We start from the raw sequence: 144179 nt of genomic DNA, 5'->3' as shown, positions 1-144179 counted from the left end.
TGCTTCCTATGTGTGGGCCACTCAGCTTTTACCTGACTGTGTGCTGCTGTGCAGTATCCCAACTCAGCTTGCAGCCGTGCAGTCTCCAGGGCTCTGTCAGCTGTCATGCCCAGCAAGTGGGTTCATCTTACATCTCATATATCCACTGCTAGATCCACCCTAGAAGAAGGATCTGACAAAAGCCATGTCAAATACAAGCACTCAAAAGTGCTAACCCTTCACAGAGCTGACCAAAAAGATCACAATGAAAGTAATAAGAGTAAATTTGACTCCTGTAAAGTAATGTTATTTTAGCTAAGAAGTTTTTTTTCTGGAAGGATATTAAAGTTTTTAGGTAATGCTAAGATTGTAATTGTTTGCAATTTAGCTTAATCCCTTTAGTACTTTATAAATTGTTACAGACTAAACTTAAATAAATAAATTTACAGACATTTAAAAAAGAAAACTGAAAAGAAAGTGTTTCCATGTTTCTGTAAACACTTCGTATTTTGATCACAAAATGGACAGAAAACACTGCACTATACTTTCAAACACTGTTATTAACAAAAACAAGTTCTAGTTCTCCAGGAGTGTAAACCACCACAATCACTGTTGTTAGCTGTCCTTTGGCATTTGAAGTTGCTACTTACTGTAGCATGTAGAATTCAGTCTGCATAAGTTGAGGTTAATTGTTAATTCGTTTAGCTCCAGGGAAACAAACAAGAGGCCTGCTTTTCAGATATGTATGCATATTTTTAAATAGTTTGAATGACCATTTCTATGTTACTTTTAAATGATTAGAATGAGTAAGTAAAGTCCATCTTTTGTACAAAAATGGCAGAACTGCAGATACAGTACATTAAACATCATTTATGGAGCCATTTTCTTTGACTCCTGCTGAGAGGTCTAAAATTGTTCCCAGAAAATTGAAACACTACTTTAATGCTGCTGTAGTTCTCACAGGAGGTGATTAAACCCATTCTTAAAGAACCTGAATCCCATTGTGTATCTATGTCAATCTTACCAACATTGATTTTGTTTCTACTGTGCTGACTTCTCTGCTACTTTCACGATTGAACATTTTTAAGGGATTATGCTACAACTGAAACGGTGAAGGACTCTAGGGTGGTATTACTCAAAAACTAGCAAGGGAAAGCTGGGAATGGAGTGGGAGTGAAAATTGTTATCATGTAGGGTATTATACATTGATAAAGACTGTGTAGAGAAGAATGAGGGATTTGGCATTTTTTACCCAAAACACAGGCAATTTAAACTAATTTTATAAAAGAAATTAGATATTTTTTAAGAGACAAAAAGTGTATTCTGTTGGAAAAAGTATTCTTCAGTTGTGGAGCTTTTCCATTAAACTTAAAATTATATTGTTTTCCAACAATACAAAATTTCATAACAAAAATGAAAGCCTGACATTGTTTGCTCTTCCCTGCATTTCCCAGAATGTAACACATACAGTATACATTATTATTAAGAGGGCAGACAAAAACTATATCCACCTTTCTCATGCATTATTACTACTGTATTTCACTTTTTTTTTATTTAGTCAACAGTTGTTGTAATAATGATAGAAAAACATGCTGGCAATAGAGTAAACATTCTTCAGTCCTATTCTCTGTATATGTATATTTTCTAAGTTCTAGGATGTGATATGATCCAGAAATACCATAGCTTGATTGAGGTTGATTCCTGTTTATCTGTTACACATGTAAAACATTTTTTGGTGAAAACTGTTGCCCTAGTTTGCATCATTTGTGGATATGGATAAGAAAAAAGTGGACAATGATTGGTCATGAACTGACCAATCATTGCACAATTCTGTAATAATCTGTCACAGACCACTTTTTATTTATCCCCATCAAACTTCTAATTGCAATTTACAGTTCGACAACAAACAAGCAGCAATTCCAAGCAGTATGCACTTATATTAGTGTGTTTTTTAGAGTTAATAAAAGACTATTGGAATTGCTGTGCTGTTAGCAATAAAAGCAGTACTGATTGTGTCGGGCAGCAAGACACAGTCTCCATTTCTGCCTTTCTTTCATGTACTTGCCTTCTCATTAATTTCAATAAGATAGGGTCTTGTATGACTAGTGAAGGACAGGATGCTATATATACCTTTTTAATCATCAATCCAGCCATGTGTTGACCTTACATTATTATAATGCTTGATTTATACAGGTGATTCAATATTAGACCACAGTAAGAAAGAAGAGTCTCTGTTTTCATGATTTACTAAATAGTCTAGCCAAACTGTAGGGCTTATACGTAGCTGTAAAATTGTGGGCAAAGTGTTAATTTGACACAAAGTGCAAGTACAATTCACTGTTCAAGGTAGTTACAAGTAGTTTCAATCCTAAACATAGTTTCTGCTATCAGTGTGTGGATAAAAAGTCATTGCTATTGGTATATATTTTATATAATATATACTGTATCTGCTTTATTTTAGGATATGTTGCTTCACTTGATGACCAAAATTACAGCATCTGTCTGCTTTACTGTTACATAACATTAATGAGAGACAGTTAGAATCACCCCAGTTAATAATTATATTATTCCATGTTGTGCTGCAGTATAAAGTGATCTAACTGAACTCATACCCACTCAGAATCTGAACTCATTTAGACATATCAAGGAAAAAAAGGTGAATTCCAGAGCTTCATCTTTCATTCTATTTCTATAGTAGATTCTGGAAAAATCTCTGATTTTCAATAGAAGAGTAATACTTAATACTGGTTAATTGCAATAATTAATTAAAAATATCATCCGTTCATCTAAATCAGCTCCCTAACTATTAAATTTCCCTCCAATCTGCCAACAAATTAAATACAAAAGAGTTCATTTAAAGATGTGCTCTGTGGAGTTCAGTTGATAATTTGCCAGGAAACAGTAAAAGCTTCTAAAACACTAGATGAATTTGCTGATATGAAAGAGTGTTTTCAGTTTAATGAAATTTGAGATAATACCTTTTAGCAGCACAAGATTACATCATAAGATACAGATCATGCACAATAAATCATCTGAACACTTTCCAATAATTTTTTTTCCTATTTTAAAGTATTAAAATGTATTTTTTGGGAGGTGTCAGTGTTTTTATACTATAGTTTAATTTATTCACACCTATGTTGAACTGTAATTTAAGGTGCAATTAGCAAAGAAAATGCAGAAGTACATCAAGATTTTTTAACATTTATGATTGATACTTTTCTGAAAATATATGACAAAGAGTACTGAAAATTGAAAGTATTGTTAAAGCTAGATAGGGCGTCAACATCTAGCTAGTGTCATCATTTGCAGTTCTTGGAAGCTTCAAAGTAAGAAAGGAACTGAGGCATTCGCTGAGTTGTAGTTGTAAGACATTGATCAAAGAAATGTTACAGTGTACCTTAGTTAATTAAGTTAATTAAGTTCTGGGCAAATCATTAAGATTCATCAAAAGTTCTGGAAAACAGGATAAAATGAGAGAAAGAAAGATAAGAGAGAGGCAAAGAAAAGGAAAGGAGACAGAAAAGGGAGCTACCAGAGGTGTTCTGAACTATCCATGAAAACCAGATTCTAGTTCAAGGGGAACTGCTCAGACCGGTTATTAAATCCCCAAAACAAAATTAATTGACGGTATCGCAAAATTTAACAATTTCCAAATTAAGCACAGAATTGGGAACTTTGTGAAAGTACTGTATGATGTCCGTTTTGTCACAAACCACTGCTCTCACCACAGGTAAAAGTGAGAGTTCGCAGAAATTGCAATGTGAAGAGGCCCTTCCTGCTCCCTACACTGTAATGACCAATGCAATTCTATTTACAAGTGAATAAGTACAGGTTGTGCAGCAGACATTTCACCACAGAAATGTTCCAACGTGATCTGCATGCAGAGTTAACGTAGTATTTGTCGACAACGCTGTCTCAAAGTCGAGAGCAATATTTCTATTGGATTAAAAGAGATGTATTCACAAGCCTGTTTGTTTACAATTTAATAATGCTGCTTCACATCAATGGAATTTTTGTTGCCTCATTCTTAACCACAGAATATGGCTCTGTGCATACAGTACCTTTATATTTTATTTTATTTATTTTGTAAATTGGAGGATTTACTCGTTACACATGTACATTTTACTTTCATTGTGGATAAAATGCACTCATCAATGCTGATTTTTTCTAACCCCAAAATATAAAAATAATATTGCAGTTGCAGTATTTGAACCTCTTTAAGAGAGCTTGTCATTCCGTTGTTTTTAGGAAACTCTGATTTCCAGTTTAGAGAAATTCCTAGGTTCCTAGGTCTCTCCTGATCTGTGGATACAGTACATTTTTAGAACAGGGAGATAGATTTTCCATTCACTTCATTGCATCCAGATTTATAGAGTGAGATTTAACTGTAGGCTATATTCTGTTTAGTTTACTGTAGGCTATATTCTGCATAGTTTAAAATGCAGGTTTATGTCTCCTGTAGGCCTGTGTAGATGTTATATCTTTGAATACGTGGTAGCAGTCAAAGATTTTTCTGGTTGGTTTGGATGTAGACCTCTGAGAAGCCTTGTTTGTAAATAGAGCAGCTTGTATGTTTTCTGATGTATTATTGCCATTGTTAATAAATATTTGTGTGCCTAATTTATTTATCTTTTGCCAAAGCCGTGTCAGAGAACATAGAACTCAGATGCCCCTAATTACCACCCACTCAGGTATATTTTTGGGATGTATGTATTATTTGGAGGTTACAATTACTTATTTTACTTATTGATTGTCCTCCTCTGTATTTCACTATTTTTGTAACTGTATAATTGTAAAAATAATAGTTTCAGAAACAGTATACAGTATATGCTTCTAACTGCCACAAGACATCCCAGTTTTGACAAGTTTTGACTGTGTCATGTAACATTAAAACATTCAAGTATAGTAAGATCATTGAAGTAGTTCAAGTAGGTAGCATGCGTAAGCTGCAAATGAACTAGTAAAGGTTTATTCCACACCCGAAGAAGGCTCCACAGCCAAAACGTTGTGTTTCTTTTCTTCTCTTTTCAGCATATAATAAACTTTTACTTGTTTCTAATGAGGTTGTTGTTGCCTTACCAGGAAGACAAAATAAAGTTTTAACCAAAAACATAATCATACAATATGATTTAAGGTTTGAGACGTTAAATCACACACAAGTACAACAACTGGGAACCTTTAAAATCCCTTATTAAGGTTTATTATTAAGATAGTTCAGGTGGGTAGCTGGGTCAGCATGGGTAGGCTGCAAAGGAACAAGTAATAGGTTTATTCCATGCTGAAAAGAGAAGAAAGAAAACACAACGTTTCGGCTGTTGAGCCTTCTTCGGGTGTGAGAAAGACAGGGCAGACAGCAAAGATTAAATAGCATAGGACAAAAGCTGAGAGAGTGGAGGAGGCGGGAGCAGGGGAGAGGCAGAGAGGCCACTCAGGTGGTGCGAAGTGGAGAGAGGTGAAGAGAGGTGGGAAGTTGAAACCTGCATGTGAATAGAGAAGATTACACGAAAACAAGTCTGTCATTGAGAGAACGGGGAAGGTATATTCTTTATGAATTAAAACAGTCCTTAAGGAAAACTATGGTATTCCATCAAAGCCCTTCTATTACAGTTCAGATCTTCAATAATGCTAGAAACATGTGACTACAGTTAAATACTGAATACTTATCAATTGCATACTAATGAAAACTGGAATCCAAATCATGTCAGTTTAATTCAAACTGTAGATTAAGAGGTCTTATTCACAAGTGTCTGTAACTTTCTTGAGATCTCAAATAGATGAGACAAATTTAGAACAATTGGCTTTTCACGGCTATTTCTCCATCAAAGTGACTTATAGACGCATACAGTGCAAGCCATCATTACAGGTGAAATATACCCCTGTCATAATCAAAGCAATATATTTCAAGCAGACATTGGGTTCGTTGTCTTCCATTTGTGAGACAATACAATGAATCATCCAATGATATGTTCTGATATGTTCTGTATTTACTTTGAGGCTTTGGCCTTGACTAATGTAAACAACGTTTTAATGTACAGTACAGTATATACTAGATGCTGAATCTAGCATGAGAGGACCAGATAATATGTAGCACAGAGGTATTATTTCATGAAAATTCTACTGCTAACATTGCTGCATATGATTGAATGGATAATGTTTTGAATACTAAAGAATACTGATCCACATGTATGTAATATTTACTGTAGCTATTTTAAATCAAATGTAATGAGTTCGCTTGGAAAACATCTATTCAAATCAATCATTTTTATATGTATGTAACATTACCTTAATGACATTTTTGATTAAACTTTCTCATGGTGAAAAAAAAATGAGCAATTTATATAGTATACTATAATACAATGTGGGCCCGCAGGTTACCTTTGAAACCTGTCAATATTACAAAAAGAGGTATACATCCAGCATAACATATTCTGCATGCACATTGGAATCATGCTGGAAATTGTATTAATGTCTGACTTGTACGTTTGAAGGCATGAGACCTGTCTGATAAGTAATTGGTGTCAAGGTGATAAATTGTCATGCACTGCTTACAGGATTGGAGTGAAAGAATGCCACACCACTTATGTAAGATTAATTGGAAGCAGATGAGCAACGTGAAATTATGGTTTCCTTTAATATTTTTTCTGTTCCTTATATATCTTAATTTCTAATTTATGATTTTGCACGTTATTAGCAATATCTGAGATTTCATATTATTTCAGATTATCATCAAGTTAAGAAACATTTAACTATTAAGTTTTAATAGGGAATGTTAAATTCTAGTTACTGTTCATATTATAAAAGGGTGTTTTCTTTAGCTGTCTGTGTACTGACTGCACAATTAATACCACCAATTTACAGTCTTAAGAGGGAAATTAGCAGCACTCAAAAGGTCTGATTGTCCTTGTAAAGCTTAAAAGTGATCAGTTCAGATCACACTTCAGCAATCAATCATCTTCAGCTGCTTATCATCCTTATGACAACTAGGCTTAGATTGAGTCACAGAGATTTGTACTTGTGGTCTATCATACACACAAAATCCCCTTGAGGAAATCACAGATTTATCATTCACAGTTGGCTGCACCATGCTTCTTACTGCGGTTTTCAAAGACAATGAACTGAGACGATTTCATATGAATATAAAATTCTCCCGAAAGTGCTGTGTTTTAATTTCCCAGGGTGAGGCCTATTATGAACAACTTGGTCATGTCTAATTATCATGAAAAAATCATTTAAAATATCACCAGGAGCTGAACTTCTGTTTACATATAAAACAGTGCAGCCCAGGTACCAGGAAGAATGTGCACATACTGTATACATATTGTACTGCTTTTGGAGTTAGCTTCTTGCTCTATATGTAATCTATAACAAGATTATAAAGTTATTTATAAAGTTATAAAGAGTTATAAAGAGTTATAAAGAGCTCTGTGTCCATGATATATAGTCCATTATTCTTTGAGAACGTCATTCAAATAAGCCAAACATGTATGGTTAGTATAAGATATGGCATGGTCTTTGTTTGAAGCAGTGCTGAACTGACAAATATAATTCCAAGGCATATGAAAGGGCTATGTACATTAATGTGATGGGAGAGTTAGTCACTAGCAGTACTAACTTATTCTATCAAGTCTTCTAAAATTACAATTTGGGAAAATATAGTGGATTCATATAAAATTTCATATAACATTTGCATCTTTTCATTATATAGTATGAATTGTTTACAGACTTTTAGTTAGAGACTTTTTTATAGAATTAAGATATACATGCTCCATACCTTAAAACAGGGGACATAAGTACATTTGTTTTTAAAAAATCTTGTTTTAGATTGTGGAAAATTAATTACCAATTTCATGTGCATAAGAAAAACTTCCAGAGGCTTATAATTCACTTTGCCATGAGTTAGTTAGCTCTAGTATGTTTTTGTAGCACAATGTATGAAAATAATTGTTAAGCATACTCATTCGTTGTGATCCTTTATCTCAGTGTAGCTTTTGGTTTGCAATTTGTTGAAGTATTGTTTTGTGTGGGAATTAAAGGACCTGGTCAGTTTTCTTTTTTAGCTTGTCTACTAGGAACATTTACTTTACATTGTGAACAATAATACTGGAGCGCCACACGGGGCGCTTTAGCCATGCTAATGGGGGCGGGACTGGTGGACTGTATATAGTGGGGCGGAGGCTGGGAGACGCTCTCTTCCCTTCCTGTGTGTGTGTTAGTGAAGGTGCAGCGCTGTAACCCGTCCCTGTGTGTGTACCTTTCCCCGGTTCGAGTTAATAAATGTGTTGTTCAACCCCATTCCCTGAGTCCCATGCCTCCGTACCGAAACCCGCGGTTGTTACAATACTATGCAAAATAATAATTCTCAATGGGGAATCATGATAAAAAATGTTAATGTATTTTATAGTTTACTGCTTGCCTTACAAGAAAACAAAAACAATAAGGATAAAAATCAATACATAATTAAAAGACAAAGTATTGCTAAATAGTTGAATTTCAACAAGCCAGCAAAACATAATTAAAATACAAGCAAGAAATCAATACATAATGAATCTGAGACCTATTCAAAAAGACAATGTCTGTAGCCTGAAATACAAAATAAACATTTGGCATACATGCATAAGATAAGTAACGGAAATACAACAAAACTGTACAAAGAAACTATCTTTTGGAATTAAATTTAAAGACACTGAGTTTGGAACTAGGTCATAAAAATAAAACGTTTTGTTTATAATTTTGGATCAGTTACTGCAGATTTGATTTCGTTAGATGGGCTGAATGGCCTCCTCTTTTTTGTGAATGTTACTTATAATTATGAAAGGTTTACACGACATACAAGCCACTTCTACACTTTTCTCATGCTGATCCGTAAATATGAGAAGGAAGAAAATCACTGATTTCATGAATGCCTAACTTTATCAGTGGGTTTTCTTAAATGAAGCTGCTTACTCTCCTCGACTGAACCGAACTACGACATGCTTACTAGCTCAGCCTTTCCCTTACAACCTTTCTGTGGAATACAAATACATATTCCTTGCCAGATAAGGCTTTAGAACCATTGCAGCATTGTACAGTGGTCATCCTCCATTGCTTCAGATATATCTTGAGATGCTGGAAACAGAGAGTTCAGTCATTCATGACAGACCTTGACTAAATATGCTAGCAAGAAACCTCTGTTTACACTAAAATACCTACTGTGCCTAAATTTGTTCAGCTCAAAACAAAGACTTTGCATTTAGTGTTACCAGAAGTACAAAAATATGCCTTTTTTCAGTGAGGAATTAGACTGTTTTGATCTGAAATTGTCTGCCAAGACTCTCCCTTAGGATTTCAGCTGTTGCAGCTGTTTCCAAGCTTCACTTAAACTAGCTTGACTGTGAATTTCTCTCTTATTCTTCATCTTGCTATGTTCCCAAGCTCGATGACATCATTCTCATAACCCGACAGCCTCATCTAATGGCTCTGTGTCTATTCCTGCCTGTAGAGTCAGCTAGATCCTGAGTTAAAGCCTTTTATCCGTAGTCTTTTCTGTCTCATTTATTAATTTTCATCAGTGATTTTTTTGCTTAATCCACTGACATACATTGTATATAAAAAGGTCTAGGCACAAATGGAAGCTGGCACACATCTCTGTTGAATTAAACAGAAATAAATAGAACTATAAATAGAATTTTAGCTCAGGAGAAACAAATATTGTTCTGATGTTGTTGGTGGTGCAGTAACAGAATTGACCTTGCAGTAGCAGAATAGTTTGGAAAATAGCTTTCATAATTACACAACAGCGACAGCAATATAAATAGAAAAGAATAGACTTTAATCCTAAACCCATCAATAGGATCAAAATATATCCAGAAACCTCTCCCCCTCTGAGGACAGTCTTATATGTTCCTCTGCACTTTTGTCTTGTATTTATCTATTTAGCTCATTCATTTTGCAAAATGTCCATTTGCAAACCAGACTGAATGTCATTCAGCATTTTTTAAGGAGGAGCTAGCTAAACAGTTATATGCATAGCTGAAACCAACACTATCCCCCAAAGACATTCCCTTCTAGCCAATTCGGATCACAATTTACATGCTCTGCAGCAAATATTGACTTGTCTCTAAAAGAAAATGTGTAATTTAAAAAATAAAATTAAAAGGGGAGATGTTCGCATTACAATATTATTTCTCATTCTCTGCGAACACAGTCTTTGGGAAATCGAATATTTGCACATCTACTGTATATCAGGGAAAGGCGTCAGCTGTGCATAGGTGAAGTTCAGAATATAATGAAAGCACAGCATGATAATTATGAAGAAATTTCCATTTAAATAATTATGGTAATTTGAAATTCTAGATCATGAAAACATATTGCATTAAAAAGGTTAATTCAGTTTCTTATTAGAACTGAAATGCTTTGCCTTTACAACAAATGCAACTATAAGTACTATTGATAGGCTGGCTGGAAAAAAAGGATAAAAGTCAGCTGTTAACTTTAATTTGTCATTTGCTGTTGAAGATGTCAGCCTGAAAAGACAGACAGGGCTCTGGTCAATGCTTGTGTTATCCATCATGATCACAGTGCAGAGTGTGATAGAATGATTAGGAAGAGGAAATACTGTATCCATAGAAAAGAAGAAAGCTGGGTTTCAGAAGAATCCCAGAAATATTATGTAGCAAAGAATATGTTTGAAACACCTAAAATAAAAAAGGACCGTTTCATCCCATTGTGTCACTGAATTGTAAATACTTTTTTGGCCCAAATTAAATTTTTTAAATTAATTTAAATAATGACAGATTGACTTGTCTGTCTCTCATTCCAATTTACATTTAGCTAAAAAATGTGTAAAAGAAGCTGTAGGGTGTAAAAGTAAATAAGAGCAATTTAATTTAGCAGAACTATTTCTAGTAATGTAACTGTGAATTTTGGCTATCACCATTCATGTATGGAAAACTAAAGGAACGAATGCTGATGATGCTGAAAACATTTACACTTTGTATGCCCAGCAGTACTCATTAACAAGACTTTCCGTGCTTCTCATTGTAGACATATTACATTTGTGTTTTTATGATATATAAATATAAAATACTCCAACATTGAACTGGAAAAAATATTCCTTTTAAATCTCCACTTGGAAATAAAACCAGTAAGGGAAATTTAATATAATCAATTGTTAAACAGAGGGGAGACATAAAGTTCCCACTAATACTAATGTTTGTGTTTGTAACAGTATATTTACTCAAAATCCACCCAATACGTCTACAGCATCAATCTCAGCTATTTGCAGTCATGTGTTATTATTTTATTCCTGAGATGTTATTTACAGCATGTCACCGAACTGTTACATACAAACTCACAAGATGCCACAGCCTTGATGATTCTAGCTCAAAGATAAAACAGAACCCTCCCTCCAGAGTCTTAAAAAGTATTATTTAACATTTTCATGCTACATCAAGCTTCCGTAGTAGAATAAAAGAAATGTAAAAATATGATTAATATGGAATAAGATCTATCTCAAAATTTTGTTTATGTTTTCTTAATTTATGTATCAGAAATAAAAATCTATGTTGTGAAACTGCTAGAGAAAATGACGTTTGAAAAAGCTTAATATTAGAAATGACACTTAGAAAGAGCTATAGTAGACATTAACATTTGGATCTGGAATTGTAAAAAATGCATCTAATAAATGATTGATTCTTCTATATAATTACAAACAAATAATATATTATGTTAAATATGAAACAGGAAATATATTCTTTATTTTATATTATGACTTAATTAAGATGTCAGGGCATTCTTGTGAAGTGAGTAGTTGGTTTAAAATAGAATCCAGAATTTCGTACCTGATGTAGGCTACAGTTAATATCCCATTTTTTTATGTCAGCTACTTAGAATGAATGGTGCACTGAACTGGTACATCAGAGAGTAGACATTTCAATATGACCATGTCAATTAAAGTTTTGGGGTACATGCATTAGGCCATATAATATGCTAATACAATTAACTTTGAGAGTGTTGAGTCCCTCACCATTTGATGTACTAGAACCTAAGTATTAATATGATAAATAAGTGTATTAAAATAATTGCATTTAATTGTATTGAATAATGTTATTGAAATATATGAATTGCTACCATTCAGCACATATTAATCTAAATAGTAAACACCAAGATGAATCACATCTAAGGGGGCATTACAGATGGAACAGAATCACATCATTGTATTAGAGCTGGAACCAAGTGCATAGTATTAATGTTCTTAGCAGGGTCTTGCATAGCACAACAAGAAGCCACAGGGGAAAGAATGACTTTATTATTGTGAGTTAATCAATGCAAGATCTTTGAAGTTTTTTAATTCTGAATAGCCTTAGTTTTTTGCATCAGCTTACTTGGGCAAAGGCAGGCAGTGACATTTGCAAATAAATCATCAAGCCAAAACTGTTATTAATCAGGATGCCCATCTTGGGTCAGGGAAACATTAATATCATATTTCATCTACTGTTGATGAAGTGAGATGGGTCTGGCTGTTAGAGGTCGCAAAGTTATTTGAACTCTCTGAGATGTGCTGCTTGTAATTGACAAGCTGTCCCTTGATGGCAGCTGTAATGTGATGCAAAGAAATGCTGAAGGAAACATGACAGCAAAGCAAACATTGTGCTTCAGAATAAACCACTGTGGATTGAGCTCAGAAATACGCATAAAGCAGGGAAACTATTCTGAATTATGCATTACAATAGATGACTAAATAACGCAAATATACAGTTTACTTTAAAGAGAATATTTGGAGATGTCTGCAAAAATACAAGCAAAAAAAATATCCAACATTCATTGTGATCTTCACCAGAAAGATTGCACTGAAAATGGATGGAAATATGAATGATCCAAAACATGTTTTCATGTTACATCTTGCATTTCAGGCCATCTTACATGTTTGTTGCTGGACTTGATGTTGTACCTCAGATTACTATACTGCTTGTATGCATGGATTGGTTCTGAAAAGACATTTTTAAAACTTATTATTAGGAAATGTTCAGGGGAAAGAAATTCAGCCCATTCCAGTCCCTCTCTGATGGTTATGAGTCCTCTGGACTCAAAAAATGAATGAAGAAAAATAATTATCTAAGCACACACCAACCAAAGACCATCCAAAATCCAAACATGTTGAGAAGCTATTCAACAAGAAAGAAATGTAAAAACAGAAGTCATATTATGTAAACTGTTTACTTTAATAATGCTACGAGAATTATGACTATTGCCTTCTGAAATTGAAAGGCAAACATAGTGACAGAAGTTACAAGCTAAACCTTGAAAGTTCAAGACAAAGAAATATCACAGCAGCATCTTCCTTTAGACAGGTGCACTATCAATATTTTTAAGTGTTTCACCAAATATACAATAATATTTGTAAAAAGATTTTGAAATCTTTACCAAAGCGAACCCACTACTTTCCATACATGATTACAATAAAGAAAAAGTAGTCTAGGTTAATGAAGACCGAAAGTGATTTTTGATGATAAGATCAGATGACAGCTGATCTTATGATCAAAGCTGATCACAGCTGATCTTAGGACTACCACCTTGTAGTTTTATCCTATGTCTCAGAATCTAAGTAATTCTACTTTGGACTTGCAAAATCTGGCCTCCCCAATTTTCCCCATGAATTTAGTTGGTGACAGTTTCTCCACCCAATCTGGTGTGTACTGGGACAATTTGGAAATGGCTGCAGTGCATCAGTGGGTGCTACACCTCAGTGGTGCATAAAGTGGATCAGTAGACTATGTGAAGCACTCTGGGTTCCTTTGGTATGGAGCTGCCTGGAGCTTTACTGTAGATTTAAAAAATATCCGTCATATCTTTTTATGTTAAATGACAGAACCACATGTTAAAAATGTTGGCCAGTTCAATGATTTTTAAAAAGCTACAAAATAACCCTTGAACAACAAGTACCAAGACAGCAAATACATCCACAGGAATTTGAATTTTAGTTTCTGGTGCAGAACATTTTTAAGTTATTACATGTTAAGGCTATGTCTGTACTTTACCTGTTATCTATACATGCCTCTTTGACTGCACTAGGTGTCAATGCTCTTACAGAAGCTGTCAGTAGATCCAGGAATAATAATAGTAGGTCCTTGTTGATACATGCTTAGTAGAATAGGAATTAAATTCAGAATCATAGTATATATAGAATTACATTATACGGTGTTATGTTGTTCTAGGTGTCTGACACACTATTATACAGTACCTTCAGGAATTATTGGCTTAGGAAAAGACTGGAAATATATAACATTATCACATATACAAGGAAATTCTTACAATAGAAGCTGAATTCACTTTTTTAATCCTGCTGTAAATATTTAATGCTTTGTGTAAGGTTTTCTTCACTCAAACGACAGAGAACAAATGCCTCAATGGAAGGCAAATCCATGAACAAAGAAAACAGCATGATGCTTTTTCGTAAGTGTCTTTTTCACCACTGCTGCATTTTGTGACAATGAGTGGTGTATTTTTAAGTTCGGGCCACAAGCTTGACAGAAAACCTCCTTGACAAAATGGAATACAAGCAATCTGTTGTTGCACCCAGGTGCAATACATCTTACTCTTCATAAATGAAACCTGTCACCTTCACGTCTCTCTGTAAATATTAACATTTAAATTAAGATATTTGATAGTTTTCTTTTTAAAAATGCTAATCCTACTAGTATTTCCTCCCTTCCAACTACAAGTGTTATATGTGGTATATTACAAACATATGCTACATTTGCTAGTAATCCACAAGCAAATTATTATAGATTTATCTGGACTTCTTCTATCAAAAAGCAGAATTAAATAACACAGGCAGGTGAATTTTCTAGAAGATATGTAAAAAATCTAAATGAAGTATTGTGTTGACAGATAAAATACTGTATATAAACAAAGGCAGACACAGATAAAGACATGTCAAAAATATATGAAAGCACTTTTTTAATCTTAATATTTTATCCCCTTGACAATCAGCATCTAAGTCATCTGACTTAGATGAACTTTGACTCTGAACTACAGTATGTAATTCTCCCATCATCCCTATAGGAATTTTATACCTGACAAAAAATTTGAGGCATTAAACACAATCTGATGTTGTTTGCTGGAGAAATACTGATAATCCAAAAAATAAATTTGTTGATGAGATTCCGCATATTACTTTATGATATATTTATGTACCAATTTCATGGAGACAGGAAAGGAGATAAAGTGTGAATCACAAAAGAATGGTAAGACAGAGCCAGCAATTATTCATTACCTCGAATTACCACTGGGAGTTGAAGTATTTGCAGTTTTAGGCCCTTTTTCAATATAAAAACTGTAAAATATTTAATGTTTTTTGGTTGAATTTAATAAAAGATTGAAGTGAACAGTCACAGTACAGACAATAAAATGTTAGCATTTGAAAAGTTCTTGGTTTCTGATTTGTTATTAGAAAAGCAAATTCACTATTGTTCTGTTAAATCATTATACTTTTGATTCAATATTCAGATCTGTCTACAGAAGATGCAAGTTACAAGAATGTTTAAATTATTCTACAGAGAAGTGTTCAATTTCAAGTTAAGACAATAGAAAAGTGACTTATACCCTTTATTTTTAAAAAATAATGTTTCATATAATTTATAAATCATGCCTCATGGAATGACTTACCGTGTGACTTAAAAATGCACTAATACTGTGTTACTGTGACTTAACTGTATCTTCTTAATTTCTATAAAAGTTTTGATTAGAGGTGGTGAGATTTGGCTGTAGAGAAAACTGTAATGGGAGCCGGTCCAGGCTCCCGTGAAGCGTAGTTTAGGACTCTATGCAGACGGTATAATCCGGAAGTAAGTGGAGAAGGACAACAGGGAAAGGACATAGAGGATCAGGATGGGTTGACAGACAGGGGGGGCATGACGATGGTGATCGGGTGCTTGGGGGCCATGGCGCAGGCAAACAAGTCCAAGGGGGAAACCGGGGTGCAGTTCAGGGTCCAGGTAATGGGAAATCCATCCAAGACATACGAAGGATAAAATCCGGAACGGGATCCGGAACAGGAACAAAGAGTTAAAACCAGGGTAACAAGGCAAGGCGCTCCGAGCCCCAGTATCAGATGGTCAGGACGCCGTGATGAAGCCTATGCTGTCGGGTCTCTCCTGGACCTGCTGGTAGGCGAGCTTCCCGGCGTCCATCTCCCAGTGCTTAGCCAGGAATAGTGGGAGCGCCAGGCTTAAATATTGGCAGACTAAACAGGGGGCAGATGCATGTAATCAACTAAAATATAAAAGAGTTGGAGCACCCTTAAGAGGAGGGATTACGATCGTGACAAAAACTTGGTCTTAATTTCTTTATTTAAAAATTCTGCAATGGTTTCTCATCAAAAGTCTCCATAGAAAACTAAAATCACAGTTGATGCCTCTCTAATCCATTTCAGATTAAATGTGGTGCTTCTGAAATAAGGTGCAGACCTCTAGCTATCCCCAGAGGAACAGCAGACTTTCTCTCAGTCATGCAAGAACATTGTCAACTCCTGTAAACAGATTCATAAACATGTCTTTATAAATCAAGTGCCCTCCACTGACATCACCACATCTGATGCCCATGATGCTGGCAGAACCGACTTGCACTACCTCTCACAGCTGTTAACGACTTTATAGATGGTTTTATGAGGCTTACTCTGGCGTCTTTTGTGTGAAACACTTGGCGTGGTATTTGATCAAAGTATCTTTTTTTAGGGGTTACAATTTCCGTCCCAAGGAGACGTACTACAATGTTGTAAAGATTACAAGAGTCTGAGCTTACAAACAGATGCCTTTTCTGAAGCTTGGGGAATGAGTCACATAACTCATTAGAATATTTTTTGAATCATGAGTTTATACATGCACGCATAGATGATGCAGAAGTAAATGAAAATCATAAGGCTTGATGGCATAGTTAATAAAAGCATTCTCAACTCATTGTTTATAGGGAAAGATAGAAGGACACATTGCAGACAATGTGGATAAAAAAGAAAAAGTGTCTTTTGATATTTTCCTTTCATCTTCAGGTGAGCAAGGTGAGGTTAAAGATAGCCACATGAAATATATATATACTGTATATTCACCTCTGATGCTCCTGTCGGACATTTCTGATTGATAAGAATGACGAGCAATCCACACCAAACCTTCTACATCAAACAGGTTACTTCAATGGCCAGACCACTGTATGTATTGTTTTCTATTTGGTTTAAAGAAAGAGGAAGGGCTTACATCCCTTTGGAACCTCTCAGAACAGTTTTTTATGGTGTTACTTATCTCATCATTATTGATCATAAAATACATTAAAACAACAATCCCTAATGTTAAAATCTGAGTGTTCTATGCGACAATGCCACTTTTCCACATCACCATCTAATGCAGTTGAATCTCCAGTATAAAAAATAGAAAAAATTGTTGATATAAGGTAAGGTACTGGCAATTTTAAAAACAAACAACATTCTAAGGTTTAAAGATCTAATGTTTTTGTTTCTCAGTTATATTGCAGCATAAATCCTGTAAGTGCTGTTCTGCTTCTTTGAAAGCCAATTCTAGTTACACATCTTCAGAGATGACAAAGTTCAGGCGTGTCTAACGTCTGGTATGACCTGAGGCATAATTTCATTTAGTATTTGACAAAAACCTTACAAGACTAAGAATATGCCTTACAGCATTGCCCTCAAATTAGTTACAGCCTTAAATACTGATTAATAAACATGCAAAAACATTCTAGGAGCCCAGTGTTGTATATAGTTCACTAATGTGTAAAACTGTATATGGAATTATATTTCATTAGGACTATAGCTTACTCATTTTTTTACAAAAACCTAGATATCAGTAATTTGGCATTAGTGAATGTGCTTTGTCCAGACTAGAATATTGATTTTCAATGAATTTGTAACTATCTTTTACTCTGAGCAATAACTTCAGTGTTTTCTTGTGCATAAATCAAACTGGGGCTTTTACTCTAATTAGCTGGTAATCCATGCTTAAAAATACTGAATTATAGTGAAACAGAATCCTGTACAGGTCCAATACATTTTCGGCCCATCACAAAAAATGGGTCTTCAAGGGACCTGAAGCTTAGAAACATTTCAATAATTTCTGTCTTCAAATGGTTGATCGAGCAAGGCCCCTGTTTGCAAGTGAATGTTATAGTCAAATAGTCAGCTATACTCAACTAGTCAAAATTGCAGATGATACTAAATTAGGAGGGCTGGCAAACAACATAGAAGCATCAAACGAACTTCAAAGAGATTTTGATAAAATTATGAGAAAATTAGATTTTAGTACAATGCACTAGTAAGATGTCTTGTATATTATTGTGTACAGTTTTGGTCACCATATAACAGAAAACTTTTTGCTGCTATGGTAGCAGTTCAGAGAAGAGCAACCAGTGTTCTGGAGCATAAACAAATGTTTTACATGGACAGGTTGAGTTGAACAGACAAGAAATCTGATACAAATATCCAAAATCCTGAAAGGCATTGACAAAGCTTACCTATTGGACTACTTCAGAAATAACAATGAAAAGTGAGCCCAGAGGATACACGTGGACACTACCAAGAAGTACATTTAAAACCAAAAATAAGGAATAAGGTGCTGAGCCATGTTACTGAAGCTGATAACCTACTGTACCTTCTTTCAAGAAATGGCTGGATGAGATCCTTGGATCAATTAGGTATTAACTTCGAAGTGGACAAGATGAGCCAAATGGCCTCTTCTCATTTGTAACTCTTCTTGTATTTTTACATCTTCGGTGAATAAAACTCTCCACTAATCACAGATGTTGTCTAGATAAAAGAAAATGGTGATTTAATGTCTCAACATTTTACCTTCAATAGAGTCTAAGCATGCAGATCATTTTCATGCAAATGGAGAGCTACAGTCGTTCTGCTGATTTGTGAGTTGTAGCCACTACAATATATGAAAACTATTATGCAAATGGTTCAAGATGTGATGATATGGTGATTCCCTGCCTTCGATAGTCTGTTCTTTTTCATTTTTGAACCAGAACATCTTACCACGTTGAGAGAAACTAGAGAAAGTTTATTACCTTGGTAGGTCATGGCCATATTTGTTACTGTTCTTGACCTAGATAAAAATGTTTTTTTGGATAGTTATTCATACAGACCTCTAAATCAACATATTTTGGTAATTTGAAGTCAGATAGCGAATACTGAGCAACTGGTCTATAAAGTTTTTTATGTCTGGTCTGCCAGCATGCAAATAACTTTATAGTGTATATCTTCAATGTAAGCTATAGCTCACAGACATTTCTAAACTTCATATATAGTCAGCAAGCAGAAGCCAATGGTGATGCATATCACAACAAAAACTCAAGCTATTACTTTTTCCGACTGATCCAGTCTGTAGTCTGTTTCTTAAACTGTGGGCTTAAGAGCTTAACCTCGTCAGAGTGAGATTTATTTTTACCACCTGTAGGTACACTTATTTTACAGTAGTTTGTGTAGATTTGTTTAAAAGAGAACATCTGATTTGCAATGCAAAACCTGAGTGTTAGTCATGAGTCAGAGACGGTAAAACTATCTAGCTTTGTATGTGATGCGATTGATAACAATTGCCCTCTCCACGCTCTGTTTTGGACAGCCACATTTATCATGCAAGGCCACTAATTTGCCATAGTGGAAAATAAATGTTTTTATCAGCTAACACAGTTCTGTAAGGCATACAAATCTATAGTATTTCAAGTAGGTAGCTGCATCAGCATGCATAGGCTGCAAAGAAACAAGTAAAGGTTTATTCCATGCTGAAAACAGAAGAAGAGAAACACAACATTTTGGCTGTGACAAATGAAGAGGGTGTGACAACTTAAAAATAATGTCAGCAGTTTTGAATGAATTCTCACTGATTAGCTGGCCATTGATTTATAGTTTAATATTTTCTTTTTTTTTCAGACAAATGCCTTCAATGTAAAAAAACAATAGTATCAATTAGGGCTTTTCAGGGTTAAATCCCTGGAGCAGTGCATTCCTTAACTGGAAGCGAGTCATTATTAAAAAGAAATATTGAATCATAAAAGCTACTGTACATCAACTCTGGCTATTGTGCTTCTCCATTATAGACAGGAGCCGCTACTTATTTTTATGTGGAAAAATGACTTTGCTATAATAGCTGCCAAACATTGCAAAATCAATTAGGGTTTCCTGCATACATTCAAGGTCCTTGCATTGTGTGTCAGTGGCCTTCGAGTGTAGAAAGGTATAGCCTTTTTATAGTTATCTACTATTTCCTCCCGACTACCAAGGATTTTACAGGATTATTTTCTACCTCTTACATCATGGAACTGTGCTTTGTTTGTCTGAAATTAAGACAAAATGTATGCAAATATGAATGTAATATTTCTATTAATATTCTGTATAGTTCTGATTTTATAATGCTTTGGAATTGTATACATATTATATCATCGCCTTTGTATTCAGGCAAATCAACACTGATTGCATCACATTACAAATGTGATGGGAGGGCTAAAGATAAAAGGAACTGTAAGACCATCTACTGTATGTTCCAAGATGATATAAAGGAATACAGAAAAAAGCTAGGGTATTACTGACATATATCTCTGCCATTTCATTTCACGGTTTTCAAAGAGTAATTTACTATATTGAAGCATCTAAGAAGAAACATAATATAACATACACACTAGGAAATACTAAGAAAGGAAAAAAAGAAATTGAACATCTGGAAAATACACATCAATTACTGTACTCTTTCCCGATTTTTACAATGTGAGTGGAAGTAACAATCAGAGCCAGTTTTATATTTGGCAATGGCTGGAGCATACGGAGTTAACTACTGTCAACAGATAAGAATGTCTCATGGTTGAACCTTACAGAAGTGACACTGTGAACAAGTGTGACAGAGTCCCTTTGCCCTGCCATGCACATAATCTTAAGGGAGATCAGCCCTTATCACTGCAAAGACTGCAAGCTATGAATAAAGTGAATATATTGTATAGTGGAAGCATTCCAGGGTAGTTCACAGCTTTGTCACATAACACGTTGTTTTGACATTTTTTGGTGTCATGCATTGTTTTTTTATTAGGTAACAGTAAAGCATTTCCTTTAGTCTCCATTCTAATCAGATACAACATTTTACATGGTTGAATAATGGGACATGACCTTTTTTCTCACTATAAGGAAAACATCAAATGCATTAAAAATGGATTACTTACCACTTCATGAGAAGTTGGATATGATTATTTTCACTTCTGCCTTAGGTTTTACTGATAATGTTACTCCTACCTAGGGTAATTACTGTAAAAGCCACTGAGGAAATATTTAATTATCTTGATCTTATTCAGCCTTTGAAAGTTTTTGAGGCTGTTTTAATATTCGTAATCTTTATTTTATTTAACTTTAAACCATAATGTGTTCAGTCACTAGTCTCAAATGATTTTAGACAGTTCAAAAGTAGAATCATGAGTAGGATCAAAGTAGGTCATGACACATACAATACACAGCAAGCAACTAAGAGTTTCCGCACTTTATACTCATGAAATTGACTTTACACTGACTCATAGAATGGTACATTTCATCATTGCAAGCATATTTTTACCCCTTAATGGACTACTTGAATTTCTGTGTTGCACATACATTTGTCTTCTAATATAATATGGTGGCTTTGACATATTTCACTGTGTCTCTACATTGTGTGAGCTTTTTTTTATTGAAATTAATTTTAATCTACCCTGATCGATTATGGTACCGGCTCAAATTAAAATGTTTACTTTTAAGTGACATCAGTCATGGCAAAAAGACTGGTATTAAGAGAATGTGGAAACAAAAATAAAAGCTTTCGGTCAAACCCTTTACACAATCTGAGGAACCCTGTTTTCAGAAGATAAGTTCATTTTCATGTTAGAATGGCAGGTGGAGAGAAATTCTCTTGGTAGCAGAGCCCAGACCTGACTAATTGCTGTAACTTATCTCTCCACAACTAATTTGCAATGCTGATGATCAGATCAGCCACATTTGGGCATTATAAAATAAAATAATTCCTCATTTCTACAGCTTCACTCAGGAAGCACTCTGTAGTTCTTACTGTCACGCAAAAACCATGTGTATTGTACTCAAAGCTTCCATCTGCAATTCTCAGTTTATAACATATATACACTATGAACACTGCAGTTTTAGGTGTTTTTTTAAATGCTGACACAGTAGGAATTGACCAAAATAATAAATGGTCAATTATTAAGGCTACATTTTGGTTTAAGGTAACTCTGCATTCAGAAAAAAAAGTTTAGAATTCATACTCTATCCCTCTGTCCTCTAAATGTTGTTTTTAAGGTGCCCTTTGAAGTCGACACATATTATTAAAGACATTCTCTATATTTGTAAATGTGATATAAAATGTTTTAATCAATAGCCATCCATTCAATAACAAATTGCTTTTTTAGTCCCCAAAGAAATATACTTTGTTTCAAATCAAATAGATTTTTTATAAATCATCCGTTTCTGGTAGGAAATAAATTGAGTATATATATTATTCTAATATGTAAAGGCCTGTTTAATTTTAAGTGTCACTCTTACACTTAGCCCATTAAACACTCCTGCTACTCTTGGTCTGTCACAGGGTCTGTCAAAGGGTTATTCAGAGTTTAGCTGTTTTTGGACACTTTTGAAATCTTTTTGATAGTCCAGACGGTTTTTTTTCTCATATCTGACGGTTAACAAAAGTGAAACGAAGAGACCCGTTCTAAAAATACATGGGGCTTTAAGATACAGTCTTGCTTTTTTATTTTACACCTTCAATTCTATTTTTACAGAATAATCTAAAAGTGAAAACATAAGGCAGTCAGTTATGTCAAGACACTGATGTACACCGTTTTAATCTAGGCGACTCTTTTGAAAGTAACACGTTTTGCTCTTGGCTGAAAAGAGAAGAGGGAAAACACATTTCGGCTGTGAAGCCTTCTTCATGTGTGAGCTATTCAGAGTTCAGAGAAGAAAGCTTCACAGCCGAAACGTTGCGTTCTCTCTCTTCTCTTTTCAGCATGGAATAAACCTATTACTTGTTCCTTCGCAGACTACGCATGCTGACGCAGCTACCCATCTAAACGTTTTGCTCCTGTCCTTTTCTATCTCATTCAAGACGTTATGCAAAAAAAGAGACGTTATGCACCTTCTTCTGAAGAATGCGGCGGCGTTTTGCCTGTCATGTCCAGGCAGCTTTAGAAATTCTCTACATGGCTAAGGGCAGCACTTCGCTCAATGGCTGTCTAGCTGCACCAGTTAAACAAAGACAGTTGCTAATGAACAGCTCCGACCCCATAAATCGTTGTGATTTTATAAGTTGGGAGGTCTGGAGAGGAAAAACTGGGGGAATTAAAGACAGTCGTGGTTCCGTCACTCAATTTCAAGTCGCTAGTTTGCTCATAAAGACTTTACAACACCTGAGTAATTCTATTTATTCTGGATATATTGCTTTAGGTAGTCAGAGGGCCTTAGCAAGTCTTAGCTCATTAAAAGGTCCCTTTGTGAACATTTTCTATAAACTTTTCCCTTCTAATATTTGTATCCCCTGTTAAATAATAATCATATAATCAGTCTGTTCTGTCCGTAATCTACTATCTACAGACATGTACATATTGATTCATATTAAGAGAACAATCTTATTTAATTTAAATAAGCCTTAATTTACCATTATAATACGATATATTTGAAAACATGTTCGCTATAAATGTACTGTGAACCACAATGGCTTGATGTGCTTTAAAAAAGTAAATTATTTCTTTATAAAAAAACGGTTCTGTCCAGCAGATGGCAGTGGGTATTCTCAGGTAGTTAAAAGGGGAGGCTGACTATCCCATTAGCTGCCTGTTTGTTCCCATATTGCTTAGCGGAGCTCCAGCTTTCTGTGATCCGGCTATCAGTGCGTGTGTGAGTGGCAGGAGAACGCAGAGTGTATCGGTTCTGCGCACTTCTGCTTAGTGGAACAAGGACCGAATTTGAACTGCTGAGATAAGCAACAATTTAGGAGGAGTCCAGGACGCAGGTACACGCTACAAAGAAGAAACTTGGAAAGAAAAGTGGAGCAAAAAACAAAAAAGAAACAAATCTACCAGACTTGTGAGCAATGCGCTGGCAGCATGGCCAGATGGTTCAAGGAGCACCTAGGATTCAAAACCACCAAAGCGCCCCCTCCGGCTCCCCCGAAACCGGACTACAGGCACTGTCACCCGGCTGCGCCCGGTACACCCGGTTACCATCACCAGCAGCAGCCAAGCGCTGGGGCTACACATTACCTGAGCCCCGCACAACCAGACATTCTCGCAGCCTACAAGCTACAGAAGGAACTAGACTTCGAGGACCCATACACAGGCAGCGGAGGCAGTTCGTTCCCAGGGGGCCTGAGCTCTTCTGGGTCGCCAGACATCAAATACGTCTCCCCCAAGCACCGGCTAATCAAGGTGGAAACAGTCGAGAAGAGCACCCCAAGTCCAGGCAGTGGCAGCACTTCGGCCCCTACTGTTTGTGCTGTGAATGTGAAATCACCCACGTCACCTCCAGCAGAGCAGGAAAACAAACAAGAGAAGGTAAGGGGGCTTAGAACCGTAAGAGAGACAACGTTGTTAACGTAGAAAAATAGTTTCAAAAGAAACACGGGGTTCTGCATAAGAAAAGTATTGTTTAGCACGACAGTGATACTGATCTTTATTTATTTTTTAAACAGTTAACCACATGATCAACTTTAAACTATAAACTTAAGAGGTGTGAGCTAATAAAAGCCGTCGATACAAGCTACTGGAAATTCAACCAAGACTGCTTTTCTGGACATAGTGAAAACCGTCAGAGCAAGTTATGTGCTTTTGTATTAGCTCAAATTAAGACCGCGTAGCCAAGCATTGATACTGCATTTATAACGCTACCAAACGTTCTTGTATGTCACGCTAGAATGCTGTTGTTTCTCTTTTGCAACACGATTGCTACAAAATGAACATGTTAGTTTACTTCCAGTGGATTGATTCTTATCCACCAACAGGACTTTCAGGTCTTTTTCGTCACTGCGGGCAATTCTGTTAGAATACAGGAAGAGTCTGGGACGCAAACCTCGTGTCAGGGTTTGATTTTCTAGCCGTGTTCATTTTGTGCGATTATTGGATTTGCTTCTTTCAGCCGTTTTAGATAAATCTGAGCCTGAGTGGCATGTCGGCATCGACTGATGGATGGGTTTTAGGAGTAACTTGCGGAGATAAATTCTGACGTCTTTTTAGCCAGCTTGCTTCAAGCAATAAAAAATAAAGAGAATTTGGCTGTTTATTTTAAAACGCTATATAATTTTGGTACTTTTTAAGTTCCATTAATTTACTTGGCGTTCAAACCACCATTGTTTTACAGCATCTTGAAAACCTGTCCCAAAAAAAGAGAGAGAGAAAAACGAAGAAGCCCATGGTAAAAAAAAAAGCCCAAATCAATAAAATACTGTTCAATATATTAATTGAAAAAGACTCTCATGGTATTTAAATGGGCAGTTTGAGCTCTGTGAACACGTCTAATTCTTTGCACTTGAAATCCTGTTTTTTTTTTAATTCCCTCAGAGGTTTTATGCCTGAACAGCATGTGCTAAGTTTTTCTGGAATACTAATTTGCAGTTTGTGATAAACTGTACTTCTCTGTGTACTGGATGCTGCAGTTATTGTAGAGTAAAGGTATATCCTGAAGAATCTTTCCCTAAAACGGATATAGCTGCATTAACATCAGGCTCACTAACTGTACTGTATGTATTGGTAAACAACTTTAATTCCTAAACAATGCATAGAACGGATTATATATGTCAGTGTAGGTGCTTATTTGGAATTCACCCACAAAAATCTAAACTAACACAGAGCGAAGGTGTTTTTAACATGACAGTTTTAGCATTAAAATTAAATTTTGTTTCAGTAAATATGTACTGGTCTTTGAAAGTCCCCAGTTCTCTGTTCTTAGATTTTCTTTCTAGGTTAAGAGAGAATTCTGTGACTTGCAACCCCTGGTCCTGGAAATCCACAACCCTACAGGATTTATACTGTATGTAACCTGGTCTGGTCAATGAACAGAGATCTGAAAACCATGCTGACTTCCTCTTGATAAAGCAATTGGTTGATCCAGTTAAGTCATTTGGAGCTTGGTTGGAATGAAAACCAAAAATGAAGCTCTGCAGGACTAGTGATGAGACCCTGGCCCTAGTCATATCAGTCCAAAAACCTTTAAGCAAGGTTGCTTCTTGTGACGTGCATCTCTGTTCTTGCTCATTGAAGACCCAGTCCTAAATGATGAAATATAAGCCTTAATGTTGAAGTGCACTTAATCACAGGGAGCTTGTCTTCAGCTCTGGTGATATTGTGCATCACAACAAAAAGGACCTATGTCCACCACATGTTTTAACTTATCTATATGAAAGTTTTTATGAAACAAAAATGTACTTCAGTGACTCAGAAATCATGATTATGATTAATTGATGAAGGCTACGCTTTTGAGAATCACAGGAATGCTTCATGCAATTATCAATAAAGGGGGTACAGCTTAATTTCTCTTGCAAAGTTTTCTAGCTTGAGGAGCGATAACATGCTTTAAAACCCAACAGCTTGACGGCATTTAATGAACAAAGCTCAATATTTGTAATGCGAGAGACGGTTAGGAATATTCCATTTCTCATGGAAAGTGGAAATGTCAAATGCCTCCCTGTAATTGGTGGTGCTGAAAGGAAGGACCTGTATGCTTTGAGAAGACAAGGGCCCAGGGGCATTCCTCCCTTGTCAGTCAGAGCAAATTTGCAGTTTTAGTTCAATATGTTATTAGGAAGCAGACAGATATAGACACAAACTTTGCTATTGTACACAGGTTAAAAAAACCTAGGTCTATACTAGAGCTTTTTCTTACTAAAAACTCAGTAGAATATATTACAGAATACAACTCACTTCCTTTTACTATTACAATCTCTTTGACCCTCAAGTCATTTTACTGACCAGTTGTGAGTTTTGTGCTGATTATCTTGCTGTGTGTTTGTTAGCTTGCCTACAGTTTGTTGTCTGTGTACATTCAGGGCTTGTGTGAGTAAATAAAAAAACATTTTTCTTTAATAATACTCTGATGTACTTTCACCAGAATTGCTTTTCAGCAGAAAAGCTGCAAATAAGGCTCTGAAATTAAGAGTGCAAGTAGACTACACAGGATAACATGACCTGTTGGCTGAGACACTGTTGGATTTCTGTGTCTGTTAATATTTAACATACTGTGTATATATATATCAGCTAAGCACATTATTGTGGAACAATTAACAAGATAGATATGCCTGGAATGCCCTTTATAACCATCAGTTTATGATATATTTAAGGAGGCCAGATGGGAAGTCAGAAGGTATGTGAGAACAGCACTGTAATATTGCCCAACACAGGCAACTCCCTATCTGCATAACTCCCTACATTCATACAGTTACTAATCACTTGAGGCAGCAATTGCTACATTGGCATCTGTTTGGTTGTACGGCTACGTCATATGCCATCATAGTAGTGGGGAAGTAGGAGTAGCTGAGCTTGAACAGATCAGAGGAATGCTTGTACAGAGTAGTTGAGCATGTGCTGTTTGCTCTTACCTTCTCAGCCAATGAAAAGGGTGCTTCTTTTCACCTTGCCTTCTTTGTGCTCCACCTTTTAAACAGGTGTGGCCTGTCAAAGACTGCAGTAGGTGTTTTCGTCTATTGTGACTAAATGGAAGTCTTTTATTTTCTTGGAACAATCGTCGTCACCTGGAACAGGAAGAGCATTAATTCCGTTTGTTTTTTGCAAAGCTGAGTATTCACTTTTATTGGTCAACGACAAGGAATTGGCGGAGTTTAATTTTTAAGGAAGTCAGAAACTGTTCATTATCCTAAGACCCCAGGATATAGGAACAGATTGGAATGATAGAATTGCCTTTTTTTAAAGGTTTATTTAGTTTGCCATATTTGTCTGGTGAGTTACAATAGGTGTTTATACCTTCTGAAAATTTCTATTATCAGTTGTTTTAAATTAATTTTTGGAAACACCCTGATTTGATTTAAGAACAATTCTATCCTTAAATCTTTATACAGTATATACTTCTAACTTGTTTCTTGCAAAAAATGTTTCCTGAAAAGAATTTCCAAAGCCGATTACAAGAGAGGATGTATGAGAGACAGAACAGCATTGCACTGTGCTGGTTGCCAAAAACTGTTTTGTGTAACTCCAATACACCCCCCCCATCACCTCTCACATTTGCTCTATGAAAGCTTTTTGAATGGTCTCTTATGTTGTATTGGTCAGCATCAGGGCTCACCAGAAAGAGGTTAAAGGGGAAAAACAGGTGAACAGATACCATATCACATCTATATGTATAGGAAAAGAAACACTATGAAACACTTTTCTGTACCTGTAACATTCCTTGCTAGATTTGTATCTTTCATTTTATGATTAGTTTTATACAATTAGGAAGATATTTTTCTGTTATGTTGTTTCCATGAGAAAAAGGAAATTAGAATTAGGCTGATTTATGTACGTATTTTGAATGGGGTCATACTGTGTTCAGTAGTGAACCAGACAATGTCAGTAATGAGGATTAGGCATTTTGGAAAGCTGTTTCTTCAGTGAGCCTGTTTTTGTATCTATATTTGCAGCTGCACCTCAACTGAAACAGCTGAGTATTCCTATCATCTAAAGTAGCCCCATGAATTCTCTGTGGCTGATGGCATACATAAACTACATATCGCACATAACTTCAAGGAACTGCAGTGATATTGTACCATCTTTTGCCAGTATGTCTGGCTGTTATCCCTTAATGTTGATTGATAATTTCGTTGAGCACACAGATTTTCATTCTCCTGATAAAGTGCCATTAGATAAAACAGTAGAGCTGCAGGCACTAACATTTTATAACAGCCAGGATACTTTAATTATTATGTATTACAGCTTTTTCTGTTCATTGGTTCTGATTATTCTCATGGGTATGATATAGGGGTCAATTAGGCTTGACATTTTGAGAAGACGAGAACCCAACAACCTCTTGAGAAACATCCATTTCTGCTTGAACACATGGTTTTGGGATATACAGTAGTCCAGCAATGAAGAGATTTTCCCAAAACTGTTGGATAGTATGTCAAAAACATACATCAAATTAGGATGATTTAACCTAGAAAGTAAGGATTTGAATGTTGTATGTTAAGCTGCATTTAAGCAGTAATTTAAACAATTTGTCCTTCTTCCATCTTGAATGGGCCTGTATCTCCCCTTGATTGCACCCGTCCCTCTAAATTGACTGGTTCCATTAAATACTGTCATCTGGATGTGATACAGAATATTATTGTAAACCATTGCATTTGAAATTCTGAAATACCTTCTGTAAGGATCAAAATTATGTAGTGATGCATAAATGAAGGATAGTGTTTTTTTTAGCTTTACAGGTCCCGCAGTGTATTGTACCTTAAAAGGTTCAAATACTATAAGGCATTACAAATACAACAAATGAGAATTAGAATCAATAGCATTTGTGTTTTAAAGTCTGTCAATATAATATTAAATTTGTCAGACACAAAAATGACCCTGAATGGGCTTTTTTCAAAAGGTTGCACATGCACATTATTCCAAAACGGGTACCTGTCATTTCATAGGCTATAAATACATGCTCACCCTGAAATGACTAAATTCATCATAGGTTTTGTAACCTCCAGTGCAGATGCAGCCAATCTCATTATATAACTATTTAGAAAAAGACACATGCTAAATAATAAAAGTAAGTGACAGCAACAGCATACCAATCTGTACTCTTAACTAGGTGGACTGTAGTGAAGTGTTTTTTGCTTTTTTTCTGCTTGACTGCTGAACTGAGCAGTGGTCCATGGTCATGCCCTTATAATGCTTTTGGTCCTTTCAGCCGAGCGAGTGAGAATAGCTGCCAAAATGCCAGATACACTTTGTAAACTAGTTTACTAGTTAAAAATGTAAGTTACAAGATCGGAAGATTCCCGCAGCGAGAATGTATAATAAGTCTTGCAAACCAAGACTAAGAAATGTATGTTGTTCACCTATTATTTCATCACAAGGAGAGAGCTTTCATAATGGAAGAGCTATTTGAATTCCAAGAAAATTACAATGACGGGACCACCTGTATAAAGCATTTTTCACTTGATTCTTTACATTTTTGTTGGGTTCAGATATGCTAGGTCTAACTGCCGTGCAGATTCAAATCAGATCTCTCTTTTTTTTGAGAAAGCCAGCAATAACAAACGGGATATATGATGTTGTTGGAGGCTCCAATTTTTGCAACTAGGAAGACATTTGGCTTGGATGGTTTATAGTTTAGGACCTATCCATGATATTGTATATTTGCTTACCTTTAAAGGTAAGAGTATTGCTTACCTTTAAAGGTAAGAGTATTACTTACCTTTAAAAACTGCATGTTTTTTTTAAGCTTCACCTTTAAACTAGAAAAGGGCTGTATCAGACTCTTGTGGAGCCTGAACCTCATGGAAGGTTTCCATGAGGCTTGGATACAGCATGTTTTCGCACTTCATCCACATGAATATTTGACTCTGGGAGTGATGCAAAACCGTGAAAATTCATAAGGATGTTCAAACCAACAATGCTGAACAAATCAGTCATAGACATATGGGTATCTCTCTTTGAGTCACTGTGTATCTCTGAACAAACCTCTCCCTTGGCATGAAATATTGGATTCACAATGCAAACAGCATGCAGAGACGGCAGTAACTGTTAGGCTATAAAACACAAAATCAGTTACTTCTATTTTTTTAAAACGTGTCTGAGTTATTGAGCGCTGTAACTACTACCAGCAATGGTCAAATACGTTTGTATAGCTTTGGCTTGACTCTCAGTGGGTGTTATTCCACAATGAAACAGAAAAAAAATGATATTTTCTGGGCTGCTTTGTCAAGACTAAGGTTAATAGCTGGTGTATTACATATTTTCTCTAGGTGGTTAAACCATAGTTATTATAAGATTAATAAGATATTGGGTTTAAACAAAGTAATATCACATCTACATTTTTTGTTTTTCACAACCACAAAAAAATGTTCTTATTGGAAATAGCATGCAAGCCTTTGTTCACAGCTGAATGTGAGGAGGCCTTGCTCACATTAGCCGTTTTGTGACCAATCACAGAAAACGTTTGTGGGATGTTTGTGAATCCTCACCTTTAGCAGATATTTAATTTCTAAGTGTTTTGTGGACAAAGTAACACTACTGTCATCATTTTCTCTACACGTTACAGAAATAACTGTAATCATAATTACAAAATGATCTCATGCTGTGCATTGTCTAGAGATAAGACGGCAACCTAGAGTAACATTTCCACTGAGGGGCTGCTTGCTGGCACACCTTTATTTTTGGCATCCTAACTGTAATCGAATGGTGGAATTTACCAGACCTTTGTTTTAAATTTTTCACCTTCTCAACTAAGCAGGGTCAGAAGCATTCCGATTTTTATTTTCCTCTTTAAATTGTTTAATGCCCTTGTGGTCTTCCAATGGGTAGTATCCGTTTAGAAATTCAAGCTATGGATTAGATAGACCTAAAATTAACAGCTTTAGTATGATTCACATTCAAATATCGGCTTTCATAAACACTCTTAAGTACTTTTAGTTCTGAGCTTGCTGTTGTGCATTTAATTTAGAATCCGAACATTGTGTCTCCAATTTTTCCTCCTGTAGGAAGTTTTAGGCGCTTGTGTAAAAAAAGAAGCTTTATGTGATTCATGCAAAGTGTGTGACTTACACTGTGGTATCTTTGCCTTATCTTTTTTTCCTGCTAATATTCTATTCCAGTTAGAGACAGCACTGCAAATCCTTTGAGGTTTCTCCAGGAGAGGATTCTAGATTGTGCAAGATGTTTTTGATAAAACCTGATATCAAATGCAATAAAGCATGTGAAATAGCAGAGACTACAATGCTAGTTCATTAATATTATTTTACAGATATGAAAATCTAAACTATGTGAAAGTCATTTGAATTTTCCAACGACTGTTTTTAACATTAATTTTCATACAGCATTTAAGTGGCGCTAAAACGCTTTCACTTTTTTTGTCCAACCTGATCGTTTTATAAGGTGCCAGTTGCATTTTTCAAGGTCTTGCGGTGACATTCCTCAAACAATTTTAGAAGAAATGTGAATTTAATTTGTGATTTAGTGTTACTGTTCACATATGGGAAGAAGAATAAACAGAAGCAAGTGAATCAGGAATGAAATATTTAAGTTCTTCTCCTTTAAGAGTGGGAGTTTCCACAGACTGAAGTCCAGTTTATAAGTGAGAAAAAGGAAAAGCTATATCTGCTTGAGTCATGCTGTGGTGATCTCAGTAACGGAGCAGTTTTAACTCTAGTTTGTGCTAAAGGAGTGTGCTTCTCATAACTTAGGAATTTTTAAGATAGGAAAATGTGCCATAAAGATATTGGCAGGAAGTTATGAAGCGCCCTTTATCAGTACATAAGATACCCATGCGGTAATTTCTGGGGAGAAAATGTTCAATTTTCCTCTAATAGTGGGGAAAACGGGTGAATTGCACAAAACAATAGATAAGAAGGCAAAAGTCTGTTTACATTAATTGGAGTAGGGGAACTCGTACTGTAGGTATAGCAGAGAATCATTACCCTTCTTTGCTAGTTGTTTTTCCAGTATTGTCTCCCAAAAAACCTCTCTTTTTTTTCCCTAGCTGTTATCAGTTGTCTCAAATGGATTTTTAAAGTGAACCTTTAATACACGATGCAGTAAATATTTTTTTTATATTATACAATATTCTTTTGAATTATATTGCTGTGGATTACTCATAAGACAGCGTTGAAGCCTATACTTTTAATTTCACATTGATAATCTGTTCAGGGTCATTTATGTATTACATCCTACATTGTACCATCAACTACATATTGTCTGGAGCATGATTAGTCATTTCGTAACAGAATTGTGTACTGTACCATTAGAGCATGGATGTTTCTGCCAGCATTCAGAATCATTTTCAAAGAGGTCATAAGTACAGGGGGAAATCACGTTTCCTTTTCTGTCATAGTCCAACAAACTTATCAATTAAGAAAGAAACAGTTCAGATTACAATTTATATTATGAAAAGTGAGCAGGTCTGCTTTCCTCTGGTTTCCTTAAAAGCCAAATTGTTGTTTTAATTACTTCAGCAGTAGACCCAAATTGTATAACCATTTTTGTAATTTCATTGCCAAATCAGAAGAATTAAACTATTTTATTTGCATCCTCATTATCCTTAATCAAACATAAACGTTTTAACTCCTCATTTTCACAATGGACATCTGTTTTGACACCACAGCAAAATCAAACTAAAAAAAAAATCTATTCATTCCTTTTTGCATTTTTAAACATTTAAAGGGTTAGTAATCTTATTGCCTAAAGTAAATTTGGTGAAGCACTCTGTTTTGATGTTTGCACATAGTTTCTTCATAAAAGCATTTTCATTCTTATAATGTATCCATTTGTACCATTTTACATCTCATGAAGTATTCAATTGCATTTTCTTATCCTAACAGCATCTAAGAAAAGCATTGTCTGATTAACTGCACATTAACCAAAGATAATTTATCCTAGGTGGTGACTTTCTTTCTCCAAAAGAATACAAAATTGCCTCTTCCGGTATCTCACAGTAAAACTATTTTTTTTAGCTTAACATTTTTGACAATTAGCATTGCAATTCTGTTATCCAGAATCTACAGGAGTATTTAAGTGGAGCATTTGACAAGTTCGATATGTTTTTTCCTGGGAAAAAAAGATCCATCATTTCTTCATTTGTATTGAGAACTGGAGGACCTTTACAATTTTGTTTAAGCACCTCTTGATAAAATAAAGCCTGTTTTTGGTTTGTTTGTTGCTTTGTTCTTACCCTAACAGGAGGTTCTGCAGGCTACTTATAAGGTATTGCCTGTAGAGGTACATTAATTGATGTTTTTACCCTGCAAACAATGCTAAATGCTCATGCATGCATCAATATACACTTGCTACCTGTGTTTATATCGTTGTTAGATGCGAGTCAGAATATCTGCCTAGTTCAATTGAATAAGTTTAATTTCAGCAAAATGCTGTACAATGTGGCAGCATGACATGACAGTCAAGAAGCTTGGTGCACTTCACAACAAAGTCCTGGCTGAAGTAAACATTTGTTTCAGTTTGATGTAGAGAGACCTTAAGAAAAATACATTTTATAATCTGAATCTTGCATGGTTTCACCCGTTATACCAGGTATATGTATCCTACAAAGGTAAACTCTGTCTGGTAAAAACAGATGGAAGAGAAGTTGTCTTGAAGGTTATCAAGCATAAACCAGGATAATTACAACAAAGCTAGCATATTTTGCCTTCCAGAAACACCTGAGGAAGCTGTGTCCATGTTACTAAATTGTGAGTTATCACCCATTTGTATATTCATAAACTGAGAGTACTTTTGTAGAACCAGGGTTCGTTGGATCTTAAGCACATGATTTAATAATCTTTTCCAGAAGAGAACACCACAAACAAATTTAAATTTAAGTATTGTGGTTGATCTTGATACTATAGCAATTATTTTTTTCAAAGAAAAATGTTGATAGTGTTTTACCCATAAATTATCAGTATACAAATACACAGAATGTTGTTCTTTGAAACAGATAGAGAAATACATTTTAACTCCCTCTGTAATTTCAAGATACCTCATACTCAAATGCAGTTTTTATCTTTTGTTCATTTTCTTATTGGTTTAGAATTGCTTTTTTAATTTTGTTTTTTATAGCCCCTTTAAATGCACTTTGGCACATTTTAGTAAGTAATCCTTTTTGTGAATAAATTCCAAATGTCTATCTTATTTCTTGCATACACAAAATTAATGTTTCAGGTAAGTAACCATTTCTGCACTTGAACATAAAACTTTATTGTAAGTAAAATATTAATGCCAAGCTTTAATTGGGCATTTTCCAGAGAAACCCAGTTATACATACAGTAATATACTTTTAAAAGCCTTTTAACAGTGTGTGGGCACTTAAATGGATTTCTTGTCATATCGTTACACCCACAACAGTATGTCTATGGTAAAGTATTTTTCCTGTCCCAAACGTTTTTTTATTCATTTATTTTCTGAGATAAACTGTTACAGGCAGATGAATAAGGGGTTGTATCTAATGTGCAGTTTATGAAGTAATTAAAATCTTAATGTTTCATAGCCTTCAATGTATGTGAAAGAGCCTTTTATTAACTAAACTAAGTCATTTTGCCCTTGTAGGTACAGTATCTGTTTTTTTAACATCTGTTTTCTAAGGTCAGTAAAAACCTTGTGGGGGAAACATTGCCAAGTGTATATGTTCCTCACAGCTTGCTGGCCCTTTCTGTAGTGCAGATTGAAGCGCTTTCCAGATTTGTCACTGATGACATAGGGTGACTTGCAACAGAAGGATATTTGCAAATTGTTCCACTGACCTGACCATGAAGATGAAGTCCTTTTAATGCTCAATGTATCCTCTAAACCTTTTTCCAATAGTATTCAGTTAAACTTGCCTGACCTAAGGATAGTGCCCTGTAAAAATCAAATTGGAGACCCCTTCCCATGAGAATCGGCACCATATTATATAATATCCTCAGTTCTGTAGTCTCATGCTTGTTGAAAACTGATTTAAGTGGATTAAAGTAATGAAATAAGTCTTTGTGCAGACTATTTCTGAAGTAAAATTTTTCCTCACTAGAGATGTCTTGAGGTCTTTTTCTAATAAGAAAGATGCTGTTTGAAAACGAACACTAATCAATAGCACCTTTTGTAGGATTGTTTACACTTTTTGTTCTGGCACAGTGATCTTCTATTTGATAACACCAGTTTTGTGATGCTAGCTTTATTCTGTCAAAGTGAAGTATCTCATTTATTTGTTCTTTTTCTCAATGTTGAAGTGCACATACTGTAGCTTGCCCACTGTAATATACGTCTAAACAAATTAAACACTGTGATTTATTATGAAAGATATTGGTTTTTGTGTTCTGAGAAATCATGGGACTGGCTTTCTGAACTGTTTTTATGGGTAACATGACTATCATGCATCTGTGAAGGCCTAGTATCGGTGCCTGGCTGGTGACCCAAAAGTAAGACGTTGTGCAGTTTTTATGTGGGTATCTCATGTAAACTGGAAAAGGAAAGTCTAGACAATCTGGAGTTCTAGGCTTTGGACCATGCTAGGGTGTCACAAATGTACTCTTCTGTTACTAATGAACTGTATTGTTGTTGGTGTGAAATGTGTGGAATCACTCTTCAGAATACTTTGAAATACATACAATACAATTTTCTCTTGATATTCATAAGGAAGATTCTTTTTGGTTTTGTAAAACAGGCTAATCTTCATTTTTTGATAGGAGTCAGTTTCATTACACAACAGGACATTCCAGAAGGTCAGTCCTTGTTTCCCCCAAAAAATCTATTGTACATTGTAGATACAATAACACAGGCCTAGAGAAAATGTATGTATATATACATTGATGTATTCATAATATCCCCCAGTGAACAAAATGTATTAGTACAGTGGTTTAATTCCAGTATACAGTACAAAGTAGTGCATGATATCAAACCATATTGGCTTTGAGTTTCCAATATGAGAGCAAAAAAATAATTTTGTGCTTTAGGAGCACTACCACCTTCTATTAGAGATCGTGCCCTAGAGTGGCAATTTAGATTCAGGTGTTTTAATTATGATTTTATTTTAGAAACTACAACAAACATGGTGCAGAAAAGAATATAATAAGCACTTGCAAGAAAAAATGGGAGAGGCTAATAAGGTGTAGATATATACTGTACATCTATATGGATATAAATAAGAATACTGTCCATGCTGCTGCAGTTGAAGAACCTACACTATGTAGTTCAGTTGTTTTTATCCAAGGACTGTCTCTAAAGATGAATACAACCATGTATGATTTAGTGGTATCCTGGTCTCCACCCACCTCTGCAAGACAGAGTTTTGGCTGCAATTAGGCCTGTTGGCACCAGCCATCCTGTATATTAAGTGACCTGAGAATTGTATCTGGGCAGGAGAAGTCTGTGGCTCATTGGCACAGTAATTCTAGTTATGTCAAGAAGCTACATCACAGGATGTTCCCAGAACTTAGGAAGATGACTGCCAGTTGCACTGAGTGGAACTGTGGCAAAAGAACTATTTTCATCTGGAAGCTTTCATATGCTCTCATGTCCCTCCTGTATTCAAGCTTAGAATGAATTACTGTAGCTGGAGTTACATTTTAGAATTTTGAAAATATATTTTCCCATGCTACATTCTAGTCACTACTAGTAGGGTTACTAGCCTTTTTTCTTTCTGGTTTCTCGCTGTCTCACAAAAGGAGTCAGTTTCCCTTTATTTAAGATTGGTCCCTGTTCTGAACTGTGAATTCTTTAATTTCACCATATTGGTGTCAAGTTCAGAAAAGTATGAAGATGATTAAGCTGAATCTCTGACAGACCTAGTTAACCTGAGTAGAGGCAGTGAGCACAGTTGTTTCAATACAAGACAAACTAATCTGGTTTTGATCTGAGTAATGTGCTCACACAACCAGCATTTTGGTAACAGACCTACCTAGTTGGGCATACAAGAAATGCTGCTTCAGCACCGATGCGATTTCTGAATTCTAGCCTTTTTCTCCTGAAAATGGCATTTTGGTTGCATTTCCAGTCAATTCTCTAAAACAGGTGGGTAGCTGCGTCAGCATGCGTAGGCTGCAAAGGAACAAGTAATAAAAGAGAAGAAAGAAAATGCAACGTTTTGGCCGTGGAGCTGAAACGTTGTTTTCTTTCTTCTTTTTTCAGCATGGAATTCTCTAAAATGTTCTTTAAGTGGCTTTAAAAAGAATTTATTTTGGCACAAGTATTTAAAGAAAATACTGTACATAAAGCTATCCCAAATGAGGATGCCTCATGTCCATTAATGTGATTTCTAGACCTGGCAAATTAAGGTGTACAGAATACAATTTTAAAATACACTTTCACAATTCTTCTGGACATTTCACAGCCTTTAAATCGGAGTAAACAGGCAGGGAGACTTGTTTTACTTGCTGCAAGCACACTGAGGAGATTCACAGTTGCATTAGAATGAATTATATTTCTCAGGAGAGTCTACCAGGCTGCTAAAATCATTTAAAGAGAGCATCCTCTCTATCTAAATGAATTTGATCCAGCACCAATGGAAGTTCATGTCTGAGAAAGGAATTAAACAATTGTGAAGTTAGTGCCAACAATAAAGATACAGTAGCTATGTTATTTAAAGATTAATTGGGAAAACTGCAGACAAGACATGGGAGGGAAAAAGCTACTTCAATGCTCAATGAACAGTTTAATATTTTTCTTTAAAAAATATTCAATATGATATTAACACATTTGTCAAACTACTCAAATGATCCTATTAAATGCAAATATGCAGTCAGCTCATTGTGATTAAAAACTACTTTCACCATGTTTTGTCTTTTTGCCTACCGTTTGCATAATTGTTAGAGAAAGTCATCAATGTCACATGCATTACACTGTATATCAAGGGAATAGTTTTGAATTCTATACCTTATTACAAATCTTGTTGAAAGTATATTAATATGACAAAAAGCTGTAGGAGCATGGCCTACTTTGTGAAATTTAAATAGCCTTGCCAGTGAAAAATAATCAGTGCAAGAAACGTAACGATCATGAGTTGATTAAAAAAGAAGAATAATTGGGACTGAGATTTTATTTCATTAAAGTCTTGCTTTTAGACTGCACAAAGTCAGTATTTTTAGAAGTCTAAATGTTAACTTGGTATCATTTTGCTCTAAATACACAAAACACTAGTTAACAGACATCAGACAATGATAATCATCCATTTAGAAGAAATCTTAATTTTTGGATTGGATTTCCTGTGGTATAAGAACATTAAATTATTTCTTGGCATTCTGGGTATTGTGCAGACCTCCTTTCATCTGTAGGTCTCAGTAACAGTTTTTAAATTGACCTTTTAAATCCAACAATGTGTGATCAGTGCCAGGGGATGTACCTTATGTGTTTCAAATATAAAAAGCTTTAACTCTAGTCTTTACCCCTCAATTCACTTTCCTGTTTACATAATACTGCCTCTAGTACCAACAGAACCAAATAGAAATGTTTAACCTTTTCAGAGTAGCTGATATGAGAATGTAGAGTTGCACAAGAGAAATGTGAGGTACAGCTATTACTGTATAAGCACTCTCTGCACACAGGGTTTCATTAATAATAATTGGAATAAACATCAAAAGCAGTGCATCACTGAAAAATCACTATCACTAGAAAAATCACAAACACTTTTTTAATTTAGAACTGACATTTTATTGAACAGACATAGGTAAATGCATTGTTCTCATTAACAGTTGTCATCTCTTGGAATCTACTGTGAAAATTCTGTGCTAATAGTGTTTGTGGCCGCCTTTGGAAGCAGTGCAAGATGTACACTTTACACCAGTTCCTCAAGTGAAGCCTAGACAAAAATGTGCCTGTTCACTGCCCTCTGATCTCTGGATGAAACATGTCATTCCACAGATGTTCAGTGGTTCTGGCAAGTTAATGATCTATGACTTAACTGTCACTTTCTCATCTTTCAAGAGAGCTGCTGTTATACAAACAGCATGAGAGCATGCACTGTCCTGTTGAAGTGTGATCACATTGGGATAAGACTACAGGAAAGACGGCAAGGGAGGTCTCTGGACTGGATTTATATAGTCCCAAGCTCAGGATGTCTTAGCTATATTCTAATCTTGCCAAACTGGACATTGCGGGCTATGAACACCACAGACATTGAGGGATAGTGTGCAGACAAAGGTGTTGCTCTCTTGATATGAGGGACATTGGTTCCTGTGTTTTATTTTTCATTCTTGATTTTACACTTGGCTTGACATTCAACGGTTTAAGTCACCTCTACACCTGTGCTCACTCAGCTGGCACTATTAAGCGATTTATCATGGTCAATCTTAAATGATCAATGAATCAAAATGATGACAAAACATTTAAACATTGTCCAAAATCTTTGTTTGTACTTAAAACATTCATGCATATGTACTGTAAGAATGTTTCCTGAGATTTTCAGTGTATACAGTATGTGGTAGTCAAAGCAGTACACCTTGTGCACCAGTACACATGTGCAGTCACATTTTGGAAGTTTTTTCGAACATTTTAGAGTAATGTTTTTATTTAATTGATCTGTAGGTATAATCTAAATTGTAGTGATTTACAATAAATTATGATATTGAATTCCCTTTTAATTTGAATTGAAACACAAATGATGCTGTCAAAGATAGTTGATTAATGTGTATTGTGGCAAATCAGTTGTTACTGATCCAATGAATTTTATAATGTGAGCTTCATCCTGCTTGATTAACACTGATTAATAAAGAAGACAGTTTGTCATTTTTTGTCTTCCAATTTGTAGTGCTCTGATAGAGTCTCCATGCTGTTTTATGGTAAAACTGTATGTGGAAATAATTATTGGAAATGTTAAAATGTGAATAAATTAGCCTCAGGATGACTCCATCAAGGAAGAAACCGAGAATGAACATTAGAAGCTAAATGAAATATTTGAATGGATGACAGGATTGCAGTCTAAACATTTTTTTTTAAAGTGGTAACAACTGTTAACCTGACTTGTTGGACAAGAAGTGACAAGGACAGTTCCATATACTGTAAGTGAGAGGTAAAGCATATGGCTTCCGCTTTTCATGGAAAATAAAGACCAAGTGGGTTGTTTCAGGATTAAGGAAGTTCTCCCTTCCTGAGAGGAAGTGTTTACAACTTGGTGACATTCCCCTTTCACTGGCAAGTCGGCACTTGCCTCTTGGAATGCTGGGAGTGTCAATTTTCATCTCTGGTGAAATGAGAAATACTTTTTTTTTCCTGCAGTGCCACTCAAATGTATTGGCAGCAGCATGTCACAATGACATTAGATACCATGAATTCATCCTCCTTGTAAAGCCCTTGGCTATAAGGTATATTGTTCACTGTATAAAATTCAGTCCTTTCAAACCACAATTATGATATATTAATGTGAAGCTACTCGCACAACTGAGAGCACAGACAACCAAGTATCCCCACTCCACCCTGTCTCTTACCACGCATTCTCCTCTTAAAAGGTGAGTGCTCTTAGCTTATGAACCATGAGTGTATAGGTTACTCTGCCTGTCTCTGATTACAGGATTTGATTTAAAATAGCCTTTTAAACCTTTTATGTCCTATTTCAATTTTTTTCACAAGACAGGACCTAACTGTTAAGCATGGTCTTTAGAGTGGAATCATTTTGTATTTGTGTTGTCATGCCCCATTAAAACCGCTTTTCTGTTTATAATCCAATTATGCATTACTCCTACAAATTTTATAATATACGGTGTGTTACGGGCTTTCAAAGCTGTGTAGCCTTGTACATTTTTAATGTACCTCATGGGATTCTAGACCACCGTACAGTACATCTTGATCTTTTTTTGTGATGTGCTTCAGTCTCTATAGTGGAGCAATACTACTAACTTGCCAGTGCTTAATAGGCAGCTTAAATGACCTATTCTACATCACTGCAATGCATTTAACAGTATGTTCTCCAGAATTCCAAAGACTTGCAAACCCATAACACATCCAAGGACCTTGATTCTCTCATGCATACTTCAAACATGTGCACTACAGATTTATTCATACTCCCATTGAAATAAGGGCAAAACTTAATATAACAGACAACAATTATGTATGAATATTATAATGTCTAATTATAAATTTGGTCCTTGTAAATCTTTACATTCTAAAATTACAGTAGATATTTAGAATGTTTTAACCTTTCAGGACTTAAAAAGTTCCACCAATAGAAAAATTGGTAAGCTCCGAGTATGGGCTTCTGGTTGGGGCCCTGCAAAGTAACATGAAAAGACATTCGATTTCAGTATCATGGTGGAGACAAGCCAGATTTCATCTTCATCGGAGAGCCGCAGGTTGTCTTAGCTGGAATAAGAACAAACTGGTTTTTGAGTTTCACTGCACAAAAATATATATTTTTTAACTTTCTAATTATTTTAGCTCAATTATTCTGTGAACATGCATTATCTCATTTTTTAAAAATGATAAAACTGATAATTGTGTGCATCTAATAAAACTATATGCAAGCTTTGAAAGTCATTTGACAACCCAATAACGTCAAAATAGTCAAGGTGTTCATTCTATATAGGCACAGAAATACCTATAGAATCTTCTAAATCGCACAACACTATAATTGTTGTTGTAGAAAGAAAGTTGTTTTTCAATTATTTTCTGTCAAAGGAAACACTTACACTTCATACTGTTTGCACAAAAACACAGGCCGTAAAAGCTTAAGCTAGACATGATGCAATCTATAATCAAGTATATACAACTCTGAAGGGCAATATTTATAGGACACTAAGAACACCTTAATATAATTTGGAAGCAAGAATTTTAGAGGTCAGTGCTGAACTTTACCTGCTGGTTTATCTTGTCAACAGTGGAGACGCGTCTAGAGAAAGAACTGGAAGTCAAGATGGTGAAATAATGAATTTTGAAACTACACAAACCGGATAATGTCTTAAATGGATAATGGAGAAGTAGAGGCAGTAGGAAGTGGGAGGAAATGTGAGGCGTGAGTCAAGTGAAATACTTTCCTCAGAATAAAACGGAATAGTTTGAGCTGGGTTCATGTACAAGCTCCTTTAAAAAAAAAGTCTACAGGTACTGTATCATCAATATCCATGTGACTGTGTACATTAGCTCAGGAGCAGTGATGTCATTAAATGAAATCAAGTCAGACAGAAGTCCAATATAACAGCAACTGTGGAATGCCCGCAGAACAGAATACAGTAATGTAAAAGATGAGAGGTATCAGCCTTAGACAGGAGCTTATAAAATACAAATTTAAAATTGTTGGCACTGGACAGTAAAATGTGAAATCTTTCTGCTTCTAACCTTTTCAGCAGTCCTTGTCTGGAATCCAGACAGACAAGCAATCTTTTTCTTTTTTTTTTCCCCCTGCTGCTTTAACTCCCAAGGTTAAACCTGTGGTGGGGAGGCATTTCCTTATGTAGTTGCTTGTTTCAGAATGGCTGCCTGAAGCCATGCAGCTCTCTAATGCTAGCACTTACATGTCTAAATGCTAAGAAACATCGTAGTCATAATGGCTGAAGGTTTGCCATTTTTATGTTATGACTTAGGTAACTGATCTTTACTTCATGCTAGATTTTGTTTTCCAGCCTTAGTAGTCTTTGTAAGAATGGTAGTTACAGGTCTGTGTCCCTTAGGGATAAAAATATAAAATGTAATTGATTTGGTGATCTGTGATAAAATGTCTTTGGAAGTATATTGTGTATTTGCCTAATACTGAGCTAGTGTCGCTGAAATAGAAACGGGTTATGACTTGTAGTATAGGTAAGAGTTCAGTAGGAAACTGTGGATTACAAATAGGCAAAAAAAAAAATTAAGTGTTCATTGCGTATATTTTTGCTTATCAAAAAAAACTTTGGTGCCTTTGGATCTTGTCATGTAAGGAACGCATAAAATGTGATTATTTTTCAGTTGTTTTGAGCTTATTTACAGCATTATAGGGTTGCTAATTGCCCCAATCACTCTACCCAGTGACCAAACTAGAAAACTGAATTGAATCCATTGTACTTTATGGGAAGATAACTTTCTTTCACAACGTGGTGGAACAAAAACAACAGAACTTTGTCAGCCGCAGGATATGCTCTGCTCCTGCTGTTCCTCAGCACGCCCAGGATCCCAGCTCTCGGCACCACACCCTCTCCCAGAAGAACATGGCCATGCAACTGCTGGGGATTCCCAGACATGACGGGTGAGTGGCACAGCCTTCAGCTGGAGCACACGTCCCACATTCTGGATGGTGGCCTTTACAGTGCGACCTGTTTGAGAATCCTAGATCACGGGACCTTTTATTTTTCTTCCATATGCACAAAGGTTTCATGCTTTTTTTTAAAGCAACATTTGCAGTAACAAATATATTTATAAAGAATGGGAGATCTTAACAACTATGGTGCTGTCAAGACTAAATTGTTGTTTCCTAACATCTGTGAGTTTTCACATTTCATTATTTATCACATTTAGCCTTTTTTTCTAAAGTGAATAGCCACTCTCGATTTCATATTTAATATTAAAAACAAGTCTGCGAAACTAACATTAGTCAGGAAGTGAATATATATTTTTAACTTGTTGCTTTTCTCCTCTAAACCTTGAGTATATAACATATAGTGGTAAAACCACTGCTCTTTCCACAGCATTATATTTGTATAATATACATTATATACAGTACATACACAGTAGTTCAATACCAACTACAATACCAAATTGAAGAGATCACCTTAAACATTTTACTGTCCTGAGCTATTTCTTCATTTAAGAGCTCATAAAGACTCGAGGTCCTAAAAATATTTATATAATACAGTATATGAATCATTTTTAATTTAATTAAAAAAAGTGAACTCTTTACAGTGAAGGTGAAGCCCTGGTGTGGTTTTTGCTTAGTTGCAAACACTTGTCTTTCTTGGAGAGAACACTTTAAATAGCTTTTCTATTGGGAGGGTAAATGCAAAGGAGTTTTTCAAAAATATTTTGAATGGATTCAGATACTAGGTAAATGAGGTCTCCAAAGTCCACAAGTATTCTGTTCACCTTATTTTTGTGACTGTACTGTACCCTAGGAGCTGATTCTCTGAAATCTCTTGAAGCTTTGCTTTCATTCTGAACTTGGCAACTGTTGTCAGTATTTATCCCTGCTCTGAGACGGCTCTCATTTGTTGTGATAGCATTTTTATTAAAGAATAAGACTGCAACGAAGTCTTTGAAATGCTCTAATATAATAGAGCTGCTGTGCCTTCAGTTGCATTAGGTTATCTCTGGCTACAATCCCCTAGTGGCACAGGACATAAATCACAGAACATTTTTTTTTCTCCTTGTGCATCGTTCACTGACAAGATAGCAGGGAAAACTATGCCCCTGATGTTTGCTCTGTAACCTATGAGCTCCTTTTGGGTATTACAGTAGCATGATGTTGTATTCTAAGTCAAATGTTTCAGACTCTTTTCAGGCTGTAATTAAGCTTTGTGGCAACTTGCAGAAATTGCTTTGGTAAGCCATAGCATGTGTGGTATGTCAGTTATATTTTCCTTATTTTGTGTCTGCATCAATGGTTATGCAGCCCAGATCCTGAGCCCCAGAGCTCCAATCCAGCAGGTTTTATAGGTCACCATTAAATTAGTTTTGTAAAGATGTGGACCTATTCCATAGAGATCAATGAAAAAAGTGATTTATTAAGTACTTTTCATCCCTCAAAGACCACAATTCTCTTAATTGAACAGATAACTTGCTTGATTAATGAAAAGTTTACAGTTGTTGCCAATCTTCAAAAACAAGTGACATCTAAGACTAACTGGGACTTTCCAGGGCCTACAGTATACAGTACATCTGAGTACAGCGACTCATCCACCAGCTCAATTACAAGAACCCCCTTTAATGTTTTCAGTTAGGTTAACTTAACTTTTTAAATAGTTTATAGCTGTTACTGAAAGTAATTTCTTATTGTGAGTAGTTGTGATTGCTATAAATGAGCATTTATTGAATCTAATAGTAGTGCAAGAACTTCAGTTTCTATAATATGACATTCTGTAGTCATCTGGAGTTTTTTCTTGTTTCAGAAATTAATTATACAGTATAAACGTTTAATGGTGCATTGAACATAAATCACAGAAAATGTTTTGCACCAACTCTTTGTGACCTTATACTGCGACACCTTTCCAGTCATTCAGGAATGAGGATCTTAACCTCTGTAATAGGTAACTGTATAAAGCAATTGCAAAGAGAGTTGCACATCATACAGCTAGACTATGAATTGGACATGAAAATATCCTGATAGATCAATTATCTTTGTTATTCCAATAAAATAATTTAATAATTAAATATTAATAACCTTAAAAGATTAGTAGTCTCGTTTCCTCTCAAAATCAATGGCCCACGTTGGTACATAACATAGCAAAAAACAAAATTTGGCGAACACTCTAGCAGGTTGTATTCATGGAATGCAAGTCTTCCTCAAAACATGTGATTTCGAGTTTGACACACCCAGGAGGTCTCGATAGTAGTACACTGGAATTCTTTGTTCTATCTCATAGTGATTTTAGCCACAACAAATCTCATTTGGTTGCATGTAAAAGGTATTAATCCTGACTGCTGTATCAGATTCTCATCATTATTAACATGAGTATAGTATTAATCACTCTAACATCATTATTCTTAAAAGAAGCACTTTTGTTTCCTTTGTGGTTAATGAAAACCACCTGCTCTTGGACAGTGTTAATTAATCTTCACACTATGCCCCCACCCCAGACCCCTCAGCAGATGTACTGCATGTGCCTCCTGTTAGCTTGCTAGTTTGCCATATTGAAGAGAGGGGGCAAACTCAGCATTTGGCACAGTTCTCTTGTGGTGGGTTTGTGTCAAGACCTGGTACAGATTAACAGTGTGATGGATGTGTGATTGTGGCTAGTACATGCCAGCAGACTTTCACTTGCAGTGCAAGGCTGTGCATTACCATGCCTTGTCAGTGAGTTAACTCTTTTTCATTATGATTATGGAAATGTGTAGTTAATTCTTTTTATGTGCATGAACAATCATATAGGACAAGGGCATCTAATTTACTAACACTAAGAGGAAATTAGTGTACCAAATCCTTGTGGCACGGATATGTTGCAAAACAAATTAATTTTTGGATGTACTGTATGTTCCAAATGTTTGTTTACATTATTTCCCCAAATTATAGTTGTTTTTTGCTTTAATTTTTAATACAAATTTATTACACAACTCAAGACATCTAAACATTGTTACTCTTATGCCTGTTTTTGAAATGCTAAGCTGAACTGAAACATCAGCTCTTAGAAGATGCACCTCCCTTTTGTTTTCATCAAAGGTGAATTTCTAGTTGTCCTAATCGAGATTCAAAATTGTAATCGCATCTTAAACCATATTTGAAACGCTTTCATTGTATGAATAAGTATACTAAGTATGTGTAATATTCTACAACATGACAAATCTCTCAACAGTTAAATCTTTTTATCACCTGAAAACTGAAAGAAGCATCATCTGACTGCTGAGGCTTGAAATACCGCCAATAATCAAAGCTTAATTTCCTGCACTTCACAATTGGGGGAAAAAAAGTATAGGAGATACTACTCCAGATCCAGCCCTCGCATTCAAAACAGTGTGGTGCCGCTTCAGAGTAAACATTTCTGATGTCTGCTTCTGTTATCTGTCACCATTGGAATGATTTATCTACATCTGAGACTTGAGTTAGTAAGTCTACTAAAGAAACTGTTAGATCTGGCTGTTGGGCACTAGATGTTTACATGTCTCACCAAATTTGTTTTGAGAATGAAGGTTAAGGCTACTTGTCTACCTCAAAACTAGTCGATACGGCCTTTATTGTATTTTTACGTGGGAACATCTTGCCTGTTCTGAAGATGGACAGCTCATCTAGAACTAAAAGGTCCTTCTAGCATTTGTGGAGTAAAATGACTGGAGCGATAGCAGTCTTCGCATAAACATAGCACTGAAATGGATTTTCTAAAACCTCCCATAATGATCTATACCCAGGTTGTTCTTGTTCTTGTGAGAAATTGAGACATTAACTAAATTTCTGTCAGAGAAAGCGTTCTTGTTCTATATATTTGAATGAAATTTAGGAAGTTTTACATGGTGGTATGAATCCTCAAAAGCATTTTTTATTATTGAACTAATCTTTGATGGGGAAAAGTCTGTGTGAATTGTTTTATTTACTTGGTTTGAAGGAGCTTTCCAAGTCTGTGTGAAGGTAATGTTCGCTGTTCACGTGCTCCTTTAGCCCAGGAGACAGGCAAGCATGTACTGTATTTTATCATTGTCTGAGCCGTAGAGACCGTGAGCCACTTCTTTAGAATGAAGAGATGAGATTGGTGTCGCCAAGCATTAGGAAAATGTAAGCCTTTATGAAAAGTCCAGCACCTCCAGCAGAATTAACTTGCATTTGTCAAAAGCTCAAAACAAAAGCAAATCTAGCCACTCCTCACTGAAGGGTTGCCATGGCTGTTGATCATGAGCATACTCTACTCCCAGCGGGGGGAACTTCCTTCTCTTTTGATGTATTCTATTATACCCCCTCCCAAATTTACTAAACAGTGATTGTAATGGTTTAAATTCATCCTGATGATTTAAAATATTACTTCCTTCTGCATGTGTATCACAAGCTTTTGTCTACCTTGGTCAAGAAGAGAGCTGATAAATGATGGGTACTCTTATAATTGTGATGGAAATGAAATCTGCACTGATGAAGATATTGTTTGGGATTACTTTGTTTTTTGTCTTCCAAAATTGAGTTTCCATTAGCCTAGCCCTTTAATATTTGATTACCCAACCTAGAATATGATTACTTACTCGGTCAAAAAGAATGTCCTATGAAAAAAATCCATCCCATTCCAAACTCTAGCCTTGAGTAGGTTGCAATTCAGTTGGTAAGAGTAAATACAGGAACAGCTGCAAACCAGGAGGCTGTTTCACCTATCTAGCTCATCTGTAGTTAACATCCAATTGATCCAAAGATTTCATCTGACCATTTCTTGAAAGTAGTTCTACTTCAAATTTCCCATCAATCTGAACCTGTGTTTAAAACAAACTAGAAATGAATAAAACCCTGAGCAGCAGGCAGGTGGTGAGTGGCTCTACTGATTGTGGCTCATGACATTGCTCTGGTTAAAACATGGCTGTGTAAAATAAGGAGCAGAATGCACCAGATTCTTTTAGTCATCAATTCATGAGATAGGAATCTTGTTCAACTCGGGTGCTTCCAACGATCCGGAGTACTTAAGCAATTTGAATTTCTTTAAAACAGAAAAATCGTGGCTGTGAAAGGTGGGCTTGCTGTTGTCCAGAGAAAATATGTGGCGTGAAATGGGCTACAGAGAGGGTAATATGCACTGTGACGCAATGAAGGCTACTCAAGAAAACAGTTGTGGAACAATCTCGAACCATTGTGCACGTATCCATGTCTATCATTTTGCTAATGGCTTATTGGAACACTTTAATGCAGTCTGGACAGATATGCAACGCAGCCAGAATTTTCCCCACTACTTAGAGGCTAAACTTCATAAACTGCTTATGGTTTTAGACACAATGTCAGGAATTGAATGGTATTGATGTGGGATGGATTTTGTTACAACACTCATCTCCTCATTTTTGAGGAAGTGTTATTCATTGTGAAGCTCCTAAAATGTGGATAATGCTAAATGAGGCTTTATATTCCTCCTTATTATACTAATACTGATGTCAAGCTTAAACTTGTTGTAACAGTCTTTGTACAAGCAGTTACTGTTGTTACTGTTTGCATCAACAATGCATTAATTCTGTGAAGTGCATAAGATTAAGCAAGCTCCCTTTTCTCATGTGTTCAGTTGTGGTTCAAATGTGAACATAAAATTCAAATGGTCTTAAGATATATTCATCCATATTCATCTCTCTCCCAGTCACATCTACCACCTACTACACTCCATTCAGCACAATCAAACCAACTTTACCTCTTTATGATTGTCAAAGCTGTCAGTTTTGAAGTGGTTGAGAAAGCCTGCCGGTTCAGTTACACAGCACAGAAAACGCAACAGACAATGCGCTTTTTTTCAAAACCATAATAGCTGTGTTTTCAATTCAGTTATCTACTTTTTTGCTTTTCAGTCATTTTTATTTATCTTTACATATTTAGTTTGTTTTTTTTCTGGACATTGATCAGCTAAGTGAATGATGAAAAATAGGGATAAAAATCTTTTTTCAGTCTTAACTGTTTAATTTTATTCTAGAAGCCAACTGGAGGAAGGGTTTTTTATTTAACTTGGTTCTTTTAAGGTCAGAATGGAGCTAAGCAAAGCAGAAAATGAAACTGTGATTATTGTGGACTAAATGAAAGGAAACTTAGAAGTGAACCTTTGAAGACATATGTTATTTCAGACTTAACCTCTTGGATATATCTCATTATAAGAAATATAGTCCTTGTATTATTTGTGTTCCATTAGAAATTCTACCAGTCCCTCTATGATTTGGTGATTTGGTCTTTGTAACATTTTTACAGGATTTGATTAGCTGGCATGCACTACTACAAAAAATAAAAGCTTTGCTGTGTAGGATTTATCTTGTATACAAAGATTATGTAACCAAATCCTCAACACAATAGGAGGGTTAATACTCTACAGGATAAAAGGCCATTTCATTAAATGCCAGATTTAATTCAATATATATTCCTACGTCTCAGTGTGCCTGTTGCCAGCCAAAACCCCTTTTGAAAGTGGCTAAATGTCCTGAAGTACATCTGTCTGAAATGACTAATAACTATGCATATATAGACTACAATGATATTCTAAAGCTAAGGCGAGAAAGATAAAGGCCTGGCTTCTCCTGTTTTGCCTGTTAAGTGAAGAGCTAAAATGAAACAAACTCCTTCCTTGATTATATGACTCATTGGGAGTTGCAGTCCCTTTTTTAATTAGAGGTTTCTTTTCCTGAGGAATTTGAGACCCTGGTTTTACCAAGTCACACCCTTTCTTCTGTCATCGCTAGAATGATTTCTGTATCCCCTGGTCCCTTAAGTAACCAGCCTGTGCTAGTTTGAAGTCGGTGCTTTTCACAAAATTTGTGGCAGACAGTCCAACGAGGGTTACACCTTTCTCAAAGTTTCTGCGGTTATTCTTTTACATCATGCGGAAAATAACCAGTTGTCTGACCTTTTGTGCCTTTCGTCTGGTTCATACTTCTCATCCTGGAAGAGATGACTATTGGAGAACACTATGAGCTAGAAGTACATCTGTGACCCATCTCTTCAAGGTGTGCTAAAACCTATCAACCCTAGTATTCAGGTGTGGCCAAAAATTATATTCAAGGCTGCATTTTTCACCGTTTGAGAATGCTCTGTATATACATTTATCAGTTTTACAAAGCAATATACAAGGGTTACATTTTTGCAGCATAAAACTTTTGGTACCTATTTATACAGGTGGGTTTGCAGAATCAGTATGGGTAAAGTGCTTTGCTCAAAGTTCCAGAAGCAGGTTCCCCAGTGGGATTTTGAACCCTCTGCATGAAGCAATGCAATTTTAGAATGAATTATTCACATCTGCCGGGAATGGTTTGTGAACTATTTCTATATTTCAGTGTTTCTTCTGTAATAATGCAAGCATGTTTAATTTCAGTGGGTTGATCTTTTGTTTCCAGGAACATTTTGTTAAAGAGCAGCAGTTTAGCTATGTGCTTATATTGAGGTTTCTGAATTTTGGGGGGAGATTTCTTAAGTAAAATGTCTGCCATGCCCCTGAAAAATAATAAAAACATAGCAGTTCATTTACACGTCTAATTTTGCTTGCAGCTGCTCAGTTTAGTATTTATTGTATAAACTGTACGTAAAATATGTCTATTGTACCATAATCCCATAGGACTGAGGAGGGCATGTGATTTGATCAAATTTCCAAGTGTGCCTAAGTTTTGAAATGGAATAGTTTCTCTGAATAGTTTATTTCAAAATGTTAGGTATTAACTTGTGATAAGTATTTGAGCTGTTATCTTCAGAAATCGCACACAACCTTCATAAAAATTGTCCACACAACTCTTCTTGAATATGAGAAAGGGAGGCTGGTTCTGGTTTTTCTCGTGTGAGATAGTTTCTTACAGGTACACCACTTTCTCTTTACAGCTAAAGATGTTTGATCAGCCAAGGTACAGCAGTGGGCATAAGCAATAAAACCCCACCCCCAATCCTTCTGTACATCACTGTTTTTGACTGGCAGTGTACATCACTTTTGCAGTTGCCAGGTTTTGAAGTCCAAGTCCATATGGTGGTCTCTGTAAAATCCAGCCATATAAACTAGCATCTTATTCGCATTTCAACTGTTTGATTTATTCCAAATCTGGGAAGGCTTAACCGGTGTCTGAAGACAATTTAGGCATTTTCTCAGTCATAAATATTAGATTTTAAAACCTAAATATTGCATTTCCTCATCAACACTTTTATTTTAATAGCAAAGATGGGTATTTTGCCATTTACTATGATGTAGAACTGCTTAGAAACAAAAGAAGGTACTTAAGTTCTTAAATATTTAGATAGTCATGACATTATTCAGATAGCACGCTTAAGCTATATCATATTTACCTGAAAACATTGCATGCTTATCTATTCTTTAAAAAATGCTGTTGAAAAAATTAGAAATTAAAAATGAAACTCCTTTAGTATACGGGATATTAACAATTTCACAGTTTAATGTGCAATAGAATACTTAGTTTGCTGCAGTGTAGGACTTTTATAATTATTTAAATTATGGTTAAATAGTAAGGAATTTTACATTACATGCTAAATACTTGTGATTAGTTTCAGTTCTTCACCTTACTCACTGGAATCACTGTTCTTGGCTGACTCTGAGACTATATAACTGAGACTAAAGATTCTTTATAAAAATTTAATAAATCATGAGTTCTATGAAAAAGGTTGACAGAAGGAAATACCCTTATTGTGTTGAACTCCGATTTGGATCAGCGCTTGAAAAAATTAACAGGCTTATAGGCAAAACATATGCTGTACAAGCTAATCTAAACCTGAGCTGTTCAGATCCAGGTATCAGTGTAGTACTGTATATGGGATGTGCCTGTCAGCTGTTACATTATGTTGATATTAAGTAATTGGAAGCCATTGTCTTCTCTCTACTTGCAGCTCATTATCCTAGAGGACTACGCAGATCCCTTTGATGCCAAGCAAGCCAGCGGGACCCAGGCTGTTCAGGAGAAAGTCACGGAGAACGATGGCTACATGGAGCCGTATGAAGCTCAGAAAATGATGGCTGGTAAAACTGCTCTCTATATTTATCATTATGGGAAGCTTTTTACCGTCAAAAAACGCCAGATTGGAGCAGGGTAGCCTAAGTTAAGTCTGTGTTTTTGTTCGTGTTACTCCAAACACGGCCAGTTATAGCATGCATGGGCCTAATTGTGCAAAGCAAGCACTGCTAATTTGCACTGAAGAAGGTGAATAAAGCCAGTCATTTATACATGCTTTTCCATGAAATGGGCATTAGTAGCCGTCAGTAGTGCAGAGATTTATCTTTTAAATCATTAAATATCTACATGCACTATTTGTTTTTATTGAGCTTGATATATTGGCATATATCTTTAAGAAAGTTCTTGGTCCTTTCCAAATCTGTAAAGGTTAGTTCTTTAAAACCAAAAACTAAAGCAAGCTCAGAAAGTTGCATTGTTTCTGAAAGTTAATTTCCTGTCCATATGCATTTCTAGATGTTTGTTGTCTTGAAAAGAATTTAACATAAAACATTTTCTGCAAGTGAGAAAAATACAGATTGACTTCTGATTAAATATTTCCTGTTCATGTCTCTCAAACATAAGCTGGACATATAAAATTAAATAGTTTAGGTATGTAGCTGCGTCAGCATGCATAGACTGCAAAGGAACAAGTTAAGGTTTATTCCCTGCTGAAAAGTCAAATCTATATTACTATAATAGCACATTTTTTAACAAGTCTAATGCTCCGTCATATTTAACATAGTTTTCATAACCCTTGTTCTACATTTTTTTTACTCTAATTATTTACTCTCATGAATTTGTGAAGCTTTTTCTTTAAAAAGGAGACTTCTCAATTAATCAAAACAAGATGACCTCTTGTTTCTAACCGTAGAACTCAAGATTCTAACCTCAGAAGTTAGAATAATGGAACATATTCATCTGATGAGAACATTAAAGAAGTCCTTTTAAATTAGATTTTTGATGTTAAGCTTATAGATAATTCCTATTTCAGCCCATTGGAACACAATTTGGTACAAGCTAGTTATTGTATTAAACTTTGTATCACTGTTAACACTTTTAATTCAGAATGGTTTTATGGGTTAAAAAATTATTAAATATTTTGAGAAATTAAGAAAATATTAAGGCATTCATCTGATTTATTCAGCGCGTTTCACCTTTTTCTAATGTGGAACAAAATAACTTTTTATAAACAGTCTTTGTTGTTTATTAAAAATCATATCCTTTTAAAGCTATACCTAACATTCATGTTGTTTTTCCTGATGTTTAGACCTAAACTTTTTTTAAGGGGAAAAAAGGTTAAAGTATTTGGAAAATTGAACCTTTTGAAACAGACTGAAAGATCTGCTATGACCATTTTAATGAGATCTGCAAGTACCAGTTATGTCTAGATAAATGGCTGTAATAGATTCCTTGAGATTGTTTTTTATGAGAACCAATTTTGTTGTTGTTTTTTTAATGTTAAATTATTACATTTTAATGGAACAAAATAGCATTTTCGTTTGATCAATTTTGCCGTTTAACCATGTTCTGCAATATTGTTTCCTTTGAAAGTTCCAAAATGTTTGACACTTTTCCAGTGTGGCCATTACAGAAATGCTTACTGTATACATACAGTAGCAGTTATTCATTTTTCTCAAAGAGGTTTTTTATGTTCATCATTTGCCTTATCTACCAAAATCCCATTAAAGGGATCTCCAAGTTCCAACTTTTTTAGTGCATGTGGCTTAGGTAACTCTAATGTGAAGCTATCTATAATACTGCACGTCTTGAGCAGATACAATCACAGGAAATTTGAAAGTGTTGCATGAAACGTATCCGCCCAAGGGTTAGCGCATCACTCCCGAGTCCCAAAATTCAGAATATAGGCAAGGGATAGGGAAAATGTAGCTGAAAAATGGAAAGTGGGGAGAGGATTCCTTCTCCCAGAATGTAGAACATGATCATGTACGGAAGTGTCTTTGCCTCCACCTACTCCTGCAACATAACCTGGCACCGACCCTAGAATGCAAATGGATTCTACAAAATGGTTCTCTAAAATACAGCATGAGGCCGCATTTCATACAATTAACCTTACAAAGTGTGACCTCTAACTATGTATGCTAATGTTCAATGTTTTATACGTTAAGCATGTAATGTACAGTATATACATTTTCACAATTTCATTCTGCAGAAATATCTACACAAATTGTGAATTGAAAATGTAGTTTAAAGTCCTCTCTCACCCTATTACTAAGCAATTAGAGGCTACCATCTGAAGCTGTTTGTTGAACTTTGCATCATGTTACTTTGCTTTCTCATCCCTTGGTAGCACCGAGTCTGGATAATCTAATATCTTGAGAACTGCAAGCTCTTACTTTGGTCACCCTATCAAATTTCTCACAGTCAAAGCAAAGATGGTACATACACAATATACAGTATCTGATAAAAGTGAGCTATGACCACAGTCCTTTATACTGTGATCGGTAAGGCGCAGCAGACTGTGGGGTGCTGTGAAGTGCCACTTCTATGCGACTCTATCATTACTGTTCATCTTTTTTTCATTTAGATTTAAAACTGTGTTTTTACAGGTTTTATTAGCTTTAACCCAGTTTTTCAAAATCCTCCTTCAGGGGGTTTAAATTAGTTTTACTCATTGTTTTCTGAAAATCACAGCCCTGCGTGTAGCCTACATTTCAAATTGACATTCAGAATTACAGATTTTCTTCACAGTTTTTTTTGTTCTTGGAAATACAGATGGAATGTAGTTTGGAGTGAGTACTGAAGTTCCGTACACTATGATTTAATCATTTTTACATCCATATCTTTTCATCGTTCTTTTATAGTTAGACTTTCTTTTCCTTTCCTCAATGTTTTGAAGGCAGTTATTCTAATGTATTCTTAGAACACAATGTAGAATTACATTATACAAAATATCTGCTCTTTGCTAATATTCATCTATATTCAGCTTGGCTTTGATTTTTTTCTTGCATACTGCTCAGTTGCTAGTATATGGAGTGTTCTTTAGGTTTAAGTGAAGCATTCTAATCTATTTGTGATGTACCACAAAAGTGTTTTTCAGTCCGTGGTTTCCCATGGTTACTGAATAATTAAAAGAATCTATCCAATTAATCTCTATATCTGATGTTCAAGTAAATCAAACACCATTTCATTTCTTTCAGTAATGGTTTATTACCCCCTGTCATTGCTTTGCATGTCCTCTGCCACACATTCAGAGGATTCAGATTACCCCAAGGTATTTTGGCTCTCAGGCAGCACGTTTACCTGCCACCTGAAACCTGCATCACTCCCTGTCACCTCTGGAACGGAAAACATTCTTCATCTGTTGCGCCACAAGCAGTTTTTAAATTGCATCATCTGCTATAGATCAGAGGACTTGGTTTTAAATAAAGTCCAGTTTATACCTCTTTTTCAGCATTTCTGGAAACCATCATCCTTTTTCAATTAATTTATAACTCTTTAAAACTGTGTGGAAAATTAAACCTAATTATCACATTTTTTCACAACAACACCATGTGTGCTGGATAGACTGCTCCCAATAATATGCTAGAATTGCAAAATCCAGTGTGGATGTTTTGTCAGCTCCCAAGCATGCTGTTATGTCCTGTTCTCTGACATACACATTTTTAAGGTTTTTATAATGAGGTCCCTGGTGGCAGCTTTCCTTGTGTGCATTTTTATAGAGGCACAGTTTTCTTTTCTCATATTAAGATCTCCACAATTCTGTATAGAGCTCATTATTAATGCATATCTGCTGAGCTCATAGTTCAGCTTTGCATCATCTGTTGCATGTTTTCCCACACATGAGTTTTATGGTGAGGGATGGTTTTTGAGCACTAAAAACAGAATTGAAAGTTTTCTAAAATAAATCAAAATGCTCTGGTAGTGTTGTAGGATATGAGTGTCTGTATCTGTATCTTAAGTACCTCTGTAACCTAAGGCATGTTGAACTGAGAACAGGCTTGCAGTACATGCCTTTTTCAAATGGGTAGATAAAAGCCCTTTCAGAAAGTGGATGATGTTACCTGTGACATTAGAATGCTCTACTGGATGTTTATAAGTGAAAACATTGCTGAATTGCAGACCCTTGGGACCCACACACCTGCTGGTTATCTTCCCATTCAATTCAATTCATGTCATGTAATTAAGTCCTAAACTTGACTATGTTGCTTGACTGGAGCAGAAAGACATTGGGGTACTTAAGTTACCTCCAAAATGCCATAGCTAATAATTAACCTCCAACATGTTTAGGAACTTGAAACAAGTTCAGATTCAACCTGTTAGGCCAATTAAGATTTCAAGTATGTAACTGAGAGCTCAGCTTGACTGAAAATCACCCAGTGTATGTATTCCCAGTACCAAGATGGGGAACCATAGTATTCAGTACTGAGGAGCTTGCTTAGAATTAGGAATGAGAAGCTTGTTTTTGTCATGACCACTTTTCCTTGGAGTGGAGCCCAGTACCCACCTTCTAATGATTTATTAACCTGTTGAAGATGTCATGACTTACCAACCTGCAAAGGCTTTCATGTGATTTATAATTGACATGCTCCCAGTGTTTGAGATTACAGAGGAAGTGAGCAGTTATTTTTATTTAGCAGACGGCCTTATCCAGGGAGACTTACAAAACATGCAGTAATACCTAAAGTAAATATTAATATCTTTATTTTAATTAATTCAAATGTAAGAAACATACAAATGAACAACAAAGAAAATGGTGAGGGGGGAATGTTATTTGAAATGCAAACCCTTTGCAGCGCAGAGAAGAGTCCATACCACATTTATTGAGTTACTAAGTACATTAAAAAAAGGCCACTGTGAACAATGTAGTGCAGTGGTAATGTGTAGTGTTCTTGTAGTGATAATGTATAGTGTTACTCTGCAGACATTGTACTTTTCATGTATTCTTTTTCCTCTGACATTTTTATTTAAAGTAAGAACCAAACAGCCTTGCTAATTTGCCTAGTAATGTTCCTGCCACCTCCTATATAGCCGTCAGTGCTCAGTTGCAGTTGTTACCTTGTCTTTTTAAAAATGTCCCAAAAGTGGCTAAAGCAATTAGTGTTGTCATCACAAGTCTTATTTCCTTCTTTCACCTGACTTTTGATACGCATCTTCATAAAAATTTGGACAGTGCAGGAGGGATTGCATATGATTTCTGAATGCTGTGTGTACCTGTATAAATTAAAACATGTTTATAATAAAAATTGTTTATTTTACTTGTTTCATTTTAGTCCCCAAACCCCATGAATGTAATATACCATTCATGGCATCAAATAGAATGTTTGTCAGTTGTTTATTGTGAATGGTAGCTGAAAAGAGAAAATCCAGTCATCTGTGACTGCTGTCAAATGAATCCTCTGCATCTTCTAGAAGATTTGGAAAAAAACCCTGACCTGAGGTCAGAAAAAGTTTAGATATGAGTTCTGTTGCCTGAGCTATGCATGTGATTGCTCAAAATATAAAATGCTAGTGGTAGTGTATTGTCACAAAATTAATTTTCCTTATCTAAATTTTCCTAATTTGGAAAATTTTACTTGTTAGCATATTTCATTTTACACTCTGGAATCTTTCTGTTGTCGAGCTGTATAAGAGCTACTGTTGTAAAAAATCAATATCCATGATCTTATTGTAAAAATACCATGATGCACTATGTGGGGTACAGCTGGGAGTACTAAAGCATTTGCTTTAGGCAAAGGCTACAATTCTCAGTTGTCAGTATAATTGTAAAATTACACTGTTTTTTGTCATAGTAAAAGTAACGGCAACCAAGTCTAAATGTTAATTTAATACTCTTTTCCTTAGGTGTGTTTGTAAATATCTGATTCATGTGCTGTTACTGTCCTAGAATTAAAACCTCCCACTGCTAACCAGATGTTTGATTCTACTGGTGTTAATCTAATTGCAGTTGATGTGCATGTGCCATGTAAGCTTAGTCCCACATAAATATACAGTATGTAATGTATGTTCAAAAAACAAACAAGGGTATAAATGAAAGCATTTTTGTCTAAGCTTTTGTAACCTATGAGGAACAAGGGAATGGCATTACAAAGATTTCCATTTCATTTGTAGAGGACACTTGGTTTGGTTAACATTCCCCTATTATTTATTAGCTACATACAGCTACTTTAAGCTGTAAATGAATCACCTGAACACACACATGATCAAGTCTCTGTAATACAGCCTTCAATTTCAGGGAATTGGATGTGGAAACGAACTGTGAATCATGTAGTAGGAAGCTATTATAATGCATTAGGTAATACCTAGCTTATGGATGTGCTTTGCCTGGACTGCACACTCATTCTTTTTACTTTCTAACTTGCCGTCTTTTTACAGTAAGCAATCAGAGCATCACTAAAGCTCTACTTTAGATAAATGACAAATGGTTTTCATTTATCGCTAGCTTTGCCCTTCAGATATGTTCCTTATGTAATCAATTTGTTATATCAGGTTGATAGATTTGAATTAAAAAAAACATGTGTTTCTATTCTTGGCTCTGACAGTTTACAGTTTTTTAAACCCAAGACCCTAAGGTTTGCTTTAGATTCCAGGTAGGCCCCAAATTAGTTGGTGGATTTTCTAGTAGATCCTGACTGCATAATGAACTGCGTCTCCAAACAATGTGAGGGAGGTTGTTTTGTGAAGCTAGAATAACAGTATTGGGCCGTCTTGCTGTGATGATCTTATGCTGCCAAGCAAACCAGTATGCCTCTGCCCACTCACTGACTGCTGAACACAGGATTGATGGGCGCAGAATTTTTTGGCTGACTGCAGATTAATCAAAATTTTGTTATGTTTGTGTAAAAGGTGAAAACTGGGGATGAATTCAGTAAAAAATGAATGAGGGAGGGCCTGCATATATTGAACAAGTGGAGTTTCCCTAAAGAAAGCCTGCAGTTAGGCTTAGGAAAATGTATTAATATACACTGCAGAGAAAATGTCTTCCTTTTTTTAGTATTTTTCATGTGCAATTGGTGTGCTTGCATTTGGTTCTAAGATAGCTGCAGCTCCTGCATAGTGATATTCAAAATCTTAGAGGCAGTTTAAAAAGTTTGATTAACCTTTCAGTGTATACTGTATTTGTAATGACTGAAAATTTGATTTTGTTTAATTAAGCAAATAAAATGTACCATTTGAAATCATATTTCAAACATATATTTAGTGTGAAGCATCAGTCATCATTTGGATTCAGACTAACTTCTGTACATTGCTTTGAATGAAGTGCCGTTTTCATTTTAAGCCAAACATGACAAGCTTTCATTATCACGTTGCCGTTGATATATACAATAGTTTGCTGTGAGCCAGATGAACCCCATCTGTTTCTTGTAGCTTACTAATTTATTGTTACATCTCCACTTCTAATGGCTGTTTTTTAAACAGATGTTTTTTTTAATACTTTAATGACATCTTGTGATATTTCTCTTAAACCTTAGTTGAGATTGACATTGTTTATTGGGGTCTTTTGCACTTCAGAGCCACTCCCTTTTGTTCGGCTTACAGAAGACTATTGACTTAAGTTGTCATATATGCCAAAATACTATTATGCAGAACATACAATGCAGAACTTTTTAGAAATTAAATAGTTGGACAATACAGAAGACATTACAGAACTTGTGAGAATGACTCTGTTAGTGCTCTTCTGTTTATCAAGAAGATGGAATTGCTCTGTGTAAGGTGAAACCAATTTGTACACCTCTGCTTCCAAACAGCAAGCTTTATTGGTAGTATTATCTGAAGTATAGCTGAGTTAGTCAAGGAATAACAAGAGATTTTTATCTGGATGCTTCCTTCGAAAATCTATCTACAGTGGAGGACCAGAGTTCAGTCAACCCTGGCTGTGTTGGAAGCTCTTTTTTTTTTTTTACTGTGATAGGAACATGCTTCAATTTAGCATGAATGGTCCCCATCATGATTTGGTGCCCAAGAGAAATCCTTAGGTTGTCAGTGTTGATAGTCTTTTTTTAAACTATCTTTGAATTTCTAACTTCTTTACACGATGACCTTCATCAGAACCATTATGATACATATCTTTGTGCTTCATTGGGGGTGCATAAATGTTTTTTTATTCCCAGTAGTAGAGGTTGTGGGATTGTAACAAACATTACTTACCAGAATAAGTTTTTCAGTTTGCTCTATTTTTCTGTCAGTAAGTATTTTATTAATGCCTGTACAGTGGGGCATTTCTAACAGCTGCCTGCCAAGCCCTCAGCTGTAACCAACAGACCACCCTCCCTGCCAGATGCCCTTCACTAGCCAATAGACCACACTCACTCCACCAACCACACTTCTAACCACTAAGACACGATGCCTTCCAGTCCGCAACTATAAATCAGGCTACTTCTCAAAAACCAGGGTATGAGCACATGGGGCTGTAGAATTGAGTCCTTTGCTGTATGATCTAGCAAAGGAAATGCATCAAGATCAAGCAGAATCCCATCGGCAAAACAAAGGGCAATAACAAATGTCCACCCATTAGGTAAACACTTTGAGAGATTAATCACTTGACATGTTTACTTGCTATCCATCACCACACAGTGTGAAAGCAATAGGTGGGTTTTTACAGAGGGCACTGCCTTTTGCTATGGGGCTCGTTAAGGCATCCTTCTCTTGGAGATTAATGGGATATTTTTCTGTCTTTGCTTTAATACTACAGGTTAATCTTTCAGTTCTAACATGACTCTTGGCACATTTCTCTGGAGCCTTGAATGGTACATCTCCATTAATATCTGCACGTATTTAAGATGAAGTAATAGATAACAGGCTACATGTTTTCAGAAGACAAGTCTAATTACATTGCTCTCTTTGTACTTTAATACTGTGTATCACTGACCAGATTTATCAAAAGTAAGCCTTCCCATCAGATCTTGGGAAATTCATGTACCCAGTATTGAAAAGAATTAAAAGAAATGTGATTCTTGTATAAGCAGAAATGCTTCTCAGTCCCTGGAGAGATGGCAATATTTCCTTCTCTTTCGTGGAATAGAGACCGACTTTTGTTCAATCAAAATACTAAATCAGTGTTTCAGTCAATTCTTGTAAAAAGAGAGAGGTGAATGATGAAACTCTGAGATTATGTAGGAAATGTATTGAAGTAATTCTGGAAAGGTTAACCTGTGCATCTTCATGTCTAACTTAAGTCAAGCAGACCAAAGGTTCAGAGAAGAAAAAAAATGCAATTTCACATTTCGTTCATTGGGGAACACCAAGCTGACACAATATGCTTCAATGTCTTTCTAGTTTTAAGTAGCCAAATTAAGTGGTTATGTTTGGTTTCTTTTGGATTGTTCAGTAAATTGTGAAGCTGTTGTGGGTTATATGATTTGACTAGTAATCCATAAATTTCCCACAAGACAATGTTACCTTTCACAAATATCCTAAAGGTCAGTTTTTGCTTTTCAATTTTGAGCTAATTTATTTATGACATTTATACAGGAATGACCTTCTGAGAGTCTTCAATTGCTTTTAACATTTGAGCTGGTAAATTGTGCTCAGTCTATCAGCATGTGAAGTGAAATCTGTATACTAGAGATACCCTTTGGACATTCATATTTTGTAAACAATATTTCTTTTCAATTGAATGGTTGTCTGAAGCTTCTCTTAGTTTCAAAATATCCAGTATGTACTTTTATCTGTAACTGTCAAAACAGCTTGTGTAGTGATATAGGATAAAGAGAGGCAGTTCAACTCCTAAATGTTTCATATAAAGCATCAGACAACTTTCAACAAATCATACTGAGTGTAATCAACATTTTGGGAATAAAAAAAGTTACGTTAAGCAGTGGTGAAATGATCTTAGTTACCCTTTTCTCTTAGTCTGGTCATCACTTTCATTGTTTAAAAATAATGGTTTGGGTAGGCATTGTGCCCATTCGTTAAGTTACTTTTAATAAGTTTAAAGTTTTTTTTATAAGCAAAAACACTGCCGAGATTAGTAATTTCATTTCCAGGAAAATTTTAGAATTGCTTTCTTTTCTCACCTCCTTTCTAGTGTGTCCCAAAGGCTTTCCTCCTGTATGGCTCTTCTTTCCTGTCCTCTGACTGACTTTTGCTGCGTTTGCCAAACACGGATTATCAATCAATAGCAATAGACTACAAGTAGCATGCAGCCCAGGCGTTGAAGTTGAGCGGTAATTGCTTTCCACCGACTGTTAATTTAATATTGTATCCGACTGAAGCGGCTCATTAGGGACATTAGGGGATGAGCACCACTCTCTTGCTCGGTTAGTGTCGGCGCTTGAGCTGAGAGAGACGCCGCCCTTCCAATTTCAGAGCAGACTGATACCTGCTTGGAACATGGCGAGTTTTCTCTCTTGTGATCTCTCTGCCCACATTCCATGGGTAGCTTGTCTCGAAATAAGCTTGTACTTGTAAGAAAAGTCACATTTGTGATATCTAAAGCTTGAATGTGAAAACATCTTTACTTGTTCATTAACTTGTATATTTTAAGTGTATTAATATTATAATTCGTCCCGATCTGTCCCACTCAAGCCTATCGCTCGAAGCATCGTGACTATGACCCATCCTTGCTTATGGTCACAAGATTTACGTAGAGACCGAAAGATAGCGGGTGCAAGCGGTGGAAATAAGGTTTCTCCGTAGGGCTCCTGAGCTTAATTTCCATGAAGGGGTGAAGATCCAGGCAGTCGGGGAGGACCTTGGAGTAGAGCGCCTGCTCCTCTGGATCGAGAGGAGCCTGTTGAGGTGGTTCAGCCATGTGGTAAGGATGCCCCCCAGACACCTCTCGCTGAAGGTATACCTGGCCTAGGAGTGCCAGGGAGAAGAAGTCTGATCTTCCCTGCTCAGCCTGTTACCACTGGGGCCTTCACCAGGAGTAAGCAGTTAAAAATGGATGGATGGCTGAATACTATAGTGTGGCTCTTATATTTTAAGCAAACTTTACATTTACAAGTTAATTTGCCAGAATTGTACATATCTTCACTGTACAGGAGCAAGAACAAAAAAAGGTATTGTGAAGCTTCTTTTAAAGCCTCTGGCACCCTTAAGTAGTGGCTTAGAGATTGCTTTTCCCTATCTTGTTAATTTTCCATCAAAGGGTTTCCATTTTTTCAAAAGAAAGTATGCAGTACAATATCAGAAATGGTTAATCTACAGCTATTTTAAAAGTAATGAACCTAATATACATGCATGAAAATTGAGAGGCTAATAATTTCTGCTCTAAAGTTCTGCTCTTAAGATCTGTCTTGATTTTAAAACTAGTAACTTGCATAATATTTAAGAGAACATACCTTAAGAACAGTTACTAATGGTAAAGCCATTTGGCCCATGTACTGTTACTCAGTATCCAGTTGATACAAGTGTCTCAGCTAACCATGTACTGACAGAAGCTAAGGTATCTGCTTATTCTACAGTATATTCCCCTAAGCCTTTGTGTAAGAAATTTTAAATTAGATTTAAATCAAGTTTTAGCAATATCAAGATTTTGGCATAATGTAAATGTTTCATTTGCATTATTAGTATTCAATACATTTTTGAAGCTACAAACAGGACATGTTGATTAGCATTAGGCTTTGGAACTGGTGCATTAGACGGTACTTGAATTATGAAAGAATTTTAGAAGTGACCTTTATTATGAAGAAAAAGTATCACTTAGCACCCTGGTATGAAACCATTGTGATGTAAACTGAACTCCCACCATATTCAGTACTCTAGCCTGTGTTCTGTATGTTTATAAAAATGAAATGCAAAATCACTTGAAAAAAATAAAATGAAAGCTGCATATATAGTACTTTCAATCTTTGCTCTTTCAAAGTAGCGTTTTCAATATAGGAAGGCACCTAATATAAAAACAGGGTTAACAATATACGTTTTCTTGCATGGACAAGGCAAACTGTGCTTCAAACTAGATAAGGAATCTTGTATAGTGAAAAACTATCAGCTTGTAATAGTAGTTGTTCTTGGTAGATGAACCATTTAGCTGAAACTGAAAAAGAGCAGGCTACTCTGGGCAAGTAGGCATGCTGAAGCTTCTAGCATCTCATGCAGGATTCTTCTTTGGTTAAACACAATTAAAAATTAAAAGAAAGAATTCATGACAGACTTAAAGTCAAGACATGACTCCCGTAGTCTGTTTTCTAAAAGAGCATCAAGTTCAGCAAATGTTACTATATAAAGAAGGATCTTTCCATTTTTCTCTCTCTCCTCTCTCTCAATATATTCAGCTTTGTGTCTTCCATTCTTGAAGTCCCTGCTGAGTTCATACATCCTCTTACTGTTACCAGGGCCTATATCTTGCACAGCAGGACTGATGGGCTGTGCCACTGGCTGCTGACCCCCATGGAGACTATTTTTTTTCAGCCTTCTGTGATTCCACTGCCCCCTCTTTTCAATAGGGAACTGCCCCCCCTCCACCATACTGCTCATTTGTACTGGCCTGAAGCTTCAGATTTCTCTCAGGCCTTGTGCAGTGCAGTCTGTAGACAGACTTTTAATAGTAAAAGCATGCTTCAGTCTTTAGAAGCGTAGCAGAAGCTATTAAAAAATGCAGAGATATGACTTCTGCACATGCATGCATAACTTTTAAATGGAACCTAGTGGTTAATTTTCTTTAATCACAATGGATTCCAGAATTAAATGCTTATTTTCCCCCTGAGAAGATAACTTATGCATGCTGCCTCTAAGTTTATCTTTTTCATAATATTAGGATCTCCTGGTTCTTTTTAGGTGTTCTTTTAACACCTCAAACACAAAGAGGTGTTCTTTTATTTTATTTTTCCTTGTGTGTTTCATTGATGGGAGAACAGAGAATACTAGTATATACTCCATGTATGTTTTATAATACATCTGGAAATAGAAGAAAAAAATACACCTACCACACTTGCATAAAATAAGAAACTAAGCCACAGGGGTACAACAGATTACATGCCTATTACCTGTGTAGGTACTACACTATACCAGGTGTAATAAATCCCTGCAGGAAATGAATAGGATAGGAGGTCAGGTACAGACGGTGACATGTGAATATCCTACTTTTCAGGAATACCTTGCAGTATGTTAAAAGTCCCATGTGATTTGAGCTTAGGGACTATGGACAAGGGGGTCTAATTAATAAGGCAATGGAACCAGAACATAGTGGTCTAGTGCATAGAAGGGAGTAGCTGACACCATAACAATTGAGCTGAAGTACTCGGATGCACTGTAGATTATTTTTGTACACGGGGAAGATTTTTTGAGACCGTGTTGTCTAATGTCTTGAAGGGAGTGAACAACAGAAAATGGGGTAGAGAAGGGAAGTGAGAAATGTTTGCCCTGTGAGAAGAATTTGTAAAGAAATTTTATTATAAGTGTGGCAAAGAAAGATTGGACAGTAAAAGGAGAAAGAATGTAGTTTGTACTCCCAAGAGGTTTGTCAAATATGGTTGTTGGAAAGTGCTTTGTTTTACCTCCGTATTTAAACATTTCAAATTAAATTCATCGCTGGTTACATTTTTCAGAAACTGCCTCTGGTTGTAAATTGTCATGAAATCCATTTTGAATGGACTGCAAAGGAAGCCATTGAAATAAAATGTCTGGGATTTGGGAAAAAAAAACCCAGATCATATTATGTTCTTTTAAGCCATGATGTAAGTGTGTATATGTCCTGGCAATGGACATCTTTACACTAGCGGCTCTCAAATTGACTACACTATAAATATCACCCAGGGTGTTGCATTGACATTTTCATTATGTGGGACTAGTGATAGAAAAGAAAAATAACAATCACATTACCCAAAGCTTTATGTTCTGAAGCCAACTGTTTGTAATTCATCATTTAGCATTTCTGCTGTGTAGTGTCAACACACTGCTCTTGTAAATGATAGATAAATACAACTGCACCCACCTTTTTTTTCTTACTGGTCATTATTCAAATACCCCTCTGCCTGTTCTCCACTAATTGAATTGTATCCGTTCCATTGAAGTTAAATTGACAGAACCCACCAATGATATTTGTTTACAACATGCTTCACCTGTGACATGATTACATGCACAGCGGCAGTAGACCAGATCTACCACATAGATCCATTGCCTTTTTTTTTTGCACAAGGAATTAATTACCTGGTGCTAAACTTTCACTAGGGCCTATTTCTTCTTTTGCCAATTTTCTTCCAGGCTTTTGTTTTGTGCAAAATGTTTATGTATTTTATACATATTTTAATGTTACATGTATCAGTGCGTTAGGATCTAGGATCGACATCAAAATCATGGATGTCATATGTTGCCAGGTAACAGAACGATTCCAAAGGATTTATTTTTAAGATGTTTCCTTAAAGTGTTAATTGAATATATACTTGTTTATTATGAATTGTATTGGTAGAATTCATTGAGTTGATTATTTCATAGACCATTGGTAATAGTGAAAGCATTAAGGAAGGAAATACTATAAACTGAAACTGTGGAAAGAGCAGTCCTGGTCCTGCAGAGCCATAGTTAGGCTTCTTATAGACCACCGTTAAATCATGTGTTTGTTTATTATCAAGCAAGTGATTTGTGGTCATTACTCCTTGACTCAACACACCAATGCTGCCTCAGCAGACTGCTTTAGAGGTGCTTTGGTAGGTTAAGTCCGACCTTCTAAAAATGCCGGATGCATTCTAATCACCTCAAGGGGTCTGACCTTACAGTCGTTGTGCAGTCACCTGCGGTTTTTCACCATTTGTTATGGTGATCATTCATCATGTGTGAAGACATGAGCACAGATGTTTCGTAGTTACATTGGGCAATAAAGCAGTAAATCTCAGACCATTAATTTTGTGCACACATGTCATTGCCAACAAAATTTATTGTAAATGTATATCAATAGCTTTCAGGTGCAAAAGGAACATACTGCCTGCACAAGTCAAAATTGTTGGAGTTAATATGTTAGCAAATACATTTTGGTTTGGTTTAGGATTATTGTTTCTTGAACTGGATCTTATGTCTGGGTCCTTGCAGATAGGGTGTGTCAGTTGTGTTGGAAATGGAGTATTAAGGAGGAAGATCCATCTGTCCCATTATCAGAAAGTTGCTTGACAAACATGGTCTGTTTAGCCTTTGAGAAGTGAAAGGAAACTCACAGAAATGCACAGAGAACATGCAAATTCCATAGAAAAATCCATCTACAGTCAAACAGGATTCAGTAATTTGAGAATTTGTTTATATAAATTATAAAATGTTTATAAAGTGTCATTTTCTACTTTCTAACAATTAAAATGCCTGATAAAGCACTACTTCTGCTTATTTCAGTGGGAGTCTGACATCATGATTGATATGCAGCAGTATTATTCAGCTTTATTTTTTTTGATCGGATTAACTGCAGTATTTTCTGTTAAATACATTTTTTTGACCCCAGTTGGAAGTATTGGCTTTATTTGCTTTTTAAGTTTTGTAATGGAGGTTTGCATCTACACTATCGATTCCCATTGCTAAGCAGCCTACAAAAATAGGTGATGAATTTTAAGGAAAACATTGATCATATTAGTCATCGCCTTGTTCAGTAAAATGCCCTCCTAACTCAACCTGATTCTGTAATCACAGCTGTTTATGCATAATTCTATAGCTATTAAAGTAGCAATTTTCAATCTTTAATAGAAGAAAACAAGCATGATTCTGAGTAGTTATAAAAGTGTTGCACTGAATGAAATGCTGTACAACATTGCATTAAGTATTGTCTTCCTACATTATAGCTATTTCACTCTTGCTACCAGGTATGACAGGTGATGATGGCTTCAATGTTACAGTTCTAGGAATGGACCTCCTAAAGTAATGTACTGATCTAGGAAGCTTTTGTATACCTAAATCATTGCTGAGCTCCTCACCTGTGGGACAGTAGAGGTGCTACTTACTGTTCTTTCAAATGAAAGTGGCATTTCCCCAATCTGTCTTTGCAGCATGCCCTCTGGCACCCCTGCCACTCCATACGTGTGGCATACCCTGTATTGTATGGTGTAACAGCTGTGCTGTGAGGAACAGACTGCCGCTCTACATGAGGCCTTGCTTAGCTTTCCCCTCTGGCAAAGGGTGCTATTCTTTCTGCCTGCAGGTCCCTTGGCTGCTTCCCTAGCTGTGGGAGTATGACAGAGAAGCCACTGTGCCGGCTGCCTGAACATAACCTCAGAGAGGATGTCCATGCTGCTTTATCTACACCACCTCTGTAATAAAAGCACTATTTTTAAAAGTCTTACAGAACTTGGCCTAACGTAATTACAGTTTTTCTGTGAGAGACAGCTCCGGCTTTCATGTACTTTAGAAATGAGATTACAGCAGCAATTGAGAAACATTTGAATTTGAGCCAAAACAGCTTCCTTGTGTTTTCAGTTTGCCTCATGCATTGTTGGTATTCATGAGCAAAGCTTTAGGGAATATTTGTCTTCTGTGGCTTTCTTGTGTGTTATGGATTTTATGTGCTTTTGTAAACCATCTAAAAATGTATTACGTTTGTGGACATACCCTTAAATTGAATACTGTATACATTTAAAATGTAAATTTACACAGTGATAGTAATTAAGGAACCCTAGTGAAGGACTGTAGTTGCTCAATGGGTAGCTTGAGGCAACTTCTAACTGAAGTTGCTCAAAAGTACAACTTTAAAAAAAAAAGAAAAGAAGAAAAACAAGCACAAACACATCCCAGTGATGGCTGGTTCATGTGGTGTTCATTCCCAGCCATAGCTGAAGGCTTCAGGCCCTAGTGAGTTATTACTCTGCCGTTACAGCTCAATTTAGGAGTGCACTCTGGCTTTTTGCCTTCAGCAAGTGGAAACACTTTCCCTGATAGCTATTCACATGGTAGAAATTGAAATGGTAATTCCAAGGGCAATTTGTTGAAGATCTTCTCCATTAGGAATAACATGATAAATATTCAGAAGCTCACCCCAGTTGCTTCCTTAAATTATATTTGTATTCATTATTTTTACAATTAGTTTTGTAAATGTTAATCTTGTGATCTGAGAGAATGCAGGAATAGTGAGCTTTTCTTTTTGTTTCCTCAGATGCAGAAACTTTGTGCAATACAAACTTCGGATTTGTACAGTACGATGTTACAGAAATGGGTGATCAATCAGTATTTTAAAAATACAAAGCATAGGTGTTGGCAACATAGCATGCCTGCCTTTAAAATACATTATTCTCTTCTTCAGTATGTTCACCACATCATATCCCTCCACAATGCCCCCCCAGACCCATTCTTCTGTGCTCAGTCTATCAACCCTCAACGAAGGTTTTTGTATCTTTGTTCATGTATACTGTACCTGCATTTCCTGTGGGTTGGTCTTGAATAGTTGAGATGCATGCCGTTCAGTACAGCAAAATAAGATTAATTTACACTTCGTGCGTTTTTAAAGAATTAGCTAATGCCAGTTGATCCAGATCATTTTAAAATGTCTAAATGCCCCCTTTGTTGTTTCATGAAGAAGAGACGGTAATATTGGAGGATAATTGCTAAAATCAGTTGTGTAACATATAGGAGTCTATGCTGATGTTTATTTCAAAGACAGTGAATCCGTTTTACGGATGTATGTAAATCGCTATTCAATTTTAAGTGTTTTTTTTTTAAATCCAAGGTCAAATATGTAATGCATGTATACTGCAAAACCAGGGTGATCTCCTTGGATATAGTGCGAAAGTACAGAAATTCTATTATATTTTGCCTCTGACCTGTAAGTACATCCTTTAACCAATTCTTAAAATCTGTCATGTATAAAATTCTTTATAAAAATCCAGTTCCTTGATTTATGAACAGCTTTAATAAAAATGTAATAAAACTGTAAAACTACCTACTTTAACTGCAGCTTATACACTTTATGAAAAAAACAGTTTGTAGTTCAGTTATGTTAATATTCATGAACTTTCTACATTAGTTTTTTTCAATGTATTAATTTATTAATTAAAACTTGAAGTGTCAGTATAAAGTATATGCAAAATAGAGATCTGGTATTGCAGATTTTACTTTTAGTGTAATGACGAATTTAGCAAATCTGTTAGTTGTTTAAAATTAGGCCAAGTTTGTATGGTATATAAAGAACAAAAAAAAGTGAAATAATATAATCTCATGCAAATTTAAATGGATTTAGGGGAATTTTAAATTGCACAATTTACAGATTTCACTGTAAAAAACATATGCGATGCAAAACATGTATTTTCTTTGCTGGATCTTTTAAAATATGAATGGAAGCCTAATTGGATATGTGTAACTACAGTATTTGGAAAAACTAATTTAAAATGAAGTATATGTGACAAGAACCTTAGCCCTGTGTCTTTGGCAGTTCCTCAAAAACTCATTCTCGAAATTTAGGAAACATGTTCATCAAGCTCTGATTTATTCTGACAGTGCAATTAAAAACATCCTGGTGCCCCAAGGATATCTTTTATTATTTGAGCAATGCCAAACACCAGCATGTCCTACCAGAGATTTCTGTCATGTGGTTTTGGCTTATAATCTTTCACTTAATATTTTAGTATTTAAGCAAGTGTTGTCCACAGGTTTTTCATTTTTAATCATTAATAAACATGTGCTATAATACGGATATACAGTATTATACCTGTGCATGCACACTCTTTGAAACTATTCAAGGAAATGTTTAATAATTGGGCTGAAGGATATTCTTTATTATGTAAAATATCAAGAGTGTTATAAACATAAAACAATGAAAAGTATAGGCCTTACTGTTGACTTTACTACTTAGTTACTAAACACAGTATTTGTCAGTTCATCATTGTTGATTAACAGAGTTTTTTATGGGATCTACTGTACTGATGCATATGCCATGTAGCATCTTAACACTTTTAAGTACCATAAACATAGGCTTCAGTCAAGTATTTGCTTTTTGTAGCCCTAATAATACAAAACAATTTACATAATTTTAGCACAACTTAAAAAAAAACAGAACATTGAGGGAAGAGTTATTAAACACCCACCTCTGCAGTTTACCTTTGGTATGCGTGTGATTACATAAGACTTACACTGAGCCTGATTTTCTGGCAAGCTCAGTCTTTATTGAAAATATGAGCACTGGGGTGAAAACTCCCCTTTCTATTCAAGCCTCTTATCTCTGAAAGCAGGGAAATGTACAGCACACAACAAAATGAAATGAAAAGAAAAGGAGAGGTCAGATTCCTTAAACAATGTAAAAGGAGAGGTCTGACACACAGCCTCTCGAAAGGTTCCTGGAATGAGTAAGACAGCAGTAGTTTGGAAATTTTCCAAAAAATCAGCATGGAAACGTTGTCAACAAGGTGGCATAAAAGCGAAGTCTACAACCATGGAGGTTTCCGTATAAAAAAAAATGTAAAGAGGCATGAAAGTGCCAGGCGAATGCAGCTGGGGAGGAGGAGAGGTGAATGGATGGAGAATATATTACTGAGAAACAGAACATAACTGCAACAAAGTCAAATCAAAGTCTCTTTTACACAACAATTAGCATCTTGTTTTGCAAGTTTGAGCGGATGTCATTTAAGGTGGTTTGTATAAAACCTTAATTACTTAAGATGACTTGGCTCCAGTGCTGGCAAGTCTACCTGAGATGTTGCTCCAACATACCAATGGCATGAAGACATTGCTTCCTTTCTGTATTTTTCCCAGATTTTCTTCTGGTTAGCGGTTCAAAGGATTAAATCACTTCATCACCAGTGTCCAATCACCACTCTCTGGTGATTTAATGCTTTTGTAATAGTCATGAATGGTCAATAAATTTAAAATGATTCCAAAAATAGTCAATATCTAAAATCCACATTTTATTTTTCTAAAATCATACATGCATTATATAAATCATAAAGCCATTCATACACCTATAATGGATTTATAGGTATGTTTTAATGCGCAATATATTAATGCTGATATTGAATCTCAGGATGATGCCTGCAGCGGATACTGTGGTCCTTCCATTTTCAATACCGAAATAAACAAGCTCTTGGAGGATGAGAAGAAATTAGTGCAATGAAACAAAAAACACTAAAATTATTAAAGTAACTGTGCTACGATGATTGTTTTGAATGGGACACAAAGTGCCATATCTGGAGTGTGTATAAGAGAAGGCTAAACACTGAGTGGTACTGAGTCAATTAATCAAATTGTAATGTAAACATGGGCTATAATCAATGGTGTTCCTTTCCTCTTGGTGTTAACATAGTTGTAGTTATCACCTACTTTAGTGTTTGGCATTGTGAGCAAACAATACTGTATTTTGTATGCTCTTTGGATTTTGGAGTCCTGGGATTATATTGATGGAAATCTGAAATATGGGAATTTTATATAGTGACTTAAAACCATCAACATACCAAGAGTAATACACCATGTATAGAATATTTTTCTACCTCATAGTTATAAGGTATATTAAACTTGAAATTATTATAGATGATCTAATGTTAAAACTCAAAACCAGTCCAGCCTAATTAAGAGCAAACTAATTGTTGTATGTGCATTTTTTCAGTTTCACCCTGCATTTGCTTCTGATGGATCCCCAAGCCCTTTATAAAAAGAGGGCCTTATGCTATCGATCAATGATAATTGGCACGCTCCTACCTGCTTTCAGTGTGGCACTTCCTGTTTACCAGTAGTCCCACCACACAGCACCTCAGGTAGAGAAGTGTGAAATTGCTTCACGGATTAAGGAGGACTTGAGGGAGACCTGTTTTTGCAAGACTAGAGTGAAATTTATTTTAGAAATTTCACTATACTGGGGCTATGGTTTGGAAATTCTGGTCCATCATCACCACTTACAGCAGCAACCTTATTTTCCTTGGAATGTTCCCATCTTGCTACAGACCAGGCCCAGTCTTGCTTAGCTCCTAAGATCTAATAAGATCAGGCTACAGGGTAGTAATGCTGCTGTCAAGCATTTGATCACATGCTAGTTCAGGCATATTATACCAATTATTTATTCAGGAGAAAATGTTGCCTACAAGGTTAAGAGCCTACACAAAGTCAAAGGATATAGTGCCTATTAATTTCTTTTGATCTGTAGTTAATACATTATTAAAATCTAATAAGCAAGTTCATGAGTATATCTCTTGGAAGGGGTGAAAAATGAGGCACAGCACACTTCTTAAGCACTTATCTTGTTTGAACTTTAGCTGACACTGTTAGTCTAGAGAGAGTAGAGCTCAAGAATTTCATGCACTTAAATACATACTTTTTTTATTGATGTTAAGCATATTTCACAGTCATGTCAATTTAAGGCAGCCCGTGCCCATCAAAGGAATTGTAAAAAGGTTTTAAGTTATCAGAAGCACACATTGTTATAAATAAATATTCCCACTGCTACTTAATTAAAATGGATGTTGATGAACAAAGCAGAATGCATCAAGATCAGTTTTTTTTTCTTTTGTTTTAAAAATCAAGTTGAATGTTTAGAAATGCCTTTACTATACACTCCTATCCACAGAGGTGTTCAGTGAGACGGGATGTTTCATTTGTAAAGCTCCAGTTTTAGTTAATATCTACTGACCATCTGTCACTGGGGACAAGCAGAGGCACTCATGAGGGGATTTATGAAATCAGTTCCATGCTGCGACAAACAAGGCATGAGAGCTAAACCAAACTATTTTAATAACGTTTTCTAATAACGTGATCTCTTTTGTGATTTGAAAGATTTTTTTCAAGCATCTTTATCATCCTAAGCCCTTTTTTCAAAATTTCAGGGAAAATTAATACATCTTTCTTTAGTTCAGGTTTACACAACACTCTTCACCGGAGATTTCTAAACTGTGATCAAAGTGTCCAGGTGATCAGATACAATAATAATTATTATGAAAAGGAACACTGCATGGAGGTATGCAGTGGACTAGGTGGTGCCAAGAAAGGTCTTTTCAAAGTTATTTTTTTTTCCTGGAGGAAGTGATAGCTTCTAGGATTGGTTGAATTAAGTCAGATCTACCAGGCTGCAGTGGGTTAAATCACAGGCATTTGTGGTTAATGTAGGTAAAACTGATCTGTAGATCTTGTACAATATCTGTTAGTCCTTTATTTACAGACTGTAAATGATCTGGTTGAGACTCCAGCACAAAGCATATAAAAATGTGAATTTAATAAAGAAAAAACTAATCAGGAACACTAAGAAAGTACACAACATTTTTGGTTTACATTATACATGTATTGCTTTGGAATTAATCGCAAATATGGCTCCATTACGTCAGGATTACATTAAGTAAGACTTATGTAAATACATTATAGGCCAGATAATTATACCTAATATAATACTTGAAGACCTATTTCAACTTTCCATGTCTTGACAGAATTACTGTTTTAACCATTATCTTTGATGTAATAAATAAATCTCCTAACTGTCCCCTAAGCCTGACTACACTCTATGGGAGACCGTGCCTTCTCCTGTTATGCCCCCAACCTTTGAAACTCTCTCCCCAGGGATATCAGAGAGTCACCTTCTCTAAACTTCTTCAAATCGAGACTCAAAACGTTCTTTAGAAGAGCCTTTACTTAACTGGTTCCATTCTTTACCCCTCTGCTCCTACTATACTTAATACCACCATCCACGGTCTCCTCTGTATATTGTAATTGTGTTTTATCTTGTGTATTCTTTTTATTTATTGTTGTCATTCTGTGAAGCGTTTTGAGAAGCCACCTTTAAAGGCACTATATAAAATAGTTTTTTTATTATTATTTGCTTTTAAGATTATATTTGAATCGGTGATTTTAAGTGTTAACATGGGGAAAGCCAAAATGCTGGAACATGATATTCTTTTTGCTACAGCACATATGCTGCTACTCTTATGATTTTGTCTGCACATTGCATTTTCCTGCCACATTTACCCGCCGTCTGTCTTATTAAAGTTTATTTCCATTTTGGTTTGTAAAAAAACGACATAAGCCTCTTGATTATGCCTTCATTTTAAATTGCATTCAGTGCATGAAGTACTGGAATATCATCTATAATTACAGTTTCAGAGCTGAAAGTTGGCACCCAGTATCTGAAAAGGTTATACACTAATTGTAATGCACTAATTGTATGTTGTGATACTGGTTTTAGGTTTTTTGAATGCACATTCATTCTATCAAGTGAGTTAATACTGTATGTTCTAGTCTGTTACCTCATATATGGTGGAGGGTTTCGCTACTAAGGTGCTTGTTTGCTGCATTATGATTAGTACATAATACAGTCACAATAACTAATGCATTTTGTTCAGTACAGATTAGGGAATATGAATTTACCTGAATCCAGTTCATTGCCTTAAATGAAATCACTTAAGTGAGCCACAGAGTGTCAGGGAGACCAGTTTTAATAGTGTTGTATAGCATGCAGAGAAATGTGCCTTTACTCCACTATGTAATGTATCCAGTACACACGCCAAAAGACGAGTATTTAATCCTCTGGAAAAAAAATTCCATTTGCTTAAAGGAGTCTTATGTGAAGGTCACTCTGCTGAAACTGAAGAGTGATGTAATATACATAGACACATGGTTGATGTGCAGTAACCTGATGTTAGGGTTTTCTCAAGGCAATCATTTTTGGCAATTTTCAGTTGTGAGCACCATTAAAAAGATGAATGTTAAATGTAAGCTCAAAAAAGAGTAACCTTCTTAAACATAACTAAAATCACAGGTCCAAGTCATAGACGTGTATGTGACTAAAGTGCTTGATTCCATAATGCTTACACAATTGTTAAAAATTGCAGGAAACTCTAATTTGACGTTTGATTCACTTTGTGTTCACTTAGTATCTGGCATTACATATTTAACTCTTTCCCAAGTGGAAAAGTGTTTTAAAAATAAGCATACCCACAGAGCTGATTTAGCAGCTTCTTGTTTTTTCCATTGATCTCATTTTTCAGAAGTGCGCTGCACCACAAAAGTTAGATGTGCAAACCCGAGTTGTTTTGTAAAGGAAAAAAGTACTTCATACGTGTCCACCGTGTGTGTGTGTTTTTTTTAACTGCACTCTTGGGAATGCTTTTTTTTCCCTTGCTTGGTCTGACCACATTTTAATATTGTTTGCCGTTTCTGAATTTTGAAAGTTAGACAAGGAGATATGAATTTTAATGAGCAAGTAAGTCAGTGAAGTGCGGACCTGTTATCTTATCTGTGTGGCCAAGCTGTAGGAGTGGAAGCACTGCAAGAGTGAAGCTGGTCCATGAGAATGAGTGTGATCTATACTTTTAACTCTTTCCATGTTTGGATATTTCAGTTCATTTGGGACATGCAGTTGTAGACTTTTTTTGTGCTAGGTGTTGTGCAACAAGGTTCTGAATCCCAACCAGAGTGATAAGAAGAAAAATTATTTCTCTAATCGAAAGACACTAACTGCAAAACAAGCCTCTGCTAGTTTTTCCTACTTCTGTAACAGCTCTGACTTATTCATGCAGTTTAGTTTATTTGAGGAGCAAGTTACATTATTTTGTTAGTTTTGATTCACATGGATCAGTCTTCAAAAATATCGCAATTCAAGGTAAACTACACTTTAGCAGCCAAAATGAGGTAGTATTGTAGTATGTAATTATCACATTTCCCAGTCATGTCTAGTGTTTAGTAAAATCACTTATTCATCTCCATGTCTCATAAAGAGGCTGCTTTTTGTCTGTCAGGATAATCTTGAAATCAAATGGCTACAACTTTGGTGCAAGATAGCGAAATATAGTTTTTCGCATAAAGAAAACAAAATGTAAAAAAAAGAACAGCATGACATCCATATGTATTTTGCGTGGTTCTGTAACTAATACAGTATTATTGAACTTCTACTGAAGCGTAAAATGGATTAAAGTCAATTTTGTGAAAAGCTTTCGGACATTGTTTGAATACTTTGTCAAACTTCAAATGTTTTATTTTAATCCTTTATTTAACCAGCTGAGTTGAGAACAAATTGTCGTTTATAATGATAATCTGTTCACTTATTTATACAGTATGTATTGGAGCAATCTGAGTAAGATGTCTTGGTCGTGGTCTCGAGTATCACAACTGGTGTTTGAATTTGTAATTGTCCGGGTCCAGAGCTTTAACCACTACTGCCACTAAACATTGACCTAGCTGCATGTTTAGATCCATTATTTACAACATAGTTGCATCACTGCCATAATTTGCTGAATCTACTAAATGTGATCTTTGTGGTCTGGTAACTGATGTCTAGGCAAGAATGACCATGTTCTGTTATGATGTATGACTTATCTCATCAGGATTAAGATGTCATTTGTGATTAAATCAGCTGCTTCAGCTGATTGCAAAAATTATGTAATTTCTCAGCATGCCAATTGCAATTAGCCTTATTCATTGGTTAATAAGGAAGTAATTTTCCTTAAAAAGCAATCAATTAAATGTGAAGGAATAGAGGAAAATGTGCTCGTAGTAAGTGAAAGTCAGAAGACAAGCAATTACAATACATTTTAAAAGCATGACATAATTATACATTCCTAGACCTGAAATGATTAATGAAATAAACTGAAATTTATTGATAGAAATAAATGAGGTGGTAATAACGACCATTATGATTTTCACATTTTAAAGAAGTATTTGATCGTTAGATCTTGATGTGATTGTCTGTTGTCTTTTTAGTGTAGGAATTGAATGAAATTAACACTGAAACCATAAACTTCTCAGCTTCACTTGCGCAAGTGAATAAAAACAGATCATTGTAATCCATTATGGTGTAATGTGTATGATGCTTTAAGGCCCTAACAGTTTGATTTCTGTGGTAGATTTTAATGTGCAACACAATAGTACATACTGCGTCAAGTACAGTAGGTGATCTCAAGACTAACTGTGGGTTGGGTTCTCCAACTACAGGTAGGAGACCTGGTTAATAGAGATGTCAGGAAGAATTGTTTGATTGGTACAGTAGCATGCGAAATGAAGTCCCAGTAAAATTAATAGAAGTTACAGCTGAATGGGAGGGCAGGGTTCAAGAAGAATAGCTGGAGGAGACAGTCTGAGTTATTCTGATCTTGAGCCAGAAGCAGGTCCTATGCCAGTTTTTCAACTAAATTTAAACCGAACATAGGTAGAAATATTCCAGTTAAAAGATATCTCTTTCCTTATCACCCTGACTGTTTATCAGTACGATGTCTGCTTCAGCCTTGCCTTATTCCATTTTTTGGTGCCTTCTGAGAGTTCAATTCCAGTACCAGCTTCAGGAACATGTTTATTTAAACAGTTAACTTTCTGAAATAGTCTAATATTTTTCAATTTTCTGCTGGAATTGGCAGTGTAAAACATCTGTCTGGTTTCAAAGCCGGGCTTTGGTTTGCTGTAGCCATAAACACAGGATAGTTAGGGAAATATTCTCGTGTCTCTAATCGTTCTTAATCTCCTTAAAATATTTTAAAATTGAAAATTAAAATTGATATGCTTGTAGGCTTGGTAGAAAATGAGTAGAAATTACTCCCAGAAATCTGATCTACTATCTTTAGGGTGTATTTTTCTGAAAACCCAGTAATATTATTGATAGATTTCTGTAATATTAAGAGTCTATAAAGCAGAATAATGTGCAGTGAGGCTCTGTGTGCACAGTTACAAAAGGCAGTGGCAACCTCTTGACAGACTTGGTCTTTTGGTAAAGTTGATCCATTTGGGTGTGTCACTGTGTACAGTATGCTCTAAAATTGCAAGATTCAATCCTGGCATGCACAGAGTTGCACATGTTATGCATGCAGATATTGAGATTTGTCGGCATTAATACTCAAAAAGCACCCACCGGACAAGCTGCTAGTTGTTCATATAGATTTTATTCAGTGCATTTTAGCTAAAAGAACAGAAGCATCATCTGTCCTGAAAGCGGTGTGCACTCATTGGACAGCTTAGTCAAAGACTTGCACAATATCTGTGTGCTACAGTATTGACGTGTTCTGAAATGTGCATTACCACTGCCACTTTATCTACAGACTGCAGATCAGACTATAGAAAAATTGTTTTGCTGCATATTTTGCCCTCTGTGGAAATATTTGTGAGCACTGGACAGCTCAAGCTCACATTAATACTTTCTCTCTAAATGGAATTGTGATAGTTTATTGCCCAGTTTGTTGGTAATAAGCCCAATCTTCGGATTTTCTCCACTAGAGATGATTACCTCTGTGCTGGCTGTTGCTGTCTAAATGATTCTATTATTCCTGAAATTAAAACACTTTTGAAGTTGAATTGGGCTTCTTGCTTCTTGAATTCTCTGTGGTTTTTTGAGCTAAAATTGATTTAGCTTTTCACATCCCATTAAGGACTTTTCTGGGCTGTTTGCTTCTTTTTTCAGCCTTGTAAATACTGCATCCAAGTACATTTGTGTTTGCATTTTTGTTGCAATTTGTCATACCATTAAACAACTTTATTGTAAATGCTTTTACATTTTTTGTAGAGCTACCAAATGGGCTACATGGTCCCAATGGCCTATTCTAATTTTTAGCTGCTCTTATGTTCTACTGTAAATCTATACAAATAGAATGCACTGCATTGATGTTGAAACATATGGGTAGCACATCTCATTTTTATGGCCATTTGTCATGTATTGTTCAGTAGGTGAGACAAGGACATGTGGAGTTAGACATAAGCGGTGTACCGAGTGAGATAGGAATTTAATTTCGTTTCTTGCAATATTAGTTATTACCTGTTCATCAATTATAAGTAATCCGTTTCCGTTTCTGCTGTTATGTATGGTTTTGCCAATAACAAAAGTATGGAGAGCACACAAAGGAAAAGAACATTTTTCAGCTGTTCTATATCTAAAGTGCTTTGTTAATTGTAAACTTAGATGGAAAATCTTCTAGGTGCCTTCTCCACAAACAGCCAATTATTCCTGCTGGCTACTTTTATTGGTTAGGCAGACATATTACATTTTCTGTAGTTTGAAAAGCTTTTATAAAGCCTCACTATGAATATCAGAGTACTCGACAAACAAAATTATTCATTTTAACATTCTTCTTTGTAAGTAGCAAAACTTGTCATGGAGTTGGATTTGGATGTAGCCTTTGAGGAAGATTTTTATCCAGTATTCATGTTTAGAGTTTAGTTTAGCAATACCATTTTCTCACAGGTATTTTAAGTAGAGATTAATTTTTCAAAATAAAGAGAAAATAATTTACCAGCCCTAGATATTGATGTCTGATTTTATCTGGAAGCAAGTGTAGCTGCCTGACACTTTCTTAAAATGGTATAAAGATACATTTTCTCTGTTTTCACTTATCAGTGATTCAATATTCTTCCTTGATCTCCTGAAAGATCTTAAGATAATTGTTAATTTTCCTCCTTATTTTAAATTGTCTGTTTACCTAGACGTAGCTTTTACAATTACTTTAAAAGTTTTGTGAATGTCTGTATAAACAAGTATGAAATAACTTGAGCATTTCAGATCCTGCTTGTCCAGTAGTAAAGTTATGAAGTATAGTTTTCAATTAATTGTCTGGATGCAACAGATTAATTCTGCATTTCTGAGGAGTGGTGGAAAGAGGGCATTCCTATTGCAATATAAACATGGAGGACTGGATGTCTTCTGTGCTGTGTTCTGTAACAAGCTGTCCCTTTTCATGTGAAATTGCTATAATATACTGTAGCTGAGTTGCCTGACTGCTCTTTTATGTACTCCTCATAGACGTAAGCTTATTTTACATCAGAACACTCTTCTCTCTGAACAGTGTGCAAAGTATGCTTTGATATTTTCTATACCACTCACAAAGGAACTGTCAAGCTTTCAGTCTTCCATTAAATCTGGAAACTGGTATTGTGGAGAAATAGTGTCAAGGTTAAGAGTGTCAAGTTCACTTGCTACTTTTGCAAATAGTCTTGTACAGTGGGTAAAGGTGAAGCTGCTCTCAAAATTTATTACTTTGAATAGTCCCCATCCCAGATGTGTCATACAACTTTAAATAATGTACAGTAACTCTTTTTGGTGTTCTGGTATTATATCAGTCCTCAGAACCCTCTCAGAAAAGCTGTGGACCTTCTGGCCTATTCAATTTAACAAATCCCAGTTTTACTCACATCTGCAATTTCCAAAAAAATGTTACCATTAAAAAGAGATAGAACTGGGATAAGGCATGAAGTGTTAACATTCCAATTGTGGTCTTCAGTGATTTCTGGCAGGCAGCCACATCTTCCTGTCACAGGAAGGCCGCTAGCGAAATTGTCATTTTTATCAGGTTGAAGAATGGCTCCAGAGCACCTTCTATATTTAGCACCCATTACACACATAATTGGTACTTTACCAGGGTGTGAAATTAGTAGGAGCCGACTGTCGGGGACAGTTACAGATTAGTCTTCGATAATGCCGTGTGGTATTAATAAAAACAGTGCTGGTGAATAGATGGCTGAGCAATTTTAAATATACCTAGCACAGGCAATAAAACATAACATCTATTTATTCATGCAGATGCTTGTTTTCTGAAGAAATAGGTCATGGATAAAGGCTAGTGTAGACAAATAACCACTTATTAGCAATAGGCTCATAATTTTCATGTTAAAAGGTTCATGTGCCTCCTATGTTAACATTTGTGAAGCTGGTAAACCGATGAGTGAAATGAAAAAATATCTTCAACTTGAAATATTCCTCAAGAGGCAAAAAAGTGTGCTAGTAAATCAGAGGCTGGAATACTCTGTTCTTTTGTAAATTTATTATAGTTTCTTTTGCTGTGTTTTATACAAATTTACAGTAGATGATATAATTGTAAATTTAAAAATATTGTTGGGTTTGATGTGCCTCTGATGCAGAGCAGTGAATGATCTGTCTGCACTTCATTCCATTCTGTGTCACCATGAGCTCCTCTGCAGGTCTCGACTGTCTGGCACCAGAGCTGCTGTATGAGATTGATGCTACAGGGCCTAGTCTGCCGGGGTCAGCTGTCCACATTCTCCAGCGCCAGAGTTATGGTAATGAGTGGTTAGCACTGTTCTGCTGGGCCCTTTGTCCCCTTGTCTTCTTTCTCCCAGCAAGGAAGGTATCTGATATTATTTCTCTCTGCAAAGGGAATTAAGAGCAAAACAGGGTATCTTTCAGAAAGTGTCTCATGCTGACTACTTAGGGATTGTAAGAAAGTGGCTATCTGGTTGTTGGGCCCTACCATAAAAAAATGTTCCTTTGCTTATGTTTCAGTCACAATGATAAAGCAAAAACTCTTACCCAGTTGTCTTACACACTAGCACAAACATATCACGTTAAAACTTTAAATGACATCCTTCTGGCACAAAGTGATGTGTCCTGATCCTATTGCAGAATGATCATAGTGAGTGCTCATGTATCACTACAAAACTAAGTAAATCACTGTTTCTGTTGTTGACTTCTGCTTGCAGACTGGAGACGGCAAGTGCAGGACTCACGGTCATTTGGTTGAACATTTAAAAAAACAATCTTGGTTTCCGAACTCCTCAGCCATTGAAGAGAAAGTATTTTACATTACCTTTAGAAACTATAACAATGCAAGAAAGTATTAACATGTATCCCATTTATTTATAAACTCACTATCTTTATAATCAATTATCTCCCTTAAATTTTCCAGATCCAAATGTCAGAAAGTCAAATTGGTAGTTAGTGTCTTGGTATTTGGTATGACCAAATGTTAACCTCACCAAGTATGAAACTGAAAATTTTGATTAGCCTCTAATTATTCACTCTCCTGGTGTTCTTACTGTAGCACTGCAGAATGTCATGTGCTTTCTTCCAGATGTTTCCAGTGCGTGGCAGGCAGAGTGCAGGGTGATAATGAAGATGCACATCAGGAGACATACTGTACTTAAGCTTAATTCTTTCTGCTGTAGTGAAATGTCAGATATATCATTAGCTCTTTGTCTTCTGAATCATTTTGTGTCCTTTTTTCAAGAAGGAAAATTTGAAGCTTGTTTCCTAAGGGAAAGTACTGACTTAAATATGGTTAGAGTTCAGTTTTCTTTGAATTGAACTTTAGGGCATTTCTCTTGATGGTTTTCATGGTTTGGTGGCTTTAATTCAATAAAAGTGAGTAATGCAGTTAAAATTGTGCTTAAAATCTTTCTGTAGTGGTGACAAAAAGCTTTACACCCAACTAGATTTTTAGTTATTACAGATATTTAGTTAAAATATCATTCTTTTTTTTACTTGGTAGCTGAGAAAGTGTAAAAATTTAGATTAAAATACAACTTTTCTGTGAAAAGTACTTCATTTTAAATGGATTGATTCCTGATAAGGAGTTATCTGACAACAATAAGTCGATCTGTTTTAATTGCTGTTTGCTTACTGGTTCACCAGGATTCATCTCTAATCTCCATTGAGATATGTAAATAAAATTAATGTAATGAAGATTCAAGTAATTAAATACGTTTCAGAACTTCAGTATTTGCTTACTTCCCTGGCCATATATTTAGTTTTATTAATTGTTCAGGTTAGGAAAAGTTTCAGATGATTTCCAGACCTAACATTCTAGGGTTAAAGGCTAATCCCAGTTTCCACTAGAAAAGTGGTGCTCTTTTCTGTTTCAGATTTTTATTTTTGCATTATCAAATCATCAAACATGGAAACAAGTCTTTCAGTTCAATTTGATTCCTTCATTTAATTAAGGGAAAATAACTCTGACCATTCTTTAAATCTAAAATGCAAGCAGACTTTCTTTCCATTTGTGTCTATCACTGTTTGATTTCTTTGCTTTGCACTTTCAAATAAATAGCCTGTCAAGACCTGGGCTGCCACAGAAAGGGATTATAAAAAATGATCAAATTACACAGATTGCCCTCAGTCACTGAGTGCTGCCAAGTACAGGTGGGAGCTTCCAGTCTGGAATTAAACCTGGTGGGTCATTGACGACCACGTAGCCAGACAGTGTTGTGTTTCTGTTACCTCCCCCTAGCTCTTATTGCCTTTTTTTTCCACTTGGCTAGCAATTGGAGCTTGAAAGCGTGAAGGACATTGATTTGCTGTGGACATCCTTGTCTGGTAGGGAGAGATTCCAAGAGCACGTCTGTCTGCCCTGAGAGTTTTATTGCCTTACACAGGCTTTCCCCATGGAGGTTAGTATGCTGCAGCAGTATCAGACTCATTCATTGCTTTCAAATTAAATTGCTATGTACAGAATAAAAACAGACATCACAAAGAGATCCATTTGTTTGGAGGTTGGGGTATTCACTTTGTTGCTGAATCAAACAAGTAAAAATATTCTTTGAAGTGGTTTAAATACATGAGTTGATACATTTTCTAAATACAAATATTTAATTAGGTGAAACATTGGTGTATTCTTGATATTCACTGTGTGTTGTAAATACATGCTCTTTGTTTTATCAGTATTGCAGATCACCTAAAAAATAAGAGATCTTGAGGAATGGCCTATGTATCTGAATCCTCAATAAGTATTGTTAGTGAAAAATATTAACTCAAACAGGCAGTCTAGAGTTTTCAAATGTGGAGGTACGATATCAGTAATAAAGCAACCATGATGCATAATCTGGATATCGAGACAATAAGACATTCTATCTGTGATTTCTTAAAGTATCTCTCCTTCTACAGGATTTGCTCTTTACAGCACCATGTTCCATTAAGGTAATTGATTTAGAAATTTCAGGTAGTCATCACCTGCAAATGTAAGCCACATACATTCAGAAGCTTTACGGTTTTTCACCAGAGCATTCTATAGTTCATCAAATAAATTAATGGTGCAGAAAAACTAACCAGTTAAGGAATAGTATTTCTCATTTTTCTTGTGGCTTTTTTTAACCAATATTCAGTGTATTGTTTTTTTTTTTGGCTTTTGTCATAATGACTCATAACGTTGTCCACTGGAGGTGCTGTCCATCCTGGAGGGGAAGATTAGAGTGAGATTCCTGATGGTGGAACTCCTCCTCTTCCTCACAGGAATTTAGGAACTTCCTGTCTCAAGAGGAAGTGCAAAAAGTCAAGAGAGCTTTCATCTTGTATTACAAACCTGCCTCCCGCCTTCGCCTTCTACCCCACACGCACTCTCCTGTCTTTACAACTGCCTGCACACACGCCGTCTATGCCTCTCTGCCTTTTGTTTTACTCATATTCCTGAAAGAATGTGTTGAATTCTATTCAGTAGTAATTCCTTATTGCCTAAATGTGAGGGAGCCTTTTTTTAGAATATTTTTTAGAAGTTTTTTTAATGGAATTTTTTCAAAAAATGGTTGTCCTTTTTAACCTGAATGCATTAGATGACCTACTCCACCTTTCCTGTGCGTGTTACCTTCTGATGCTGCACATTCAACAAAGTTATTAAATGTATGAAGTAAGGCTTTAGGTAGAATGCTACACACTGTGTCTTGGCTTGGGTTAGATCAGAATGTTTCTGAGCTAATGGATGTGCTTCTTTTGAATTGGCAATACGGGTGCCAGTTACATACTGCACTCTCCTGGGGGTTGTGGATGAGTAGCAGCAGGTGTACTGCTGCAGAACAGGGAAAGATATGCCTTGTCAACCCAAATACTGGCACTGTTCCATGCTTTGCTGCAGTGGGATTGCAGCAGCTCTGCCTGCTGGGAATCATATAAAACTTTATATAGACTACAAGTCCCTCAAGTCTTTTCATTGCAGGGGTGACGGTTATAGTTACTGTTTGCTGTTTATTAGATAAAAGGATGCAGTATACCAGTGGTAGTTTTAAAAGCTTTTCAGCATATATGATAAAACAATATGAGTAACCTAATTACCATTAGAAAAAATATTTGTTTATCATCTCAGGACTATATCTCATCTCATTGGCTACAGTGAAGTGCTGAAATTTGTTTACATGTATGTTTTGTTTCACCTAGTTATTTTTATTTTTAACCAAGTAAAATCAAGCTGGAACAGTACAGAGGTTTTGGCCAAAGATCTTGTCCTGTGCCCAAGTGTAGAGTACTGCTTACATCATGTCTTTGTTAAATGTATAACCCTGCTCATCAGAATGAAGGGCTTTTTTTGTTATTAAATTTAAGCTGAACCAAATACAGTGGTGAGTTGTGAAATAGTTAAATGTCTTGCATCTCATCCTGTTTAGATATTCTAGTGCATCCTGCTGAAAGACCTCTGAAATGGCAAGCCTGGCTCCCAAGCTGGGGTGGCGCACTGAGGCGAGGGGATATCATTGTACTGAGCTGCCTGTGGTACATTGCAATAACTGTGTACAAGGCACTATGCCACTACTCAAGCATAAAAGAAAAAAAACTAACAAGCTGCTGCAACTTCCGACTTTCCATGAGGACTGTCAAGTGAATCACATAAACATTTTTGAAATCCCACAGGGCCTGTGCTTCTGTGCTGTAAAGATGAATGGCAATGGCATTTAGAATTATTACCCAGTCATTAATTTAATGTAATAACGAGCATTGATGAAATGCATGTCACTTTTTGTATTGGTGCCGAAGTTGTAAGGCATACCTTACTCACTGGCAATATGGTCAAAAGATACACCTTATTTTTCATTGTAAAATGCCACAAAACGACAAACTGTTCCAAAGCAAATATAATTGAGAAAATGACCAGCTTCAAAGGGTAGACCATATTTTTTCATTTGAAATTAGGCTGTGCTTGCATATCAGACCTGATTGTGATTCTGATTAATCCTGGTTTGAATATTAGTGACATTGTAAGATTTCATTAGCAATGACATTCATTTTCTGAAGATTCCTCTAAACACTGTGCAAGGTACAGAAGTCAGTACCATGTGTGAGGTCTGCTAGTAAAAATTTCATTGATGAAATGAATGTATGACTGTCTGAGGTATCTAGCTCTACTTTTGCAAAGGAAGAGTCAATGGAAAAGATATAGAGAGAGAGAGGTATATGGCCTCAAATGAAAGCATCTGTGAGATGAACCTCTTTGTTTGCATGCTCCCTACAAAATCTGGTAGCTTTTTTGACTGGAAGTACTGTATATGCCTTTAAATGTCGCTTTTGGTTGTTGTTGCTATGAGTCTATGCTATCCATATCTTTGGTGTTTCCAAGTGCTGTCTGCTATTACACTCATGCAATCCTGCAACACTTTGTAATGGTCTCAAATTGTTCTACCAACCTCTCGTGCCAGCAATACAGTCATAAGAACATAACGTTTATAAAAGAGGAGGCCATTTGATCCTGTCTAGCTTGTGTGGTTGCTTGTAGCCAATTGAATTAAATATATCATCCAAAAAAGCCCTGGTATCAGCTTTGATAAAATAGCTGGTTAGCTTGTTCCAGACACCCACAACCCAATTATCCTAATGAGCCTAAAACCAAATCCATGAACTTGGTTTGATTTATCAACACACACTACACATGGTAGTATGCTTTTGGACTATATATCAAGTATGAGAAAAATGTATTAATGTCAGGACTTGATATGGGAATTTTAGTTATGTTACATTAGTTTTAAAGCAGATTCCTTATTCAATTTCCTTTTTGATGTGTTTAGTGTTTGTCTTCCGGAGCTTGTCCACATTATGAGAAAAGGTAAAATAGTATTTTCTGTAGCAAATAATGCATTTGAATATGATAACATGCTTTTCTCTTGCAATTTAAAAACTGATAATATGATTGTTTTGGGTGCATAGTTGTATTTTTTTGTTTTCTAATAAAATTCAGGGCTTTGCAAAATAGATATGACTGTGCAGTAGGTAAGTCACCTTTTTTAATGCAGATGTATAGATAGTATGAGAGTTATTTTTCAGAGTAACCTGAAGGGTTTTACAAAGCACCTGATCATATTGACTTTTTAAGAAACATTCTATTCAACGTACTGTATACTGTTAACTGTCTTCTTCACAACATTCCCTTTTATGTCCCCCTTAAGCAAAGCTGTTAGAAGTATTGCTCAATTTGTGAAATGTGTGATGGGGTGCTTTAACTAACTTAAGTTAAGACTTTCTTACCTAATTGGAGGCAAGCGACACACTGATTGAAAGGTTACTATTCTTAGTGATCTCCAGTTATATGTGATTATTGAAACTGATAAATATTGTATGGGGAATACATGAACCTGCAGTTCCTACAATTAGGAAATGATAGGTATTTCTACAGGGTAAGAGGAATTATAGGCTTAAGAGGAACTACGGGAACAAGGTAAAAGGGAATTAAAGTGAAACTGACAGGAAACACCATTATTTTTTCTCATGCTCCTAGGAATCTTGTTATTCAGGTTGAGCCAAATTGTCAGTGCTCTAGCCCAAGGAAATCTGGATTGAAAACTGCTAGAAACCTACAGTATAACTACTGCTGAGCTCTGTGTAATAATACAGAGAGATAAGTAATTGCTGTTTGGTCTTCACTTTTTTCCCATTTGTTTTGAGTTAGGAAGTTGTATATACCCATTCTTTCACTTGTCTACGCAAAGACAGGTTGTTGTAATGAAAGATTACACTTTTCCAGCTGGATACTTAAAAACTTATAATGATTCATTATTTTCAACCAAAGTCGTTTAGCTTGTTATTTTTTTTTACTGATTCTATGTAATAAGAACTGAATTCACACTATTTTTAACCATTTCCTGAACAATACTGCCCAGCTTATAAACAAAGATTTAAAATTTTAACATATGACTACGTCTTAAAATTAATTTGTCTCTGAACTTTTAAGAGTCTTAAGTCGGCAATTAAAGTTTTCAAGTGCCAAATGATATATCATGCCGGAGAAAAATCTGAATGAAACCTGGCAATGGCAAGGTTGTCAATTTCAGTTGACAGGATTTCAGAATTATGACTTGACAACCTTCAACAGATTTTATTTTCACAATAAATTATTCAGATATTAGCACTATACTTTAGATGTCATAATTGGAAGCTAATTATAAAATTATACTTGAATTCAACCACCATTTTACCAGCAAGTCATGGGCGATATAACATCACTTTGGTAAAATGAGTGTGGTAAGTACACCATATAATAAAGCACAGTATCCTGTGTAAAATGTACAAGTGTTTTAACTTTTTTTCATGTGCACTCATTTTAAAAGCCTTTCTTTTCCGTACCATAATTTTTTTCCTTTGCTATAATATAGCCGTGATACCACTAGCACCTCTGGTGGAATGTGCTAACATCTGGTTAAATTGGTCTTTATACAAGACTGGTTTGAAGCTTTCCAGGTTCTCCTCTCTGCCTGTTCCAGTTTGTGGTTTAAATTATTTAATCTCTGACATGAGTAGGAGTCATGAAGCCAGTTATCAATTAGCAGTTATCAGCCAGTGTTTCAATTCTGAAGCCTGAATCCCTTTATTGCTTATACAATCAGGTCAAAACTGGCAGTAAATGACTAGGTTACAAACACCAATCTGTTTTACATGGATTTGTGTACTTAAACTGTGCAGAGTCTGCTTGGTTAGTGTGCAGATATTAGCATACCTATATACAAATAGCCTTTTTTCTTTTGGTGTTGTCATTTGACGTGCTGTGAAGAAATCAGCATTGCTATGGCTTGTACTTGTCTGGAGCTTTGTAAGTGTTTGATTTCCATGTGTTTTTTTTTTGAGTCGCTCTTTTTTTAAAAAAAACTATTAAGATGTATATGTTGGTTTTTACTCCCACATTTTTCAAGATCTGTACCGTGTACACGTTAGGAAGGACATTTTTATTTTAACTACATTGAAATTTAAATATAGTAAAGAAAAAGTATAAAGGGCTGAACATGGGTGCTGTTTGTGTGTTTAAAAATGTGTGAATTTCTTTGTCAGGCTACAAGTTGCACACCAGGTGCCAAGTCTCCATGAACTTTTTGAGTCTGATCATCTTCAGTCAGCTTCGGCAGTTTTATTAAACGTGAAAAATTAAGATTAATTTTAAATAATTGAGAGGTTACAAATGAGAGAATATAGTATGTCTGCATTTATTTCATTCTTATATAGATGTATTAATCCTTGAAGTTTATCATCCTTTTCTTAAGGATTTTGATAGCTTACTTTCACTTGGGAGATAAAATGTTTGTATTTGTGTATTGTTAAATTCATGTGGTGTTTCATTATTCTGGCAAGATTGCCATTGATTTCACAGTATTGGAAGGAACATTTACGAACTCATACCAGAAATAGCCTTGTTTATGGCTGTCTTTAAAGCATAGTAGTTTAAATCAATGTAGCACACAAATTGTATGTGTGTGTGAGGGGTTGGGAATAGCCAATTTGAACACAGAATACATCAGTAATTTTCCTATGTTTATTTCTACATTTAGCAATGCACTGTCATGTTGGATTTGGGGCTGTTCTTCCAGAAATTTGGCTTTGCCATTTCTTTTTTGATACAATTAGATCTAGACTGCCTAGTGTTGTATGAAATAGATTTCATGAAAAAGAAGGCTACTGAGCTTTAATGATGGTTCTAGCATTTCCTATTGTAAAAAGAATGAAACTGGATCTTTTTGAGACCTAATCATTTTCCATTTGTAAAATGTAACACTGGTTTCCAGTCTAAAATGAAATTGCAAAGCATGCAACTCCCCTAAAAATCTGTTTTTACAGACGGTTAAGCTTTCATCAGGAGTCCATAAAATCTGACATGATTCAGACTATATAAAGGAATTTTTAGTTTTCTTTTAATTATATATATATATGTGTGTGTGTGTGTGTTTTTCCTTAATGAAACAAAATCATGCTTCATTGTTTGGAATTTAACATTGAGTTTATGATAAAATTACAAGTCAACAGAATTACCAAAATAGCCTAATTTTACCCACCACATTACCAATAATCTGTATCTTACTAGAGTCACTGAAACCCAGAATGACCCAACTGATTTTGTAATAATTCCTGTGAAATAGAGAGGCTGTGGTTTTAATCTATCCATATGCAAGACACCGCCATGCAAGTCAAAGCTTTCTGAAAGCTTGTTGTAAGTCAATATCCAAAGCAATTTCTACTTCTGAAACAACTGAACTCTTCAAAGGCAGTGTCATTTTCATTGCCTGATTTCTGCTCTGAGATCTCTTCTGTGAAGGAAGAAGTGACCTATGAATAAGAAATCTCAGAAGACAAATTGCTGAAAGCTGAACATCATACAAATATAAGTTACTACAACATTTTGTGTTTGAAATATGATAAGATGCATTTTCCTTCCTGTGTGTGAATGATCTTATGACAATCTTGTCAGATATTTTTATGAGGCTTTCTTTAATCTATGTAGTAGAATAAATTAAAAAAAAGTAGATGACCCAACACTTAAGATTACCTTAGTTTGATCATTTTGTCTCCTTGAAAGGATTTCAAAATGCATTTTTATTTTTTTGTTTCTAGTGATCCCTGCTCCTGAGAAATATTATGAATTCTGTAAGTCATTTAATAGATATCAGATTGCAAATAATTTGCATCCTGCTCTGTTGTGACAGCCTACTCTATATTAGTATGTGAATGACAATTTCTGTGGGTCATCTGGTCACTTTTCTTCTGAAGAATTGGGTTGAGTGAAACACAGATTACTTTAGCTGAGAGAAGGATTGGTGTCAGATCTAATGTTGCTCACTGCAGGTCACACTGGTCCTGAGCTGCCAAGGTAGAAGAGTTCCATAGGAATTGTTTAACTGACTAAGCGGTGGGGAAAATGATTTCAGTTGCTATCATGATGTCAAAATATTTCAGATTTTCTGTTTGGAAAATGTGGTTATAAATACTTTTTAAGAAGTACCAAACAAAAAGGACCTTTAATAGTGTTACAGAATAAATGTTGGTCAAAAAGTAAACAGATCTGATTTCAACAAAAGCTTTCAGTGTATTTGTTGCTGGGCAACCCTTTTTATAGGTTTCCTACATTTATTCTATGATGGGGGCCCAGAATCACCCTGTAAGATCAAAATGCGATAACTTAGTGTCTCTGTGTTGTGTAGATCATTTTTAGTTATCACCATTAAATTTTGTTTTCTAGGTGTCTCATCCAAATCATGATCTTTTTTTATTGGTATTTTTATTTATTTTTTGCTAGTCCCCTAATTTTGTATCAACAGCAAATGTAAGTGTTTTGTGGCATTTCCAGATCAGGAAGAGCAATGAGTCTAAGATGGATCCCTGGGGTACGCCATAGCTGAATTAGGTTAAGATGTTCTTTAAGGGTCTAACTGGTTCTTGATCTGTACATGTTTTCCCTTGGATTCCTGTAAAATTTCATTTGAATATTAACCTTTAATGCAAAATCTTGATAAAAGATTTTTGGAAATCTAAATATTTCCTAAGGTAGTAAAACAAGACTTCCCCTTTCTAAACTCTTGCTTACTGCCTTTTAAAATTTCATTTTGCCAGTGTTTCTACTTTAGCTCTATTATTAATATTATTAAAAAGCATTCTAATAACATCACCCTATTCATATTTTACCCCACTTCCAGTAATAAAAAGTGCATATCCTCATACACAAGAGCAATGGTTGTTAAGCAAGGATTTATAGGTATTGAAAATGAATGTTTATTTTCAGCACGTTTCAAATGTTCCAGGCCAGAGGACACAAAAACCTTAATCTTGTTCCCTGCAGGAATGCAGTAAAATTTAGTATTCCTCAGAGATTGTGTAGTGCATAAGCAGTAAATTAGTAGAAAAAGTAGTAATGAAATACTTTTGAGAATTCTCACTGTAATGAAAAAAAATATTGCACAAGATGCATGCATACATACAGTACTGTACAGTTATCTGATTTGTGCATGTTGTAGTTTTCGAATCCTCTGTATGAAATCCACGCTTCAGTGTTCATTAGAGGTACCTCACCAAGCACATTTTCCATGATTTAAGAGGGGGGCTAGATTTGCAATTCTCTCTTGCCTCCCAAGGGGGCAAGCTGACTGCTCACAACCTGTCACACTGGGAGTTCTGCTAATGGGCTATTGACTCTCAATGTGTGGTGGGTCGAGTGTCTATTTATCACTGGCCTGTCAGAGCATGTCTTCTTCCAAACTAGCTACTGACCATTGGGGGTGATTAGTTGGTATCCTTGCCACTTGACAAAATCTAATATCTCCCCACCTTCACCTCTAAATCCAGCACTCAATCTGTAACATCAGGGTTCATATGGAAAACTTCATAACCATAAGCTAAGTTCCAGTATTATCCCCATAGCTGCTACCAGAAGTATGGTTAGCCTTTTTTAATAGTTGGCATATTTAACCTTAGCAAACATCTAGGCAATGTGCAGCTTTGGTTTCTTGAGTTTTTCAGTCAGACGCTGTATGCCAAGTGAAATTTGAGTGACTTATTTAAGGATAATGTTCCATTTAAACTTTGTGATTTTGTGCTACAAATACCAAATATCTTGGATTAATTCTTGTCCAAATTAATCGCTAAGCATAGATTTCATTGCCGACTGTGCATTTCAGGTATTCAGTTTTATAGCAGGCAGATTTTGGTTAGTTCTCTATGGATTTGTCAGGAGAGAACTTATAAATATGGGTAGTGATCATGTGTCTCCAAGTCGAAGACCCATTAATCTTTCATTAAGCAGCCTTCATCTGAGTCCTAATGAGCTGTAATTGCCACACCAGCCTGGCTGAAATCAATGAAACTGCCGGTACTTAGCAAGGAAACTGCAATTTGCATGAAATAATGCAAGTTGATGGGAATCCACAATGAGCCAAGTAGGATCGATAAGTGTTTTGATTGCTCTTTGTTTTGTAAATGTTTTTTACTTTTTGTTTCCACTTTTTCTACTAGAACTACCCTGAGTTGAAAAGGCAGCAAAATCTGCTTTTTGAATATTGTGCAGTACTGTAAGTGGTTACAGTTTAGGAGACAGGTTTATGGGTCAAAGGCATTCTGGCATTATGATCTATTATTATCGAACACTATAGTTTCATGATAATTAAACAAGTATGTTTTTAAGCAGGGAGACTGTTTAATTGCAAAGAGCACTATCATTACTGGTATGGTTTTCTATCCATTTTAATCTTCTTACAGATTAGTAGTAGTGGTTTTAAGCCTACATTTTTGTACATCAGATTTATTAGGAGAAATTTCCTGAAGCACATGGCATTCTGAGAAAAGTTAAGATTTGCTCATCTTTTCATTTTTTCTAAGATTGTGCATTGTTGACTTCAAACACCTGAAATTTAAAACTAAAATCCTCCAATGATACCATCCAGAAGTCACACAGGGATTAAGGTATGCTAACTGCCACAGTATGTAGTTCATTTAAAAAGTTTTAATTTTACATGTAAATTATCTAAATATTTACCCACCTATCCACCCTGGACTGCAAAAAATGTTCCTAAACATGATAATGTGTTTAACAAAAAACTGCATGAATAGCTTTCTGTTTTCTGAGACTTATTGTGTCTCTGAGTTTTGCTGTTTTATGCATCTCAGGCTCTGCTTTACCTTTCATGCCTACTGTTTTTATCTGACTCACTGATCTCATTATTTTAACATATTTACAAGAGGCCTAGTCTCTTCTGTGTATTGTTTTTGAGGGTAGAGAACTGAATTAAATAAATGGCAGCTCTGATTGGGACTGCAGTATGACCAATAGTTTTAGTTCCTCCAAATCACAGCACCCCAGCTTATCCATTTTAAACTTGCATGTTAATGTACATGTCACCATACTACCGTTTATGTTAAAGATGGTTAATGACCCTCTGTGCCACGCTCAGGATCTATCCAGTACCTGCTTACCCATGTTTTGGGCATGCCCTGTTCTAATGTGCTTTTGGGTATATGTGATTGATCTGACTTTGCTATTGAGCTCTCAATTGCTCCTGCTCAATGATGATTCTTAAGTTACTGTACTTAAGTTACCCCCCCAAGAAGTCTATTTCACAAGGCTTATAGAGATTGGAATATCCTAAACCGCTTGCTTTCTGTTGCAGAAATTGTTCTTGTGGAAAGAGGTATAGATGCTGTGGATTACATTTCACCATTGGTGAACCTGAGTTTTTCAGTGTTTTGCATGCATTGTATTTTTGCTTTGTCTTGTTTGAAAAATGTAAATCTTGCTAAAAACCCTTGGACTGGACTAGCCTGAATGCTGCTAAATTGTGCTGCAAAGTGCTTATTCTGCCATAATGTATCAGGTGAACACCTCCTGATGTGTATGTACACAATTGTTTTTCAGTCTTCCATTAATGCACTGCTTGTTCATAAGAAGCTAAAGAATGACCAATAAAAACAATGAAGAAAAATGGCTTTGTCCAAAGACCTCATTAGAAATTAAATATTTGAGGGATTGCAAACACTTGTTCTTTTTTGGCATCATAAAGAAAGAAAAATCTTTAATTTTGCTGATATGATGGTGTGAGAGTCTCTGCATCTTGTTGACATCTGTCTTTGGGTTGCAGAGGGGAGCTGTGTTACACTGATAAAGCAGACAACGAATGTTCAGCGCGGACACAAAAATCAATCTTGGTGCTCACTTTTGTTGTAAACACTTTAGGCGCTGTTTCAACATGCTGATGGAATATTGTCTTCTCTTTGTTTCAAGGCAGGCTTTCCTATTTCTCTACTAAGTAATCGACAGTGAGAGAATGCAACCCTATATGTCAGCTCATTCATGGAAATGGCAAAGTGTAGTACATCAGTTGCTTTAGGCCATCTGAGGGGACAGAAATCACATGCTGCTTTTTGCATATCCCATTAAACTACTGTATGCTTTGCTTTTCACATTTATAAGATTCGGCTAACAAAAACACATATGAGGAAATGCTTCTTTCCTCTGCCTCTCTCATCTCCACGTGTGTAGAAAATTGAAAGTTGAGGTATCCCAGAACTGTCTTTCTGCTAAAATCTGTTTGAGAACTTATACCTGATTCTGGCTTATTAGCAAATTCTGAATGCTCTGAGGAAAAACGATTTGCTTCAAAACATATTATAGGCACATTCCAACTGTAAGAATGATCTCAAGGAAGAGTCTGAGTGTCATTTTCCTGCCTTATTCAATTTGAAATCAGGTTGTACCTTCCTTTTAGTAATATTGTAACTGAAGACATCTGTGAAGACATACTTTAATTGAACTTCTGCTTGTGTGGATTTCCTTTTCTTAAGTTTTAGTATGTAAAGGACAATTATTTCATTCAATAAAGAGTACTGGTAAATGTTTTTCTTCTGTAGTGGGCTTATAATAGAACTGTGATGGGATACTAATCCATGTCAGAATTAGTGGAGTTTCTTAACTCTAACTGTTGTTTTCATTGTTCACTGTGGGGTGACATTTTCTCCTCAAAGGTTTGTTTTAAAATCAATATTTAAAAGATTGAATAAAAAATGTCTTCCCAAAGGGGGCCTGTTGCATTACACATCTATACATATACTTAAAACAAGTGTAGTGTCACCCAAAATGTATTTGACTTCCAAAACCCCACATTTCTGCTGTGGAAACTGTTAAATCGGTTGCATTTACTACACATATTGCATTAGTTTGTTAGTTTTGCATGAGCTGATCCAAAGTAGATTTTATTTTGGAAATGAGGGAAAAATAGATGAGAACTGATGAACCTAGAGGGAGAACAATTTCTTCTAAGAAAGGAAGGGTGGCTAAGAATCATAGTAGGGTAGAACAATACAAGATTCAAAGCAGCAAAGCTATTAAACGTAAAACCACAAAGTTAAAAAATAAGAGGGCTTTGAAGAGGTGAATCTGTTTGGGGAAAATTGTCTTCATCTCCCACTCAGCCCCCTTCACTTTGTCCTTTGTGTATTTAACCTGACAAACAGGCAGCACTCCACTCTTGCCGGTGATTGCACTGCGCCTGGAGGCTGTTGAGTCAGTGAATGGAAGAAGCATTCCCAATGACAGAGTGTAATTGAGATGCAAGGGGCAAAGCAAACAGGGGGCAGCTGGGTTGAGTGCATAGATCTAAACAAACCTTAAGCTCACGATCTGTATAAAGTAAGTATTCCGAAATGCTACCAAGACAGCCGCAGCAAGGCCTCTAACAGAAAACTGGCTAACAGCAGGCCATGCAGGGAAGCCTTTTAATATGAGTGGTTCTGAATGAGAGCTAATATTGCAGCAAGCAGTGTTCCATCATGCTGAGTCCCCTTAAGAAGCTGTTGATGTCCAATTTTTCTCTATACTTTTTCATGAAGATTGAGTACAGAGAGATGGGGGGTCAGTCACAACACTGACTTTGAATAAAGAAAAGGTCTGAAGAAAGCCTTACTTACCAGCAGCCATACCACCCTGCAACTCACAACTGGCAGCCCACTGAAGCTAAGCAGGTGTGAGCCTGGTCAGTACCTGGATGGGAGACCTCCTGGAAAAAAGTAAGGTTGCTGCTGGAAGAGGTGTTAGGGGAGCCAGCAGGGGGCACTCACCCTGTGGTCCATGTGGGTCCTAATGCCCCAGTATAGTGACGGGGACACTATACTGTAAACAGGCGCCGTCCTTCGGATGAGACGTAAAACCGAGGTCCTGACTGTGTGGTCATTTCTCAAAAAGAGTCCTGGCCAAATTTCCCAATCATGGCCTCCTAATAATCCCCATCTATGAATTGGGTTCATTCTCTCTGCTCTCCTCCCCACTGAGAGCTGGTGTGTGGTGAGCGTTCTGGCGCACTATGGCTGCCGTCGCATCATCCAGGTGGGGCTGCACATTGGTGGTGGAGTATAAGTGTAAGCAGTTGTTGTTGTTATTACCATGTTCACAATTCAGGATTTCAATTGTTTTCAAGAAAATCTTGACCTCTCTTGACCTCTTTTCAGCAGACCTGGCATGATACAGAGAGAAAAAAAATCAAATATACTTTGTTAAAAGGTGTGAGTATTTTTGCATTAGTGCATTCGTTAAATTATAAATATTGCTTTATATTTAACCCAGACATAAAAAATATGGAATGGTGGGTTTGTCATGTGCATCATAAAGCTGTTTATAATCGCAAAGTCATGAAACTGTAACTTATTTATTATATGATCTAAGATCGCACAGCTGAATTGAAACCATTTGTGTTCATACACTTATCACTACACCAGCTTGGGTGTTATTAAATATTAATATGCTTTTAATGGACTTGCACCACTCTGCCATATTGTGAATGTAGCAACGGCAATATAAGTCAATGCCATTTCTGAATTACACTTTCATAGTGAATTCTGTAAATGCTACAGTATCCTAGTGTGATTAATGATGCAAAGACGCTGACTAACTGTTCTCATTCAGATTGAGAAAGTAACATTCGGTGACCCACACATTTCCCCAAAAACAGAACAAGTATCGATTTTTAAAACTAGGAACTTTATTCTAACTGCGAAACACTCAAGAACAGCAAAAGTCTTATGAATGTCGAACAAAACATCACGTTCAGTTGTGTTTTTTAAATGTGCATAAAATAGTCTCCATATTTAGACATTTCTATAAAATGTATAATATTTGCATATCTTTGACAGTTAAATCACTTTTAATTCTGTAGTTGACCCAGAACATAAAATAAAAACATGTGTTCATGTGTAACGTAATGGGAAAAAATACTTTCAAAATATATAGAAACATGCAAAACAAATGTATTTTTCATTGTGGTAAACTCATTTGTGTTCTTTGCTGTTTGTTTTTATAATCTCAAAAAGTAACAAACTATTACAGTATCGCTGCAATCACTGCCAAAGAGTATTTGAAGAGTGGATTGTTGCTTTCTAATCATGGTATATATATATTTTTAATTTCCTACTTTCACTGTGTCCCAGCTTTAATTTATATATTCTGCAGTCGTCTGAGAAAGCACTACCATCTTGCTTACAGTCTCTCATTTCAGTTTTGAAAGAACAAGGTTATTAGCCAGCTGAAAATGCATGGATACGTGAATGACTACACAAATACAAAAGGGATGCGAACGACTCTTCGTTAACTCACATTCATTAGGCCTCATTTCTTTGGCAGTATGCCAAGTCCTCCATGAAGTTACTATAGCAAGGGCTGGGAGTAAGTAATACTATGTAGAGCAAAATTAGAGGTACTGTACCAGTGGATAGTAGATGCCATTATACAGAATGCAAATCAGCTTCCTTCTTGAGGTGTCAAGACTCAAATTGATGACTGAAGAAGTACAGTGCTCACAAGACATAAAGTAAATGAAAAGTATTGACCTTTGCTACTGAAGTTCTAATTAAGCAAACTTGTCTAATATGTAGAGAAATAGAACTGCAAAAACAACATAAACCTGCAAGAAACTTTGAAACAGCATTTTAGTACTTTTTCTTACATTGGCTGTTTAATGGAAAGACTGAAATGTTTGGACGGGCTAAAATGTTTGTTTTGACCTATTTTTAAATACTGAACTACATACAGGTTTAAAAATAGGGTTTACCTAGACAGAGCTATGACAGATGTATAAACTGTGGAATTGTGAGCTGGGAGAGGACTGAGTTATGGTGACACAGTAATACTAGTGGAAATTGTTTGAGTTCAAGGAAAATTGTAAAGGTTATATCTGTAGTGAGATCTGTGTTTTGGGTGGTGGGCTGTTAATTAAAAAATGGTGAATGGTCTAGTGGGAAGGAGGAGATGCAGCCGAGTCGCAATACATCGTCACAATTTCTTAAATAGGTTAAAATAACTGAACAGCCAAAGGAGGTTTGAAAATTGCTTGAGAAATTTCTGTATGGAGACAGACTTTTTGAAATTGAGCTATTGGGTTCAGCATTGAGCTATATGCGTGTTTGTCCAGTGAAACGGTAACAATACAGGACACTATAATTGTGATGTTTGGGTTTATGTGCCATCATGACAAAACTCAAAACTGCAACGGCTTTATTAAGAAAAAGAATATATTGACTGCAAAACTTCCTGCAGATCGTGTCCATGTATACAACAGGGAAAAATATTCACTGCGTACATATTGCATTTCTGATTTTGTCAGAGGGAGAATTGTTGTGGAATGCTAAAGTAATTGCCTTGATTCCTCACAACCTTGATTCATACTGTGCACTCAGGTCTAAAAGCTTCAAGTATGTCAGGCCTCGGGCAGCATGTCAGTGTTAACTACATACAAGCTTAACAAATGTAGCCTTTGAAGTAATTTAAAGTACAGGAACAACTGTCTTGAACTGTCTTGCATACCAGAATCGATTAAATGGGATGAGATCATTGTATTTAAGTAATTAACTCCAATCCAATATTTTTCACTTGTGCATTTAGCTTTTAATTTGAAGTATCCGTCTTTAGGTATATTGGTCAAAACATGTTTTGTAGTGTAACGTTGGTATATATCTACTCTGAATACAAAAATATTTTTTCCGTTTTCTGTTAATTTCTGACAACCCGCATACCCATCTGTTAACAAGCCAAAGACAGCATGACAATGTTTCAACAAAACAGTGAAAAAAGTCACAACATGACCTAAAGGTTACCTCATTAATCTTCCCCAGTGTCAGCTCCTTTTTATGCTCACAGGAATTTTTGAAAGGAGAAAACAGAAAAGTTGACTGCTTAATGAACATTTGTAGATGTACTGTATACATGATATTCACAATATTTAATATCTGCAATAAATGTTGCAGCTCTTGTCATTAGTGTTTGTTTCCTTAATTTTGTAAGTTTGGAAAATAATCATAATTCTTAATGCTGGTGATTTTCTTTTATTTTTAAAGTTTGAAGAATTCAAAAAATAACTTCTTGTACAGCATTTTTATATTGTGATAGACTTTCGTATGGAGACAGACGTTTTGAAATTGAGCTATTGGGTTCAACATTGAGCTCTTGTATATGATTATTTGTCCAGTGAAACATTCAGTAAAAATAAAGGATCAGTTGTGATGTTTGGGTTCATGTACCATCATGACAAAACCCACCTGCTCTTTGCTTCTAAAATGTATATTGTACTCTGTACAATATAAAATTTAAAAGCAAAGTAACTCTTGGGGGAAAAAAATATAAATATCTGTATTTTTTCAATTAATGCTACTTTAAAATAATAAAACTGTGCATTAAAGTTGTCCTGTTGGCATTGGACAGATGTTTATAGAGATTTTTTTAAAGATCGAGAAGATCTTTAATGGTAAGATCCAAAATAAAAAAAAAGAAATTAAGCTTTGTTAAGCTTTCAAAAACTGTATTGACCTGACCAATTGTGCATGTTTTTTTTTCTCCGATTTGTGGGAACAATTTAATTCATTGTGCCATCAGTACATGTTCTTGAAGTAAATCCATCATTTGGAATAATAAATAAACCATCTGATTGACAGCGGCAGTTCTGGGGGAGAGAAGCTGCAGTTTGTACTATTGTGCAGGTTTCACCAGGGGATAGAATTCCTGAAACACTACGGGCTTTATTATAGAGAGGAACTAGTACATCCGGTCTCTTGTGAGAACAGTAGGGAAAAGCCACTGACCTTTGCCAGCTGAGGAGATCACAGGAGAGGGAAGACATGTTATGACCCCGTTAATCTTCTGAAGCATGGCTTAGCCACTGTGACGCGGACGCCAACAATGAGAGGGCTTCTGTTCCTCCTGGGCAGCAAAGCTGTCCGATTACAGGAGCCACGTGCCCAGAATCAACGGGGCTCAGCTTTCTGCAGCTCTCACAGCCTGCTGCTAATTTACACACAAAAGGAGCTCTTGTTGAATAGCAACCTGCTGGGGCTCTAATCTCCTTCAGCAATTTATTTAAGGCAGCGTGTTCCCAATTAAAGTTCCCTCCAAGCAAGATTTACTTCTTCCAGGCTCCATCACACCTCGACTTCCCTTCATTCCTCTGTGGATAGGTTTGATTTTCTTTCATTGACCTTTTTAACTGTTGATCCTTTCACTAGCAGGTTGATGCATATCTTTCCAGGATCGTAGGGTTTTTTGACTTTAGTAGGAGATCAAAGGTGTTTGGTTCTGTGGATTGCTTTAAGGTTTTGATCCCTTTGGGTTATCTAGATTAGAACGAACACTTCTTTTTCATGAGACTCCCTGTGCTTAAAGCAATTACACACAGTGCTGTGGCATAATATTTCATTTTCAACATTACATTACCATGTGATGAGCTGCCTTGGTACGGATATGCATGACTGAACTAAATGTAGCGGAAAAGGGCCTCCATGCTCTGGATTTAGGGGAGTGTTTTAAAATGAATTGGAAACTTGTTTTGCATGTGCGAACTGATGCGTTACATTTAATGTCAAATCCAAGGATAACAGCAGTGTCCAGGAGATTTCACCACGCACCTAAACGAGAGAACCATTTATTTGAATATCTTTCACTTCAGCCAAAAAAACCTCCTACCTACAGTATATTGCTTAATCCATTCCTTTAACCATTTACTGTTATCTTTGACTTGTTGTCTTCTTCCTTGTTCAAGGCCTTTTCCAATGAACTGTTTACCTCAAATCCAGTGTTCTATAATTTTAAAACAAGTATACCTACTTGTCATACTCACTGCATCCTATGACCTTTTTGAGCGGGAGCGCATCACTAGGCCTCAAACCAGAAATCCCACTGCGGTCCAGCTCTGCCACAATGAAGCTATCAATTTAATATTCTAGGTTTTTTTAAGAAATTTATAGCACATACAATTTCTTGTTCGTGCCTTCTGTCCCCTTTGTGTGACCTCTTGCAAAAGACAGTGATGTAAATTGTCATTAACGTGTGCAATGTTGCGAACCATAGTATTTTTTTGTAGTAAAACATCTCAGGATTTATTTTTATATTAAGACTTTTGCTTGGTTTGAATTTGAAAAAGAATGTGACATGCAATCATGTGTTTATAATATCATATACATAGTATTAAAGTAACAAGGTCCTCAATGTCATATAAATATCTTAATAGAACAACAGTACTGGGTAGGTTTTCAACATCCGGAAATTCCTTCAACCCTTTTGAGAAATGCGGTTACTGCAACTTTCCTTTCACACAGGCTCTGACTTGCACTCACAGGTGTATAGCCACAGGCAATAGTCAACGCCCACCCCCCACTCACTTCCAGAAAAATTTGCTTTTACCATTATTATTGTAGAAGTGCCTTTTTGAGAGCAGGATCACTTTACTGGGTAATTGTTTTAAGCAACAATTGTCAAGATCTGTTTGGGATCCTGTACCCACACCATATTTCTGGTCAGTGTTTAAAAATGACAATTTTGTCTTCCCATACTAAAAGCTCATGGCATATTCTGAGGTGAGCACTGATAGTGTTTTAGTTTAGACCTTAGTGTTGCCTTGCATGAAAACATAGTGTCACAAAGTCCTCACTGCCCACCTTGTCCTTCTAAGACCCACTCATGCATTTGGAAGCAATTAAAGATTTCATCCCAATTCTCATGTGGAATTTGCTGCAGAATACTTCGCTTAAGTTATCCTTCACTGCTTCAATCCATATGTAACAGGGCATGCTAAAGCTGATTAGGTCCGCTTTTCAGCTAGAACCTAATCAACTGATGTTTTCAAGTAGGTAAAATTCACAAGTCCTAATGAACTTACTGGTTTATAGTTTGCATGAATCAGAGTAGCTGTTCCTATACCTACTACTTCCCTGTAGACCAACCTTATTGTTTTTTTGTACTCATTCTATATGGTGTATGTACTGTACATTACTTTAGACTACTTTGGAAAGTGTGCTGAGAATGTTCCCTGTGAAAAGACACAGGATTAATAATAATGCATTGTTCTATGTTTTACCAAAGCATTTAATTGCTGCAGAACTTTACAACTGACATGCTTCTGACCACAAAGACCATTTTAAAGGTTTTGAATTTAAGGCACCTTTTGACTCGGTGTTAAAGCATGAGGGTATGTGTTTAATGGACTGCTCTTTGTTTCCTCAGAAATACGCGGAGGCAGAGGCCCAAAGGATGGACCAGTTAGGCAGCTGCACCTCTACGATACTCCTTATGAGCCAACAGAGAATGGCAGTGACTCGGACCTTGAGCGAGGAGGCTCTCGTCCTCCCAGAGAAAGCCGTCTGCCCCAGGACGACGAGCGACCACCTGAGGAGTACGATCAGCCCTGGGAGTGGAAGAAGGACAGAATATCAAAGGCATTTGCAGGTACAAACGGTAAAAGCTAGGTGCCAGTGAAAGAGACTAAACACACAAAAAAATATGTCCAGCCTCAATCTCAGTCTTGGAAGCTATGAGTCCTGTGTGTGCATCTGTGCTTGTGTATATACTTGTGTTTGTGTTCTGTCACTACATTATCGAGAAATTTATATCTTTGATGATGGCAGATCATGAGAAGAGAATTAAATATTAGTGGAGGCATTTGAGATATAAAAGACACTTTATGTGCATCTCTGTATACCTGTTTCAGTCAGCGTCCCAAGATTAGAAAAAACACCTTCATCTCTATTGAGAGATGAGCCACTGTGGCTAATGCAGCCATAACAAAGGAGGTCTGTTTTTGGGAATGAGATTTAAAAAAAATCCTTTCAGTGATTAATTTAATATGGGATTTGACATTTAAATCACTGAAAGGTTTTTTGTCATTTTTTTTTCCTTGAACAGCTCTGCTTTGTTATAACTGCATTAGCTACGGGGGCGCTGTAACTTGCATTGGATCTGAGCCTTGGGAGAGAAAAGAGGACAACGTCTCTAAAGCCCACACAGGTACATAGGAGTGTGTGTGAGCCCATCTGTCTGTCTGTTTTTTCTGCCTGCATTTATAATCGCATTTCTCAGTGTTTTGTAGAAATCAATTATAAAGGCCAGTGCCAGTCTGATTTCAGAATGAATTTATTAAAGCAGTTTTATTGTCTCCACTATAGGCAGTTTTCATTTCACTATTGCACTCTGTGGTGGCTTGTAACTACGCAGAATAATTACTGCGGACTGGAGCAAGTGAGCCTGTCAGCATGTCTCTGATACGTGCTGGAAGCAATGCAGATTTTAAAAGCATCTTTATGAAGCAGGGATGAAAACCAGGACAGTGCTTTGTATAATTACGCAGGCTCATCTGCTGGATAAAGAAAGGAGATACTATTTTTAATTAAATCTTCACATAAAAGTGATCTACTTGAATATGTACAGAAATTTAAAGAAAAAGGACCTTTGAAGAATTTTCTTTGTTTCAATAATCTACAAAATGTCTTGTATTTTCTTTTTTAGAGTCCTAGACCTGAATAAACATTTTATAGGGTAAAGTTTCTAATTATTTTGCACAATCTAAATAATTGTTAATAAGCTAATATTGTTAAGTATCATTGAATTCTCCTTTTAAGAATGTAGATGCCAGTTGTGCTATTTTAAGTTATAGTGACAAAATGCATAATGGGGGAAAAGAGAGATAGAAAACAAGGACATGCTTTATGAATCTGTCTGAACTCATCCACTCTGCTAAGAAGCATGAAAGCACTAGCACGGTACTGATATCCTAACATAAATAGGACACTGTACAAATCAGGATTAAATATGTTTTCTGGAGGCTGCATGGAATGTGAAATCAAGCTACAACAATCTCTTGTCAGCTTTAGTGTGCCAAAGAACTCACAAGTTAGTTTGAAAATCTAATGTCCCTTTTCTGATTTGATCTGCTATACTGTTCTCCTTATCTGTCATTTAATCAGCAGCTGTTTTCCTTTGTTTTACAATGTCTGTGTATCTAACCTTACTGTAATGCATACTGTACTTGCGTAAATTTGATAAATTAGCCCATATGTTCACTTTCGCTGTTTTCTTTTTAACAGGAACTTGAAAAGCATCTGTTAAAAATAGTTTTCATTCTTCATTTCATGATACATTTTATGTTGAGCTCCTAATTGATTTTATTTTTTAAAAGCAGTGATATTGACAATGGTTGAAAGCAACATAATGTATCATACCAAAAAAAGGCATCTCCCATCTTCACTTTAATTATTCATTAGAGCAGGAACTTTTTGGAATTTGTTTTGGTATAGCTTCTTTTTATCCTCTTTAATCTTGTTGCACATGCAAGAAATTTTATTGGCAATCTTTATCTGTAATATAGTTTTTTCTGCTCAGGACCCCTGCAGTTTAGACAGCCTGTAAATCCAAATTCTAATAAAGTTGGCTTTCATACAATTATGAAAATATGGTATTTAAAAATATGGCAAAATCTGTTGGCAAGAAACAAGTTTGAACCAACATTCTTAAGCATGATAATACTTAATAAACTTTCCATGTATCACTTATTCAGTTAATCTACAAAAAACTTGCTAGATTTTGTTGAGACCCATGGGTTTCCAAACTTGTTTTTTTCCATTACAGGTAGATTACAGGTAAACTCTGTAGAATTTCCAATTAATGCTTCAGGTAAATTTTGGATTACAACAATTAGCTTTGTGAAATAAGAGCACTATTCAGTGTCTTTGGTATACTTAGTGGTTGGTATGTACAGTATAAGCTACTTCAGAGTTCAGTAATTCTTGGTATCACCCAATTAAATAGCACAATCAGGATCACTTAAATGATAGAATACATGGAACTATGCTTGCCTGAAGACATTGTTCTTAGATAAAGCTTCTCTTATACTATTTTGTACATTTTGTCTATAACAGAAATGCAGATGTACCATTTTGAGCAGCCTATCTTTATCAAGAGTACAGGTCTTGGTCAGATTCCATTTCAGCACAGAGGAGCTGTCTTCACTTGGTGCCAAGCGACTGCTGTTTATGACAGATATGGAGTGACAGAGGCAGAAAGCGAGCCTGTACAGGAATCACTAGAAGGGCTTTAAAGTCAGATGTTAAACTGAGGTTATCGCAGCAAGCAGCATGGCTGTCATTTCTCAGTATCACATATCCACCTCTCCCACCAGGTTAAGTAAGAGCAGGTTATCATCACCTATCCATAGAGCTCAGCAGCTGGGCAGATGCAATTGTACAAACACCCCAAATTTCCAAAACACAATGAGTATCATTTCGTAATATTTTTTGTGTTCCTCTATGCCTCTGCTAAAACAAATAGTTTTACTCTTGGGTTCTTCTCCATTGCTTTCCTGCTTAAAAATATTCTCTTTGCAATCCCAGAAGATCATATCATTAACTTCTGCAATAGCTCTTGGATCTTATTTCGAATGGCAACAGCTTTTTCAAAAATTGACAAAGCAGCCAAGTGATTAGTGAAAGTGGACCTTATCATAATATTACATTTTTACTACCAGTATAAATAATGACCTTTCTAATATGTGGTACTGTACAAACTAAGCTGAGCTTGAGTAGAATACTTGTTCAGATGTAAATTTGTATTTTTATGTAGATGTGGTATGTTTGTGTAATTATTGAATTAAAACCTTCAGTAGACTGACGAGATCAAACCATAAAAAGCACAAATGTTTCAAAGACATGATAGAACCAAGGACATGTGGAGATCTGGATCTCAGAACCACTTATTCAATCCAGTGTCTTCTGCAGTAGATTTTGTCTTTCCATATGAGCATTTTGTACTAACTTGGTGCATGTTTGTCTCTATTATTACGAAGTCTTCGTGTCATGTTCAGGGAAGTGCTGTACAAGCAGAGTTAATGATTCATGTATCCGTTTGACCCTGTGCTTTCCCCAGCTGATCCATCAATGATTGATGAGACAAGTCAGAAAGATGAAGCAAAACGTGTCCTTTCAATCAGCACAATAGTATCAACTATCTGTTTTTCCGAGACCTGGGGGATACATTATTCTCTTAATGTGTTACACACATTCAGAAACACAAGAGTACCTCAAAGTGAAACAAAGGTGTTATTTAATCTTTAGCCATGTGCTGTTCACTGACTTTTTTCTCTGTTTTTCCAACCTAAAATATTATAATATTTCACTCGGTAAATTTAGAGTACACTCTAAATCACACTTGAAAGGAGACAAAACTACTTCACGCATTGGTAGCCAGCTCTAGGCCTGGACAGCCATATACAGTACTGTCTGTTATATGCTTATTTTTTAAATTGTCTAGGGGAACGAAATGGGCTTCTGCTAGAGTGTCACTTGATAGCTGAAAAAAGTTCCACATAATGGTTGAACATCCATTTCAATTACACCTGTCTTTCATCTTCTTTTAAATCATGAAATCTCGCATCATTGTCATTCCGTACTCGTTTTAATTTTCCCATGTTGATAACCTTCCTGACATACTTCTTTCATGTGCATAACTGTGTCTGCTGCATTAAGGCTTTGGGTGTCATTGCTTATCTCTGCTCAGACACATTGCCTTACAAGAATCATTGGCTCCCAGCTCTCCCTTCAGATAGGCTGACAGCATTTCCATTTTCCCTAGTGGCCTTGTGGAATCTAACTATCCATCTGCCTATGGCCAGCCAGTGGAATTGACCATGTCAACTATTTGCTCTTCTGCGAAGAGTCAAATAAAAGTATTTTCATTATAATAACTTAAACAGAAAATATAACTGAGTGAAAACAATCTAACTGGTTTGTTTCACCCAAGATTCCTTCACAACACTTAAGAACTGTAATGCCTAAATCTTATTCCTCTATAAATATGAGTAACCAAAGATACACTGTGGTTACTCACATAAACTATGGATTTTCTGAGCAGCACCCCTTCCTCATATAAGATTTCATTACATTATTTAAATATCTTTGGTATTTACATAGATTTTGGTACTTTTTGTTTTCTAAGAGACAAGAAGGGGGAGGAATTTCACATTGCATCATGTTTTTGATATACAGTAAGCAGTCTTTGACTTGAATGTTAGGCAATGCAATTCTGCTGGTTTTGGTTACTGGGGTTGCAAGATATAAAAGAAAGTGACGTAATTAAGACGTATTGTGCTATATTGGTGAATTGGGATAGTTGAGATTATGACAAATTGCATAAGATTAATATTTAAGCCACATACCAAGACAACAAATGATCACAAACCCAATTAGTTCTGTTCAGTATGCAGCACAAGTTGTCCTTGGATTAAAGAGAAGCATTTTGAGTATGCTTGTAATGTATTAAATGCTGTCAAATAAGTTTTTATATAATTTATGGACAATGTTTTAAATTTAGCTATCACTTAATTATAACCTGGTAATTAAAATAAAAATTGTGATTATACTGAGAAATAACTACAAAAAACAATACATGCTGTGGATCCGCAGTCTGCTTTTAAAAATAAAGATACCTTCTCCATTTCAAGGCTGTCTTTGGTTTCAACGTGAACATCAACCTCAGAAAAGATGTAATAAAGACATTCGCTCAATAGGGCTTCAATTAATCAAAGGCTAACCATTTTGCTTCAGCTGGCAGAAAAACCCATTAGAGGACGTGCTTTGTGAAGTGCTGCCAAAACAGAGGAGCAAGTCACGTGCCCAGTTGATTCATACTGCAAACAACAGCAGAGCAGATGTGCTTTCATCAGACTCTTCTTTGTTTATTTCCAAATGTGCTTGTCAGGACCAACCCCCTGAGACGAAACTCTCCTTTTCAAGAGGTTCCCAAATCTCTGCGAAATTAATGTGGTATGGACAAGATAAAGACAAATTTGACAATAGGAGACATTGTGCCCTTTCATATATGTGTTAAAAATGATAGGCACTGCTGCCCTTGGGGGGAAAAAAACAAAACATTTGGATGTGGATCAATTCAGTTGTCAATGGTTTTAGATTACCTTTTTTAATTTAAACAGGGGAACTGCGATATGCAAAGAAACAGGTAGAGGTTAATTTCACGCTGAAAATGAGAAGTGTGAAACGGTATGTTTCAACTGTGGGCTCTATCCTCACGCACAGCTCCAGATGCCTGATGAAGGCTCCACAGCTGAAACTTGCCTTTTATTCTTTGCTTTTATGTTATACAGTGTGTGAAAAAGTACACCCCATGAAAAGGTTGGTCTTTTTTTACATTTGTGGACAAAAGGATATTTGATCATCATTTCAACAATACTGATGGATAAAGGTGATCTAGGTTAGAAAAATTACATTTTGCACTCATTTTTACTATTTAAATCAACAGAAATGCAATTTCCTTGTGTGGAAAAAGTTAGTTCAGCCCTATCTTTATCATTGCATCAAATGCCTAAAATTAGAATCAGGTGCACCAAAACAGGTGCAAATGATTAGAACTAGAGGGTAACTTGGAGGGCACTACCTTATATAAACATCAGAAACCTGTAGTCTGGTTTGGTCTTAGCATTTGAGGTGTGTGGCTACATCATGCCAAGATCAAAAGAGCTCCCTGAGGTCCTCAGAAGAAAGATTGTTGATGCCTATGAGTCTGGGAAGGGTTTTAAAGCCATTTCCAAGCAATTTGTAGTCAATCACTCCACTGTCCGAAGGATCATCTACAAATGGAGAAAATTTCAAACCATTGGCAATATATCCAGGCCAGGTTGTCTCGCCAAATTCAGCCTCAGCCCAAGAGCTGACTGAAAGATCCAGCAGGAAGTCTCCAAGAACCTCAGGATAACGTCAATAGATTTACAGACCAGTCTTGCCCTAGTCAATGTCAAAGTGCATCGAATCAACCATCCGATAGACACTGCACAACTTTGCCCTACTCGCGAGGTCAAGAAGGAAGAAGTCTCTGCTCTCAAAAAAGAATATAGATGCACGTCTGAAGTTTGCCAGACAGCACCTAGGTGAAAATCAGGACTATTAGAATATTGGTCTGGACGGATGAGACAAAGGTACAGCTGTTTGGCCACAATGCCAGATGTCATGTTTGGTGAAAACCAAAAACTGCCTTTGACCAAAAGAACCTCATACCAAAGCATGGTGGTGGAAACATTATGGTTTGGGGCTGCTTTTCTACCTCAGGACCTGGCCACCTTGCCATCATAGAGTCAACCATGGATTCCACATTGTACCGGAGAGTACCTGAGAAGAATGTGAGGCCATCTGTCAAAAAGCTGAAGCTGAACCGTAAGTGGACCTTGCAACAAGACAATGACCCAAAACACTCAAGCAGATCCACAGAAGAATGGCTCAAAAAGAAGAAATGGAGGGTTATGGAATGGCCAAGTCAAAGCCCAGTCCTTAACCACACAGAAATGCTGTGGGGGGACTTGAAGCGGGCAGTACATGCAAGAAAGCCCTCGAACATCACACAGTTGAAGGAGTTCTGTAAGGAGGAGTGGGCAAAAATGTTTCTAAGTGGATGTAGGAGGCTGGTAGACAATTACAAGAAACGCCTACAAAAAGTGATTTCTGCCAAAGGGGGCAACACCAGCTGCTGAAGCTAGGGGGTTTACTTATTTTTTCCACAGCAGGCAATTGCATTTCTGACATTTTTGTTGAATAAATGATTGCAAACAATAATTTTCATTGTTATTTGTTAAATGAGATCACTTATATCTATCAATGTTGTTGAAATGAAAATCAAATATCCATACATGCAAATATGTTGGGAAAAACTCACCTTTTCATGGGGTGTACTTAGTTTTTTACATGGGGATCACTGTATGTAAATGTCCTTTCAGATTTCTTATGTTTTTATTTGATCTATATGATCTTTATTTACGGAATTTTACATCCATTATAGCCAGTTACATCTCAATTGCCTCTCCTAAATCATTTTATTTCTCTCAAATTAATAAGGCAGTATTTACTTTTTATACAACAGACTGAAAAAGTTGATTTGATGATGTGATTTAATTTTAAGTTGACTTGTTTTATTGTCTGGAAGCATAATAGACTTTAATTTTTTAGAGCTGAGTTTTGATAGTTGACCAACACGTATATCATGCTAAGCATTTTGAATTTACAAGACTTGTCACCAAAAACTGCTCTGAATCTCAGCTGTTATAATTTAACATGACTTGGTTCTGTAATGGTTTTGAAAGTAGTTGTAATTATTTTAATTTCACTCTTGATCCCCCACAGCTGGGAATGACCTACTTAAAATATAGAACACACGCTGGGCATTGCTGTGCTGACCGTTATGTCATCACAATAAGTGTCTTGCATAAACTACTAGCAAAAACATATACTGCACCTAAAAGCCCTGAATTATAACTTTAGGAATAGTATTGTCAGGGAAACATCGCATGTATTTTGTGTGGTTTTCAAGGTCTGTTTTAAGAGTACACACCTTTGTTACACATGCATATATTTTACCTGTTTTGATCTTGTAACAGAAGCGCACAATGGTTTGACAAATTTAATGTCTTCACTAATTGCATTCAGTGCTCATTGCTGTACTTTTGCACTCTCAGCTTTAATTCTTCTTAGTTTTGAAGGTGGTAATCCATTTTGGAATATTTAATTTCATAGGGCACTGATGCAAAACCTTTATTTTTGCCAGTGAATCTATTTCTGGGTTTTGTTTTTTTAACCAGTCTCGCATAAATAACGTATTGGAGCACTATTGTTTAATTATGGAGGAAGTACAAGGCAATGCATATAATTTTTTACCACATAAAGACCTTTATAATGCATGCGGTAATTGGTCAATTGTTTTTAAATGATAAGGTGTTCTAAGGTACACAGCAATATTTTAAAAAGCTTAAGCATCTTCTTATAGTGTTAAGTTCATTTGTTTGTAAAAGAGGCCTCTTTAAAACTGTATTTGACCTATATAAATTGAAATCGGGCTTCCTTAGGGGAAGTAGGGGCCATTGCAATGCATTGTTATTCTCTAAAATAATTACACTGTACTCTATAGAGGGAAATGTGTATTAACATTAAATGCCTTGCTGCGAGCAGCTTACCCTACTGTCATGCTTATTAGTTTTGCTGTCGGAACAACCAACTGCATGGTAGTCTGACCTTAACATCGCTCTAATTCAGCCTATTTACTGCCACAGCTTTGAGGAAAGGGAATTATAGCATTATAGTCCTGAAATATGTTGCTTTCCCAACCGGATTTAATCTACGTTCACCTTTCTTGCCTTTCACCTTTTTCCAAAAATCTTTTTGTTTGTTTTTTTACAGAATGCAAATGTAAATGTTAATGTACTGTAACAATTGTCCAGCCGAAAGCAAATGCCTTCTATGTGCCTTTCTTCAATGACAGATCCCTTCGCTTAAAGGAATAATAGAATTAGAACTATCTGTAGATTTTAATGACAAGTTAATGATATGCTTTCTTTTTTCTCTTTTCCATGAAATTGTGGAGAAGTTGAGAGTACTTTTTGTGACTTTCATTTACATTTCAATAATGAGTGCCTTTTTTCAGATTCCAGTATTTCATTTTTACCTTCTTACATAGACATGAAAACAGTGAAAAAAGAATGTGAAATGTATTTATTTATTACCTAATTTAACTAAAACATTTTGAAAATGTTTGCCTTCCATGCCCAGATTTGAACTTAAATTTAGCTGTGCGTACCCTGTTAAATGTTATTCTGCTGGCATAACAGCAAAAGATTTACACTCCAGACCTCTTTGATTAGATGTGAACAAGCCATTAAGGAAATTCTGTTAAATACTAGTTTGCTTTCAAAAGCTGTATATTTAAAGAAAAGTGCAGTGTCTAGGCATAATGAAGTCGTGCTATGGGGACAGTAAAGAAAACCTCGAGAATTTCACATGGTTCTGATCTTCGCTGTTTTTACCATGGAATTGTGCAGCTCAGCAATCTGGCTCCAACAGTGCATCCAGGGCTCGAGAGTTTATGGGCACTTCACACAGTGTTCCAACTGCCACCATTTTCAGAGAGATAAATTAGAACTAAACAATTTAGGCTTTTCAGACCTTTTTGCTTAATTGCAAGTTATTCTTATGTGCCTAAGAGTTTATTTGAATTTAAATACATTAATTGAATCCATGTGACTTCAACAAAGCTTGAGCGGCTTGTGAAAGACCCAGCTCCTCATGGCAGACTCTATGGTGTGATGCCTAGTGGAGCTCTGGACTGACACTGACGAGACCTGCTCTCATGTGGAAGTGTCCATTCCTCTTGAAGCAGCCTCTTCACAAGCCTCCCTCCTTTCCTGTCTCCTCCGAGTTTAACTGTGACCTTTCCGCACTCACTGTGGCTGCTGATTTTTCCCTTTCTCATCATACTCTCTCTCTCTCTGTTTTTCCCCCCCTCTCTCTTTCTTTGCCTTGTGGTGCTTCCCTCCTGTGCTGCGGACTTGTACTGCTTACAGTAGAGATTAAAGTGATCAAGGACTTGCCATGGCCCCCTCCGGTAGGTCAGCTCAATAGCAGCCCCCCTGCAGACGGCGGAGAAGCCTCCCCTCAGCCCTCCCAGCCGTCGCCTGGCCAGTCTTCCTCTGACGATCACCACGGTGGGTGTGCCTCCTCCCGAGCCCTGCTCCCCCTTCGTGCTTGCCCACAGTGGAGTCACAAGAACTGGCTTATTTAAATTAGCTTAGAATTGTGTTGTCTGTGTAGCCATGACTGTCAGTTATCTTTCTCGTACCAATTACTACCAGTTTGTATCTTTAGATGAAGTTTCTTGTTCTTATTGGACTGCTATAAATTCCCATCTCAATGTTCTGTGTAGAATATAAATGTGCTATATTATTTAAAGGTAAAAGACTCACTTAAAACAGAAAAAGAGCCTTAGCCTTACTGTAAAATTGTAACATGTTTTATTGATTTCATGGCCATCCTCATAATTTGTATTTGTTTTATAGTTTTACAACAGAAGTAGTAGATTTGAAAATCACCTTTAAATTCTGAGAAATGTTATGACGGGTGGTATTGAGAATGCAGTCTGTGTAATTTGTACAATGTCCTTTTTTCCCCATCAAAAGCCTAAAATAGTCTACATTCTATCCACAAGAAAATTTGCCAGCAGATAGGGGGATTACTTTTGTTGTTTCGATCCCATGCATGGATGTTTAGTGTTTCTGCATCTTGTTTCTCTAGATGAAATGAGAAATTGAATAAAACAAAGGGCATCTTCAGATGACTGAAGATGTAGGTGACTGGTACTACACAAAGTGGAATGGCGTGTATGAGAAAGTTAAAGGGACACTAACATAACTGGTCCATTCATGCTAGAGATGCACCAAAGCCAGAATGATTCATTTGGCTTCTGGTTCTTCCATAATCTTCCAAACATCCCCCCTTTTAACTATTCCATGAGGTATATCCATTTCCAGTTTAGTGGGATTATTTGAAAGCTGCACACTGGGATTAGAGTGTGACTTCATGGGCTTTTAAAGTAGCATGAGGTTTTGATTTGTAGTTTTTTTTTGGGGGGGGGGGGTGTGTAATGTGATCGTTTCTCTTTCTTAAATTCTTCCAGACCTAAGGAGTATAGGATTACAGTGTGTGAGACTTACAGCTGAAAGCTCTGTATGCTCAATTACACGTTCTTGCTCAGGACATTCAGTTGTTGGTCTGCTCATCTGAGCAGTTGGAATGAAGATGGAAAGTAATAGCAGTCCTAATTGACTGTGATGTATTTTGCAAGTTTACTGAAATACAGCCTGCTGGGATTTCTCTAATGAAAATCTTATGAAGTTGAAACACTGTGATTTAATTGTTGTTTATTGGCACATTGCTGTGTCTACAACATATCCTCTCATTTTAACTACATATAAAGAATAAGGTGAGCTGTTATGCACTTTTAGCCATGCCGACTTTGCAGTCTTTCTGGGAAAGTAAATGGTTACCTTTATATTTTTCTCCCCCTTTATTCACATGTGACTGGATAAAATTAGTCTTATGAACTTGACCCCAATAAGTCCTAATAAACCAAATATCTAAACTGTAACAACACAGAGGTTGCAGTTTAAAGGCAGCAAAAATAATTTCATTTACCAATAACCTGAGTTTTGAAGGATCTGTGTGTCATTTGTCTAGTTCATTTGGCAACTAAGGTGACTTTTATTTAAAATATTCTGTCAAACAGGATATTTCAGACCCTCTCTGTCATGACCAACATTACACATGGCTCTAGATGTGTTAAATTGAAATAAAAGGATGTACCTCTTTATCAATCCTCAATTGTAAGATATAGAAGAATTGGTGAAAACTTTGTAATGAGAGTTTCTTTTATGTGTACTGTTGCTATTGGACAGCTATCATTTTTAAGGACTTTTAGGGCTCATTACAATCTCATCATTTTATTCTTTCTCAGTGTTTATCTTCCCAATGTTTTTTTTTTCTTGGGCAATCAAGGTAACCGTAAAATGTAATACATTTTTAGCAGGAAAAATACACTCAAGTCAATTCAATATGTTAAAGAGAAGACTTCTTGGTTTCTTGGTTTCATTTCTGATTTTTAGAAAAATGCAATGTGTTTATCTTAGAACTGTGGTGTCTGTATCCAACTTATTATACTGTGATGTTCAAACCTTAGAATATGGGCAATAGGGGAATTAATCTGATTTTCATTTGTTTTAGGAATCTTGCATGTTATTTTTTGTCTGTGCCTGCTACATAGCCCAGTATTAAACAATATACATTCATAACCCCAAATAACCTGGTTCAAGAAATCATATTGATCTTGTTTTGGAATCTTACACTGACTTTTGATCAAGTTCTGTATTGATATGAAATATTTATTGACTTTTAAATGATTTGGCTTCCCTGTATTTCAAGTTTCATCTGTTTATACTACTAATCACAGCATCCATTCCACTAATTGTAGTGTTCTGTCTTTCCATTACAGCTCAAAGTAGTATTGAATGGTAGAGGTCATTTGTTCTTGCACTTTATTTTTAGGGTAAAAAAACAGAAGTTTATTTCCGAAATATATTTGATATGTTTTATTTCTGTGTCATACAGGCTTTGTGCTTTATCAGTATATAAATATGCACCTCTCCCCTAGTTTGTTACTCAAATACAAGAGTCTAATTAAACAAAGAAGATTTGATCTCAATCAAGTAATTGGCATGACAGTTAATTTTATATCTATGCACATATTAACAGTGCATTCAGTGTGTTTAATTGAAATGTTTTGAAAGTGTGCAAGTGGAAAATCAAAAATCTACATGTATATTGTTGATATCATTACAAATTCAAACAGCTGTGCTTCATTTGAAATGCAAAATGAATTCCTGTATTCGAGTTACAAAGCTTACTAGCTATGTATTGGAAAGATCAAACTGTCTTAAGCAAGTGTAGTGCTGCTTACTTTTTTCAAACAATAGCTTTACCAGTAATTTTCTTAAAGTGATTCACAGGCATTAAAGGAAGTCACCTATTGTGACAGAGCTCTGATAGTTTTGATGCTTTCAGTTGCCCCACAGTTCAGTTTGTGTACTGGTCCTATTGACAAGTCCTAAATCCAATTTCACAAGATTTTGAGTAAATTTTTTTTTCTGTGTGCTTGCATGAGTGTGGAAGTGTTTTTTTTTCCAGACGTGGACAAGATGCCTCCCCTTGCCTTTGTGGGTTTATTTAGTGTCTGATGTGAAGTTCTGTTGCATATTAACCCCTCTTTTAGTTTAGTAACAAAGCCTGATGCTTAGGCTTCTGCACTGGGGTGGAAGGGCCTCTGGCCTTTGATCATAAGCAGACTCACTCAGCAATGTGACACCATGATCCGGTTTTCTCACACGATGTTAGCCTGCCACTGGCAGACGAGGAAGGTTCACCTCTACTTCAAAAGCAACCTCTAGCCAAGTCTGTCTGCATTTTCAACTGCCGTAACAATCACTTGCCACAGTATACTGATATGCAAACAGTCTTTGCCAGTGCCAGTGAGTCATGGCCTCTGTAAGAGCCTGCAGTTGTATACTAGGAATCTCATTTGACTTTTGGTGTAGTCTGCTCATTTTAATAAGTAATAAGCTAATACGTTTTTAACATGGTACCTTTAACTGCTACCAAATGATGCACCTATTTTTGTCTAAATTTATGTTACATTTCTTTCCTGATTAAGCACTTTCAGCAAAATATACCCATTCAAAAGAAAAAAATAACAGGCATGTTTATCATGTATTTTCTATGGTATATGGTATTTAAAAACCTCTCTTATATGTAACAAACATATAAACTTTTTGAAGTGCTGTATTTCTGGATTCAAGTCTCCTTTCATTCTCTTCCCAGTCCTTGAGGATGAAAAGGGCAGACTTGTCAAGGGTTGGGTTGGTGGCGATTGCATTTGTCTTCCTACTGTGCTATGTTGCCATCTGGCCAAGGTGACCCAGCTCCGTCAGGATAGTGACAGGAAGAAGGCTGGCCTTTATGGGTAGACAGTTTGAAGAGAGCAGTCCCAACTTTAGAACAGACCTGTCATGCAGGCCACAACATTGCATTGTGCATCTCCAAGATGCTGTCATGTTGCAAAACAGATCTTGGCTGATGCCAGCACTCCTAGCTGCTGGAGTTTTCAGGATGTGTTTTGTGCCACATAAGTCATTTCATATAACCTTCTGATCTGAGTCGCAGGTGGGTCCAGTAGGACTGACTAAATTTATTCTGCACTGTAATGCTGGTGTTGAAAGGGCATGTTTACTCTTATGAAGCTTCTATTGGGGAAAAACTCCTTTCCAGATTAAACTATCTTTGACATACTTTTTAAAGGTACATAGTATTAACTTCAACAGTGTAGCTTAAAAAGTGTGGACTTGAAACAAACTGAAATAAACATGAATGAATTAAGAAATACAGATAGAAATGCTAACGTTTGAATTGCTTTTACATTATCATTGCTGCATTATATTCTCTTGGTAGAAGGACATAGGATACTTTTTTCAGGTATATTTGAATTTTAAAGCATAGATTTACCAATAGACATAATTCCCAAAAAGAAACATTAGCCTTTAAAATTGACAAAAACTGTTAATACCAAAAAGGGTTTTAAATTATAGTGAAATCCAGAAATCACACTAATACTTTTCAAATATATTTGACAGAGTTATGTCAGATTGGGAAATTATGCATTTAGTAATTCTTTCTCCCTAAAGTGGGTTGCTTTAGAGAAAGAAGACAAAGGTGAAAAAGGCTTTATAATTTTAACAGTTGAGTTTCTATAAATATGATTAGCAGTCTAGTTTGCCTTTGCAATGTCAGCAGTTTAACTTTCCTTTGGAACTGTAGGATGAAAACTTGAAAATAAATAGTAAGTGCAGCTATTTTCTTTTTCATTTATTTTGGAAATATGAAAAAAGAAAGTGGTATGTTAGTTCTTCAGGACAGGCCAGGAATTTATGCAACCGTTAATTTTCTTCCACCATCAGTAAAGGAGAGTTATGTAAGCACTGTCCCTGTCCAATGAGCATACATTGTGCTTTTGTTTGGTAAACCATTTCTGAGCTTGGAATTTTTCAAGTTTTTTTTTCTTCACATGCCAAAGCCTGAGCCATAATAGACTTTGTGCTTTCCAATTCAGTGTTATGCGAGATTGGTTCACAGAGAGGTTGCATGTAAAATTCACATTTTGCATAATTATTCAAGCTTGTCTGTGAATATCAATATGCTGGGGTGCGTTTAACGAAATCACTTCAATACTAGTAGCCTTTTTCTTTGAACAAGAAAGAACTGAGTTATTTTAAGTACACCACAGTTTATAAATGTAGTTTTGATGCTCCACTGTTACGTCTGTCTAAACAGTGTTATGAGTTCAGAAGAATAGTAGCTTCAGCAGTGATGAGCACACAGTCCCTATAGAGTTCTACATTGTCATATTTCCTTCAATGCTGACCGGAAGGTTGTGACAGTATCCTTTTCACACATTTCCCCAGTTTCCATGGAAACTGACAACCTCACTTGTGCATAACACATACATTAGAAACAGGAATAGTATTTGCCCAGTCACTACAGTGGGAATATTGATGATTCCAGTTCTTCTGGGTTTCTACTCAGTGCTGGAGCATTTCAAAGGTGTTTTCTACATTTCAGTTCTATATAGCTACTGTCAGCCTGTAGCTATTTTAGTGTTTAGCAGGTGCAAAAAGCTGCATTTGATATAATCATCGTGGTTATTGCTCTAGACATTTCAGAGTACAGATGTCATGTAAACCATGGAGGTGTAAGAAGTAACTGATCTGTCAGTGTGATGTGGAGAGACTGTCAGTTTAATGCTTCCAACAGAAGACCCTGTTAACTGCATCTCACAGCTTTAAAGTGGGAAAACATCTGAGACATTTGTAAAGTAATTTGTAAAAGGCATGTTCTTGTTCATGTAATAACATACTTTCCATGCATTGCATTGGATATCTGTAAAGTCAGAAAAAGCTCAAATACAGGTCTAGAAATCCCGTAGACAAAGAGGTAGAGGGTGACCCCTGGTGGTTTGTAAATGGAAGCAAGACCTAATTCGAACCACAGACATTTTAATCTAAAGAAAGACTTTGGGTGTGCTGTTCATGCTGAAACTAAATGTCACTAGTATTAGAAGTAGTAGTGTGCACACAGATCAAACTTAAACTGTGCTCTGATTCTTTAAAACAGTTTGCTTTAACTGAGATTCGATGTTTGCATATATTCCTGCATGAGTACTTTCAATAAAATGAAAATTAAAAATGACAAATATTCCTGTACAGCAGTTTGATTGCAGAGTAAAAAAAAAATGTATAAAATATATTTGGCCAGTGCTTGTCATTACAAATATTAACCTGAAGTTTTGTGCTTGCTAGAGATGATTTTGCAGCAATAGAAATATGATCTAAGCATAACTATTGTATAGAATGTCTAATGATTTTAATACTTTCCACAAAAAAGGAAATCTATACATTTTACTCTGTGTTGTGGTGTATAATTCTGTTCTCTTGATTTAGAGCTTCTTCCCCTGCAAAATATATTGACTCAGTGTAATCAAATCCCTTAAACAGGGTATCATGGAAGTACTGGATGAAGGGAAGAAAAAATAATTGCAACTGTATTAAATTTCCTTCAATTAGTGACAAACTTTGATGTACTCCATTTAAAATTATCCAGCTTGCACAATTTATGTCTGTGAAAATGTGTTTTAAGTGTAGCTTGATTGACTTCAGCAACTGCAGGAATGTGCAACCACTAAAGACGCTCTTTTCCACATGGTGATGAAATGTAATCAATTAAACAGATTTGGTGAGCCATCTCTGAACCCAACCTCCAGCATTGTTGAGTTAAATATCAGGCTCTCCCCCCTTGAAACGAATCATTTCTCCAAACCACTGTAAGGAAGTCACGCAGACGATGGTCTTCAGCACACTGCTATGCATCCTGTGCACTTGTCTGTACTTGCGCCAAAGGAAAATTGTGGGTGTGCAATTAATTTTAACACTTCTGATTCTGCGGCATTTTAGCTTTGCATGCTTCAGCAGACCTGTTTGTTGCCTGTGTTTGGAGAGTAGAAAGGCTTTTCCTTCAAAACATTTTTCTGCAACTGGTTGTTTCAGCAAATTTTAATATGACACTTGATCTATGTCGTATTAATGACACCACCAATTATGTGTAAACAAAACATAGTATTGTAAAGATATTTGATTCCTATCTTCTAATAGTTTAAATATATATGTCATATTCTTATATTATCAATAAAAAGTTTTCACATCTCTCCCCCACGATCTCCCTTCGTTTGGACACTTTCTCACCTGCTGCGTCCTTTGTTTTCCTGTGCTTTATATTCCTGCTAGCTTCCTTGCCTACTTCCACATGAAAGGCTCAACAGCTAAACCTTGTTTTTATCTTACTGCTTTTCGTGTTGGAAATAACCTTTACGTGATATTTAAATATCTATAAATCCCAAATATATATATATTAGAGGTATGTTATAGAACATTTATTGTATTTGTCCATGCATCTATTGTACAATCGACAGGGAGGCCTCCAAGTACTGATGCATTCTTCCTTAAAAGAATAGATCATCTAATAAATTCTTATGGCTTGTGAAGACTGTGTCCTTTTTGAAATCGAGGAAGATTGCTATCATTTCTCCTGAAATTACTAGCTGAAGCAATGGTATGAAAGGGGTCAGTTAGGCTCACCTATGTTAGCCTTCCTGAACACCGTGTCTGTCTGCTCCACCAGTTCAATTTGATGGTGTTGAGAAGTCTCGCGTGTCACCAACCAAGGACTGCAAGGCACGCCCACCTCAGCGGCACTCAAGTGGGTGCCTGGTGAGTACGAAGCTGGGCTCCCTGGACCATGGCACTTCCCTGGGAGAGCGCATCGACCCCACCCTTCCCCTTGAGAGCCAGTTGTAAGTGCTTCCTCCTACTTTGTTATACAAGGCAATTTCATGTTTCACAGAAGTAGAATGGTATCCATTTTTGGCCAGGCTTTTGTGGTCTACCAAATGTTCAATTTGTATACTTGATTCTGCTTTCTTTTTTGTTTTACACCTTGGTGTGATTCTTCTGTTTATTTAAAGTAATCATGTTCTGTTTTATTTCTTTACAAGACATCACAAATTCATAAAAATTCTCTCCAGCTTATGAACTGCTTAGCAGTCCTGTCTCTTTTCCACAATCTATTAACATAGTTTGCATAAGACTCTGTTTGCAAAGCCCAACAGTTCTGAGAGTATTGGTGAATGGATTTTGTTCAAAGCTTGTATTCTAATCCTAAAGTAAATTGCTCATTTTCATCCCATTCTGCCATCTTGAAAAAACAGTTGTCAAAAGGTTCTGAAATCACCAGGGAAATCCCATTAACGACACGAAAATTGAACTTTAGAAATTTCCTGAACGTTCAGAAATCAGTAAATGGATGTCTGATGTCAAACTCCATTTGATCCTTTCTAGACCTGCCGCTTCTCTGTTTCTTAAGTGCTATTTACCGTTTCTTTTCAACTTAATAGTGTTTTACATCTTCTCTTTCAGATAGTTATTTGTCTTCACCCATTTTCTCCAGTCCAGGTTCTGAATAACTCAAGTTCGCTCCTGAGTGATTTGCTTCTCTCTCCACTGCTGCAGTTGGTACCATGGCGCCATCAGCAGGACAGATGCGGAGAACCTTTTGCGTCTGTGCAAGGAGGCCAGCTACCTGGTGAGAAACAGTGAAACCAGCAAGAACGACTATTCTCTCTCCCTCAAGTAAGCTTCTGCCGTGCTCAGCGTGCCTTCTCTTTCACTTCAGCCTTTTCTTTATGGAGTGTGTATGGTTAATGCCACAACAAAGTGTCGTAATGAGCAAAAATTAGTTCTTATTCAAATTATTCAAAACAGACGCAATTTTACAACTGTGCATTTGTGAAATTGAAAAAATATTAAGTTTGTGTTCCACATTCAAGTCTGTGAACAATATGTATTGGTAACACGATGTACAGTTTGACAGTTGTGCAGGCATTTATATTTTTTCATCCAGGCAATAATCCTTTCCATCAGATTATTCCTGATAAGGGTCACGGCAGCCTGCAGTCTTTCCAAGAGCATATAATGCAAGGTGGGAGTACACTCTGCATGGCAACCCTGTCCATCACAGCAGATACTTTTATATTCCTCTATTTTTTTTAAATAACCAGTTTTAGTATTAAAACATAAATCCTTAGGTTAGAGGATTTACAGTGAATCTCTGTATACAGCCTTTTGTTGGTAATTAGTCCATTCTCCTCATGCTGCTAGTCTATTAGAATTTCCTTTCACTTCAGTTTCCGGGGTATTGCTCCTGCCTAGGATATGTTGTGAAAAGAGATGTTCATGTTGAACTTCATAAGTCATCATTAGCTTTTTGAAGACATTGCTCATGTCTCTTAAGAGCCTTCATGGTTCTAGGCCGACTTCCATTTTGTTTTGTTTTCTGAACTGTTCCTTGTCATTCATATTTCTTTTAACTGATCAGATAACTGGGAATATTGCTGGGTTTTGTCAAAGACTAAGGTCAATTAGCAGCCAGGAATAAAAAATGTAAACACAGCAGTTTGGTATCTTTTAAACTTTGTTATAAATCTTCAAAAATTGCAAACTTCACACTTCAATCTCACATTATTTGTAAGCCATTGGTCTATAGCCCTGTGTATGGGAAATTAATTTTGATGCGTAGTTTATTTTATACTATCATTGAAGAAGTTCATTAAGTAAAATTTAACTTTAAATTTCAAAAGGCAGGATTGGCAGGTACAGATGCATATCTTTCACTTTAAGACTTTGACAGCTGGCGAAGAGACCATGCTATCCAAAGCAATTTATTCTCACTAACCCAAGATTTAGGCTTCTTCTGTTTTCTCACTACAGATATAATTAGGATTCACTTTGCACTTCAGGTGAACTTGGAGAAGGTGAAGTTAGATTTTATAAGTTGTAATACCATGCATTTGAATGATTTTCATTATTTTGTTGGTGTTAAGTTTATAGTCAACGTTTATGTAATGGGGACTAACACTTCTCAAGGGATTTGTATTTTAATAACTAAGAATCAGTATTGGAGCATACTATATTGAAGCTCAGAAAAGGATAAAGTATTTTAAATAAAACTATAGAAAATTACTGTCATTCAAAGACTGAGATGTCAATTTTACATTTTAAATGTTTTAAGTTGTGTATTGTACCTGGACTAATAACACAGCAATGTTCATGTTTTCAAATGCTGGTGAGGACTTAGACTGTGAAGTAGCATGCACAGTTTCCTAAGATAATTAGATATACTGTCATTGACATAGCAATCTTAAGGATATTTGTATATAGATTTATATGAACTATGACTTAAGAAATGAAGATGAATGGATCTGATGTCCATTTGGTTCTGTTACCTTTCTGTGATAAATTACTTGAAGTCACATTCAGAGCCTACTATAATGAATTGGAATGTGCCTTGGTATGCTATGCCCTTTTTCTTTTTGTGAATCTTATGTCCTTGCATGTAGATGTTAGAAAGTCCATGTCATAGTCCTTTAAAAATTACTGAACCTAATTGCACAACATGTTCACAATTCTCATTATTTTAAAAAATGAAAGCTCAGAAGCTTTGAATTTCATAATAACCTTTTATAATTGAACATCAATTTCTTGAGAAATATTTTAGATCAGGCACCCTGATTAATGAAACATCCTAAAGACCTAAGTCCTGGTGTTTCACAAGCATCTTTAGAAAACTGTCATAGCAGTCCTGCTTTTACCAAAGGTATCATTAAAAAGATATTAAAAGAAGGGAAAAAAGAGCTACAGAAGACAAAGCTAATCATGGTAAATTGCATAGTGAAAACTGCCTGAAATGACTCTAATGCCAATGTATTTGAATAACAATGGACCTTTGTATTAATGGTGTGAGCTCATCTAGCATTTGGATAGAAGATTTCTTCTTAGGTAGAAGATTGGGTAGAAGATTAGTTTCTTTTGTGCCAAATTTCCATTAAGAAAGCTACAAAATAAGTAGAGTTTGGTCCACTCTTAGAAGAAGTCTGACCTGGTATGAATAATGTTCAGATGTCTATGTAAATAAAATAATTACTATGGCTTTATGTAAGTAATATAAAAGCTGGAACAATGCAAGAGTAAAACTAGGACATAAGAAATAAAAGAAAGAAAGTGTTATTTTGCTATACGTCTTGATAAGAATTAATTCTTATCAAGGAGATTTATGCTCCTTGCAATAGTAAGGAAAACTGTAAATGACATTTCTATTAACAATTTGCAGACCCGGGTTGTTGTTTTTCTTGCACTGTTGGATATGGATGATAAACAGACTTCACAAAGCAGAATCCTCAGTTAAGCATACCCCAGTGATGGTCATATATGTAAATATTAAATGATTATTAGTTTTCTCAGCAGCACATATGGGCAGTGGTGTGCGGGTGGATTTTTCATATTGGTGTAGGTTACAGGTGTGACCCTTTGTACTGTCATCTGCCTGGCACACAGTAGACTGTCCCCTGCTAATCAGTACAGAAGAACAAATCTCTTATGTAGCTCAAAGCTGTATGTGTGGGGATTGGTTGAGAGATTTAAAACGACAAGCAGAGCTTATAGCAGGAGCTTATCTGTGTTCCCCAAGGCTTAAAAATATATATTTTCTTTGTGAACTGAAGCAACTAGGCAAAGCTGCTATTTGCTCCCCACAGACAAACCAGCAAACAGTTTGTGCATGAAAACCTATGGAAAACCTATGGACCTAGTTAGCTTCTTATGTCTATCTGCACATTCTGGAAATTCAAAATAATAGTCTTAAACTGCTTTTTCTCAAGATTAAAGTAGCCAGTAGCAAATTAATGGTGATAGAACAAGCTCATTAATAAGAAACCAACTACTGCCACTAATCTGATACATGAATGTTCTTTTTAAAATAATGTGAAATTGAAACTTCTCTGTAAGAGCTGCAGAACAGGAAAATAAGTAAAGTTATAGAAAGGGAACTTTTATTGAAAGTTTAAAATCCCCATCACAATTTTAATAATAGCGGGTTGTGGCTGGCTTTAAATCACTGTTTAAGAATGTAAAGGAATGTGGTAGTTGTGAAATTTACAGGTCTGTTCAGCAATTTGACGTATTTTATAGGAACAATATACACCATTGAAAATATTTAAATACTTTTATTGTGTTCCTTGTGCTCATTTTATAGGTTATATGATTTTCTGTCCTTTCTTTAATGTCGCTACAGCTCTAAAATGTGCATTTATACAAAAATATTAGAAATAGCACGTATTTGTATTTTCTTTTTAGAAAGAGAATTACATTTTCATTTATGAATAAATTATAAATCTAATGCTCCAGAACTTTTTTGCATTAGTTTTTGTCACTAGGTGTGCAGTTGTACCACAGAGGCCAGACTTTCTTGCTGTGGGTAAATATATAGACAAAAGGTTGAATTTTCTTACAGTAGACATGGTCAAATATATACCGGCAAATATATTTATATAATATTTAAGAATATAAAAAGTTATTCCACTTGCAATGTTCAGTAGGGCTTGGACAAAGATTATAGTGCCTTGCAAAAGTATTCACTCCATTCCAGTGTTACTTTTTGATAAATTTCAAGCAATGTATATAATTGTTCTCAAATTAACATTGTTTATTCAAAACATCAATCAAACACTTGTAAGTGTGAAGGAAGTTGATTTTTTAGCAAAATCTGGGAAGATATGCAATCAGAATATTTCACTTTGTATAAGCATTTAGCCTCTTAAGTCACTACCTTTTGCGGCACCTACTGATGTACTGTAAGTATTTTTGGATAGGTCTCCAGATTGTGCACTGGTATGGTGTAATTTTGTTAATTCTTCTTGCTTCGGCTTGTTGAAATTTCATTCTGACTGACATTTCCAAATAACATAATTAATTTTCTATTGGATTTAAGTCAACTCAAGGATGTTTACTTTCTTCTCGTCAGACCCCTTCAGTGTGGCTTTAGTTTTGTGCTTTAGGTTATTGTCAGGCTGAAATGTGATTTTCCAGTTTTAGATTCTTGAGTGAGTCAAGCAGGTTTTCCTCTAGGATTTGCCTATATTGTGCGCCATCCATTTTCCTGTCAGTCCTGACAAGCCTCCTATGCCCTGCTGATGAGAAGCATCTCTATAACAAGATGCTACCATCGTACCATGCTTTATAGTCGAGATGGTCTGACTGTTGGGTGATGTACTATACTTGCTCCAGATGTAAAGCTCTGCATTTAGATGAAAAACTTGAATTTGTCTAATCTGACCATACAACCTCATGCCACATCTGCAGTATAGCTTGTATGAGTCTTTTTAAAGTCTTATTTTTACCCTTACAGGTCAGCTTTATGTAGGGAACAGATCTTGTTGATGTATGAACAGTGACTCCCATGTCAGAATCTGAATTCTGAAATTTTTTCAATGTCACTGTTGGCTTTACAATAACATTTTTTGTCGGTTTTCTTCTTGTCCGGTGGCTGAGTTTGGAGCCAAGTATTGTCTGGATAATAAAAAGCACATTTCACATCTTAGCAATGGACTACACTGTGCTCAAAGGAATAACTAGTCTTATCCTAATCTGTGCTTTTACCATTTATCCCTAATTTCTTTAAAAAGTCCATGGTCAATTTGTCACAACACTGTGAGATGTGGCTTGAAATACAACATCTTAAGAAATTGACAGTTACATAAAATATATAAAAGGATTTTTTAGCATTTATCGTTTTGTGATTTGTTGAGTATCAGTAATTGAAGTCACCAATCAAAACGTTGTATGAGCTAAGAATTATTTGAATAAGTCTATTTATCTGCTTCATTGGAGAGAGCAGGAAGCTAATAGACTTTTGATTTCATATTTAATATCAGGATATGCAGGGGCTCAGACTTGGATCACAAACGGAAATGAGATTGTACACCCTTAAATTAACTGCCATTTTAAATTATGCAAGCAACAGAAAAAAGGCTAAACGAAGTGAATTAGTGTAGGCAGCACAGCAAAGTTGAGGACTTGCATCTCTTAAAATCTGCGGCAACAGTCTCACATGGTATTTGCTGGTAGTATCCAACTGTCTTTTTCTCATTATTGTCATTTTTTTTAAAATTTCAAGTGTAGAATATAATAATGGACAAGGCAGAGGACATGATGAAGAGTTTAAAATAGTCACTTTGTTGCTTGTTTTGTATTGTGTATCATAACATGACCTTTGTGAATATCTTACTGTAAATGTGTTATTGTAAATCAAAAGCAGATCCCACCCCTTTCATTTCACAGTATTTCTACTACAGACTCCTCATAAAACAGATGATAAAATTGAGTGTAATTATAAATTTGGAAGAAGGATTTCATTTAATCTAGTAGCAAAGTTTGTGTTTAATCCTCCAACTGCACTGCCAGCTTCTATTTTATAAACTTTGGGTGCAAAGCAACATATCTGAAATGACATACTAATTAGATTTTTCTGCATCCAAGTGTTAACATTACGCCCCCTGGGTCTCGAAACACTAGTTTTCTCAATGACAAAGCTAGAACGGTTCTGTTGACAGGCTTTTTAACTGTAGCAACCTTAAAATCTTCTCTTTGAATTTAAAAAGTTCTATTGACACACCTTCAAACAGATGTCTTATTTTAATGGTTGATTGTGAAATGCAGCTTTGTTAAAATGTGTTATAGTTTTGATTTAAAACCATTCAAGATTAACCTTGAACTTTTATTGTGCCAAACAATCTAAGCAAAAACAAAAAGCCACAAAAGCAAATATGGTAAAGACATGAAACTGGAAGAAAGGAGAAATTAGAGATGACAAATATAGTACAGAGGGAGCTGAGTCACTGTATTTACCGTGTGCAAGTCAGTAAGTCATGTGACAGAGTATGATAAGGGATTGACAGCAGACTATCAACACTTTGCCCAAGCTTCCAGCTCTCTCTTCCCAACTGTTTTGTGTTGGTCTGTGTAGCACTGCTGCCCTGCTGTCTTCGATGTTTATCTCTCATTGCAGGACAGGGCTGTCAGACCAAACATTAATCACAGGGGACTGACAGCATGCCTGCTACAGATGCGCTTCCAGAATGAGCACAGCGCAAAGTGACATATTCCCTTTCCGAAATCCATTTGTTTGTTGTCTCAGAAATTAACATTGTATTGGTTTCAGTTCAGTAAATTATTTGTTCATGAAAATAATAAGCAACTCTGCCTTTTCCTTAATTTCTCTGAAATAGGATGATTGTAATGTGCTCTTCCTGTGTCAGTGCATCTTAAAATGCAGGAATGCTTGTGGAATGTTGGTATTGTAGCAGATCTAGGCAGCTTTAACTCTGTTAAACCAATTTTTGCAGCATAGCAAGCATTACCTTTTATTAGATCTTCAAGAATTGTGTGTGGATTAAGTGTGATAAAACATCTACATGTTTATGATTAGCTAGTTATGTAATAGAGTCAGGGCTTGGTTTAGTATTAGCAGTTTAAACAATCCTGTGACAGTATTTCTTATTTTAGACAGGTCTCAGTAGTTCGTTGTGGTTTACTTGCTGTAATTTTTCAATTTTAAAGGGGATAACTTGCACCATGTATCTGAGGAAGTGATCTAATAAGCATTTGCTCATATATGTGAGGCATAAATGCACCTATGAAGCATAAATAATTTTAAGGAACAAGTAATGGGTTTATTCCATGCTGAAAAGAGAAGAAAGGAAACGCAACGTTTTTGCTGTGGAGCCTCCTTTGGGTGTCAAATAATTTTATATGACTCCCAGTATTTTGTTGCACATACAGCATAAATGATGTTGTCTGCCACTTAAAATATTCAATAATTTGCGATTTTTCTTTAAATTTCACGTCAGAGTAGTACTAAAGTAATAGAAATTATTTTTAATCTTATTTCCCAACCCACCATGGCAGTGACCTACTTTGTTTCCATATGATCCTCTCAAGTCAGCTGTAGAATAAGCAACCTAAGTTAATGATGTTTGGATACTTATTGTATTGCAGAAACAGTGCTTGATTTGACCACAAATGGGTGGTTTGACAAACAAATTTTACAAATTTTAATAAGGTGGCTATGAAAGATACTACTGTATTAAAAGCATATGCGGAGTCCAGTAGAGCATGAATGACCCCCAAATAAATTAGATGTGCATATAAGAACCTTTTCCATTTAGTCATACTGATCTGGTATGACTGATACTACACTGGGAAGCTCAAATACTTTAATCTCAGCTAGCATCATTGTGCTTTGGGTAAAACGCCACAAAATAATCTTGGGCCTGGTTTTTAATTGTGTTTGTGTTAAGAAGCCATGACTCACTCAATTTACTAACTCTTCTTTGTGTTTCTTTCACAGGAGTAACCAGGGCTTCATGCACATGAAACTGTCAAGAACCAAAGAGAACAAGTACATCCTTGGACAGAACAGCTCTCCTTTTGACAGTGTACCTGAGATAATTCACTTCTACTCAAGTCGAAAGTTGCCAATCAAGGGGGCTGAGCACATGTCCCTGCTCTACCCTGTGGCGATTAGGACGCTATAGCGCAGTTCCTGCAAAGGAGAGGGCCACCACTAGAGGGCAGCAGATATAGAGCCTGCCACTGAATGTCACTTCCTCTCAACAACTAAAAGGTCATTTTTCCTGGGACTGTCTGGATCTGTGGAGTTTCCCATTACTTCACCCAATCATAAAATCTGCAGGAACTAACAGACACCAGTCTGGTGAAGAGGTAACTAGTAAACCAGACTAGTTTCTTTAGTTGCCTGTATTATTTTTGCATTTTTTGTTATTGATGGGGTGTGTGTGCGTGGAGGTGTGTGCATAAATTATTAATAATATCAATGATGATAATTGTGAATAAAATAACTTTCTTTCTATCTTAATGTCAGCCAAGAAGCAGATAGGCAGGTAGTGTTGTTCATTACTGGTTAATGACAGTGATGCGTTTATTCGGTAGTACTCACTGATTGGACGGGTGAAGTATTCAGTGTCCTTTGCCTACTGCAGTGTCAACAAGATCTGTCTCTCATGCATTCCTTTTTGGCCTTTAGAATACCTTCCTAAATTAACATGTTCTGCAGTGAGAGGGATAGTAAAGAAAACTATATTGAGGATACCTTGTGCTTGATGGAGGTTGGTTTTCGCTGAGGTGCATAAAATTCTCAACGTACTGAATTCTTCCTTTATTTTGGAAATTACCCACACCACACTTGCAAATCTGTATTGTTGGTAATGCTTATTCTACACAGAATGATTAGAGACTATAAACTTAATTGACACTGGCTCAGTGAGTAAAGACAGATGTAGCAACTGTTTTGCACTGAAGTGTAATGTGTGGTATTTAATGAAAGGAACTGAACGAAGCCTTTAATGAGACACATTGGTAATTTTAAATGAACAACTTTGATGGTATTTCAAACCATATGGTTAACAATTTGACCTCAGGATATCACAAATGTTTCTGGATTCATATGTTTCATTTTTCCTCACAATTTTTTTTTCTCCATCTGCAATTAAAAATTTAAGACCCCTTTTCAGTTTGACATGTACCATTGCAGTTGCTTTTAACCTTTTCTCATTTTAACAGCTTGTTATTCCTTTCTTCAAACATGGAACAGGTTTTACTTCAGTAGAACACTATTTGTGAGTGCTTCAGTGTTGTGGACATCAGTTTTGGACTTGGGAAGTGGTAACAAAATGAGAAAACAATTATAATATAGGTATAATGTAACATTTTTCATGAAATGTTACAGGAGAGATTCTGAGTTCCTTAACTGCTTCTTTCATGTTTGAAATCTCACTCGTAGAGAGTCCTTGATCTGGGGAAATTGTTCATTGTTTGGGGAAATGCTGTTCCTCTGCAACTAGCTGAATAAATATACTGTAAATTATGTACCTCAGTTGTAAGGACCCTCTGCAATACAGTCCTAAACTGTCTCTGGGCAAAACTTGAAAATTAGAACAGATAACAAGGATAGTGTTATGATAACCACTTAGTCATAAATGCAACCTATTTGGTGACATTTGAATCTAAACTAGAGATTACAAATCCAAAACAAAACCACAGTCACCCCAGGTTGCTAGTTATTGAATTTGATTTGTCTTTTCATCCTTTTAAACTGAACAAAGTGCTTTTTAGTGTATTAAGAAGTTTCACTGTGCATGTTTCCTGGTGGTTTAAATTCACAAGTGAAAGTGCCTTTTAACTGTATTGCAAGGCAGATTCAATACAGTTGTAGTGATGTCAACTTCGTGATTGACATGAAGGTCATTTCAAGAATTTCCTCTGAACGTCTGTAACCAGTCCTGGTCCTGGAGCTCCACTGCACTATTTTGTTTGGTTACATTTCATTAATGATTAATTTGGGGCTGTATGAAGTCTTCAATATTTGTGTTGAACAGTTTATGTAACTTCTAAAGTACAGAACTAGATTAGAAAGTCCCATGCTGTCTATGACAAAAAGATTTCTTCCTGTTCAAATCTGTCTGTTACACCCCTTTCTGCTACACACATTACCAGAAAAATCAAGAAGTGACACCATTTTCTGAGGCTAGTTATCCCACTTTGTGAAGAAATTAGTTGTGAAATCAAGAGTTTATTTGGTATATACTGTACCTGTTTGGAAAAAAAAGTTAACAGCAAGCATTGGCTAGTAGTAAATATTTCTACATTTATTCTACAGTACATTTAATCTGAAGCAGTGGTTTCAGGTATGATGAATAAACGTTACGTTATTAAAAATTTAATGTGATTTATTTTTGTATTTTTCTTTTGCTTATGTGAGTGGTTACAGCAAGATTTTTCACACATGTACATTTTGTGAAAAGTCCTTAGAATTATGTTTGCCTTCAGTAGTTAAATTTGAATTGGAAATTTGGTGAGTTAACAAGGATGTTAGAATGCTGCCCTTTTAAAAGGTTCTTTATAATTAAATACATCGACATTTCAAAGCAGCTTTCATCAGATTTGCATACAGTATTAAATTCCTCTAGAAGATATGATGACATTAGTGATCTTTCAAATTTCTGAGAGCCCGTGCTTTTTACGTGGTACAGAGTATAATTCAGGGGTTATCAAAACTTTAAAAATATTCATAATAATGCTACTGGACTTTGTTTGTGTACGAATCTGTTAAATAAAAATATGGCTTTTAAAATTCACTGTTTGAAAAGATAATAGAGCAATGATTTTTAAGATTATACCCTTATGCCAAAAGTATTGGAGAGTTTTAAGAATGAGTATTGCAGTTTAAATATTTGCCTGCTGGGACATTTTTTATATTGTTTTTTAGCTGTCAAGGGTCTGCTTGACATGAATGCTCCTAAATAGATTTATACAACATTCACACCCATCTGCCGGATTAAAGCAGTTATCCCCTAATTAATTTATTTTGAGTACAATTCAGTCTTGTACACTTAAATTCTTTTAATTACTTTAGCTAAGTGGTCTACTACATAATGTAAGGCTAAAGGTGGGGTAAGTTTCTGCTGGCATGAATTATACTTGTAAAGGACATTAAATATTGCTAGTCTACATAAATCATTAATTCTAAAGGCTAAAAGATAGAATGGTGATGTTTTAAATAAGCTCTTTGCTTACAAAAACATGATGAATTTTCAAAGGAATAAATTGCACTTAATACTGCATACCTATATTAAGTGGCAACATGACCATTAATATGATCTCACCATCTGAGGAGGTAAATGTGAAGGAGTCCACTTTAAAACACGTTACCATTTTAACCACGGCTACTTGAATTTAGCTAGTGAAAAGCTGTTTTCTAAAAAAAGATGCATTTGTTGCCTTTATAGTTCTTCCCTGTTTTTAAAGATAAGCTAGGTAAAGATCCTTTTTAATGAGTGAAATTAACTTCTAAACCATTGAATTGGAACCACTTTGAAGTGGATGAATTAAATTTACCTGCAATGTCTACCTCAGAAAATCAATCTCATTCAGCCATTTTTGGATCAGTAGGTACAATGGAATTACAAATATTGACTTTTTTCTAGCACTAATTTACACAATGCTGTTTTTATATGTAATTCTCCACATGATTAAAAAAAAACAAAATTACACTATTAAAATAGCTCTGATAAACAGGGCTGTAGGTGTAGTTATTAATGTTATTGCCCAACTCAATTTTAGTATGACGAGGATTTGGTTAATCCTTAATCTGCATAGTAAATTGAGCAAAGAAAGGCCTAATGAAATAACTTTCTTTTTCTTTCATTTTAAATGACATGATTATGGAGCAAGTTTACAGGAAATTAGTTTCAAGTTGTTGGAACCTAAATAGCAGTGTTGGGTTTATTTTCATTGTCATTGTGCTTTTTATTCAAAGGTGGAGGGGGCTGTACAGGAAAGCAGTACTACACCCTGCACTGCAGTACGATTCAGATTTTTCCTGCCCTTGAAGAGAACTCCAGCCTTGTCTTGATTAGTTACAGCCTCAATGGCCTAATTCTTGTATAGCCTCAGGGTAGTTAAAGGCAACACTTGACCAAGGAATCGGCAGTGAAACAGTAATTATGCAAAAAAACTGCTTGAATACCCTTGTTCCCCATAGGAACTGTGTAAATGGACACTATCTCTGTTCTCCGCACCACGTATTTAAATGGCTTTTTTTTTTAAATCCCACTTGAAACAAAAAAGCAGATTGTTTTTAAACCCCATTTCCTATCATACAACTTGATCTGGTATAATCACCGAGTTTATACTTGTTTCAGAATACTGCTGTTAATTTATATTTTATCGTTTAGGTTCAGGAAATTGTCTCGAGTCCTCTCAGTGATGGGGAGTAGTAGTGAAGCCCCTCACTCTTCTCATTGCCAGTGAGGTAGTTGTAATGAGACACCCATGCAACTTTTGGCTTGTAGCAGTAGCTGGAGATGTGCTCATTTAGTGTTGGCTAGTTTCTACTCTAAGGAAAAGTAAAACAGTCTGCATCTCTGGTGGCACTTCCAGGACACAGATGGCATTGCTCCTTTTAATGTATTCTTGAGGAGAAATTCTGTGCTCGTTTTAGTGTTAAGGACAGGAATTGTTGTTTATATAAGCAGCCATTGAGGCCAGTTTGCAATAACAAAGCCAGTTAAAGCAGAGAGCAACAATAATTGTATGATATCCCAAGGATAAAACCTACCAAACCGCGACGTACCAAGAAACAGGCTTTAAAAAGAAGGGTTTGCAACTCTCTTATGTGTGTCAGACTGCAGTTAGTCTGAAGCTTCTATACACAGCAAGCATCGGCCCACAGAGTTAATGAATACTCTCCTCAGGTCGTGATTGGTTGAGCTGATCTTCAAGATTTATAATGCGGTTAAAGAATAATAGGGAAAGCAATTTAAATGAGAAATAAAAGCCTTCTGGGGAAAGGCATATTTGCTCATTACACAGTAGTTTGCACATTATTCTTTTTCTTTAACTATGTAGAAAAGATCTTGCCAATGGAAAGATGTTCTCCACAGGACAGCACTGGAATGCCAAAAGGAGAAAGCTGTTAAGGTCAGATGTTTACTGGAGTAATCCCAGTAAGTTAAAGACCATTTCTCTTTTTAGGTAATTAACGTTTTAAAACAACAATACTGTTTAATTTGAATCCAAACAAATCCAAATCAATCAGTTACCGCTCTCTGCCTTACATGAAGATATTTGTAACCTTTATCAAGGAAAAATATTATTCAGTATCATAAAACTTAGGGTCTTATTATTCTTTACATGATTTATCTTCACCTATAATTAAAGCATAGGCAACTGCCATAAACATGGGGCTGAAAACTTATGACATGGTTAAAGTATTCACTACTGTAGCAGTGGACAGAAATTTCTTTTATATGTAGCTATCGGACTGGATGTAGAAAATCAGTATTTGCATAAATTGTGTAAATTATGCATGCTGGAGACACTGTATGCATCTCTACATACAAGCAGATACCAGCACAAAATTGTGTCAGCATATAGTGATATAATCTGCCAATTGTATGTTGGGACATATGGAAGATTATCTCAACTATTTGACGAAGAATACATTAGATTTATATATATACCCTAATTTCTAAGCTAATGCAAGAAATAGTGGCTTTGTGATTTCACTTTACTTTAATTTTGAAGTGTTACCTGTTACACTATGTTTGAGTGCTGTAACATTTTGCCTGTAGAAAAGGGTAAAAACGAAATGAAACTGAACAGCTCTAATTATGAAATCAGTCCAAGCTTTTTTGACTCTATCTGTAGAGGTGCAATGTACATGCTTTAATGTGAACTGCTTTAAATGTGAAGAGTCTACAATAAGTACAGATGGAGAGGCTGTGGGCACAGTGAGTCATGAGACTGTGCTGATGGAAAGGTAAATGGAATCTTTGACATCCACTGATTTTCACCTGCTGTTCATAGTTTAAAACATTGTGATAGAAAAGTCATGACTTGTTTAGGAACATTAGAATTAATTTAGCAGTAGAGAAGTGCTTTTTATGATTTATATACAGCAGTCAGCTAGCAAGGTCAGATCTTGTCTGAGTCTTAAGGAAGGAGAATGAACGGAACAGCAAACTGTAAAAAAAAAACTTGGTACTGAAATGGTACTGTTTTGAACAGTAAAATGCTCTCTATTTAAGTTAACATTCTCATGGAGTTGACATCCTTGTTAATTTTGTTTTCTACAATATATACTGTACATCACTACAAACCTCATGCATTCTGTTGGTTACACATAGACTGCAGATCCATTAATTTGTCAGTGGAAGAATAACTTTCAAAAGTTAGTTTGCATAAGCAAGGATGAAGGATGCAGTTCAAGAAATGTTTGTGTCCTATAATAAATTATTTTCATTATTGGGACAGAAAAGATAAAACATTTTCTATTGAAATTTTGTGTAGGGTCATGAAAAATTGGTTCATCTTTTATACCCCGAAAGGCACTAGATGTAATCATACATAATGCACTTTGTGAACTAATCTGGGTCATTTGTTTCCAGTTACTCCTGTATCACCCATGTTGCCTGAAAACCAGATGTGTTTGTATGCCATCTAAATCATGCTTCACATCTATGTGAAGATTAAGGAAAATATTTTTAAAATACATACAATCTGAAAATACGAATAGTTGATGGACAGTGCTATGAGCTTATGTGACCCCATTTATATCTTCCAGCAGAAAGGAAGAAAAGAGTGTTTGCTTTTTCTGTCCTCTCTAGGAAGCAATCCTGAATAAACTGCCATTAAAACTAAAGAGAGGTCAATACAGACTTCTCAGGATTTTACCTGGTGTATGATTCACTGTATATTAGCAGACTTTACTGGGTGAAATACATACCAGGGAGGGAGCTTTAGAAATCAGAATGAGTAGCATTTTTGTAATTCTTTCTTGTGAATTCACAATTGTACTTTCAGAAGCTTTGAGTGTTTAAAAGTGTGCAGTTGCATAATGGCTGAATGGGTGCACACTTGGGAATGAGTGGTGTGTGAGTGTGATTGCATTTTCATGTATGCACTAATCGAACATATCCATACAGTCCCTCTTCGCCAAATGTATATACTGAATGTATTGTACGGGACATGGACCATAAGATGCAATGATTATTGTATGGAAATAAAGTAGAGTTTATGAGTCTGAAGTAAAATTCTTGATTTCTTTTGTCATCTTGTCTCCCATGGTTTATGTTGGAAGAGCTGTTCCTATGTAACTTATTGAATGGTGTCTTGTAGCCTATGCTCAGTTTAACTCTTTCAATATTGTTTTTATGTCACATGACAAGCCATGGACATGAAAAAATGGCTTTTAATAAAAGGTTTAAATGCCACTGTAGTTCCTATGAGCCTGTATTCATAAAACATGTACTGTATGACATCTAGAAATCGCACAATAATATTTGTCCTTAAAGTCATCATTTTGCTAGGTTTAAAACTTTTATATAATTATAATTTTATATAAACACTTATTAAAACCAATAACAGGGGAAATTATTTTTTAAATAAAGATGACGGGAATCTATGGAACATCTCAGTGGCTGTGTGTGCAGCAAACTCCACACATTTCCATTGCTTTCTTTGTGAAAATTAGATAACCAGATTAACAAAAATGTCTGTTTCTGACATTTTCATGTCAATATGTAGAATATCCAAACAACTCAAGAACTGCAGAATGATCTATAGATTAATACTGTTCAGTGTTTAATAGAACAAAAGTATAATGCATCTTTAGAATAAAAGTAATAATTCCCTCATTAAAGAGTTTTCCCACCACAGGAACTCTTTTTTTACAAGATGTTGATGTGTAGTCAATGAGTGGATGTTGTATAAACTCTAATGCAAGAAACATTTATGCACTGTTATTCTGTACAGTAATTATTTTGTGTGAAATATCACTGTTGCCATGGTAAGCCATTTGTTGAAGGTAAGTACCAAGACCTAAAGCACTTTGGTGCAAGGTTACAGCTGCTGTAAGTCAAGGACATCTCAGTATGCAGCCCTGTGAGAAGCAAATTGCTCCACAGTTTCCAGAATCTATGGTTTGTCTTCTTCACAAAACCTTTTTAATAGAGTAGTCCTTGGGGATGCTACATTCAAAATCCAGCTTGAAAGCTATCGGACCATTTCAGTTAGTCTTCAAACTCAGTACATAAACTTAAAAATGTGTTTTAAACTTAAGAATTAGTGTGTAATTGGAATTTGTGTACCTGCTGTCCTGGTGAAAGAAAAAAAAATCCTTTTTCCCCAGATGGCATCTTTTTTTTTCCCTGGGTCTTGCTGGTTAGCCGTCAATGACATTGTACAGCTAATATCATTTATTGTCCTTGTTAATAATTCAAGACAATGACTATTTTTCTTTTCCTTAGACACAAACCCTCAAATGCAGTCGGCATCTGTGTGCCACAGGGCACATGTGACATATACATCAGTTTGGTGGCACCTAACCTTGCCTTTGCTATTTTCACAAAACGAGCTTCACAGCAGGTGGCTGTCACAGACTGTTTAGATCGTTTATAAAAATACATGCACAGAGGTTAGCCTGCCATATTAAAATGAGAACGGCAACAATGAATTCATGCAGTTTATCCACTACAGTCTGATGAATGCATCATAAATCTGTGAAAGTCCTAAGCTACTGTATAATGTGCAGATAGTCCATCATTAAATAAAGTTGCTTAGCTTCTGCTTCATTTTATGTCTGGTGTAAAGATACTTGCATATATTAAATGTGTAAAAATTACTCAATTGAAAACCAATCCTGACCATGAAGTGTTAAAGATTTTTAGTCGGACAAAAAATAGCTGTACCAAGGAGATGTGTTAATTGCAGTGATGAGCAAACCTTTGGTCAACTCCCAAGTGATGGCATTTTTAACGAACCATTCATAGCACACTTAATTAAACAATTACAGCAGAAAAAACTGAGAACGAATTAAAATTAGAACATTCTGTTTGCTTTGATACTGTTAAGATTCCTAATGAACTGCAAATCCAGTAATGCTGCATGCATTAATTAAGCTGCTTGGTGCATAAATTGCTTTGATATAACTAGGTACTTTAATTCTGACCTGGAGTTGTGCATGATAAAACAGGGTGTAACAGTACAAGACTAACTCCCATTTCCCCTTGGAGAACTTGACAGTAACCTGGGGTCAGGCTGAAACATGTTACACAGAAGAGACTGAAGGTTTACCATTCCAGTTTTTAACCTGTGGTCTGATCTCAAGACTACATGATTCTCATGACTAGCAAATTGTAGTTCCAACTCGACACAAAACACAACCCTTTGATCACTTCACAATCAAGCAAATTAAGCTCATTCTGGGCATAGAATTATCTTGAATAAAATACTCCTTAAAAGTCAGACTGTTAGTAATACTTCACTGAGCTTCAAAATCACATCTGAATAATGTTTGTTCATGGGTATTCGTGGCTAAGGATCTGCGCCTGTGGCTGGAAGGTTGCCGGTTCAAATCCTGCAGCCGGCAGAGGAATCCTACTCCGTTGGGTCCCTGAGCAAGGCCCTTAACCCCAACTGCTCCAGGGGTGGTGTACAATGGCTGACCCTGCGCTCTGACCCCAGGCTTCTCTCCCTGTCTGTGTGTCTGATGGAGAGCAAGCTGGGGTATGCGAAAAGACGAATTCCTAATGCAAGAGATTGTATAGGGCTAATAAAGTGATGTTATGTTATTCAATTTCAAAGAGGCAGTGGACTGATTCACCTCTTGTGTCTGTGCTCTATAAATAAAAGGCACTACATGAGTGAAAGAAACAACTCCTTTCAAGCTTTCTCTTCTGGGTTAAATCTAATTTGTAAGTGACATTTTGTCTGCACGAAATGTATTTTCTCATCCCAGCTGAAGGAATATCTTATGCTATTCCTTGCAAGTCTCAATTCAGCCTCTCAAATGTGAGGTTTAAATCAATGCTGTCTAGAATGCAAATCTTACCACAAAATTCACAGTTTTAGATGTATCCTGAGTATAAAAATCAAACTTAATTCTAGCATGTATTTAGAAAAAGTGTGTATTATGAATATTAAATGCTTCTGGCATCTTTTAGATGTGATGTGCTCTGGTCACTTTATTGCATAACCACTATATCATTTCATTAGTGAGACAGCTGAGTAGGCACAGGTGATGAGGTGACCTGTTGAATTTCAAGCCTGGAGAAAATCAAATATGGGAAAAGAAACAATAAGACCTATTTATTATGTCTTTGTGCCACAAGTATGTTTGAGGCTGGTTCAAGTCACCTCAGGTGGATCAGGTCATTGATGACGATGTGACATTTTGGCTCTACATTGCTCAAGTCCCGAGATCTCATTTATTACCTCTCCTGTGGGCTCATCCTGACATGACAATATTCCAGCAGGTCAATGCATGTCCTGTTGTTTCTCGTGTAACAACAGGTTTTTGCAAGTTGAGGACGTGATGTGACATCAGCACCCTCTTCTCCAGAAATGAGCACCATTAAATATTTGTAGGTTGTGGTAGAATGACATAGCATGCAGGGCTCAAGGATCAGTAAACAGGTATATGCTTGTCCAGGCTACGTGAGAGGAATGGGACAGAGGTGCACAAGACAGCATCTGCCACTGAGTTCAAAACATATATTGCATATGTATGGCTTGTAACAGTAGCCACACACTCTAGTAATCTGTGACTTTTACAGTAGACCCCCTGTTGTTCACCCCCGTTAATGACCAATGTTAACAGGAATAATGAATTTACCTCTGTCTTGCTAGTTTGAGGGGCAGTACAATGGCACAATGGTTAGTCTGCTACCTCAAAGTGCTGGGTTCCTGGGTTTAATTGTGGACCTTGGGTGCTATCTGCATGGAACTTGTATATTTCCCCATTTTTTCATGGGTTTTCTCTGGGTGCTCCAGTTTCCCCCCTGTAGTCAAAAGACATACTGGTAGGTTAATTAGTATCTACTGTAGGTAGACTGGCCCCGCTACCGGTGTGTGTGTCTGTCTGCCCTGTGATGGACTGGTGTCCTGTCCAGGCTCTATCCTGCCTTGTGTCTGTTGCTTGCTGGGACAGGCTTCCCTGTGACCCTGAATTGGAAAAAGTGGTTAGAAAATGGATGGAATGTCAGTTTGCTCAAGTGTCAATGCACATACTACAAAAAACTGAATTTGTTTATAATTTATTAAAAGTGCAACTGTTGCACCTCATTTAGTCATTTTATGTCATTTTTGACATGCTCAGTTGTAGTTACCTCTGTAGTATATGCATTGTATATGCATTCTAACATTCGGCTCCCCAACTATCCTGTATTGGGTAAAGTTGACTTCTATACAGGAGTGAACAAATCAAATTATATTTCTGTCTGGTTAAAGTATGGTTTAAGTAGTATCATTTTATAAAAATGTGTTAATAATAAGTCTTCAGTAGAAAATAAAAAGATTTCCCACTCATCTTTTTTATGTGGTAAAGACCTGTACCATGTGATGATGTAAATGAGCTGCAACAGTTGCACTTCTAATACATCCTATGAAGAGGCTTTACGAACATCAATTACCAGAATTATTCTAGTCAATTGTGTTCTCAATAAAAACAAGCTACAAGTATCAAAAGCAATTGGAATGAGTCAAAGTGTGGAACACAAATCTCATGGTGTTGAATTTTCAGGTGTTAAACTATTATGGATTTTGTCATTTCTGCTTTGTTGTTAAAATAACAAGCCCCAGGCTAGGTATAATTAATTGTTTTACTGAGCTTTCACTGTAGGGATGATGTTGTGAAAAATAGTCTTGTAATTTTCTTCCCTGTAACTGAATATACTAGCTTTTCCTGAGTTATCTTGGTTATCAAGCTTGAGATGTTTGTGGAAGAAAAATAAAAAAAAGGTTTGTTAAATGAATTGTATTGCTGTATCCCTTATTTTGGGTCTTTTTTGTTTCTTAAGGCACATAAGACAAATTAATTTGTTCGATTAAGAGCCGTCCCTACTAATAAGAGACTTTCTATACATACTGCTTTAACTGTTTGAGACTTCTGGGCTCTCAATGGGGAAATGTAGTGCTACTACTGTATAAAATATAAACAGAAATCTAACAGAAATGATAGAGGGTTTATATAATGATTTGTGAGACTTTGACTTGAGGTTGCTGTTTTCCAAGCATATTGAGTATTGATTCAAATTATCATAGAGAAAAACCTAGTTCATCAAATTGTTTGGAAAAATTGTTTTCAATTTTCCAAACAAAGATTTGTTTGAAAAATGATTTAAAAACATCTTTATGTATGCCAATATATCTCTAAATTGTTTTAAGATGTCTTCAAAATCTCATCCCATTTTGAGATATATTGAAATACACTTAAAAAGAAGCGATGTTATACACATTGGAAGATCTCTCCATTTAAGATGTCTTCAAGGATTGTATATCTTTCAGAATATTGTAAATCATTATACATGTTATTAGTCTTGAGAACATTTTGTTTTTCTCTGCAGTCTGGGGTTACTGATGGCCTGTTTGTTTTAAGTTCGAATCTAAAGTTGTTTATACAGTGTGAATTTTATTCCAAAATTTGATTACTTGTGATATATATATTGGGGCAGCACAGTGTTAAGCATTGCTGCCTCACATTGCCGGGGCCCTGGGTTTCATGTGGTGCTATTTGCATGGAGTTTGTACATTCTCCTCATGTTCACTTGGGTTTCCTTGGGACTCCTTGGGACCCAAGTCCAAAAACATACTGGTAGGTTAATGGCTTCTGCGAAAATCGTCCCTGGTGTCTGTGTGTGTGTTTGTGTCTGTGTTTGCCCTGCGATGGACTGGGTATATTCTGCCTTGTTCCCATTGCTTGCCAAGATGGGCTCTCCTGCAGCCCTGTATTGGATAAAGCAGTTAGACAATGGATGGATGGACAATATATATTAAACCCACGGACCAGATATGACAATACTCTAGCAATATTTAATAAATAAATATTGCTATATCCTAATTACAATATTGTAATAATAGTAACACTTTTTAATTTCCCTATGGATTTTTCTTTTTAGATATGGACTTTTTAGTTTTACTGTATGTGATTCCTTCCTACTATTCAACAATAAACAGAAGAATTACATAATTTAGTAGAAAAATCTATTTTATTTTTATCCCTTTTTTTAGTAATAATGTGATGAGATTCCTTATCTCATTTTTGATGACTAAGCATAACTAGCACAACTAGGTAAAATTTCACTGCATCAGGTTCCAACAGCTAGCAAGCTAAAGAGTTGATTTAGCAAATTTCTGTATAAGAATGGGATTCATGATAATGTAACCTTTGATTT

At 35.9% G+C, this 144179-nt stretch overlaps 1 protein-coding gene across 4 annotated transcripts; it reads left to right on the top strand.

The window, feature by feature from the left end:
• The first annotated feature begins 23863 nt into the window (after positions 1-23863).
• Positions 23864-138041, top strand: shf (Src homology 2 domain containing F). Of its 4 annotated transcripts, XM_088920311.1 has the most exons (8): positions 23865-24528; positions 52697-52826; positions 104238-104459; positions 104916-105017; positions 114394-114534; positions 122162-122333; positions 123049-123168; positions 130778-138041. In XM_088920311.1, exons 1-8 carry the CDS (start codon positions 24082-24084, stop codon positions 130962-130964), a joined length of 1521 nt encoding a protein of 506 aa, XP_088776437.1. In that variant the 5' UTR covers positions 23865-24081; the 3' UTR covers positions 130965-138041. The 4 variants fall into 4 exon arrangements, with proteins under 4 accessions (XP_088776438.1, XP_088776435.1, XP_088776437.1 ...); XM_088920312.1 differs by lacking the exon at positions 104916-105017 and having other exon boundaries at positions 23864-24528; XM_088920308.1 differs by lacking the exon at positions 114394-114534.
• Positions 138042-144179: the final 6138 nt, after the last annotated feature.

The sequence above is a fragment of the Atractosteus spatula genome, chromosome 7 (genome assembly GCF_055471065.1).
Source record: "Atractosteus spatula isolate fAtrSpa1 chromosome 7, fAtrSpa1.hap1, whole genome shotgun sequence".
NCBI lineage: Eukaryota > Metazoa > Chordata > Actinopteri > Semionotiformes > Lepisosteidae > Atractosteus > Atractosteus spatula.
This window is presented reverse-complemented; position numbering and strand designations above follow the sequence as displayed.

Bases quoted from the DNA above. Each gene is read 5' to 3' on its own strand.
- shf (XM_088920311.1), top strand. From the start codon at position 24,082: ATGGCCAGATGGTTCAAGGAGCACCTAGGATTCAAAACCACCAAAGCG. The intron at 104,460-104,915 runs GTACAAACGGTA...TTCCTTGAACAG, and splicing joins AATATCAAAGGCATTTGCAG to CTCTGCTTTGTTATAACTGC. The intron at 122,334-123,048 runs GTAAGTGCTTCC...CCACTGCTGCAG, and splicing joins CTTCCCCTTGAGAGCCAGTT to TTGGTACCATGGCGCCATCA.